The following is a 144,179-nucleotide window of genomic DNA, read 5'->3' as shown; positions in this document are numbered from 1 at the left end:
ATAAACAAAGAAAGGGAGAAGAAAAAGAATAGAAGGGTGATGATAGCTTAGCAGAATGAGAAAAGAAGAAAGGGTCCGTGTCCAGGGTTAACAAATGGAAGGAACAAGTACCGGCCATTGAGGGGTTGCAGAGAGAGCTTGTCTGAGAGAAGGGACATCTAAAATACATTTAGAGTTGTCAGCAACACAGCTGCATGATACTATTAGCGCTATGCAAATGTCATACTAGCCAATTAATAACAGCGGCCCCTTTGATTTCAATAACTGTTAAAGGATAAACCACTGAGGATAGTATGGAATATATTTGGATTTTAATTAACAAGATTATAAGTAGGAGGGAAGTAGGGTGAGTAAAGACAAAGGGAAAAAACTGTAGGCAGCTAAAGTGGCTAGGAAGGAAATTTGGGATACCGTTCAGGTCCACAGGTTTTAGAGATTGACACAGGTATGAAGGGTTACAGTTAAAAACAGGTCTGGAGAGATGGTTCAGCAGTTAAAAGCGCTTGTTGCTTTAGCAGGGGACCGAGGTTCGTTTCCTAATACCCACATGATGGGTCACAGCCATTTTTAATTCTAGTTCCAGGGGATCCAACGCCCTCTTCTGACCGCCTTGTGTGGTAATATTATTTTCAGGTGTGTGATTTTTATTTACGCCGCATTTGTTTAACTCTGTGAAGCTGTGTTACTGTGCCTGCCTAAAACACCCGGAGACCTGAAGGGCCAATAGTGAGGATAGGTGGGGCTTGCAGGCAGAGAGGAGAAATGAGGGGGACAAGGGGCAAGAGAACAAGGAAAGGAGTGGTCAGGGGCCGGCCACCCGGCCACCCAGCCGCCCGGCCATCGGGCCACCCGGCCAGTAAAATGTATAGAAATAAGAAGGACAAAAGTCCAGAGAAAAAACGCAGAGGGTTTAATTAAGAAGAGCCGGATAGAAACAAGCAAAGCTAAGGCCAGGCACTCATAGCTAAGAATAAGCCTTCATATGTGACTTATTTGGGAGCTGGGTGGTGGGCCCCCAAAAAGAGTTCAAAAATTCATGGCTAACAGGCAACGTGTGTGTGTGTGTGTGTGTGTGTGTGTGTGTGTACAAATCCATAAGAAAATGTGAAAGGAGGGGTCAGAATTCGAGGTAGAAGAAAAGACTTGGAAAAAGAGGAGGGATGTACAAGATGTTCCTGAGTAGCCTAGGACAGAGGGCCTCTTAGTAAACTGGGTGGAGAAACAAAACAGTCCCAAGACCCAATTGAGCAATGTACAAGGAAAAGTAAGTCCATCATGAGACACATATTCAAGGGTGGAAATTAAATAATGGAAAATAAGAAAGGCAAAGTATTGGGCAGTGACTTGTGGGCACAATTGTACTAACTTGAAAGATGAGGTTCTCAGATCCCTGAGGCCCAAGTATTAGTTTTAATATTAATTTTCTGGTAAAATGAGAAAGGATGTATTATTATGTAGAAGAATAGACTTCTGGGAGCTGGGGACAGGCTTAGCCGAAACCAGCCTGCAACTTGTGAACTAATTTTAAAGAGAACAGGGCTTCTGTTGAATTTGAAGTATTTTTTTTTTTTAAAGATAAAATATCATAAGCCCAAGCTGGCCTTAACCTCACAATCCTATCAGCTTCCTGTGTGCTTATTGACATGAACCACCATGCTTGACGCTGAAACAGTTATCTACAAGATTGGACCATCTCATGTAATAAAATAATAGTAGCTTAGCGGTGGTGGCGCACACCTTTAATCCCAGCACTCGAGAGACAGAAGCAGGGAGAAGTTTGTGAGTTTGAGGCCAGCCTGGTCTGCAGAGTGAGTTTCAGGACAGCCAAAGCTACACAGAGAAACACTGTCTGGAAAAACCAAACCAAACCAAATCAAAACAAAACAAAAAGGTAGTAGTAAAAATTATTAACTATCTAACTGATTTACTGGGTAACTCATGGAGTTATACTGACAGAAAAATTTTAAACAAGTTGGACTCTTTTCTAGTAGTTGAATACCCAAAATCTATTTGGTGATGATAATTACCATGCTACCTCAAAGGCTACAGATAAAAAAAAATGTTCTTTTACTAGTTTAGGTGTTAACTCTTGATGTACAAGCTGACAACACACACACACCTTGAATTACATTAGCTTCTAAAACACCGCGACCATAGCAACCTGGGCAGAAAGGGTTTATTTCAGCTTACAATAGTTTCACACCACACTCCATCATTGAAGGAAGTCAGGACAGAACTTAAACAGCAGAAACAAGGAGGCGGTGGATTGCTCAGTTGGCCTGTGCTGTGGTCCTCAGGACCACCAGCCCAGGAGTCGCCCCGCCCACATTGTGCTGGGCCCTCCCACATCAATCACTAATCCAAAAAAATGCACTTGCCAATAGGCCAGGTTTATGGGGGCATCTTCTCAGTTGAGGTCACTTCTTCCCAAATGTCTCTAGTTTGTGTCAAGTCGACATAAAATTAGCCAAGAGGCTTCTTTTCTGGGTGGTCAAGAAAATCTGTAACAGATATCAGAATGGCCCTTGCTGTCATCTCTTCTCTCTTATTCTCTTAATCCAGACAGAGTCTTGCTGTCTCCTAAGTCGGGCTGGCATTTGCTATCCAAATGCCAGTACTACAGCCATGATCCAGCACACATTTGTCTTGTGATGCATCTCTGCTTTAGGGTAATGAAATGTAGTTGCCACAGTTTATAGAATTTTTTATTTTAAATTAATTTATTTCTACTTTTTTGTATATGTATGTGTTTAGGATATATGTGTGTCCATGTCTGTGGGTATGAGTACATACATGTGTGGAGGACAAAGGTCATTGTTTGGTGTGTCCGTCCGTCACCCCCCCCCCCCCCACTATCCACCTTAGTTTTTGAGTCAGGATCTCCGGTTGAACCCGATACTCACTAATTGGCTGGCTAGGTTGGCCAGTGAGCTCGGAATCCCTTTCAGATCTCCCCAGAGCCAGGCTGAGAGCCATACCACACCAGATCCGACCTTTCACATGGTGGCTGCAAGTCTACACTCAGGTACTCATGCTTGGAGGAAAAGGACTGTAGTGAGCGAGTCACAGATTAGGTCCTGGAAACCTTACTGTAAAATTTCTGCTGTCAGTGGGTATGGTGGTGCACTCCTTTAATCCCAGCACTCAGAAGGCAGAGGCTAGCCTGGTCTAAATGGTGAGGTCCAGGCTACACTGTCTCAAAATCAAGCAAACATAAATACATACATACATAGATATATACATACATGCATACATACATAGTTCTGCTTTCCAGCTTTTGTAGAAATCTCTTAGGCGTGTGTGTGTGTGTGTGTGTGTGTGTGTGTGTGTGCGCGCGCGCATGTGCGCGTTAATGCAGATGCTCTTGGAGCAAGTTCAGAAGACGGTGTCAGATCCCCTGGAGATGGAATTACAGGTCATTGTTAACTGCTCGATGTGGGTGTGGAGAACTGAACTTGTGTCCTTTGCAAGAGCAATAACTGGTCTTAACTGCTGAGCCCATCTCTTCAGCTCGTAGTGAGACCAGTTTTTAAAAAGTATTTATTTCATGGCTTTCTTCCCTTTAATCTTTAGACAGGAATTCAGACTAAGATTAAGAACATTTCCAGGACAGTCAAGGCTATACAAAGAAACCCTGTCTTGATAAACCAGCACACACACATGCACACACACACACACACACACACACACACACACCACCACCACCACCACCACCACCACCACCAAAAGATTAAGAACAACATAACTTGTTTGAGATTCAGTATTTTATAATTAAATTTGGTGACGAGTTTTTAATGATGAGATGTATTTAGTGTGAATAAAGATGACCTGGGAGTTGTGGTGACCCATGTCTGTAAATCCAGCACTCAGCGAGCTGAATTAGGAGAATTAGAAGTTCAAGGCCAGTGTGGGCTACATAGAGGAACGCTGTCTCAAAAACCAAACCAAAACAGAAGGATGACCTGATGTCGGGTGTACACTTGCAATCATCGGTTTGTTTGCCGTACCTTAGCTTCCCTAGGCAGCAAACAGCAGAACTTGGCATTCAGGATGTTTATTAGGGAGTGCCCTTGGGATGGAAGTTTGTAGATGCTGAGGAAGGAAGCAAGGGATAAATCCAGCTGTGATGTGCACCAGCCACACCCGCTGTGAATCCCAGTAGGAGTTCTGGCACTACAAGGGCTCTTCATGTTGTCCTAAGTTGGCCTTAGATGACTTAAATTCCCACAGTATATCCATTCCATCATTGGTTAGGAGCCACCCTGGGAGAGTGTGGCCCTGGGCAAGGCTGCTGAGTCTTTCTGCAGTAATCCTGAAGGGAGCTGTGTGATAGCTAAGGTTGACTGAGCACATCACAGGGCAGAGCTGTTTCCCAACAGTACTCTGAGCAGCTGGGATGCAAGTCCTTCACCCAAGAGGAATCTGGGCGGTGCCTCCTCACCCTTTTTCTTGGGTTTGGTCTCTCGGGTTTAAAAATCGTTTATGTGCACGTTTTAGTTTCTCCCCAGTACTCATAAAATGTGTACAAGCATGAGGATTATGCTTTTTTTTTTTTTCAAAATTGGCATATGATGCATGTGTATGGGTGTGCATAAAATGCATGTGGGTGGGCATGCATGACAGCCTAGGAGCACATTTGGAAGTCACTGGGCAAGTTCATGGGTCAAGTCTCTCCTTGCATCTTTTTGTGGTTTCAAAGTGTCAAACTCACGTTCCCCAGCTTCGTCTGCTGAGCCCTCTGGCCCGCCTCAAGCATAAGAAGTTAATGAGGCAAAGGTAGTGAGCACTTATTAAATGCCGTCTGTCATTTTTGTCAATAGCATTTTGTTTTGTTTTGCTTTTTTGAGACAGTGCTTCTCTGTAGCTTTGGAGCCTGTCCTGGACCTCATCCTAGCCTCTAACTCTAGATCCACCCATCTCTGCCTCCCAAGTGCTGGGATTAAAGACATGCGCCACCACCACTACCACCCATGTGATTTTTATAGTAATTATTAATATTATTATTATTACCTTGTTAGCATCTGTATTGAAAATGAATACTATTTTCCAGGTTTTGATTTTACTAAACATAGTCAAAGTCCGGTCTAAGTGAAAAGGAACATTGTAACATTTATATTGCACATGGATCCTATCATGCTGAATTTAAAAAGCATCTTAAGGTTATGTTTCTATAGTGTAGGTATTAGTCCCTTTTCACAGCTTAAAGGGATCTTATTTTTCCATTTGCTTTTCTAAGGTCTTACTCAAGGTTATCCAGTAATTCCTAAGGAACTTATGTTTCCTGGCTTACAAAGGGAAAACCTAGGCCTAACATATTCGTTTATTCCCTTGGCATACGGAATACCATCACAGATCTTAACATCAAATGAAAACATGGGTTCTACCCTAGAAAAAAACAATCACATGAAATGATTTTGCTTGCACTGTTGACTTGATTTTATACATTTTTGCTATGTTGATGAAAGTGTGGGGTAACCAGGAGGAAAGGGCTCTAACAGTTAATAATAGAGGCTGACACTTAGCGCTGAACCAGACATCCCATTGGCATTGGTTGAGTCACTGTGGTAGTGTATTGATCTAAAGAAGTCCACAGTAGTGCTGAACTTCTTTCACAGACTGATAAAACATTATATATATATATATTATATAATAAAATATATATAAAAAATATATAATATATATCAAATCTATTACACAGACAGACACAGGCATGTTATTGATTGTAGAATATTATTTTAAGATGTGTCACTTTTGTTTATGCTGTGGAACTTTTCTTTTTTTTTTTTTAAGGTTTTTCAAGGCAGGGTCTCTCTGTAGCTTTGGAGGATGCCCTGGAACTAGCTCTGTAGAACAGGAGGACCCGGAACTCACAGAGATCCACTTACCCCTGCCTCCCAAGTGCTGGGACTAAAGGCGTGCGCCACCACCACCCGGCTTTCTTAGTGTACTCTTAAAGACAGAGATTATATTTGCTTGGTCACACTATCTCCTTGAGTAAATGTAGTGTCTAACACGGAATGGAATATAGGACAGTTATGTAACCCCTTGCTCAGCATCTAGTTAGTATTTAGAAGATTTCTGTTTTACGTACATACTGCCAAGAGCTAATTCTAGGCTCTGAGATGGGCAGATCATGGCCTGCTCCTCGCCCTCAGAAGAAGGTAGGTAGGACAGTGACAAGGTCAGGGGCATAAAGGCATACCAATGGCGCAAGCACAGACTCCTGGTACCGTAGCTCGTTCCCCAGGACACAGCAGTCTCCTGCAGAGAGACCAAGGCTCCCTTCACTGCACCAGCCACGGAAACATTCCTGTACATCTGCCTATAGCTTCTCCGAAAGCCTTTTAGAAAGATGTTATGTTTTCTTTCCCCTACATTTTCCTTCTCCGGTTTTGCGCAGAGGAATTGGTGGTGCGGGTTCATATACAATGTAACTGTGGAGGATCTTTATAGGGATCATTTTCTAGCGCCCCCTTCTCTGGGCTCTCTAATTGTAGTTTTCAAACAATGTTATGTTTTTGTTTGTTTTCTTTCCTTCTGTTCCTCTCTGCCTTTTCTGAGAGAGTCTTGGGTTACTCTGTGTGTGGAGCTGAGGTTTGAATCTGATCTTTACCTTACAAGAGGGTCATTATTTTTCTAGTTTTGCTTTTCTGTTTTCTCCTTTTCCCTCTATGTTTCAAAGTCACAAAAGAATAAAGCTCCCCTTCATCAGTTGTAGCAGATAACGTGTGTATATATATAGATCCTCTTCCCTTGTTCAACTGAACATCCCTTTTGATGTTTATAACCCTTGTACACTACTGCCCCCCCCCCCAATCTGGTGGCCTTGGGACCTACTTTAACCAATAGAAAGCAGAGGAAGTGACAGGGTTGGTTCCAGGCTTAGTCCTTATGAAGACCCATTAGTGTCCTGGGGAAGCCAGCTGCTATGTAACATGTCTGCCCCATGACGACCATGCTGGGAACAGATGTCTTCCACCTGGCCTCTCCACAAGCCCAACCCAGCCCATGTAGAGGCCATACGGAGAAGAACTAAATCCTTGGCCAACTGCCCCAGCTGATCTTCTAGCTGACACTAGCCCCAACTTGCCTGGATGGGTAAGGCCATTTTGGACAGAAAACCTGAAGTTAGAGCCAGGTCATCCCAGCTGCTGCCATGTGGCGTCAAGCCATTCTTGCAAGCCCTGCCCAAATCACAGAGCTGTGAGTGAATGATTTATATAAGCCAGTACATTTTGGAGTGATTTGTTAAATAGCAAGAAGCATAATTGACACATCCTTTCTGGGAACCCCCATCCACCACCACCACCCTCCCCCTCCTCTATAAAGTACATTACTATATAAAGTGTAAAGTAATTTTCCCCATCAACCATATTGTTAATAGTGGGGTCCACTTCGCTACAGTTCAGCATCTTTCTGTAGCCTCGTGTCAGTCCAGTTAAACTCATTTCTGGGGCTAGTTTGACGGGTTTTGTTGAAACCGCCTCCATTTGGGTTCTGTTGTCTGCCTCATCCTTAGCTCTGTGACCTGGTGACTTCTGTCCCCCTGTTTGCTCACACTGCTCATAGCTGGTGATATGGCTGCTTTCTAGTCACTCTCTGTCATCGTTTCCTTCAGCATCCCCACAGCTGCTTCCCCACAGCTGTCCCAGCTGATTCGCTGTCCCTTTGGCCTTCAGAAAATCTTACTGGCATAGTTTCTAAGATTTAGAATCCTGAAGCTTGACTTTCCCACCATGTTGCTGTTTTTATCTCAAGCATACTCTTTTCCTAAGACGTAGCATGCCCATTCCTGTGATTTTTCTCGTGAATAACATGAGCTATTAGGAAGCTAATAAAATATTACTTTATTGGTGGAGTCTTGGCTCAGAATATTTCTGAGGTAACCATCATCAATTAATTATGCCTCAAGAATTCCCTGTTAGGGTTACAGAAGCAGGAATCCTGTTCTCACATCACTTTAGCTTCTCGAGAGCACATCTGTTCTCCTTGAGCTTAATCGGTTCCAGAAGCTTCCTAATATATATTGTCTAGTCATTTCTGGAGGATGTTTAAGTATTGAGAACATTAAAGGAATTTATTCTCAGCATTTTTCAAACCACTTTCAATTTTAGCCACTTCTGGCCATCTGTTTGTTCACTTCAGAAAGAGTTCCAAACATAACCAGAGTCATCATGAGTAACCCTAACAGACTCACTGGAGCGTATGCTGTAACCACCGCCCTCCCCAGGATTTGCAGAGTGCTTTAGAGAAAGCTTCATGGCACATTAGGGGCCAACTATCCTGCCTTACAGAAGATGTAGTCAAGATGTCTGGAAGCCAAGCATGCTATCTGAGGTAACAACAAAAATAGAAGAGTTGGCTTATGGGACGGGCAAGCTGTAAGACTCACAAGGCACAAATTCCCATGATGCAAGCTCACACTGGTTCCAGGCCCCTCCCACCTCTGTCCTCCGAAACTGGAAAAGTACTAATTGTCACAAGCTCCTGAAATGCATGCCTAAACACTTTTAAGGGTACCGGAATTAACTATTTATCTACTTTACTACCACAAGGGACTTTTGTTATCGTTGCTGACAATCCCTTTGAGGAATCCCTTCTACTCCATGGCTCCAATGACCAGGCCCCACTTAACTCCATAATAGTAACGGTGTATGAACCAGGCTTGCTCATGCATGGAACTCCATTGTTTAGACACAAGATTTGTTCGTGTGTGGGCCTTTGGTACCAACAGGATCCATCAAAGACTAGAGTGAGATAGATCATGATTGTATGGGATTTCTTTTGCAGAAATTGCTACATTCAGGCATTGCATGGAACCATGTATTATTCTTCCTCAGCCACACACAAAGTCTTTTTTTTTTTTTTTTTTTTTTTTTTTTTTTTTGAGACTGGCTTTCTGTGTAGCTTTGGAGCCTGTCCTGGGACTTGCTCTGTAGATCAGGCTGGTCTTGAACTCACAGAGATCCACCTGCCTCTACCTTCCAAGTGCTGTGACTAAAGGCATGTGCCACCACCACCTGGCTAGTCCACCTTTTTTTTTTTTTTTAAGCTATTCTTTTGAAAAAATTTTTATTAGGGGCTGGAGAGATGTCTCAGAGGTTGAGCACTGGCTGCTCTTCCATAGGTCTAGAGTTCAATTCCCAGCAACCACATGGTGGCTCACAACCCTCTATAATGAGATCTGGTGCCCTCTTCTGGCCTGTAGGCAGAACACTGTATACATAATAAATAAAATCTTTAAAACTTACTAAATTAAATTCAGTCATTTTATTTGATGAGTTTTGCCTACATTCATGCATGCAGTAAGGACAGAAGATGACGCTGGATCCCCTGGGACTGATATTACAGATGGCTGTGAGCTGCCATGCGTGCATTGGGACTCAAACTCAGGTCCTCTGCAAGAACAGGAAATGCCCTTAACCACAGAGCCATCTCTCTAGACCCTCCTCCTCCCCACTTTGTGCATGCAAGTGCACCTGCCTTGGGAGACCAAAGAGAGCTGGGGTTGCATTCCATTCTCAGTCTCCTGATGTGGGTGCCAGGAACGGAACCTGAGTCCTTTGCAAGAGCAATGTGCTCTTAACCACCGAGCCGTCTCTCCAGCTCCTGAGCCCGTTTTATCTTAAGAGAACACTAATAACACAGGGACAGGATGGATAGAGGAAATGAAAGTTCAATGATTGATCTGGCTCCTGAACAAGACCTTCTCAGAGAGGCAAGGGACCTGCTCTTTGCTTAAGTTTACTTAATTGTATTTGTGTAATACATGATCCAAGTCATAACTGAATAATAATCTGTTTTTCCCTTTTTTTGAGAAAGGGTCTCATGTATCCCAACATCCCATCTTGGCTTTAGACTTGCCAAGGATGACTTTTGACTTCTGACTCTCCTGCCTCAGCCTCCCAAATACTGGGGTTATCAGGCACTTAGGGACTTGTGCATTCCACACGACCAACCGAGTAACATTCCTGCCCCTGCAACAGTGGGTTCTCAGCCTGTGGGTTGTGACCCCTTTCTGGTTGAACGATCCTTTTAACAGGTGTCACATATGAGTTATTTACATTGTAATTCATAACAGTAGCAAAATTGCAGTTATGAATTAACAACTAGGTAGATTTTTATGGTTGGGGGTCACCACAACATGAGACACATGTCACATGTCACAGCGTTAGGAAGGTTGAGAACCATTACCCTACAACTTGTACTCTTTTTCCCCTTTAGTGTGTCTGTGTATTGTACATACATGCTTGCATGTTTGTGGGCATGCATGTGCATCTGTGTGTGCATGTGCATCTGTGTGTGCATGAGTATGTATGTGTATTTGGAGTCCCGATCTTATTCATTGAGTCAGGGTCTCTCACTCAAACCCAGAGCTCGCTGATTAATTTTCCAGCTTGCTTCAGGGCAACCCTATCTCTGTTTCTGAGCTGGAATTATAGGTGCGCCACCATATCCATCTAACCTTCACATAGGTTGTGGGGATCTGAAGTCTGGTCCTCATTGTTTTGAGGTAATCACTTGAACTCATTGAGCCATGCACTATCGCCAACAACCTACTCTTTAAGGAATCTATACACAACCTTGAAAAAGGTTATGGTTAGTTTGAAACTTTCAATTACGTGTGTGTATATGTGTGTGTGTGTATACGTGTGTGTGTGTGTGTGTATACGTGTGTGTGTGTATACGTGTGTGTGTGTGTATACGTGTGTGTGTATACGTGTGTGTGTATACATGTGTGTGCGCGCGTGTGTGTATACGTGTGCGCGCGTGTGTGTATACGTGTGTGTATACGTGTGTGTGTGTATACGTGTGTGTATACGTGTGTGTGTGTGTATACGTGTGTGTGTGTGTATACGTGTGTGTGTATACGTGTGTGTGTGTATACGTGTGTGTGTGTGTATATGTGTGTGTGCGCGTGTGTGTGTATACGTGTGTGTGAGTGTGTATACGTGTGTGTGTATACGTGTGTGTGTGTATACGTGTGTGTGTATACGTGTGTGTGTGTATACGTGTGTGTGTGTATACGTGTGTGTATACGTGTGTGTGTGCGTGTGTGTGTGTATACGTGTGTGTGTATACGTGTGTGTGTATACGTGTGTGTGTATACGTGTGTGTGTGTATACGTGTGTGTGTATACGTGTGTGTATACGTGTGTGTATACGTGTGTGTGCGCGTGTGTGTGTATACGTGTGTGTGTATACGTGTGTGTGTATACGTGTGTGTGTGTATACGTGTGTGTGTGTATACGTGTGTGTATACGTGTGTGTGTGCGTGTGTGTGTGTATACGTGTGTGTGTGTATACGTGTGTGTGTGAGTGTGTGTGTGTGAGTGTGTGTGTGTGAGTGTGATGTGCCCCATTACAGGGAGGAGAGTGAACTTACGGGACTCAGTTCTCTCATGTAGGTCAAGAGATTGCACTAATGTCATCAGGCTTGCTAGTAAGAGCCTTTACCTGCTGAGCCATGTGGCCAACCCTTAACATAGCTTTCTGCTCGGAAATGTGCTGGCTGTTGATACTTTAGGACAGAATTTTCAGAACGTATGAATGCCAGAACTGGGAACCGTTTCCATAATCCAGCCAGGTAAGACCTTGTCTCATAAAATCCTCTATCTAAATCTTATATAAGAACAAACAGAAACTTCAAAGAACAAGAACTCTCCCTTCCTGGGAGGCTTTAGTTCAGCAATATCACTGTAGCTTCCTTCTCCAAAGTACTGGGAAGATGGGTCACAGGGAAATAACTAGAATTAAAGGACTGGCCAACGTGCCTCCTCAGGAATGCCTACTGGCAGAGGCAACTTTGACTTCAAGGAGCGCTGAGGATAATGTGATGGACAAATCCACTGAGCAGAAGCTATTTTCTTATAGGTGTGTCTGAGGGGTGGGACTCGAGGCACCAGATGGGCCGATGAGGATGGGTGGCTTGGGAGATGATCAGTGATTTTATGTTTAGCGTGTCTCTGATCTTAATTTAAGGTTCAGTGTTTCAGTCGTTACCCTGTGGGACTTTCCAGCCTTCAGAATGTCCCCTTCTCCCTCTTTCCCTTACACCTTCACACTATGGTTTTGTCTTTTCATCTGGAGTGGCGATTCTCAGCTTAAGTTGTGCCTGTATTAAACCACTTAAGACTCCATTTGAAAGTACGGCAAATGTACACACTCATATACTAGATGGCGTGGGAGGCTCCCGGAAAACAGGATGAAATGCGAAAGGAATTGTGCACCCCACTTTGACTCTACCTTAGTCTCACAAACATCAACAAGTAGACACTGAGGCTAACTGCCAGGAAGCAGAGTGCTTGCTTTGCCTGTGGGAGTTTCTGGCTGAGTCCCTAGCACTGGAAACACCAACAGCCCCTAAAAAACCCAACAGCAATACCTGCTAAAAAACAAACCAACACCTTAGCAATCCTAGTTAAAATGATTCTTTAGATCAAAACTTAATGTAATAAAATAAAATTAAACACCTGTGCACAAGTATACCAAATATTGAGAATGAGTTTCTTGATTTTTCTACCGTAAGGAGTGAGGGTTAGGAAGAAGACTTATTTTCCCAGATACGTGGAAGTCAGAAGAGGGCATCGGATCCCCTGGAACTAAAGTTGCACATGGTTGTGAGCCATTCAGTGGGTGCTGGGAATTGAAGCTGGGTCCTCTGCAAGAGCGACAAGTGTTTTTAAACTGTTGAGCCATCTTGGCCTCACTGTGTAGCTTCCATGGCCTAAACTTGCTACGTGGACCAGGCTGGCTCTGAGCTCACAGAAATATGTTTCCCTCTGCCTCCCAAGTGCTGGCATTAAAGCTGGGCACCACCACATCTGGCCCATGCCTTTCTCTCTCCGCCTTGCAGCATATACCATAATTATTACTTGTGGGCCCGTAAACTCCTATAGAATAAAGGCCTTACACTGGGCCAATTGGTTGTAGTTTTCAGCTTTATATCCTCGGCGCTGAATACTGTCTCTGGCACAGTGTGTACTAATAACAGTAAATCTTGATGCAATTCTCGAAACACTCAATTCAAACCGACTTTAAAAAGGAGAACGTGTGTTAGCCCACACAAAAACTGCAGTGCCAGGATGGCCTCTGATGTTGGTGAAGCCATCGGGGTGAGTGTCACACTGGTACATCTCACGGTTGGAGGGTGGTAGTCAGAGTAGTTAGGTCACATGGTATCGTGGCAACATCCAGGAGGAGAGTTTCATGTAGACGCCACCCTTCCCATGTCAATAAAGCTTTCTTTTGCACGATGGGATTATATTAATAAAATCAAAATATCATCAGTCCTGGAAAACATTGAAGATGTTCATCCTCCAGTAGCAAACAATAAGCCAAGACTAAATTTATGGTACATTGCAATGGTTTTACTGTTCGCTCAGTTTTCTGTTCATGGATACATAATGGTTTGACTACAGAGAATGAAGGTTTGGTGTTTTCCTACCATCATTCCTCAACATGTAAGTGCCAAATTAATATAAACGGGATTGGATCATGTTCGACAAAAAACTGCTGTTGAGGGCAGCCATTCGCTGTAAAACATGACAATCTAATTCGATCCCTGGAACATACCTAAAGGTAGGAGGAGTGAACCGGCCCCTCAGAGTCATCCTCTGACCTCCACATGCACACTCACTGTGACACACACACACTCACACTCCCGTCTACCCACAAAGGAAACATTCCATTATCAAAAAAATTTCAGTCAACTCCGAAAGCAAGTGAAGGTGCTCCCTGTCCTTCAGTATCGGATAATAAACCAAGATTCAATTCTTTATGTGAAAACAAGCCAGCACATCCATTTCACTAGAATGTAAATTTGCTTCCTTCTTGAACACATTGTAACCTTATGAGAATAGCAAAGAACTGTCGTAAAACAAATTTATATTGACTTATAACCCGTGTTTTATATGCACACACACGTTTGATTGGTATGCTGATTTTACGTTGTTACACACTTGCAGCTGTATGGAAGTCTCTGAGGTCAAAGGAGGTTACGGTGAAGCTCTAGGAAGCCTTGCTCTGAATGGGGCTTCGGCTTTGATGTTGCTGGCCCCTTTGTGCTGAGGTTGCTTGTGCGGTGTGGGATGCTTAGCAGCACCGTTGCTGGGTAGCCAGCCACTCCTCCCCACTGACTTGTGACAGTTGAGTGTCCCCTAGGAGGCAAAAGTTGCTTTAAATAGTTAGGGGTTACCCAGGAACAGAGGATGGGACTCTCTGGAGAAGAAGTATGTGTGATATGCGTATGTATGTATGTATGCATGCATGCTGTATATATGTATGATGAGTATATGTGTGTATGATATATGTATATATGGTATATATCGTGATATGTATATTATGATGCATGAACGATGTATGCATGCATGTATGATGTATGTGCACATGCATATGTTTGATGTATGTATGTATGCATGCATGTATGCATGTATGTATACTTGGGCCAGTCAGGGTTTTTTCTGGAAGGTAATGGACCTGGTTAGGTAAGTAGCAACCACCCTATGTAGGTGTCTCTGCAACTAAGCTTGGCCAGTAAGAAATGAAAGGAGATGGCTTATGCCTTTGAGGTCCCTCCACCCCCCCCCCCGGTCTGTGCATCCACACAAGCTACAACATAGTGGGGGACAGTTTTGTCTATTTAGAAGAGAATTTTATTTTGAAAATCCCTATCCCAGGTCAATAAACATTTTTTTTTTATTAAAGACAGAATCTCATAATGTATCCCTGACTAGCTTGAAATTTGCTTCGTAGACCAAGGTAGCCTAAAACTCACCGAGACCTGCCTGTTCATGCCTCCCTAGTGCTGGGATGGTGTGCACCACCATGCTAGGCAGAAAGCTTTTCCTTAGGGGGCCATATAGGAAATGCTTTGTTCCACAGGCCATAGGATCTGGCACAATTATGCAAGTCTGTCCTTGTTCTTCCAAAAACAACCTCCCAGGGTACCTATATATACACAGCATGCATGTACGTACACATACATGTACACAGGCAAAAGTAAAATAAATCATGCTAATGTGTGATGGGAAAGGTCACAAGGCCTTAACCCTAGACAAAGATCTACAGGCAACTAAAGGATGCTGGCAGTGGGGAATGGTCTTCCCCAGGGAAGGGGACCCAGTCGGCCATCTAACACTAGATGGTCAGGCCTGAAAACATATGCATACAAGTAACATTAGACAGACTAAGCAGGTTGTATTCATATAGTTAGGAATGCACACACCATGCACACACACACACCATTACCGCCACCAGTAACAACAATTAAAAAGAGGCCATGAACTTGAATGAGGATGGGAGTATATCAGAGAGGTTGGAAGAAAGAAAGGGGGGGGATGATGTAATTATAATCTCAAAAATGTATTTACGAAAGGTGATAGAACGCTAAAAAAAAAAAAAAAACAAATCCCATCTTTTTTATTTTTATTTTTGTTTTTGAGACAGGTTTTCTCTGTGTAACCCTGACTGTCCTGGAAGTTGCTCTGTAGACCAGGCTGGCCTTGAACTCACAGAGATCTGTCTGCCTTTGTGTCCAGCACTTCCCACTTGGAAATTTTCTGTAGGAGTTGCTGTTGCCTTTGAAAAGGTCCTTTTGGTGTAGGGACCGTCATGTCCCTCATTTGTCTGTTATTTTCTAAAGATATTCAAGGCAGCACCTCCTGAGACAGCTGTGACAATAATGCCCACCATGACAACCCGGGAACAGTGCCAGCCTTCAGCAAAACAAAATTTACTTGGCAGGAGAAAGAGAAGAGAGGCTTTTCACAGCCCTTTGGACATGCTAATGAGGCCCCAGTCTGAAATGTTTGCTTTTTATCTGGGAATCCTCTCCACTGAGAATACTCCTGGCGGCATGTAAAGGAAGAGACTCCATGTGAGCAAGTCTGACTTCTAGGTGCTTGGAGAAAACATTTGGGGTCCTTTTGAGCCCACAGTCTACTTCCTTGGGTTAGTGAATTACTGCTGGAGACAGGACAGCCTCAAGGTAGGGAGGGAGCAGAGCCAGCATCCACAGCATCCAGGCCATGTTAACATGACACACACACATGCAGTGTGTCTTAGGGGACTGGGAGCTCTAATCTTGCTCTTATGAATAGCCCCATTAAGCATCCTTGCGTCTTTTGGTTTCTGTGTTGCATAGATGAATGGAGGAAATGTAATTATTACTTGACGGCTCAATTTAACACTTACACCAGCTAAACTCGGCCTTCACACTCACGCCTACCTTCCGATAGCTGCCACTAATCTTTCACGTAGGAAGAATCTCGCTTTGTGGGTGTATTGCAACGGTCATGTTGCTACGTCCATCAACAGTGGAGTTCTTTTTCAGGCATAAAGAAAGCACATGAAGGTTTAAAGCTGAGATGCCCTGAGCAAGCTCTCTGCCCTCCGTCTGATGCCGCTTTCCCACTGTAGTGATTGGACGGTACTTTTATTCTGTGGTTTATCTGTGTTTTCAAACACTCTAAGTCTCATAAACAGACACGTAAGTCTCTCATAGTCAGTACTTTGTAGTCTAAAATTTGTTTTTTTTTTTAAATTGATGCTTCTAAAATCTTTTGTTTTTATTTTTTTTTTTTTTGCTTCTAAAATCTTAATTGAGAAATTATGTATTAAGTAACTGCTCCTCTTCTGATCATTTTTAGAATTAGAAACATTCCTCAAGACCTATATATAATGCTTTAGTATAAGACCTCCTGGGACTGGAGAGATGGCTCAGTGGTTAAGAGCACTGACTACTTTTCCAGAGGATCTGGGTTTGAGACCCATCACTCCATGGCAGCTCGTCAGTGTCTGTAAATCCAGTCCCAGGGGATCCAGCGCCCTCCTTCAGCCTCTGTGGGCTCCATGCACAGATGAGCTACACAGACAAGTTATACAGACAAAGCACCCATACACATAAAACAAACAAATAAATTAAAAATATGTAAAAACATAATATAAGATTCATAAACATGAATTATGTCAATTCTTAGTAAATTTCATCAAATGGTTATAAAAATTGTCATAAATTTGATCTTTCTTAAATAAAATAAAGTTAGTGTAGTGATAAATTCAGATAGAATTTTCACCAGTCAGTGTAAAAGCAAATCTATAAATTCTATTAATCATGTTGTCTATGTTAAGGGAAGAGTTAGAACTTTGTTGGTTGTTGTGCTGGATAATTTTATGTCACCCTGACACATCTATAGTCATCTGAGGAGAGAACCTGATTGAGAAAATTCCCCGGTAAGATCAGGCAGCAGGCAAGCCTGCAGAGCATTTTCTCAATTAGTGATTAATAGGGGAGGGCCCAGCCCATTGTGGGCGGGGCCATCCCTGGGCTGGTGGTCCTGGGTTCTACAAGAAAGCAGGTTGAGCAAGCCATGGGGAGCAAGCCAGTGAGCAGCATCCTTCATGGCCTCTGCATCAGCTTTGTCTCCCGGCTCCTGCCCTGTGTGAGTTCATGTCCTGACTGTCTTTGATGTTGAACAATGAAGTAGGATCAGAAGCAAGATAAACCTTCTCTTCTCCAGGTTGCTTTTGGTCATGAAATTCCATCAAGGCAATAGTAACTCTAAGACAGTTATATTACTTCTAAAAGTCCACATGGAGATCATGACAGGGTTGCCAGGAATCTTAGAGTAATTACAACTGAAAAGTTTAAGGATGGAGGGGCAAGGATATAGTTCTTTTTGTGTGTGTGCTATAAGCCCTGAAATTAAAAAAAAAAAAATCCAACTAAATAAATAGTAGCAGGCCATGTAGGAATGCTCATTATTTTAATATTGAGTATCAGATGTTTTTCTTTTTATTATTCTAAAATAATAAGGAAAATAGAAGACTCTTTGGGTAGAGGTGCTTGCTGCCAAGCCTGACAACCTGAGTTCGATCTCCTAGACTCACATGGTAGAAAGAGCTAATCATCTCTTGAAAGTTGACCGCTGTCCCCTACACATGTGCTAACACACACACACACACACACACACACACACACACACGCACACACAGATTGTTGCTATTCCTTGTACTCATAACTTAAGAAAAGGTAACAACAGTGTGTAAAGAAATATGGTAAGAAACTGACTTGTTAAAATCAGCAGTGGGTATATACCCTTGCTATATTCATATACTCTTCCTATATACTTAAGGTGTCTTATAGTTTTAAAAGCATTAAAAGAACATTACAGGTTACTTAGGACAAAATCAGCTACTAGCACAGCACCACTGAGCATGTTTGTTTTGCTTCCCACTGGAAATGAGTTAACTCCAAGTGGATGAATTCCTATATGCCAAAAGTTTTCTGTGGCGTGGGCCTCCCAAGGGGCATAAGAATCAAGGATATTTTTTAAAAAATTATTTATTATGTATACAATGTTCTGTCTGTCTGTATGCCTGCAGGCCAGAAGAGGGAGCCAGTCTCATTACAGGTGGTTGTGAGCCATCATGTAGTTGGTGGGAATTGAACCCAGGTCCTGTGGAAGAACAGCCAGTGGTCTTAACTGCTGAGCCATCTCCAGCTCCTCAAAGCTATTTCATTGATCTTTTCAAGTGGGCGGAGTGATGGGAAGGGATTTTTGTGGTAGAACATTAGTTTCAGGCGTGTGACTTGTTTATGCTGCATTTGTTTAACTCTGAAGCTGTGTTACTGCGCCTACATAAGCTATGAGATTATTTGCTGGGATATGGAGCTTTGTAGAAATGGCATACTGTATGGATAGTCTCCAAATTATATTTCTTTAACTTTTTTCAAAGCTTTTTTCTTTTGGTGTTTTGAGATAAGTCCCAAGTTGACTTTGAACTCGGTATGTAGCCAAGACTGGCTTTAAACACACGACCCTTTCCCCTCAGCCCTCTCAGTGCTGGGATTACAGTCATTTGTTACAATACTTAGCTCTTTTCTTTCCTTCTTTCTTCTTTTCTTTCTTCCTTTCTTTCTCTCTCTCTTTTTTTAAGACAGTGTTTCTTTGTAGTTTTGGAGCCTACCCTGACACTAGCTCTGTAGTCCAGGCTGGCCTCGAACTCATAGAGATCCACCTGCCTCTGCCTCCCGAGTGCCGGGATTAAAGGCGTGCGCCACCACCACCCGGCTTGGGAACCCAGATCTTTAGAGAAGCTTATAGACAAACAGTTATGAAGTTAGGTTAACCTCCACATACTGTTTTCTCAGTGGGGCAAGGAAAGGATAAGATGATATTTCTTTTATGAAGAGCCGGGATGTTTTAGAAAAAGCTGGAATTGACCCACATGGGCCTGGAAGTGCAGCTAAAAGCATCGGGAGTGACTGCGCTCAGGAGACAGTGATGTGACAGCTCGTACATCGTGTAAAATCCAGTCATTGTAGTGCTTTCAAACCTTCCAGCTATGCTCAGGGTTGTCTGACTTCTGACCATATGCACTTAGCTAAGAGAGAACATTCCAAATGCAGAAAACATCTGTCCGTTGATGGGGAAAGTCGGGGAGAGGCCCAGCAAGCTTTATGACAGCACAGTGTCACCATTTCATTTCCCGCCTCACATCCCCAAAGAAGTGACTGGAAACCACGGAAGGGTACCTTCGGATTCTTAGCGCTGCCCGGCGCAGTAGAGTTGTGTGTTTCAGGGTGTGCTTTCGCTTCCCACAGGGCTCTTTTTTGAAAAAGCTCACGGCAGCCTTTCACGGTGTTGGTCCTCAGGCTGACAGTCCATAGATTTCAGCGTTACAGATTTCAAGGTAATTCTTGTCCATGAATGGATCAAGGCTGCTCTGTTTTAGATTGCTTTTGCCTTCTCTCCCTCCTCACTTGTTTGTTTGTTTGTTTGCTCACCCACCCACCCACCCACCTATTCATCCTCTTATGTTTGTGTGTCAGAGTCTCCTGTAGTTCGGCTGGCCTTGAACCCCTAGACTTCCAGCCTGTGCCCCTCCCCCTCCCCCACCCCTGCACTAGAATTTGGACTCTATGCTTGTTTTTTTTTTTTTTTTTCCTTGTGCAGTGCTATTGTTTCTCTGTACTCCAGGGAGGAGATGTAGCCATTATCATTAGTTCACTCTTCTTGGGTGTTTGGTTTCTACCCCCCACCCTCAGCCACCAAACAACTCATACAGCTTAAGGCTGATAAACTCAGCATCGCCTCCAGAGGGCGCCTGCGTGTCTGTGAAAACCCCCAAGTGGCCTCACCGGCTAGGATTCCAATGCACCTTCCAAGGACTTACAATTTTTGCTTTTTTGAGACAGGGTTTCTCTGTATTACTCTGGAGCCTGTCCTGGAACTAGCTCTTGTAGCTCAGGCTGGTCTCGAACTCACAGAGATCCGCCTGCCTCTGCCTCCTGAGTGCTGGGACTAAAGATATGTGCCACCACTGTCCGGCCCAAGTACTTAATTTTTAAAAGTTATACAGGCAGGCAAGTTGGAGGATTCCTCACAGGTGTCCAATGCTCTGTCTCCTTGATGTCAACTCCAGGGGGCAGGATTCCTATCTTGTCCTTACTTCAGGAAATGGTTCTTGAATTTTCTTCCCACAGTGGGATGCCACTGCCCCTGTCTCTCACTGCCCCTCTGTCCCTAGCTTGCAGGGTGATTGTGGTGGTAGAGCAGATGGCTTTCCTGAAGGGCCTTGTGGTCCTGGAAATAGTGCTTATCACTTCTGGTGCCTTAAGGAGGGTACCTACCTCAGGGCAGTCTGGGCTCAGGTATTATGGCCGGGATGGATCCCAGAACAGCCCTAAAGTAGGTGTAGAAAGCAAGCCTTGGGAAACGCCATGACTTCAGTTCCTAGACAGGAATAAGTGAACAGTTCTTTTAAGTCAAACCAAGAAAGGTAGTTTTGACCTCAGTGTCCTCAACTTTGTGAACTAAGAAACATTTGCACCGAATAGCTGTCATTAATAAGGGTGACCCAAAGGTTAATACAGCCCACGGAATGTTTTTCATTGTTCTGTATTATTTGTTTCCTTTCTGTGACATTCGGTGGCGAAGGGAACCACAGCACCCCAGTTTTGTGGCCCAGTGACACATTACTAATGGCATTCTTTGAAATACAGTCTCACATTGGTTTGTTTGGCCATACTGGAGGTTAACCCTTGTGGGGGGGGGCTATAAAGCGTCAAGGTTATAAACTTCATGGGGCCGTCAGGCAAAAGAGGAATTTTTATTAATTCTTTAAATGCAAATGCCGGGTAATGTCTCCTGCACGGTCGCACCCCCTGCAGAGCTCCAGGTAGGAAAGCAAAGCAACCTTCTCGGCCTAGGGCCAAGTGGGAAAATGTTACTGTGCACAAGTCCTCTGTTGTCAAATAGTTCAGCTGAATAGCAAAGGCCTTTTAATTCTCAGACCCTGTCCTAAAAGAGCTTGTATCAACAGAGATGCAAAGCCGAGGGGTCTCACTTGTCCTCCACGATGGGACATGGTTCATAATGAACCGGGAAGGGACCCTGGCAGGCACCCAGCGTCGAAGGTAAATTGTTAACCTCTGTTTTTTCGAGACAGGGTTTGTCTGTGTAGATTTGGCTGTCCTGGAACTCACTCTGTACACCAGGCCGGCCTCGAACTCACTGAGATCTGTCTGCCTCTGCCTCCCGAGTGCTGGGATTAAAGGTGTGCACCAGCCATTAACCATTATTTTTTGACTATGGTGAATTGTGACTTAAAGCAAAGCCTCTTCATTTTAAAACACTGGCTCACAGCCCTATTTTAGGTGTTCCTACACACTCCCTCCCAAGAACTTTTGAGGGTCCAACTGTCTTCATACCTTTTCTGTATATAAGGAGCAAATGTCCAGCTCTAGAATGACAAATTGACATGTGTCAATTATTTTCATATTCTGATTGGGAACATATTGGGTTGTTTTCAAAACAGAAAAAGAAAAAAAAAATCCTGAATTTGTCTTCCTGTGATCAAATCAGCATTGGGACAGATTTCACTTTTTTTTTCAAGACAGGATTTCTCTGTATGGCTTTGGAGCCTGTACTGGAACTCACTCTGTAGACCAGGCTGGTCTCGAACTCACAGAGATCCGGTTGTGCACCACGGGACCCAGATTTCACATTTTAGCTTCCCACGGTATGTGTGTTTTAACGTTCATAATGCACACAGAGAGGGCTGCTGGCTAAAGGAGTTGTTTTATTCAGTGATTTTCAGCCTATGGCTCGCTCGCTACCCCTGGGTTTGAACAGTCCTGTTACATATCAGATATCCTGCATATCATGTATTTACATTATGATTCATAACAGTAGCAAAATTACAGTTATGAAGGAGCAAGGAAAGTAATTTTGTGGTGGTGGGGTCACCACAGCATGTGGAACTGTGTCAACGGGTCCGTCTTAGGAAGGCTGACAACCACTGCTCTACGGACTGAAGGTTTCTACATCATTGTCTGTGTGAGCGTTGTGCATGAACAGTAAATAACAAATCTCACTTAAACAAATACTTGGTGAGGTTCTGTTTTGTTTGTTTGTTTTGTTTTTGAAGCACTCTGCAACCCTGCTGGCCAGGAACTTGCTGAGGACCTTCTGCCTGTAGCTCCTGAGTGCTGAGATCACAGTATGTACCATAACACCCGACAACATCCCTTTCTATCCATCTTTGTTTCCTCAGGGCCTTCCTTTGGTGGCTGGTGTAACAAGTGTAACCTCCCAAATAGGCATTCCACAAGTAAACCAGCAGATCAATGGTTATGAGTTCCTTTTCCAAAGTATTTATTACTTACTCATTAGCTTGTGTGTGTCCGAAGACAACTTTGAGGACAGGAGTTGGTTGTCTCCTTCTACCTCGTTCTCTGTCTGGCTGCCATGATGTGTGTTCCAGGTCAGTTGGCCCTCAAGCTCCTAAATGGTTTTCCTTTCTTCTCCCCATAGAAGTTACAGATGTGTGCCCTGCATCTGGCTTTTTATGTGGTTTTGGATGAGTGAATTCTGACTTCCAGATGCTAATCCGTTCCTTCCAAGCCATCTCCCTGGTCAGCTTTTCCTTTTCTGAGGACATTTCTAAGAATTGTACTCGCTTTGTAGACCAGGCTGTCCTCAAACTCACAGAGATCCGCCTGCCTCTGCCTCTCGAGAGCTGGGGTTAAAGGTGTGCGCCACCACTGCCTGGCTTTAGTTTTATTTTTCGGACACCATTTCTCCCTTCCTCCAGTCTTCTGGTTCTTTATAAGATTATTTTGATTGGTCCAGTATCATGTTCTTGTAACCTCAGCTGCTCAAGAAGTTGAGGCAGGAGGATTATAAGTTTGAGGCCAGCAACTTAGAGATACCCTGTCTCATAACAAAAAGAACCATTCAATTTCCAGTTCAGGGGAAAATATTAATAGATATATTGTTGTAAATTATAGTCACCTACTATACATTAAAATATTGGTCTCCCTAGGCAGTGGTGGTACATGCCTTCAATCCCAGCACATAGGAGGCAGAGACAGGTAGATCTTTGAGTCTGGGGCCAGCCTGGTCTACAGAGCAAGTCCAGGACAGCCGGGGCTACACAGTGAAATCCTGTCTTGAAAAACAAAACAAGAATATTGGTCTCCTTTTTCCTATGTAACTCTGTCTAAATTTCTTCACTAACTGTAAGTGTTGGTATAAATACGAAACCTAAATGTGGTAGTTTGAGTGTTGTGGCTCCCGTAACCTCAGGGAGGGGCAGGACTAGGAGGTGTGGCTTTGTTGGAGGAAGTGTGTCACTCTGGGGACAGGCTTTGAGGTTTCCTGTCTTCAGAATACTGCCCGGTGTCTCAGTCGACTTCCTGTCGCCTGTGAGATAGATGTAGGACTCTCAGCTGCTCCTCCAACACCACGTCTGCTTGCACGGCACCACACTCCCCGTTACGATGATAATGGACTGAACCTCTGAACCGTAAGCCGCCACCCCAATTAATAAGGGTTAGTAGTGGTCGTGATGTCTCTTCACAGTAGTAAAAACCCTAAGGCGATACGTTTATTTACAACATTGTTAAATTACTATTTTTGTCATCATTATATCTTTTATGCAATAAAGTTAAAGATAAGCACCAGGCATGGTGGCACACACCTTTAATCTCAGCTCTGGAGAGGCAGAAGCAGATGAATTTCTGTGAGCTGGAAGCTGGCCTTATCTACAGAGTGAGTTCCAGTACAGCCAGGTTTAGAGACCCTGTCCTGCCCCTCTTCCCCCCCCCAAAAAAAAAACTCACAAAAACCAAACAAAAAGCAAGGAAGAAAAACCACAAAATTTACCACTCTAATTGCTATTGTCTTTTTAAAAAAAAATTTTTTTTTTATTTAATGTTCACTGAGGTTTTTCTTGCATGTATGTATGTATGAGCATGTCAGATCCCTTGGAAGTGGAGTTACAGACAGTTGGGAACTGCCATGTGGGTACTAAGAATCGAACCCGGGTCCTTTGGAAGATCAACCAGGGCTCTTAACCTTTGAGCCATCTCTCCAGCCCTTACTATTGTTTCATGTAGCCCAGGCTGGCCTTGGACTTATCATTATACAAATGAAGATGACTTTGAACTACAGAACTTCCAGTTACCTGCACGAGCTGCCACATTCAGTGTGAAACACAACAAAAACAATTGTTTTTGAGACATTAGCTCTATAGCTCTCGCTGGCCTGAACTCACTGTGTAGACCGGAATGTTGTCAAGCTTGCAATGCCCCTCCTGTCCTAAGCCCGGTGTGCTGCGGTTATAGGCGGATGCTACTGTCTGTGCCCAGCAGCTGACGTCAGTTTCAACTGTGCAGGACGCCAGTGTACTCAATATGACGTCTACGGAAGTGGGTATGTTGTTGTGAGAATGAACTGATTTTCAAAGTGAGCTTGGAGCCAGAGGCGGTGGCGCACACCTTTGATCCCAGCACTTGGGAGGCAGGGAGGGGTAGGCAGATCCCTTTGAGTTTGAAGCCAGCCTGGTCTACAGAATGAGTGCCAGGACATTTGCGAGAGAGTCACATAGTGCCATCTTGTCTTACCCCACCTTTCCCCCCATGACAAAGTGAGTTTGGTCTATTTCTCCCTCTCACATAAGGATGTGCTGTCACTGCTCTTGACCTCCTTGCTCTTCTCCATGTAATCCTCTGTGGCCCAGTGTGGAAGAGATTTGTATCCCTCAGTCTTATGTGAGTCTTGGTCAGCTTTACAGCAACCTTTTCTCTCCCTGCATCCACCCCTCCCTCCCTCCCTCTTCCCTCCCTCCCTGCCTTCCCCTTCCCTGCCTTCCCCCTCCCTCCCTCCTCCCTCCCCCCTCTCCCTGCCTCCCTGTCTCCCTCCCCGCCTCCCTCTCTGCCTCCCTCCCTGCCTCCCTGGTATTGAAGATGGAGCCTAGAATGTGCATATCCTAGACACACGCTCTATAATACAGCTGTATCCCCAGCTCCTTAATTTCTTCTCTTTTTCCTATTTTCCTTTTTATCAGACATTTGAGGCCTACCATAAAAACAATACAAAGCCAAACCACACTCACCCTGCCCGTTCTTTCTACTCTTTCCCCTCCCTCTACCATTTTGCTGCTACATCTGATTGACTATGACTTCCTTCTGTGATTTCTCTGAGTTATCCATCTTAATTAGAGGTGAATGCCTTTACACCAGACTTCTGGCTTTTCGTTTTGATGAATAATTATTATACTCAGAACACAGTGGGCTGGTGCGAGGTCACACGCTGATGAATGCCGAGGGAAGGTTGACTACCGAGTCAAACACAGACACACACACAAAAACAAAACAAGCTAGCTGGCACTGCCGGTCCATACTTGGCTGCCTCTTATGTTTCCCTGATTACCAGAGCCAGAATTAGCTGTGAGTGGGAGGCCATGCTTTTTTCTCCCTAGCTCCCACCCCGTTGACTCACATGGGCATTTCAAAAAGGACCAGCAAGTCCAAAGCTATTCGCAAAGAATACAAATACTTCAGTTCTAATTTTGGCCTTTTATTAAGGTCTACAAAGGAATTTGTGTACTTGATAGTTAAATAAAGGATTATGGGAACCAATATCTAAGTTTGACTTTTTTTGAATTGCTCCCAGAAGTCATTTCTTAGACCCGATATTGAAAGTGGAGCTCTTTGGGAGTTATTTTCACAAGCCATGCTTTGGTTAAACCTTCTCATACCATGACAGAGAGCCGGGAACCAAAAGGAACTTTGACCTTTTATTTTTCCCCTTATCTCAACCAAAAAAAAAAAAAAAAGCTTCTGCTCTTTCAAAACTTATCTGTATTTTTATAATTCCTTTGACTATTGTTCTGAGAATTATCTGAAAGAATAAATGTAAGCCAGCTAGCTCTTACTTAGGAGTCAAGAATTGAGCTTCACAGACCAACCCCATCAAGGCACCGATGCCCAGTACTGACAGCCACTCCCTCACGGTCTTGTCCTTCTCACTAACACAGGAAGTGCCCATGTCATTGCTGGCCAGCAGGAAACAATGTTGATTTCTTTCTTGACGGGAAACAGGAAGCTCTATTGGCTATTATCTCATGATAATACATACTCCGTGATGGCCATCCATAGAGAATTCTGGGATAGTACAGAGGCCTCTGGTTCTGTGGTCTGTTTTCGCAATGACCCTTTATACTCCAAGTTTACTCTTGGGCGTCTCCTTCCAGTGTGGTATTTTTTTCTGCTGGAGTTGATATTCCTTTTACTTGCAGAAAGCCCAGTGGAAAGTGTCGGGAGTATACTGTGTATACCTGATGTCCTGGGCATATGGAGGCCATTACTGATTGCCATTAATACAGTACATCTTTTTTACTGCTTTGTTCTGCAACAGAGGACATGGGTGTGGGGGGCGGGGGAGGAAAACTCTCAGATAAAAACAGACATTATGGAAGAAAGGTTTGCGTTGGTTCAGGCTTTGTTCAGCTTTTGAACCTGTGGTTAGGGAGAACAAACGGCGAACTCAGGAAATGGAGGGAAGTGTTTATCTTGTGGTGGCCAGCAGCAGAGAGGACTCAGAGCCCCGACACTTCCTTCAAGGGTGAACCCCTAGTGACCTCACATAAAGGTTTTACCACCTTCTCATAACACCACAAACTGCCACCCAACACCTTTAATACAAGGGGTCAGAGGGACACTTGTCCAAATTGTAGCAGAGGCTTCAGATCTTGATTTGACCTCCCCCCCCAAATCCTGTCAGAAGTACTGTTGAGACAAACAGGAAATTAAAACATTCGATAGATGATATTAAAGTAAGATTATTACTTTTGTCAGATATGATCATTATATTGGAGTTATATTAACCAACACTGTTTTCTATTAGGGTTAGATATAAGCTACTGTTTATAGTTGAGATGATAATATGCTTGTTTGATATTTGCTTTAAAATATTCCAAGAAGGAAAATATTAAGTGGAATGGATGCTACTTACTAAAAATTATTTTTTTTATGTGAGTAAATGTTTTGTTTGTATGTATGCCACTCTGCCACATACACAGCTGGTGTCCACAGAAGCCAAAAGAAGACATCAGATCCTCTGACTTTAGAGTCATAGATGATTGTGGACCACCATGTGGGTTCTGGGAGCTGAATCTGGGTTCTCTGAACGAGCAGCTAGCTAGTGTTCTTAACTGCTGAGCCATCTCTTTAGCCCCAAGGGTAAATGTTAATTATTAAAGCTATAAATAGTGAGATTTGTTCGTTCCATTATTTGCTTTAATCTTGTGTGCTTTTAAATGTCACAAAATTTTAAAAGTTAATTTTTTTGGGGGGGGGGCTGGGAAGGTGGGGCAGGACCTCACTAGAAAGCTTTGGCTATCCGGGAATTCAGTATGTAGGTCGGGCTGTTAGATCCTTGAGCTAACAGAGATCTGTCTTTGCCTCCCGAGTGCTGGAATTAAAGGTATGTATGGCCATGACTGGCAAAGATTTTATTTTTATTGTATTAATTGCGTGTGCATCAAGTGATAAATCCCCACTTAGGCCAGAGGTGAGAAATGCCCTCCCCTGGAGCTGAAGTTACAGGTGATTTTGTGTTGCCATGAGGTTCTGGGAACTGAGCCCCAGTCCTGTGTAAGAGCAACAAGTGCTCTCAACCACTGAGCCATCTCTCCAGCCCAAAGGTGTTTTGTTTTGTTTTGTTTTGTTTTATTTTATTGTATACTAACTTGTTACTGTCATGTTCCAGGAGCAGAGAAGATATACTGTGCAATCAAGGTCCAACCTATGTTATTCTTAACAACGATAAAGTAATTCAATATAATAATTAAATTTCAGGACTACAGTAGCATCTTTCTGTATTAATAACTATTACATTTCAGGTGCCTGCCTTAGAAATCATGACTCTGTATGGCAGGTTTCTTGTGTTCAAAGAAATCGAAGTTCCCGGATCAAGATAACCAGCACATTTAGTAGTGCTAGCTAAGCCTGAGCTTTGGACACACTCCTGCCTAATTCCAAAACCTATGCTCTTCTCTACTGCCCAGGCTCTCACTCTGTTGGTATGTGGGGCCTTGTTAACTGCTGGCAGCCAAGTCAACCGCTAATTAGAGTAATTCTCCGAAAAGTCTAATCAGAGCATGGCCCTCTTCTGCAGGAAAATGTCCATCTCACGTAGAGCCGAATCCAGAAGGTCCACAGAGCCTGCAGGCGAGCCTCGCTACCGAATCCAGAAGGTCCACAGAGCCTGCAGGCGAGCCTCGCTACCGAACCCAGAAGGCCCACAGAGCCTGCAGGCGAGCCTTGCTAGGGTTACTTCCCTCTGTGCTGCCCTGCTCCGTCCCCTTGCTTTCAGCCGCCTCTTTGCTAACTCTGCTGTAGCCCCAGGCCGGCCGCATCCGCATCTTTGTACAGCGCATCCTGCTTCTGCCTGCTACTTGGTATTCGCTCTGCTCTCCTTCCTCTGATTCCTGCAGTCTTGTTCCAGGGTCTTTTCTTCCCTCGCCATCCATCGCTATGAAATTGCACCTCCCACGGCAGCTTTCCCTTTCGCTCCCGGCGCTCATCACTGTGGCAGGGATGGCGCAGACCCAGCAGGATGGCAGCTTTGCCTAGCTTTTTCGTTTCTGTATCTCTAGCACCTGGTATGATAACACATCACATCTGCTCCGTAGCATTGGTTGTATCACTGAGTAACTTGACCTCAGAAGCAGAATGACCTGAATCCCTGGGTGACTAGAATGGAATCTAGTAGGGGTCCGCACCACCCCCTGGTGCCCCGCTCTCTGATGTGGACACTACACTGAGGAGAGGTTTGCATTCAACACACATCATAGCTCCTAGCCCGATAGGGACAAGTGTCAGAATTCTTTTTGGCCTTAATTTCATGACGAGTAAGACGGATGTAACAACTGTTAGATACTTATGTAGGATATTAAATTAGACACACCAGTCTCTCTTTTGGCTAAGTAAAGCGCTCCCTCCTCAGCTGCACAAACCATCTTTGCTTTCACAATTCCAGACAGTTTGGTTAAGAAGCTGAGAGCTCTGAAAGGCCTTTGACCGGAAACTAAGGATTTATGAAAGCCGTTGTTTCTCTGTTTCTCGCTCCCATCTGAGTCTGTAGTTGACAGGACATAGCCTCTCTGATTTATTGAATTAGTGTCTCCAGTGTAATTTTTGGTGCCAGATGATCACGTCCCAATTTGATTACAGTCACTTGATAATGAGGATTAGATGCTATAAAAATGACAGTGGTCTCTGCTGAGTATTTCACATTCTTCTTTTTTTAACCAAAAAAGAAGAAGAAGGAAAAAAAAGCTCTCCTATGCCAAAAGTTTACACAAAGATTTAGTGTTGTTATACTTTTCTAGGACATAATAAATTCATTATTTTTATGATGTAACCTCTAAACATTGAGATCTCGTCTAGGAGCTGAAATATTTCTTAATGGAGCAAAATTATGAATGCATTGGTAAAAACAGTTTTTAATCCCATGTAGTTTTTATTTCAGGTTGAGCGGAGAGTAGAGCAACCACAGGAATGTACATTAACAAAAGTAATAAGCTAATTAAACAGCACACAAATGTTGTATTGTCTGGGTATTAATGCTTGGAGGGTCACGTCTCAGTTTACAGTGGCAAAGGGAATGTATTAGGGGAGGGTTATTTGACAGGGATCTTTTTGTGTCACAAGTTATGTGCGTAAGTGGAGACAATCAGCGTCCTCTCCTCCTTTTCTCTCTGCGAAGAGACTCATAATGAAGAGAAGCCTGTGCTCTTCTGAGCTTCTGAAATACCGTGTTACGTTACGCCCCACGACTCGCAGGACCTTGGGCAGAGGAATGAAGGGAAAAGAGGAGATGGGCATTCACTGGGGGTGAGCTTGGGAGCGGACGATCGCACCCGTTAGCTGTCATGAGGGAGACAGGCCGCCCCCCCCCCCCCGTTTAAGACCTCACCAAAGAGGAAGCCACGAGTATCATGCTGCCCCCCCCCACCATCTTTAAACCAACACAGCAAACAGTCCAAAAGCCTAAAGGTGTGTCTGGCACAAGCAGTTGGGTTTCCTGGTGATGGTAGTCTGATTCTTGGCATTTGGTCTGTGTTTATGGTCAAAGCAGCAGACGTGAGGTAATGAAGTAAAGACAGGAAGTACAAAATAACGACGCTGTCATACAGGCACTGCGCTCTGGGCTCCGATGGAGGCTAGAGGAGGCAGAAGGCGTAGGCTGTGCTGCGTCTGCCTTGGGTTCTTCTGGGGGGCCAGGCTTGCTCCGTTTGTCTGTCCACATTGCCCAATGTTCACCATAGCTACTGGAGGGCAGGCGGAGCCGTGAAAAGTAGATGATGTAATCAACCCGTCTGGGTTACCTGTCAGGACTGGTGACAGTAGCTAGTACTTACTTTTCTCTGTAGACCAGGCTGGCCTTGAACACACAGAGATCCACCTGTCTCTGCTTCCCAGGTGCAGGGGTTAAAGGCGTGCTCCATCACTACTTGGCCTGGCAGGGTGGCACGAGTCTTTTGAAGCCTCCAATCCTACCCCCCAGCAATACACTTCCTCCAACGAGGCTACATCTAAAACTTTCCAGTTCCATTATCTAGGGGCCAAGTATTCAGACATATGAGCTTATGGGGACCTTTGTCCTTCAAACCACCACAGGCTCTGTTCCCTCATCGGTATACCAGTGAGCTGGAGGCTTGTGCTGGGGAAGTGAGGGACACTAGTCTATTTTTCTTCATACGCTCTTGTCATGGAGCAAAGGCTGTAAGAGCATTGTCAAGGGCAGAAGGCTGAGGGATAATTGCTGGGCACACAAAGCATTATGTGTAAGTGACAGCTTTGAATATGACTGTATGCTACTTTGTTTACTACCTTACTGTAACTTATAAGTTGTTATCTATTCTTTCTCTGTGTGTGTGTACCCATGCCATGGCGCATGTGTGATGCTTCCAGGGACCAACCCTCTAAGCCATCCCCTTCATCCCCTTACTGTAGCTTTTGTGGAGCCTTAACCGAGTTTAATTTAAAAGGATTCCCTTGACGGCTCACGACTCAGTGTTGGAGAGTAGAAGAGGATCAAGTATGCAGGATACATACATCCAAGGCCAGACTGGACCACGTGAAGACCCTGTTTTAAAAAATCAAAAATAGCAAGTTAAATACCCAGTTCTCTATGAGACACTATGATGAGCTACACCATGACAAAGGCATTGTAGAGTAACCCTAAGAAGGAATTCTGGGCGGTTAGTAACTGACTGTGAAGGCAGCCAGGATGTTTGTGCGTGTAAGCTTTGCAGCTCAGCAGAGCCATGGCTGGGGAGAACAGCAGGGCACATTAGACAACAGACTCCTGCCCCTGCCAGGCTGGTTGTCATACTCCAAAAGAAATCTATAAAGAAACGGTCAGGGCAGAGACTAGAACTAAAGCAGCGTCTGAAGATGACTAATGTCCCACAAGGGCAGCCTGGAGAAGCTTTAGAGGGGAAAGCTGTGACAAGGGATGCAGCGTGTTTATGGGGAAAAGGCTTCCAGCCTTGGAAAAGGGAGCCTGTTGAGTTCAGGGAAATAAATATTTACCGAATGACCGGGACACTGAAGAACTGGTAGCATTCCACTTTACCAAATCTAATCTTTGCTAGCAGTGCAAACTGGAGTTAAAGCCAAATCCTGCATGCGCATACATGTGTGTTTGGCTTGAACACTGATGCTGTTTCTCCCCAGACTTTCTCCGTTTTCCAGTCAGCTGGGGCGTGTTTGGCTGTCAGACTACAGGAATGGAACACGTAGCAACCAAAGATGTGTGTGTTATGGGAAAAAGCATGGCTCTAGGGCGCAATGATGACTTCTCAGCTTGAACTGTAGCTCACCTTGAGTACGCCTCATGTTCTAGAAACACCACACCTTCAGCCCTCTATAGCTCTACCAGAAGGCCAGGCATGAGAACATAGGGGGAAAACTTCGCAAACCAAGTTATGATGTAATCGTCCTATGATCCTTCACTATAGGAGACATATATTGGCATATTTTCCTTTTATAACTCTTGGAAATGGTACAGAATGAGCCACATCCTGGACATAATGACTGGTTGTCAGGGTTACCGCTTGCTCATAACGCCTTGTCACCTCAGTCCCCTGCTAGAGGCGCTGAAGGAGCCAAGAGGGATATGAAGTAGGACCAGCATTTGAACTAAGAGGGAAGGCCCTCAGATGTGCTGGAGGTTAGGAGGCCCACGGGAGGAGGAAGAAAGCCCACACCAGCATGTGAGGGCTGTTGACATGTTCCGAATCTTTGGATTTGTGTTGTGCTGTGACCAGTCTGGAAGAATGTACAGAGGCAGGGTTGGGGAGACGAGCTGCAGGGAACTAGGTTGCGAAGCACTTGACACTATGAAGCTGCTCAAAAAGGCTAGACCTTGGCTCCCGTTTGACAGTTGCCCAGTAGTGGCAATATGTTCCTGTGTGGTAACAGAAGGGAGGTGGTACTTCTTTATCTTTTTCTGTTGAGATGTATTTACTTAGTATATATAGTGTTCTGCCTGCATGTTTGCTTGATGGCTAGAAAAGGACACTAGACCTCATTACAGATGGTTGTGAACTTCTGGAAGAACAGCCAGGGCTCTTAACCACTGAGCCATCTCCCCATCCCCCCACACGAGTGAGTGCGGAGCCAGGGGGCAGCCAGGCAAGGAAGTGGGAAGCAAGGTACCGGTATCCACAAGCACAGGAGTTTAGTGTAAAAGGACTGGTTTAGTCTTGCCTGCATGCAGTACCTGCGGTGTCCAGAAGAGGGCTTTGTATCCCATGGATCTGCAGTTACAAAGGGCTGTGAGCTGCCATGTGGGTACTAGAAATCAAACCCAGGTCCTCCGGAAGAGTAGCCAATGATCTTAACCACTGAGCCATCTCTCCAGCCCAACATTCATCCCCCTTTTGAGATATTTCTCTCTTCTGTCTCTCTCGTGTTCCCTTGATTATTCTCCAATCGTGTTGCTCTCTCTCTATTGTTTTTTTCTTGGCTTTTGAGATAGAATTTTTGCCGTGTATCCCAAGTTGGCCCCAAACTGTTGGTCTTCCTGCCTCAGCCTCTGGAGTGCTTGAATGACAGGCATCACTGAGTTGCTGGCTTGCTTGGTGCACTTTCTAATTCTTGCTAGGGTTTTTCTTGTTCCAGTTGATTGACAAATGCTGAAATGCCTTAGTTATTTGTTCAAGGCTCAGTTACTTTACCTACTTCCTATCCTGGGTGAGCTTCTCTGCAATCAGCTACATTATCGACCCTGGTTTCATCGTCTCTCCCATCTCTTGTATCCGGCATACTTCTCCTGCCCCGGGCTTGGGACTTGGGACTGAGCATGTGGAATAACTTGCTTTAGGTAATGATATATTGGTAATGATATAAAGATGCTTCATGAGCTTAGTAGGCCCTCCCATACTTCCTCTTGTTGCTTTGGGTCAGTACAATGACTGTGGCCTGGCAGGCCTGTGGGGTACCAGGAGGATGAGAGATATACAGAACAGAGATGCTTGTCTGACCCACAGACCTGCAGGTAGAACCAGATGTCTCGCTAGAATGCCAATGTCAGATGCAGGCAACAGCAGATTCACATTGTCTTGTGCCATTGAGTGTTGGGGATGGCTGCGTGGCAACAGCAAACCAGCACACCATCTCTCTCTCTCTCTCTCTCTCTCTCTCTCTCTCTCTCTCTCTCTGTGTGTGTGTGTGTGTGTGTGTGTGTGTGTGTGTGTGTGTGTGACTTCCAAATGTAGGGCCCGAGCTTTGGCCTGGCTTTGTTTGTGTTTCAGACTTGTATATTCAGCAAAGCGTTTGGCATCTCTATCCCATGACTAAGGAGCATTATAAGCAACAGTAATAAATAGCTTTTAAAGAAATCAAGACATAACTATCTTTATTCCCAAATCTGCCTTCTCCCACCTAAGTAAACGGTATGACTGATCATCCTTCTACTTCTTCGAAGCCAAAATATTAGGAGACATCCCTGACTGTGTTTTCTGCCTCCTTTGGTACTGGCTCTGCTGCCGGCCCCGCACACGCCCCTACCCGGCTGCGCACCTCAGCACCTCTGTCAGCCCTGTCTGCTTCGGCTTTCGCCCTCTCCTCCACGGATCAGCCAGAAGAATCTTCCGAGAGAGCAAATCAGGTCGTGCCTGCCCCTTCCCCAGCTGGAATAGATTTCAGGCCCCTCCAAGGCCCCCGAGTTCTGGTGCCGCTGGCCTCACTGGCCATATACCCCAAACACTCCATTGGTTCTGATTCATGGGCCATCCCCTCGCCATTCCTTTAAACAAGTGCATTTTCTCCTAGCTATTGACTCGACTGCTGCTTTCTCATTGTGTAGCTAGCAGCTTAAATACGACCTTTGCAGAGAGGCCCTTCTTCGTTTTAGAAGGGTGTCTACCTCCATTATCGAATGTGTCGTTGCTATGGTGCCCGAATCCTCCTGTGAAAAGGCCCTGGCCGTTTCAGCTTCTTGGAGTGCTCTGAGCTTCCTTAGGGGTCTCTTTGCTGTGTGTATAAGAGAGTTGATTACTCAAGCCTGTACCCTGTCTGGGAGGCCTACACTTAGTAGGCGCATCCATCTCAATAGAAGGCTTGTACCTGGGAAGGGGGTGTTTCCTGTGAAGTTGGAGGCCGCTGTTGGGAGTGCTTTTCAGCCCTCCCCTCCCCCATTTTTAGAATTATATTTTTATTGATTGATTGCATAGGGGTATGCACATACCATGGCATGTGATTGGAGGTCAGAGGGCACCTTGCCAGGATCGCTTCTCTCCTACCATGGAGATCCCTGGAATCAAACTCAGATAGCCACGGTGACTTTGCTGAACTGTCTCACTGGCCTGCCAGCAACTTTTTTCTCTCTGGAGACTGAAGGGAACTCGTCATTTCTGATCCTTCATCATACAAAAGAATGGACTTAGGCAGGGAGGCGGCTCAGTGGGTAAAGGTGCTTGTGGCTAAGATTAACGACCTGAGCATGATTCCAGAACCCATATGATGGAAGGATCAGATCCTACAAGTTGCCCTCTGACCCACATGGACACGGTGGCGTATGCACACCTACCCACATACACACTCATGCACATACACACACAGCCCAAAATAAATGTTCAAAATGAAAGGAGAAAAGTGTGATGCTTTTGTTAGTAACGATGACTCACTGTAGGAAGAAATACCTGGGTCATTATCCTGTGCCTCGGTCCCTGACTCACTCTAGGAAATGACCCCGAGGACCAGAAGGAATAAAGAGGTTCACAGGGAACTGGAGTTGGCTGCCCCTGCAGTCTGAGAAGGTGCAGGACAAGGAGGGAATATTCTATATAGTGGTCAAGAGAAAAGGCTGTGGCGTCCAGACCCAGCCCGTACGTCTGCTTTGTCTATGTACCACACGGTGGCCTAGATCTTAACTGAGCATGCTTCGTGCTTCAGACGGGTGACTGTTGCATCTGTGTCCCCGGTGTGAGTTCTCTTGTGATGTTGCTACCCATAGAAGACTCGGGGCCTCAGAGTCTTCACGGATGTCATAAGCCGCAACATGGAGCCCTCCCGCCTCTGCCTGGTGGGGTTCAGAAGCTGAGAAGCTGGCGACAGACCAAGCTCCAGCCTCCTCACCACTGGGACTTTTATTTTATTTTTTCAGTATTTGTCATTCACCAGCAGCGCCTCTCCAGTGTAAAATGCTCGTCCGCTCTCGCCCCCAGTCAGCTCTGTTGGCCAGCGTTGGCCTCTTGCTCATCTGTCGGCCTCTCCCCCCATCTTCATTCGAATTTCTGGGATGAGGGCGCGCACACTCTACACAGAAGGCAATAGATGCTGAGCCGGTGGCTCAGTGAGGAAACGCTCTCTCTCCCCATAGAGCACAGTTATCACTCATGCTGTCTCAGCGAGGCAAGTGTGTTTGACACTTTGCCTGAATTTGTACAAGTTGTAGCTGCTTAGGGCTTTCCCTTCCTTCTCTTTGCCATAAGAAAAGAAAAGAAAAACCACGGAGCAACTTCTTTTGTTTTCATTTTATCTTTTATTCTCCTCCCTTCCTCTAGAGGAGGAAACAGGAAGAGAGGGAGTAAAAGAGGCCAGTCTTCGTGGATGGAACCAAAAGGGAGTTTGAAATTTTAGAGAGAAAATTAAAAAAAAAAAAAAAAAAAAGTAGTTTGAAAAAATACTCTGGGACCCGGGAAAAGATGGGAGAACGCTGCGCTTTCTGGACCCTGGCTGCAGTGAAGACTTCCCCGAAGTACAGCCACATTAAATCACAGACGCAGCTTTGAAGCCCGATGGATGGGATCCTCTGTGAAAACCCTCCAGGTCACAAGCGTGGGCACAAGACTCTGAAATACGGACTGCACACTGCTAGCCTCTGTTTTTGCCCAAAGCCTGAGGATAATTCACTTAATCCCAGGTTGACCTCCCTATAGAATCAGCTTGCAGGGCGCAATAAATAAGGCAGGGGGAGGGTGGTGGAGTTAATTACCGAGCTTGGGTCTATTCAGGGTACAAAGCGCATGCGAACAGTACTGGAGTTTTGACATGAGTCGAGGGACTTGAATTCTTTCTCAGCTGGAATGTGCTGGAACTTCCCAATTGACTTGAAAGAATGTCTAGAATTTCTTTTCTATTATGGTCACTGTTACTTCTCACAGAGGCAAATGAATCCTCCCTGTGCTACCATGGTTGGACGAGGAGAGCTCCTGGCTGGCTCACAGGGAACAAAGCTGGCCAGTATTTCCTAGTAGGGAAGTGTGAGGAAAAACCTCACACAGGGGCTCCAGGCAGAACAGCTGTAAAGATTTAAAGCCAATGGGAGCACTCATGAGGATGGCGCAGAGCAGGACTTGTCTATCAGTGGTGGGAGGAGGAATTCTGCTGCCCGCCTCCTAGCATTGGGCAGAACTCAACAAGTTCTGCTCTACGGCCATATCCCAACTACAACAGCTTTCCGTTGTGGAAATCGACCAGTCATTTAGGGATTGTATTTAGTGCGGTAGTGGTGATGGGGTCTCTTGCACTGAACTTGCTCTTTCAGTGGAAACTGACTTCGTTTTATGGTTAGGGTCTTACTCAATAGACCAGACTATCCTAGAACTCACTTTGTAGACCGGGTTGGTCTTGACCTCACAGAGATCTGCCTGCCTCTACCTGTTAACTAAAATAATCAATAATAAAAAGAAAGGGAAAATATGTATCTGTTTCCCCCAAATAGATTCTAAGTCATTCTTGATGTAGGATACTTATTCTTTTGTTCTTACATGTGTTATTTTACTTTCTGTTTGAGAAAGATATGTGTGTGTGTGTGTGTGTGTATACACATACACACACATATATATATACACATATATATGTACACACACACACATACATACATACATACATACATACATACATACATACATACAGGTTTCTCTGGAGCGTGTCTTGGAACTTGTTCTGTAGACCCGGTTGGCCTAGAACTCACAGAACTGCCTCCGCCTCCTGAGTGCTGGGATTAAAGGCATGCACCACCACTGCCTGACAACAAATATATTTTAAAAAGATACTGAGTACTGAAAAATCAGCTATAGACAATGAAGCTTTAAGGGCTGCTTCTCAAGAAGGGCAATAGGAGAATACAACTTTAATAGGAGAATCCTTGGGTTAAGTGAAAAGTTGGGGGGATGGGACAAGGCTTTCTTAACTTTCCTGAGACATATGGTAAAACCTATAGAATTACAGGGTTCGAATTCAGTGTCCTCATAAATGCCATTTAAGAGCGTGTTCAGTGCATTTTTCTTCAAATGCTGTAGTGGGATAGTCCCCAAAGGATAGAATGCGCTGATGGAAATGTCCGCGTCTGTGTTCTCAGCTGTTACAAAGCTCTGTAGGTCCCTGAAGGTCACTGCCAGGCAAGTGTCTCTGGATAAATTGTCACAGGCCTGCCAGGAGTCTTCTCACAGGAAGGACTCTGCGTGTCACGATGAGACTCCCCTTCTGTTCCTTGATTTTTGTCTCCTTGTCTAGCATTTTCATGTCTGGCTATTCTGTTTCTCACCCGCAAGCATAAATGAAGTGTAGAGTCTGTTTATGCTGATTATCGTGTCTTGGATGCGTGCTCTGGAGGCAGGCCCTTAATGCTGTTTTCCCTGTGTCATTTCCTGTGCATCTTTCTCCTCCTCACTTGAGCCTCCAGTGGGCTGCAGCTGAGTGTGTGACTGGCACGGTCTGAAGGGGAATTAGGAAGCTGTCCAGGGACCTGATTTATGAGGCACCGAAAGGCACATCTGACCAAAAATATCTCCCGTACTGGCTTGCTGTCAATACCTGCGATCCCCGACTAGAAGTGCCCATTAAAAGTTTTGTTTCCTTGGGCCCATGCAGCATGATCTGAGGGAGAATTCCGAAAGTAGGAAAGCAGTAAAGTGTTGCAGTAGAATGATTTGCTTTATCTTAGTCTGTCCATGTCATGTTTCAGAATGGCAACCCGACAGGTCAGTGTCAGATTAGTTCAAGACCAGGAGGAAAGCCTAGGGCTTTTTCTGGCACCTTAATAGAACTCAGAGCAATACACCTACTGGCCATGATAGACGGCTGAGGTGAACTCAGGAGTAACAGTATGAAAGCCAGACATGCAGGTACTTCCCAGGTTAGAAAGCAAGGCCGTAGTCAATGTGTACTTGGAGCAATACCCTTTGAATTTCCTTTTTCACTACTTTGATTCTTAGCAACCCAGTTCACAGTGCCACAGCAGGGCTACTGACTGTGTTATTCGTAAAGTGACATTTGTGACAAAGGCCAACTGGATTTATAGCCAGAGGAAGATATGTTTGCAGAGACAAATGAGTCATTTTATGACTTTGCAAATTCTATTCCAGAGAAGTGTCTAATGACGGTGTTTCTCCATCATGTCAAGATGCCACCTACATCTGAGTCACCAATGATGCTTATTAAAATTTTCCTCCCTGGTTGGGCATGGGGGTGAATGCCTAGCACTTGAGAGATGAAAGCAGGAGGATGAGAAGTTCAAGACCACCCTCAGTTACATATAGTGAGTCTAAAATCGGTCTGGTCTATGTGATACACTATATCAAAAGAAACCAAAATAACAACATTTATAAATAAATAGTGTCCATTCCTATTCTGTACCCAGACCTTTGTAAAGGCCCCAGAGGGATAGGTCTGCAACATTGTATTAACAAGTCATGTCTGCTGAATTTTACACAAACTACCAGTACAGCACGTACAGAGGCCAAGTGTAAACTCTGAAGGCACAGGCATCAGGGGTCAAAGCCTAGCCTTGCCTTTTATTCATTCTATTCATTCTGCCTTTTGGAAAGTTCGTTATTGGACCTCTGTGGCCCTTGGTTTTAGCCTAATTCTATGATTGACCTTACTATTGCTATTATTGTATGCAACCAGAGGAGCCAATCCATTTAAAGTTTAGGGTAGCATCTGGTATTTGATGATGGCAAAGGAGATCACCATTGTTATAATTACCATGTAAAAAGGCTTTTAGGCAATGGTTACTGACTATAATTGTTTCTTGGCTGGGTACTCTGTAAATGGTAAATTTAGAATCCCATCTCAATATATATAGTAAAATCAAATTGGCTTTCTAATTGTCCTTTTTAAAGCTTTATTTATTTTTATGTTATGAGTGTTTGCCTACATGCATGTATGCGCACCACACACACGCCTGGTGTCCCAGGAGGCCAGAGGAGGGTGTCAGATTCTCCTGAAACTGGAGTTACCCATGGTTGTGAGGCAATAGTTGGATTCTGCAAATCAAACTTGGGCCCTCTGAAAGATCAGTAAGTGATCTTAACCACTGAACCATCAGGCTTTATAGTTTATTATCATTTTCTTATGTTTCTTTAGTATTTTATTTCCTTTGATTGTATTAATTCCTCAAAAACAGTAACAAGACAAGTATTAGATATAGCAGTAAATATTCAAAGACTATAAATTAGGATGTGTAGCCATGAAAGTAGTTGGCTGAGTACTCTACTTTGAAATAGTTTGCTCACTCCTGCTAGAGTGATCGAGTGCTTCTGCCTTCAATTACTGCTTCCTTTTACCCTTCCCCTTTTGCCCCTGCCTCTCACTATGTATCCTAGGTTGACAAAGTGTCTCTTTCTGTATTTCTCCGTTTCTTGTCTCACTCTGGTGTAACGCCTTCTCATTCATCTTGCAAGCAGAATTTGCCTACACAGCACAAGTCACAGCTGAGAGAATTGATTTGAAATGCTGCTTCGTTTCACAGTAGCTTGGTCAGGGTCATTACTGCTGAATGCAGGAGCAGCTTTTCTGCCCAGATGGACCTTACAAAGCAAGGCCAAGGGGAGAGAATGAAGGCCAAAGAGGGGCCCTTACCGTTTTGTCTTGATAGGAATCGTGGCAGGCAGCGTGGTGACTGTGACAAAGACAGGAAATCATCTGACTACAGAATATCGTAGACTACACTGGAGTCCGAAGTCTGGAGAAGGAAAACAGGAGAAATGTAGAACTTCAGAGCTCTTCTCTCAACCACGATCCAAGAGAAACGATAGACAGGAAAATGCCACCGTTAGCGTCAGTTCCCGTGGATGCCTTTCTGACACCCAGGTCCTTTTACTGCTTGAGACATGACTCTTGTGAATTAGGCTGCTTAGGTTCAAATCCAGACTTCACACTCATGAGCAAAGTGCCCTTCCTTGAACAGTTCAGTTTCTCTGTGCCACAGTTACTGCATCTGGGAAATGGGCGTATTACACATTAGAGGATGAAGCACCTAGAAAAGCACCTTACTTATAGGATTCTTTAAGTAAAATGTAATTATTTTAGTATTGTGTGTGTGGCATATGGGTGTGTATACCACTCATGGCACACGTCGGGAGGTCACACTGTGGAATCGGTTATCTCTTTCCCCCTTTGTGGGGGCTCTGGGGAACAGACTCAGTTGTCAGAGTTACATCATCAAGGGCAAGTGCCTTTGCCTGTCTCCACTTCAGATTCTATCTTTTTCTTTTTCTTTTCTCTTTTTCTTTTTTTTTTTGAGACAGGGTTTCTCTGTGTAGTTTTGGAGCCTGTTCTGACATTCACTCTGTAGACCAGGCTGGCCTCGAACTCACAGAGATCCTCCTGCCTCTGCCTCCCAAACGGTGGAATTAAAGGCATGTGCCACCATACTGGGCATGGGTCGCCCAGTTTTATTTACTACACCTGGAGCATCCAGGAATTCTGAGCCAGTCATCATACTGAGGCTGTGAAATTTTGGTAGAAGTTGCTTTTCTTTCTGGCAAGCAGGATCCCTTGTCTGGCTTCTTCTGCCTCCTGTTCCGAGAGACACACTATGACTTATCAAATCCAGGGCCACTGGGGCACTCTAAGCAAGTGTTCTTCTATGGAGGTCTATCCCTGTGGCTTCTAACTGGAATGAGCAACCTCACATTTTAGAAGTTAGTGTTTGATCCAGCGCCATTTCTTTTTTCTCTGTTTTTTAGTTAGCAGCATATGTGAACACTAGAGATCTAAGCATTTCTCATGGAGAAGGTTCTAGGTTTCAAGCTTATTCATTAACGTTTGAATAGTACAGAAACAGTTACGTGTCTTTGGTGCGATGCAGGGGCCGCAGCATCACGCTTGAGAAAGTATACCCGGACGCATCCTTCTCCGGGAGAACGGCTGAAAACAAACTGTCAGTCATGCGAAGCACACTCCTTTGCCTCGGTTCCATTCTTACCATACCAATCTCCCTTGCAGAATTGAAGCTGTTCATAAATATTTTCCTTGCAAACTGTGGGAAATAAGTTGTGAGTAAGGTCGACTGTTTGTTTGGTAGGGTTACATCAGGGGACTGCTTATCATCTAAACAATGAACACAAAGCAGCTCAGTCCCGGGACCTTTGACGAGAGGCCAATGGGGTGTTCACCCATATCCTCAGGCATTCCCGGGAGTGGCAGAGGGACAGCCACCACAGGACATTTTCGAGGGCTTCTTTCCCACCCTTCAGAGAGCCGTCTCTGATCATTTAGAAGAGGATTTGTTTTGCCGGAACTTAAAGTGTCCCAAAGAACTGTTTACCCATACTAGGCCCTGCTGTTTGCTGAATTCAGCCAGATGCACATTGCTGCTTGACTCGTGGTCACATCCCCATAGATCTGACCTCATTACATGGACACTATTAAAAGATTATCCTATTATTGAGACTTTCCATTGCATCAAATGCTAAACATCAGCAGCATCCCTCTACAGGGAAAATGATGTAAGAGGAGGGCACAGACTGTGTTGACCTCAGGCACATCAGGATAGGTATGTGGGGATTGCTCAACAACCAGCTGACTAATTAGGCGCAGCAGTACCCAGAAGAAAGCTCTGGGGGGCATAAACGATCCCAGGAGCTTCTGGGGGATGTGTTTGGGTTCCGATGCTGCCATACATGGAAGTCTGATTTGACTCGATACCCAGGTGGTTATTTTGTAAAATGCTCAGAAGAGAACCTACATAGAGAGCCCCGGCAGGGATGATGATGATGGTGTGTGTGTGTGTGTGTGTGTGTGTGTGTGTGTGTGTGTGTGTGTGTGAGACCTAACTTTGGAAACCAAAGGGTGCTCCTGGGAGGTTGAAAGCGGCAGGGGAAAGACTAAAAGTGATTTCAGAGTCAAGCTATTATGAGATTATTAGAAGAAGGATTTCTCTTTAATGTTGCAAGAGATGTGCTTTAAAGAGGAAAATTCCAGTCACAGAGGTCTTGTGTTATCAGCTTTCTGTTGTGGCAAACGCCTGAGGTGAGCCTCTTGATGGGAGGATGTCCTTCTGTATGCTGTGAATGTATGTTTCTTTTCTTGATTGATGAATAAAGCCTTCTCTCTCTACCATGTGGGACCTGGGGTTGAACTCAGGTTGTGAGACTTGGTGACAGGTAATGAATACCCGCTGAGCCATCTCACTCACTCCCTTTGTGTTTCAGCAGGAAACTTTTATAATTATTAAGGGCAGGTGAGATGGTTCTGTGGGTAGAGGTGCTTGCTGCCAAGCCTGAGGACCTGAGTAAGATCCTTGGAACCTGAGTAGTGGAAGGGAAGGATAACCCCTGCCGGATGCCCTCTGACCTAGACATGAGTGCTGTGGCATGAACCCTCCCCACTAACGTAAAAAAATAAACTAGTTAAAAAATTAGTATGTCGAGCTAGAGGGACGCCTTGGCTGTTAAAGGCTAGGCTTACAACCAAAAATACAGACAACAAATGTTATGAAAATGGCAATGCAGAAAGAAAATCCATTTGCTTCTGCTCTGCCCTAAATCTCAGAGTAACTGGGTTACTCTTTCTCTATAATGTATTTTCTTCCAGGGTTATCTGTTCAGAGTTTATGTGTGCAGGTTAGGGAACAACTTTTTGGGAGCTCGTTCTCACCTCCCGCCTTGTTGTTGGGGCCTCGCTGAGGCCCTAGCTCTCTCTTCCTTTCCTTTCTTCCGCTTCCCTCTTCCCCCCTTCTTCCTCTTCCTCCTCCTCTTCTTTTCTGAGACAGGCTTTCCTGTGTGCGGCCCTGGCTGTAGAACTTGCTCTGTAGACCAGGCTGGCCTCGAACCCTGAGACACACCTGCTTCTGCCTCCTGAGTGGCGGGATTAACTAAACATTGATTTAGTTGGCGTGTGTATGCTGTGTGGGCATGCATGTGTTCTGGTGCACATGTAGAAATCAGATGACAGCTTGCCCAAGTCAGTTCATTTCTTAATTATTGTGTGGATTCTGGGGTTTGAACTCGGGTCGTGAGGCTTGCATGACAAATGCTTTTAATTTACCCACAAGTCATTCCCCCATAATTAATTTTCTTAATTTAAGGAATTAGACTCAAGTTCCCTTATTAAAAGAAGTTCATCTTTGGCACCATTGAAGAATTGGTCAGGATACAAAGGTCAGGAGGTCATATTCCTTTATTACATACATGAAATATAAAAATTTCACAAAGCAATATATATATATATATATATATATATATATATATATATATATATATATATTTGTGAGTCCACAGGACCTCGGGGAAAAAGATGACCCGGATATGAACCTAAGGTTTCGGCACTGTGGTGCTGGTTTGCAAATTCCAGTACAGTCGGTACTGTACACAGAGTGGCCATGCCTGGGTAAAGAAAATAAAAGATAGTGAAAAACAGTAGTGTGCTGAACTATCACATATGCTGTGTTAGCAAAACAGGTAAATGTCATGACCATGTACTGTTAATAAAAGAAGAAAGAAAACTGGTCCAATGTTCACGTTTAAATACTAAACACAAAAATAGAACAAATTCTGTGTTTACAATAATTTTCCAAGTGTGTACAAGTGCATCACAAGTAGTTGAGTCTTTCGACATGTGAAGCCTACTCTCCCTGCATGCAAACATCTGTCTGTGCTTATGGTTTCTTCCTCTTGACCTGGAGTCTCTCTATCTCTCTTTCTTTTTTAAGTTTCATCATGACCAGTGTCTTGTAACCTCTCAGAGACCTCACGCAAACATTCTCCTTTCCCGTTGTATCTTTCCAGCGTTTCTCCCAGTGTGGAGAGCGGAACAGCAGAGAGTTTTCTTTGTCACGGTTGCTGTGTCTCCCACAGTGGCCTCGGTTTCAATAGGTCTTCACACCACCCTTCTCTTTTCTTCCTGTCCACAGCGGTCTCCGAACTTTCACACCAGTGGTAGGTAAAGTGCTTTACGCGAAGAAATACTATATATACACGGAGAAGTTCCTTTCCCATCCCACACACCCGTGTCCACACACAGCACACAAGACAAGGCTCTTTTTAAGAAATGCCTTTGCTGACAGTAGAGTTGGGGGGAGGGGTTCCTAAAAATCGCATTAATTCCTTAAATAGCATCAAATACAATGCACATATCTAAAGCTGGGAGGGGACCTTCCCAGGGATACAGCCCTTAATGGGTGAGTGCTAAAGATCATGTTGCCATTAAAATACTCTCCGTAGCTGTGACATTGGGAACCAGCTCCACGGGAAGCAGCTATCGGCTCAGGGGTTTTCCCTTCTCCTTATGAAACAAAGCTGAAATCAAACACAGATCCAGAGCAGATAGGTCAGACAAGGCCTACACATTGGAACATTTTTCTGCTTTTTGGCACTTAAGAAATATTCCAGTTTCACTTCGAGATCTCTTTCTCATCTCACTTGAGTCTCTAACCAGGGAAGAGCCTTTGTGTGCTTCTTCACACCTCCAGGGGCTTCTTCACACATCCAGGGGCTACTTGCACTCTCTTTTTAAGATATGCATGACTCTTCTCCCGAGAGCCGGTTTCCAGCGCTGGACAAAGCTTTTCATATTCACAACCAGTTTGCCTGTCCTGACGTCCTCGTGTCCAGCTACAAGGTACTCCAGACCTGAAAGCACAGAGGAGATGCATGCATTATACTCTGTTAAAGGAGGGGATGTGGCTTCAGGAATCTCAGGCATTCCCACCTCATGGTTGTACATAGGTGTGGATAAGATGGAGAGTCATGAACAGTGAGAGCTGACCGTTAGTGTATATTAGGTACCAAATACTGTACCCTTATTATCCTATATGAACTTGATGTGACTTATGAAATAAGTGTCATGCCTCTCCTTTTGTACGGGTGAGAAACCGAGGCCTAGAAGTCAGGAAACTCGTTCAGTTCCTCCTACTAAGTAGCAGCGCTGGCTGGGGACTCAGGCTCAGGGCTGTCTGATTCTTGACCTGCATATTGTTGCACCCTGAGTGAGAGACATGGGGGACCAATGGGCACCAGTGTTGATTTCCCTGGAGGTCAGTGTGTGTGGTAGCAGCAATCAAGAAAGACTTTTCTGGGAGGTGGTGGCGTACGCCTTTAATCCCAGCACTCTGGAGGCAGAGGCAGGTGGATCTCTGTGAGTTCAAGGCCAGCCTGGTCTACAGAGTGAGCTCCAGGACAGCAAAGGCTACACAGAGAAATCCTGTCTGATAAAAAACAAAAGACAAAAACAAAACAAAACAGAACAAACAAGCAAACAAACAAAAAAGGACTTTACAAAAATAAAGCAACTATTTGGAAAATGTTGCGAATGACATAAAATGAGCGGTATTCTCTCTATACAGCTGTATTTGAGGGATATAAGAGGCTTGTTTGTGAACAAAATAAAGCAAAAACCAAGATAAAAAAACTGATGAGACTTGACTACATTTAGTGCTGTCCTTATAATAAAAAAAATTTTTTTCAGGCTTTTAGTAAAATATTTTGGTTAACAAACTCACAGAGATGGATTGTCTCTTTATGTACTAGTTAAGGAAATGATAATAGCCCTCATTACATATTTTAATGGTGTCAATTTTGATATTTAGAAACAATTTTATAAAATATAGGACTAGAAAGTAATTATGCTTATAACTTTCTAAGACAAAGAGCTATATACTTTAAATTTAATTAAAACACTAGATGTTAAAATTTAAATAAATATTAGTTTAAATTTATGAGCCATGAGTAGAGATGCATGCCTGTAATCCTAGTTATTATGGCTGCTTAGGACACTAAGGCAAGGAGATCCTAAGTCTGGGGTCACCTGGGCATTTTAGCAAGACCTTGTCTCAAAATTAAAAGGACTTTGGATGTAGCTCAGAGGTAGAATGCTTGCCTGGCAGTGCACAATTACCTAGGTTGAATCCCTAGTAAAACAAACATGCAAGCTACTTATAGTTTGCATATGTATGTGTGTGTGTGTGTGTGTGTGTGTGTGTGTGTGTATGTGTGTGTGTGTGTGAGAGAGAGAGAGAAAGAGAATATATAATTAAATATTTAAATAATAAAGTTCTCTTTTTACTAATACAAGCATTTTTAAAACTCATATCTTGTTATTGCCCAATGTTTAAATAATACAGTTCTCTTTTACAAAAACTTCAGGGCTGATGAGATGACTCTGGTTAAAAGCAGTGGCTGCTCTTGCAGAGGACCCTGGTTCAATTCCCAGCATCCACATGGCAGCTCACCCCCATCTGTAACTCTAGTCCCAGGAGACTGAACAGCCTCTTCTGCCCTGTATGTGCTTCATGAACATGTGCCCAGACATGCATTCAGGCAAAACATGAATACACAGATAAAGGCTTAAGAGTAATAATAAAAGCAAGTTGTAGATCAAGACCAGTATTTCAAATTACCTTAAAGCCATAAATAGAACAAATAGTACAGGAATTCCATTCAAAGTATCAATATAAAACTAATATAGATGATACCGAATAACCTCGAAAGCACAGAGTACCATCAAACCATACCTTAACATATTGTCTTCTTTTACACCCCTTAGTATCATTTGTATTGAATTTGTCTATCTTTACAGTTTGATGACTGCTTTGTTATATGTTTGAGGGCACAATGTTTTTTATCTATAAAAGAAAGGCAATGTACTTTGGTGCTAGCATTCAGTCTTTGAATACCAATGCTAGCACCAAAGTACATTGCCTTTCTTTTATAGATAAAAAACAAAGACGTGACTGATGAAATGTATGTACCAGTCACAGAGGAGTGGGCTGGTAGCTTACTTCTTTCCAAAGGCAGCACAGGAGGTAAGTTGAGACATAGGGTTTCAGAGTATTTTTTTTATCAGTCTTCTTTGGTTTTCTTATTGAACTTGTAAAAATGGAAAAACAAAAGCAAAATGAAACAGTGTCTGGTTTTGCTTTGGCAGCTTCCAGATTTTTCTTCAAAGCAAGTAAACATGTTTTCAAGAATTCTTTGAATAATTGCGCTTATGTTTTCAATTGTGATGAGCTCAGTTGGTGCTTGGACTCTGGCAGCAACCTGAGCAGGAAATATAGCTCACTTCCTGGAGGTTGGCTCAGATGGTCAGAACTTTTGTTTTTAATGTCATTCTGCAAAACCGGACAGGCTCCCCTCCCCCTTTAGGCAAGATAATAGAAAATTGCTCATAAGAGCCCCTAAGCGCAGATCATCAGGAAACAGAATTTAAATGAATGGCTCTTTGTTTTCTGTATTAACACATCCAAGATTCTTACTTACTCTTCAGATTTATGCTTTGGAACTGTTTATCCTTATAATTAAAAAAGTTTCCCTTCTACCTTATTGATATTTAAGTGAAATTAAGTAAAATATTAGAGGGGATGGAAAGAGGTTATAAGAAATTAGCTAACTTGAGAAAATTATTTTTATTGTAGAACACTGGTTGTGTTTAGATTAAGGCAATATTTTATTTGTAGTTTTCCCTCTGTTAACCTGTTTCTTTTAATTTGTTAATTAAAAACACAGAAGAGTTCTTTCTAACGTAACTGTGCTTTCGTGGATCGGAAGACATTAGATGCAGAATATAAATTATGAACCTGTCTTAGCTGTGTCCTAGAGCTCAGGCGATGATTGCACAAACAGGAAATCACGAAGTGCGGGGCCGGAAGCAGGCTTTTAGAAGCTATCATCTGCACACTATATTATATTTGGGTGCTGATGCTGGATGGCCATTGAAGATACACTGTGATCAGAAATCTATATCCTGTCTTCACACTTAGCAAGGGGGACAGAGAAGTGGCTGAGGATACTGTGTGAGGTGAATGTTTACATGTAGGATAAGGTTGTGGTGTCCTTAGCAGACTTCTCACATAACCCTGAAGGAAGTTTGTCATAGGCGAACCCTATGCCAGCTGGTCCTGCACCCTGAAAGTGCCATTGCCAGGAATCTATAGAATCACGAACCATCATCTCTGCGCTATGTTTCTCAGGTTCTAGTCAAACCTCGCTAAGATTGTATTTAAATTCTTTTCCCCTGCTGTTTCTCATTCGAAGCCAGAATGCTCATTTAATGAAAAACAACAGGATGAAAACTTAGGAGTTGTTTTCTATCCAGGGGAAACAGATGCCTCTCATGCAATAGTGAAAACAGTTTCGGAGTCATTTGGCACCGATGGGCTTTTGCATGGCCCTTCCTTTGGGAACAGGTTTGCATGGAAGGGGGCCCTAGTTTTCAAATAACACATACATGGCAGACAGCTCAGGAGAGTTCTGTCGATGCAGGGGGCAGCCAATCTGAGGTGTCTCTCTCAGGACAGAAAGTATTATACTGCTGGATTTTAAAATATTTTACGTCTTTAGAGCACATGGAGAGGATTGGGTTTTGTATTTTTCATTGTCAGTTCAAAGAACTCCTTTTGGATTTTTCCCAGTATTCAGAAGGTAAGGGGGGGGGGGGGGAAGAAGACCTTACTGAGTTTTGCTTCAGAGGATGTAAGGCAGCCAGCTAGAGTGCAGAGACGAGGGTCACAAGATTAACTAATTAAGTCTGATTAGTGCTCACCTGGGTTCAGGATTGGGCACGTGCAGCCTCTGTTTGTCCAGGACTCTGGATACAGCGTTCGCTTGCCTGGTAAGACCTTCAGTTTCGTCGACTGTAAGACCTTTTTTATCTTCACATTGACCTCGGCGTGTGAGCCTTTATCATGTGCTGATAAAATCTTGATTTTTAACACTGGAACAACACAATTCCAAAAGTTAAGAAAACGCACGAACGTCATGTTTTCTCTTGAAATTCAAACAATTTGATGACTCAGTTCCAAGTATGATGGAAAAGTGAGTCAATGAAAATCAGAATGTGGAAATCTGCTTTAAAAATCATGAGGTTCATTCACTTTCACAATGATTTAATCTCATTTATATTTTATTTTCTCTTTACTGGGAAGTTTCAACTTCTGCACCTTCCCATATTCTGGTACTAGAAAGATATTATCCCTTGCCTTCTGCAAAATTTTAAGCATCTCCAGCTGAGCCAGGCATGGAGGCACACACCTTTAATTTCTGTACTTAAGAGGTAGAGGCAGGTGGATCTCTGAGTTCAAGGCCAGCTGGATCTACAAAGAGAGTTCCAGTACAGCCAGTGCTATACAGAGAAACCCTGTCTCAAAAACCAACCAACCAAAACAAAACAAAAAAAGAATATTCACATATGAAAACTACAAAGAAAGAATAAATAGGAAGGTGAACTACTGTCCTTGTTTTTATTTAGATTCTGATGGTAGTATACTTGTGTGGTCTCCCGTATATGATGTTATGACAGAGGACAGAATGCTTTGATAGGGGTATATTTTACATCACTTTACAGATGTTATATAACATTGTTTTTGCTGTTCTGTGGAGTACAGTGTAAGCTGACTGGGTGAGGTAAACTGCCCTCCTACGTGATGGCAGGACTATAGTGCTCTTTTTCTTTGATTTATTTTTATTTTATGCGTATGAATGCTTGCCTGTATGTATGTTCGCGATATGTGTGTTCCTGGTGCCCATGGAGGACAAAAGAAAACATCAGATCCCTCCAGCCCTGACCCAGAGCTAGAATTACAGACAGTGTGAGCCACTATGTGCATGCTGGGAACTGAACCCTGGTCCTCTGTTAGATCAGCAAGTGTTCTTAACTGACGAATCATCTCGCCAGATCCTTCTTTTAATTTTTAATACCTGAAAAATATTTCTAAATTGACACATAGAAATTATACATGCTCTGGAATTCTATGTGATATTTTAATTCTATGTGTTCTACACTGTAAAGTGTTGAACAGGGTAGGTTGACATTGGTGTTTGGTTTGCATGTATGTCTGTGTGAGGGTGTCAGATTCCCTGGAACTGTTACAGACAGTTGTAAGCTGCCATGTGAGTGCTGGGAACCCAATCTGGGTCTTCTGAAAGAGCAGTCAGTACTGCTGAGCCACCTCTCAAGCCACACAGGCACACGTGCACTCACACAGGCACACACACACAGTGGCTCCCAGCACACTGGAGGCAGAGGCAGGCAGATCTCTGTGACTTGGAGGCCAGCGTTGTATTAAGTTTCAGGCCAGCTAAGAAAGAACAATAAACAAAATCAAGCATGAGAATACTCCTTTTGGTTTTGGGGATCATGACTGAAAAACTTTCTCTTTATTCAAATACATATTTTCAGCCATATATGAACTGTGGGGGCAATTAGAAAGCCTCAGACGTTAGTCAAGAATGGGTTGGCAAAATAAGATAATCTAACATATTTCATAATAAATACAGAGCCAATCAGAGTTTGAAGATAGTAACAGTCATTATTTAGAGAAATTCCATTTTCCTATTTTCATATGCTGGTTTTGTTTATTTCTTTGTTTTAATGTGAATGGTAGAAGAATGTATGGATATTCGGGAACAGTCCTAGGTGAATCCCAAAATTTTTTCCTTTTGTTTTTTTTTCAAGACAGGGTTTCTCTATGTAGCTGTGGCTGGCCTGGAACTCAATTTGTAGACCAGGCTGGCCTCGAACTCACAGAGATCCACCTGCCTCTGCCTCCCGAGTGCTGGGACTAAAGGTGTGTGCCAGCCACCACTACCCAGCTTGAGTCACAAATCTTAATGCCTCACAAACGGCCATCGTAGCATTTCCCAGGCATCTTACGTGCTGTGGAATCTCCTCAGCCTCAAGCTTCCCTGGGAAGCTCTTATGTAGTCTGGATAGGATGTTCACCACTGAGGACTTCAAACTCACCGTATGAATACTTCATTCCACAGAATGCCTTGGGGTTTCCTAACACTTGTTCCTTACAGTCACATTTACCTGCATAAAGTAGATGGGAAATTGTGTTACGGGGTGGTGGGGAGGGGGTGGCGGGTGTTTCAGTAGGCAAATCCAGCTAACACAGTTTACCCCTTCATTAATTTATGTAACACCTATAACTATTAAGTGGTGATGAAAGTAGCATAAGAGAAGCAAATTCTCTTTCCAAATAGAACTGACAATCATCTGATAAAATATCAACCTCAGTAAACCGTGGAAGATAAAGTCAATATCAAATTCCAAAAGCACAAACTGATATTGTCATAAATACAGTCCAGCATCAGTAATCTGTGTTAATAAAAAAAGGAACAGCTAAAAGTGTAACCCTGTAGAAAAGTAGCTAAGTATACTAAGTATCCAATTAACAATTGCGTCAATAAAAATCAAATAAAAATACTTGGTAGTCCATTGGCGGTGATTGGAGACCTTACGACCTGCTGGGCACGGTGATGTCATTCAGAACACACAAGGACGCAAGACTCTTAAGTGGTAGAACATTATTTTCAGGCGTGTGACTTTTGTTTATGGCACATTTGTTTAACTCTGTGAAGCTGTGTTATTGTGCCTGTCTAAAACACCTGGGGGTCCTAATAACGAGCTCAACAGCCAATAGTGAGCAAGAGTAGGCGGGGCTGGCGGGCAGAGAGGATTAAACAGAAGGAGAAAGGAGGAAGAGGAGGAGCTGGGAAGCAGCAGGGGGAGGATGTCAGGACCAACCACCCCGACAGCCATGGAGTACGAAGGTAAGAAAGGTATACAGAACTAGAGCAAGGTAAAAGCCCAGAGGCAAAAGGCAGATGGGATAATTTAAGAAAAGCTGGCCAGAAACAAGCCAAGCTAAGACCAGGCATTTATAGGTAATAATAAGACTCCGTGTGTACTTTATTTGGGAGATAGGTGGCGGACAAAAATAAAACACTAAAATACAATTCTTGCCCAAGGCTTTCAATTTGGCAAGTAAAAAGTGAGTGTGTGTGTGTGTGTGTGTGTATGTGTGTGTGTGTGTATGTATATATATATATATATATATATATATACATATATATATATATATATATATATATATATATACAGTTTAAGTGGTTTAAGATAGGAATATGTCATGCTTAGGGGGAAGAGAAAAGCCTCCCTGGCAGAATGCTTGTTTACAAAAAAAAAGAAGGGTCGTTTCTTCCGGGAGTTGAAATTGTCTGTTAGAACTGTTGCACGTGAGGGAATTGCCGGGCCCTGCAGAAGACTTTGAAAACACCTTTGAACAAAACTGAAAGCCATGAAAATGAAGTTTGCAGTTAATGACAGAGGACTGAGACATCACCAACAAACAGACATGGGGGGGGGCATTTCAGGACTTTATAGTTTTGCTTTTGCTTGTTTGGTTTTTCGAGGCAGGGTTTCTCTGTGTAGCTTTCAAGCCTGCCGTGGCACTCACTCTGTAGACCAGGCTGGGCTCAAACTCAGAGATCCTCCTGCCTCTGCCTCCCGAGTGCTGGCGTTAAAGGTGTGCGCCAGCACCGCCCGGTGGCTTTGTAGTTTTAAAGGCTTTAGTAGCAATCACCTGTCTAGTCTGTTGCTTTTAAGGACACAGAGTAGTAATAGCTCTCAGAGGGCGAAGCAGCGGAAATCAGAACTCAGTAAAAGCAAGACTCAGTGACCCAGGCAGTGGCGGGAGTACTTGGGCTCTTTCTCACAGCTTTGCCTCTGGGGCCACGAACTCTCTCATGTGCAGGGTTAGTCACCACAGGTGCAACACGGGTTCCAGAGACAGAGCACGCTGAATTGGCTTCTTTGAGACTATATTGAGAAAAGAAGGGTGGCTTCTCATAGCAAAACTGAGAGCCACTAACCCAGATGTAGCAGGGAGGCGGGAAGAACGGATGTGGCCAGACCGGAATGCCAATGGCCTAGGACAAGGAGGATACAGTGAGTCAGAGAAGGCTGGCAGAACATCTGGGCAGAAATGCCAATCCCGTGAGAGTGGTGTGAATAACTCTGGCATGTCAGCGCTAGCGACCCACGTTACAGAAAAGAGAGTAAGGGTTATAAGTGGAAAATCCCAGGTAGAACTAAATAGTGGGGAAGAGAAGTTAAAGGCGCTTAAGGGCAGCAATTGTGATTTGCTTATAATCTGCACACAGTAGAGGCCCTCGTTCAGATTTGCTGTAAGTGAATGGCCCATGGCCTCTGAAACCTTCACAGAAGCAAAGACTATGCTAGCAAGTCTACGAGTGAATGGAGTACACCGTCCCTCACCACAGAACTCTCTTGTTAGTCCTTGGGGCAACACACACAGATCTGCCATTTGAAGGTTTGTCTTTGGCTTCTTGACAATACCCCTTTTTCACACGCTTAAGAGTTTTAGCATTAATATGCACCCATCATTGGAGTTCTGGGGGACTTGTGTTGTCTCAGATACTCGGAAGACCCAACCCAAGGGACTGTTTGATCCCGGGAGTTCACGCCCAGCCGGGCATATCAGGAGAGCCAATTTCAGAGAATAATATTTTTCATTTGTCAGGACTTAAGAAATCTGGAAATGGTAAAAGCCCGTTTAGTTACAGTAGGTTGTTAGGACATTTTGAAAAATGAACGTTGCTCACAGTTCTCTGGCATTAGTTATGGCCAGGTTTGTCATTGGGGAAGCCAGATTTCACATCTGGTATCTTCTACCTCACAAGTGGAAAGGATAGAGGGCTGGGAACGAGCTCAGTCATAGAAGACTTTGCCTGCTAAGTACAAAATGCTCAGGGCTTCATCTCTGGCCCTGAGTAAGGTGGGAGGAAGAGGAAGGGAGGGAAGAGAGGAGAAAGAGAGAGGAAGAAAGGAAAAAAGGGAGAAATTAGCATTTTGTGACAAAAGCCAGCATTTGTTGGCATATTGCTTTATAGTTGTAGTCAAAATCTATTAGTGGTGTTGACGGTACGTCAGTAGACAGGTTGGCAGCTAGGTTCAAGGGTGAAAAGGCTTTTTAAGCGCTTAAGAAACTGGCTGTCACTTTGCCGTTGCGCTATAACCAAAGGGAACGTTGAAGCTGTGCTGTCTTCTTCCCTCGGGAACTCATCCAGATGGACCCCAGAGGCTCCCTGGGGAACCCTAGGCCTAACAGCTGTGGGGACACTTTATGTGCTCACTGGGCATGCTGCCATCTCCCTAATAACAAGCACAATGAGCTTTAGTGGATGTCCTGTCGTCCAAATGACCCGATTATTACAGACTTGGTCCAGCAGGCCACTACAGAGCAGAAATCATTGTCTACCAAAGTAGAAGACACTTTTAAGAGTGGCTACTAAAGTGACAAAATGCGCACAATAGAACATGAATATTTGTCATCTCTCTCAGATGCTTTGAACAAAGATAAATGTGAGAGCCAAGCATGGTACACACCTGTAATTCCAGCACTTGGGAGACAGAGACGGGTTAGAAGCCAGTCCCAGGCCAATCTGGCCTACATGATCAGACTTAGTCTCAAACATAAACAAATAGATAAGATCTCATATTACTTCATATTTCCTACCTTCTTTCTATGGTAAGTTAAAATGAGACCATTAGGAAAAGTACTATGTCATTATATTTAGTGAGAAAAACAGAATTGCAAAGACCAGTGCTTCTCATATTTGGGTTTATGGATCTTTTTTGTTGTTGTTAAGACAGTGTTACTCTATGTAGTCCTGGCTGTCCTGGAGCCTGCTATGTAGACCAGGCTGGCCTTGAGCTCACAGAGATCTGCCTGCCTCTGGCTCCCAAATACTGGGGTGAAAGGGTTGTGTTACCAAGTCTGGTTTGAATCTTTAAAAGAATTTTTTTTAAATAAACTTTATTACAGAAAAATCACACATCAAAATTCTTGGTTCTTTGGCTATAGTTTCCTTATGGAAATGTGTTAAAACAATGGTTTCTTCATTATCTAAAATGTAGACTGAATTGAATAACAGCTCTAAGTTTTTCTGACAATAATAAAATGTTGGTAAAATATTATAAATGGGTGATAGAGCTTTGTAGATTCATACTTAGGGTTTCAGTTGCTATGGAGAGACTTCGTGACCACAGCGCTTTTATAAAGGAAACCATTTAGTTGAGGCTAGATTATAGTTCAGAGGTTCAGTCCATTAATATCATAGTGGGACATGGCAGCACCCAGACAGGCATAGTGCTGGAAAAATAGCTAAGAGTTCTGCATCTTGATCCACAGGCAACAGGAAACGAACTGTCTACCCTACTGAGCCTAGCTTGAGCAAAGGAGACCTTAAAGCCCATCCCACAGGGACACACTTCCTCCTGCAAGGCCACACCCACTGCAGCAAAGCCACACCTCCTAATAGCGCTTCTTCCTTTGGGGGCCACTTTCTTCCAAACCACCACAGTACTCAAATACATGTTCAGCTTTACTTATGTGTATGTATGTGAATATTAAGGGGTGTCCGTGTGTATTCGTGTGGTATGCATGTGGGTGGTGGAGGCTAGAGTCAATGTCAAGTTTCGTCTTGGTTGTACTTTAATTTTTGAGTCGAGTTTCTCTGGCTAAACTTGGAGCTTGTTGATTAAAGCTAGATTTCCTGGGCAGCAAGCGCCAGGTACACTTCTGTCCGACCCTCCCTCTCCCCCAAGTGCCAGGCTTATAGGTGTGTGCCTTGGAGGTCTTATTTTTCAAATGTTTGTTCTGGGAGAGTGTTGTGTAACCGTTTCCTCTGAGAGGGAAACATCCCATCCTGCAGGGAAGCTCCCTCGACAGGAAGGTAAACATCCCCAAAACAGCTTCAGGAGGTTCCTGAAGCCAAACAGATTCTCTAGGCTCTGCCCAGCCTGAGTAAGCATTAAACCTGAGATGAGGAAGCTGATGCAAAGAAGATTCTTTGGGAAAAGCTGCAAAAAAGCAGAAACCAGCCAGGCTGCTGGCACGCGGGGAGAACCTGGCAAGGAAACCCTCCAACCCTTGAGCTGCGCAGGCAGCCCCGTGAGCTCCAGGTCCCGGGTTTGTGAGCTGTTACCCCTGCTGTGGTAGGCCTTGGTGACACAGCTGCCCTTGAGTCATTTCAGCTCGTGTGAGTGAACCCCTCAACCATATTCCTGTGAGTAACCCCAACAATACTCATCGGTTCACCAAGTTGGACTTTGGGGGTATCCGTACTTTGGTCTGTCATGGGCTTCCCCATGGGTGAGTAGACATGTGTGTTGGAAAAAAGCTCTGTCACACGACAGAGATCAAATTGGAAGCCCTTGTGCTTGCTGTGCAAGCACTTTACCGAGTGACACCATCACCCCCGCCTTACCTCAGCTTTAAACACAGCCATATTGGGGAAAGGAGAAGAGAAAACAGATACAGGCCATGTGAGAGCCAGACAACTCCCTCTGAGGGTTAGAAACAGAGTGTTCTGAGTGGGGTGGGTGTGGGTGAGGGTGTGTGTGTGGGGGGGGGTAAAGAGTCGGGGGGGGGGGCGAAATCACAGCTCTTTGGTTGTGATTTCAGAATCAGACAGCAGTGGTCCGTGCAGACCAGGGGGGTGAAGGGAACGAAGGAGGGACCACCATGGGCACTTCTTAACCCACAGAGGGGGTTAGGTTCTTGAAAGGAGGTTGAAAACAAGCCATGGCCTGGGTTTGTAGTTTGCAGTTTATAAAACCGCTGGGCAGCTCTGGGGAGATTCACATTTTTTTTCACTGTGATGGTCTATTTTTTTTTGGATAAATTGTATAAAACCAGAAGAAAGAGAAAAGAAAGAAATTCTATTAAAATACCCCTCAGCTGTATTTCAGTTTCTCATTTGTGGGGACAGGCCATTGCTTTATAGAACCTCTGAACTAAAGACTGTCTCCCAGAGGATTCCCAAACTGTCCCCCGATTTGACACAGTCCCTCCCTACGGCTCCAGACCACGCGTGGTCGGTCTCACCCGAGTGTCGGAGTGCAGAGAAGCCTTGTTCATCGCCCCACTCCCAGGCCGGCTCGCTCTTATTGTGTGGAGACGGGAAGGCGGGGAGCTCATGGTACCAGTCCACGGCAGCACTACTAACAAAGCAGACAACAACCGCACTTAGTGAGAAGTTTTAGAAGCCGATAAAAAATGCATCGTGTTACCTAGATCCAAACCTCCCTATTCACAGACACCAGTGCTGCTTTGGGGAAATTACTGTGCAAAGTAACTTATTTTGCAAAATGAGATGGGTGATTTCCTAAAAATATCACAAGAACAAATTATTTGATTCTTCAAATTGAATATATATATACACATATGTATATGTATGTGTATATATATATATATATATATATATACATACATATTTCTTAAAGAGATGTGAGCGACGTGCGCTCTGCTTCTGGTGTTCAGTCTGCCGGCTGCATCTCTGGAAGCTTGAACGGCTCACAGACAAGGACAGGAGGTGTGCACACTCACCTGCTGATGCAGTCTCCTGTGAGTGGGTCACAGCTCCCTGCACAGTCGCAAGGCCTGCATCCGTAGCTTCCAAAGCCCCAGTATCCCACCATGCACCTGTCACAGTGTGGTCCTACCACCCCAGGCTTGCAGGGGCAGTCACCATTGCTAGGGTCACAGAAGGTCACCGAGCTGGAAGGAAGGGTGGCTGATCCAACTGGATGGCAGGAGCAGGCTACAACGGAAGAGACGGACCGGTGAGTGTGGAGCTCGTGCCTGGCAAATGGCGTCACCTCATCGAACTGCACCCTCCTTTGGCCAGCTGGTGAGCGCTTGGAGAATGAAAGTTTAACTACAGATAAGCAGGCTACTGGAAAAAGAACCTGCCTGCTGGAAAAAGAACCATGTGATTTATTCTAAGGTGGAGAGTGCGGTGTATGAAGACCTTTTGGTTGAAGTGATGTGGATAAACCAGTGAGGGAAACAGAAGGAGCATTTCTTGAGGAAAAAAATCACAAGTGGTTCTCAACCTTCCTGACGCTGCAAGCCTTTAATAGAGTTCCTCATGCTGAGTGACCCCCAACCATAACATCATAACCTTGTTTCTGTTGCTGTGTTATAACTACATATCTGTGTTTCCCGATGGTCTTAGGGGATCCCTGTGAGAGTTGGTCCACCCTCTGGGGTTGCGACCCACAGGTTGAGAACCGCTATTCTAAAAGTAAAGAAGGCTGTAAGGGAGAGAAAAGGTATCAGCTGTCTAACACTGCAGAGAAGATGGACAAAGAGAGTGGATTGCTTAACTTAACAACACGAAGGCCGTCATAGGAAGAGTTCAGTTCAGTAGTAAATGGGATGTAATTAAAGAGAACTATAGAGAGAATTCTACCGGGAGTCCAGATGGCTGTTTCCAAAGTGAAAATTGGCTGGGGCTGTGAAACCAAATGAGAATTTGGTTTTTTGTTTGTTTAAAGGGGGAGAAAATATAGCACGTTGATGCTTAATGTTGATTGTGAAGAGCTAATCGAAAGATAAAAGTCATCAGAGAGAGAGGAGGGAATTACTGGAGGCATACCTGAGTGGATTTGAGACAGGAAGGGGATGGAATCTGATACTGTAGAGTGGGGTGGGGTGGGCATTGCCAGTTCACAGTGACGGAATGGGGGATGTACCCTGTGGCCAGCAATGCAGGTTAAGAGGCGGTTGCTGGTGGGATTTTTCTCCTGGTTGAAAGCATTTTGTGAGTGACAGGAAGTGAGGACATTAGATGAGACAGTAGAAGTCTGAGATGTGGGAGCAGGTTTAGGAAGGCAGGTATGGTCACTGGCGAGGCAGTATTAAGGTCACGCCTCAGGTTAGAGATTGTGACTGGGTAGTGGCATGGACACATTTGTTGTTCTCCCATTTCATATGGGAGAGGTTCAGGTTTGGAACAGGAAGACATAGATTTAATCTGGGAGGGTTAGCCTGTGTCCTCAGACCGAAAGCTGTGAGAGGACAACCTTGCAAGCCTGCCTTTTCAGCCCTCCCTAAACTGTCTACCACTCAGTGTTTGCCTTGCCCGTGGGATAGAAGATGTGAGCAAAGTGTGTGTGTGTGTGCACGTGCATGCGCGCGCACGTGTGAATCTATAATGCACGTATTTGGTTCATTATATCTTATAAACGGTGTTCTAAGTTGCATCCTCTAACTGGTGCTCAGTCCACTTTCTTCCATTTCACCTGAGTTAGAAACAGAATCCCCCTTACAGGGTCACTGCAGGGCTTCCCCAGGCTTCTCAGCTCCCTCTACCCTTTTGGTCACATGATTCTGATGTATTGACGAACGGCAGATAATCTCTCCACCTCAGAATCCCCTCATCTCCTTTCCACTCCTCCCTCCAAGAGTCAAATGAGAGATGGTGGGAGAGATCTTGGTTAGAGCTCCTCCCTCCTTAGCTCTGTGCTTCGGAGGGAGAAACTTAGCTTGCCCAAGTCCCGACTCCTTCAGTACGCTGTCTCCCTCCTCTGAAGGTTGGAGTTACTTCATACAAAGTCCCTTCAGCAAGGTGTGTAGCACAGTCTGCTATTGCCCAGGACAGGTTTTTCTGCCGTGACCTGCCAACTAAATTTTTAGATCCTACATTTTCCTTTCAAAACTTTATATATTAGTTACCTTGACATCCAAAATTCCATTTGACTTCATTGCTCAACTGTATGACCCTTGGAAAGATACCCAGCCTCTCAATGTCCATATCTGTAACAGTGAAAATCAGACTGTCTATATCCTGAAGAATGTATATGTATATGTGTGTACACACACACACTCGCGTGCGCGCACACATACACACACACACACACACACACACACACACACGCATATAGGACTGAAAGGAGATTGTGTATGCAAAGCCATTAGTGTGGATTTGAAAGATAGTTTATTCGTAGTAGATTCATTAATCAAGCACCAGAAACTCATAGAGGTGTAGGATCTATGTTTGAGAAGCGGTGCCAGACATCAAGGACCTCACAGGCTTGAAGAAAAAAAAAAAAAACACAATTGTGAATAAAAGTTCCCATACACTGTGATGTCCTAGAGGTCTGCATAGGAGCCAGCAAAGATGAAGGCTGCACAGCTTGAGATAGTCCACAAGGCTCACAGAAGTGTGGCCCTCAGCTGCGAGAGCTGGGAAGACGTCACATGTTGAAAAGGTGGGACAGATAGGCAGGTGCTCCTTGGATCTCCCCTCACTGTATTTTATAAAAACAATTAAAAAATTTTAATGTCAATGAGAGCACATAAAATTCACTATCTTAATCGTGTTTAGGTATGCAGTTTACTCGGGTTATTTCCTTTGATTCTGTTCATGTATGATGTGGAAGCTGCTTCAGGCCAATGCCCTGGGTCATGTTGGTACCGCCTCTCCCCATCTGCCTCCGTCGAGATGCTGACACGCTTCCTTGTCTAGTGCCCGGTGCCCGCCATCAGCTGCTCTGTCACACCTGTTCCTTCTGCGTGTTTCTAGTTTGTGTGCATCACAGGCCATTATTAGTATCTGCTGACATGCTTGTCTCCCTTTCTCTGGGCTGCGATCAATGGCAGGAGGATCTTTATCCTCTAATTTTTGTTTTTGAGGCCCTGGAGTGGTGTTTAGAACATGGTAGATGCCTGAATAGGCACTTATGGTATTACCCTACGGAGGCCCCTGCGTGTGGGACAGCATGGCCCATCTGGGGAGTATGAATTGAGTGGCAACAAGTTGAAGGGATGTAGGACAGAATTTAAACAATCCATAGAGTCAAGGCAGGTCATATTCCGAGTCCAGATTGTGGAAGAGCTTACTCCAAGGCATTAAATTGTGTCTTGTGGATTTAATGGCTTAAAGAGGTTTTCCAGCACAATCAGGGCATGGGTTTAGTGCAATCCTGGCAGATGTGTAGAACATTAAGGAGACCAAAGGACCAAGGGTTGATAAGGACACATAAGGCAGAGGGGTAGGAGTGACAGAAAGGCTTGCACAGAAAAGGGTTGCGTTTATTTTAAGGACACGGAGTGTTTGAGGCTAAGACCCTGTGTAAGAAAAGAACCACAAGCAATGACAAAAAGATTTATGAAGACCCTCCTGATGAGAAAGAACTTGCCAAGGGCAAGCAGATGTTGGGGAAGGTTTAAGCTTCCTAACTTTGTGGGGAAGAATGGCATTGCTTGTGACGGTAAGGAAGGCCAGGTTGGGATAGCCGGACCTGCGTTGGGGGTGGAGGTTGCAGCGGAGGGAGAAAAACATGAACTCAGGGCTCAGACATCCGCTTCGACGTGCCTGTGGGATGTGCTAATAAGTTATGATGGACAACTGGAAATAATCTGGGGCGCAGGAGAAAAGTTGGAGGGTCACAAGCACAGCTCACAGCATTTTCAGGGTAGCTGAAGCGGAGAGAGCGTGGTGAAACCCCCGGAAGTGTGCAGAGTGAGTAGACAGCCACACACACTCAGCACGGAGGCCGGCCGTCCTTACAGTACAGCAAGTGGAGGAGCAGTGACCTTCAGACGGGAGGGGTAGAGAGGGAGGCGGCGGAAAAAGAAAACAAAGGCCGAGAAAGTGGCTAACAAATAGCACAGAACGCATGGGCCACATCAGGCGCACAGTGGGCCAGTAGTACTGCCAGGGGCCGCCGATGACTCTCCTGAGATAGGAGCTGAAGAAATGACAGCTGGCACGATTCTTTGTTTTAACTAGTAAGCGTTAGAGCAGCGTTCTCAAATGAGCGCCACTGGGTGAGGTTCGTGACACTTTGTGTGTGACCTTCTCTCTCCACCCCCCCCCACACACGCGCGTGCGCACACGCACACGCTTTCCTGGGTTGAGAGCCATCACAATGGCATAGAACGCTGCTTTTTCCCTTAGAAGGAGTCTTTTATTCACTCTGTTATTCATTGACTCAAGAAGACGTGAGTTGGTAACAACCCTAATGCTTATGAAGCCTCTGCAGTTCGAAGATGTCAGACCCTGCATGCTGTGGCCCTGGCCTACTTCTCCAATCTTGATTTTTATTATTATTCTGTCATATACATCACTTACCCCTCCATTTCTAGACACGCTCCACTGTTGCCTGTTTCTGGGCTTTCATTGAGGGGAGGGGGTAGCCCTCCCTGCATACATAGTTTTCACAACTCCATTCATGATTCCCAACTGCCTTGGACATCATCCCCCCCGAGTCATCCATTTGAGGTGGCGGCTGCTCAAGGCAAGTGTGGGGAGAGAGAGAGAGAGGGCAACTCACTGAAGTCGGTTCTGTCCTTCTACCTTGTAGGTTCCAAGTACTGAACTCAGTTATCAGACTTGTGACCTTTCACCAACTGAGCCACCTCAGCAGCCCAAAGACAGACTGTTTGCCCCAGAAACCAATGACAGAAGAGAAGAGGAATGCCCTGCCCAGCTCGCCACAGCCCTGTCCACGTTCCCTGGCTTGGCGCCCAAGGCAGACATTCCCAGCGCCTATGTGTGGGGTAAGTTTGCCATCTATAAGGTCCTTTCTTTGACACCTTTGGTTGCTTTAAGAATAATGCTTCTTCTTAGAGCTCAGCGTCTTCCGTTAAATTATCAGCAGTGGATTTTTTATCGGTCAGACGAGAGTGTGACGTCTAAGGATCATCTCTACCTCCTAGATTGCTTAGCTGTGGGTGGTGCTTTGTTTGTTTTTGAGACAGGATGTGTCTGTGCAGCAGTCCTGACTGTCTTGGAACTCACTTGGTAGAGCAGGCTGGCCTAACTGAGATCTGCCTGCCTCTGCCTCAGGAGTGCTGGGGTTAAGTGCGTGTGCCACAGTTGTTTTTTTTAAACCTGAGTCTCGTGTTTCTGTTTGGTTGAGGGAGGACTGAATAAGGATAATGCATGTGTCTATACATAAAAAATAATTATAAATTCTATATATTAACCCCACTGCATTAAATCAAATTAAAATGCCATGGTAAAAACTCTTTAACAAGTGGCAAAAAAGGACAATGGTGTATTTGCATGAGGCAGCAGTCATCTGTCCATTCATTTAGTCAACGAGTGTTTAATGAACAGCTACAGTGGGCCAGCAAGCACTCACCAGACTGCTAGGGTCTGAGTTGAACTAGATAGACTCACAGTTTACAAGAATAATTAATTATCCCAGAGCTGAGTAAGCATCAACATGCAAACATCACAACAACTTTGATTCCTTGAACCGTGGGGGAAGGAAAGAACTGACTCTTGATAAGTTAACCTTTGGTTCATGCGCACGTGTACACACATACACACCATACACATATAAACACACACACATCATATGCCACACATACCACATGCACACACACACCATACACACACCATAACACATATATACACTATACACACATATACACATACACACCACACACACACTTTCACACCATGTACACACATACATACACACTCCACACACGCCATATATACACACACACACACACACAACATACACACACCATATACACACAATAATAAAAATTAAAAGTTGAAAATAATAACTATTCCAATAAAGAGGGACATATCTATTGCAAAAAGAGAAGAAAAGATTTTCTCTTTAAACCACTGAGTTTCTTGTGTTATGATGCCATTTACGTTAACGTACTTAATGGATTATATGCCTTCATTAAGCTTCCTAATGTTTTCCTAATTTATGAGGGTCTTCCAGCATTCTCTCTTAAGATATCACATCACTATTGATTTGTCACTTGTTCTTAACAATAATTTGTCTTTATTATTGGTTTATGTTCATATGATATGTGTGTTATGTATGTGTGTAATGTGTGTATATGTATGATGTATTATTATGATGTGTGCCTGACATGGTGCATGTGTAGAGATCAGAAGACAACTTTGTATAGCCAGCTCCTTTCTTCCACCCATATGTGGACTCCAGGAATCAAGTGGAGGTCACAGGGCAAATGCCTTTTTCTGGTGAGCTATCTTGCTGACCTTGTCCCTTGGGCTTTATTCCTTGTTTTTAATTAACCCGTGTGGACAGTTTATATAATATGAAATATGAATATACCAAAATAGCGTGTACAAAACAGCATAGAGATGACATGAAACAAAATCATACAAGGAAGCATACCATTTTCATAATTGTTAGATGACTAAACCAACATTACTGTGTCACTCGGTTAAATCATTTGGGTTCCTGACAGCAGCTGCAGGAGACTGAGACAGGCAGATGTTGAAGGACCCCTGTCCATGGGCTCCAACTCACAGCTTTTCCAGTGATGGGAAAAGAGGAAAAAAAAGTATGTCTGGGAGTTGCCCTCTCAGTAGGACCTTAGGTTTTAAAATGACACACATGTCAGGAATGGCCAGCGAAGAATGCGATTCTATCACGTGTGTTAATGGATTTCTGTCAGTGTGACTTTTTGCATAATAACAAGACAAAAATACCAGTGGGAAACTATGCAGAACTAGCTGCAGGCAGAGGGCCCTGCGTCCTCCACGGCTGGGGGGAGGCTTGCCTTGCATACTTGACTCCTAAAGCTTGATGGTTGTCAGTGTCTGACACATGGAAAGAATATGCGTTTCTCTTCCAGAGTGCTCACACTTGCTGTTGTTGAGGAGGGAGATTGGTGGGCGGGGGAGAGGGTGTCTGCAGATTATGGTTTCAGTCTGAGTCTTCAACACATGTTTTGTGCTGATTATTCTTTTTTGCTTGTTTTGTCTTTTGAGACAGGGTTTCTCTGTGTATCCCTAGCTGTCCTGAAACTCACCCTGTAGACCAGACTAGCTTTAAACTCACAGAGATTTGCCTGCCTGTGCTTCCTGAGTGCTGGGATTAAAGGCGTGGGCCACCACCACCTAGTAATTATTCTTTTTAAATTCAACTTAAGCATTATTTTGTATTTTTAATTTTTTGAGACAAGGTTTCTCTGTGTAGCTATGTAGATCAGCCTGGCCTCTAACTCACAGAGATCTGCCTGGCTCTGCCTCCCGAGTGCTGGGATTAAAGGTGTGCGTCACCACCCAACTTCAACTCAAGCATTATTTTCTTTAAATATGTATGTATGTATGTATGTACGTTCATTGTATATGCTACTGGGCCACATAAGGATATTATCACACAACCATATAGTGTGCTTTGAGCATCTTGTCCTCCCCCTTTTTATTACTCCTCCCTGATTCTTTGTTTCTCCAGAAAGTATCACTTCTACCTTCATGGCGCAGATACTTACATGATTTCATGTGTCTAAATAAAATCTAGAAACCACAAATGAGAGGAAACAAGTGCTACATGTATCTTCTGAGGCTGTGGAAGTTTTGGCACACAATGACGTAAGTCCTTGACTTTTGCTTGTCATTGGACATGAACCTCGGTAGTGAAGATTATATAATACTTTCTAACTATTATCAGCACTGTGTGTTGTGTTTGTATGTACAGCTTCATGGAGTTGGTTTTCTCCTACCTTTAATGGGTTTCAGGGATTGGATTTAGGTCGTCGGTCTTGGCAGCAGGGGCCTTCTCTGATTTAGCCACTTCACTGAGCCATAAGCTTTCTCTTACAATGCAAACGGCTTCTTTTCAGTAGTGCATTAGTTACTAGAGGCGTGTCCTACTGGAAGAGAATCTAAAGTAATAGTACAAAATTTCTAAGCAGATGCAGTACAGGAAACTTGCTATCTGAAAGATTCCATAGCAGGTTCCTAGCGAACAATGAATTTTGGTCATTGCTAAGTGAGACACAAGTTTTGTCTACAAGATTTCAGTAGGAACACATCTCTGATGGTCGTTGCCTCTTTAGAACGTTTCCAGAAAAGGGCTAGGACATGCAGCTGCTCTGGAGGACTTCCTAACAGGAAATAATGATTGACAGATTGATTTCAAACAACGTTGTGTATTTATTCCAAATACAGGAGCTGATAATAAATACAGCTGTTTGGAAATTTGCCTACAAGATCTCTTAGAAAGACAGAGAACAAGACAGAGATACTATAATAAAGTGGATAAGGTTTAAACTTGGGAGTCAGATTGCATGAGTTCAAATCCTGGTTATAATACTTACTCTTTTTTTTTTTTCTTCTTGAGACAGGGTTTCTCTGTATCATCCCTGGCTGTCCTGGAACTTACTCTGTAGAGCAGGCTGGCTTTGAACTAACTGTGATGCACTTCCCTCTGCCTCCCAGTGCTAGAACTAAAGTCTTGTGCTATAACGCCCTGAGGCTTATTCTTTATAAGGCTTTATAAAATTAATTTCCTTAAGTCTTGATAGTCTCATTAATCAAGTAAGACTAACAATATCTATAGCACAGGGCAGTTTATAGATGAATAAGGTAGTGTGTGCGTTTAGTAATGCATTAGAAATAACGGGTACTGATTTTTGGCTGTCATATGTTTGAAGATGGCTCACCATCCACTCATCCTTTCACCTCCATGCTTGCTCACCATCTACTCTCCGTCCATCCGTCCATCTGTCCGTCCATCCATGTCTCCACTCACCCACCTGTCTACTCACACTTCCATCTCTTAAACTTTAGCATTAACATGAACAGCAGGAGTCAGAGATGGGGGGGAACAGACTAAGAATATTATATCTCTTGTGTGAGGGAAAGAAATGATAAAAGGCATTGGATGATAGGACTGCGCTAGTCCACAGTGCATGAGAACACAGAGGAAGCCCTCAGTGACCTTATGGCTTGATCTTCAAGGGACCGAACAATTCACTGGCTTTCCAGTTAGCCCCCCCCCCCTCTCTCTCTACCTTGCCCTCGGGAGGAATGTGGTGACAAATAGTAGCATACCTTTCTTGATTACCCTGTGCTTTAGAATTCGGTTTCTCTTTGGTTGCATGGGCCTTTCGTCGGATAAAAACACCAGCCTGTCACTCATGTAGTGAATTAAAGTATGAGGGGAAAGTAGGGTGTGGTTTATGGTGCCGCTGCATAGAGAGTGAGCCTGTAAGGTACAACAAGGGTTGAAGCTGCTCAACTGCATGAATGTGGAAGACTGTAAATGCCAGTGACGATGGCCCATATCCCCCTGGCCCCTTTTATGTGATGGAGATCTAAGGCCTCGGTGGGGGAGTCCAAGGGACCCACAGTTGCCCCTTCCCCCTTATTCTCACCTTCAGCAGAAAAGAAGCCCCTGTCTGGGCATCTCCCACTCTTAAGACTGCTCCGAGACACCAAGCTTGCCATAGAGACAGCAGTCAGGGCTCTCTGGCGTTACCTGGTAGTTCCCTAACTTTGGCTGTTCTGTTGACAAAAGATATGCCAAGAGCAAAATACCCTGAAAGTATTTGTTCCTAAATTAGCGTTTCTAAAAACAGCACTCAAAGTTCAAGGCCCTCAGCTGGGAAAGAAGTGGCCGCCTGGGACCTTTCGCCACTGCCCATGGCCACTCCCTTGGCAATGCCTCCCAGGCTCCCAGCGTCCTTTTCTCCTGGACAGGCCAAGGCCCTACCCCTCTACTGATGGGGGATTTCAGAAGCTGGCAGCAGCTGCCGAAGTTCATAGAGGGAATGGGGACTTGAGGGAGATAGTTTGAGATGCAGCTTTGAGGAGATTGTACAAGCTGTTACAGATGTATGATGTGTGAAGTTCAGAGGAGCCCTTCTGTCTTTCTGAGGGCCACTGCTTCCTCCTTCCATCATGCTGACATCTCTGTTTGATGGCGGGTGAACAGCTACAGAAACAACCAGTCTTGGCCACTAGATGAACAGCCATGAAACTAAGAATAACGTAAATGAATGTCACCATGTGAAAGGCACGATAGCACCCAGGGAACATTTCCCTGTTGATCCTTGAAATGACAAATACATCTTATTTGGCGAAAGCTACCTTATAATGTACAATATGCACTCCAGACATACCGTTTTCAAACCAAATCGTGCTTGAATAAATTTAGTAAGTAATCCAAATTAACGTAATCCTTTAATTTACTTTAAGCACGCATATGATATACTAAATGGAAGGTAATTTCCTATCTGCCTTTGGTGAAGATTTAAATGTACAATAAATAAATACTAACGTCATGGCCTTTATTTTTAATCCACGGCTGTGGCTGATAGTCAGACCTTTGTTTTTTTGTATCATTCCTTTCCTGTTTACCACTTGTAACCATGCCAGTTTCTATTTATTCCTGGACGTATCTAAGTGATCTTACGTGCTTAAAAAAAAAAAAAAAAAGTTACAATCTTGGTTTGTGACTTTTTAAACTGAAGAAAGCATTTCTGTGTATACAGATGAATTTAATTTACCAGAAAACTTTTAGATAGGATTTTATGTGCTTTCCTTGAGTTTGAAGAATCTGGTCTGTCATATACCACAGTCATTACTACTGTCCTTGTCATACTTTTAAGGGAAATGCCACCCTGTGTTCCTGTTCTGCTCAGGCTCCTTGCCAGGAAAGGAAAGGGTTCATCTTGAAGGCACTTGTTCCCTTTAGAGAAAGAAGCCCTGCCCCCTACTGAGCACATGTGTCTGGGTCCCCTTCTCTGAGCCTACATGATGAGTCTGAGCTATAGTCTGTCACCGTGTTTGTTTCTCTTCCTAACACTTTTACAGTTTTTAATTCTATATTTACACCGGGAAATTACCGTGTGATTTCCATTGGGGTCGAGGTTCCATTTTGCTGTATATGTAATGAGTACTGTAGGCTTGGCACTTGTTAGGTATTGAGTAAGCTGTTTTATTATTATTAATAATAGTATTAATATTGCTATTATTATTGTTTTTATGATTTATTTTTACGTGTGTGTGTGTGTGTGTGTGTGTGTGAGTATAATACATGTGTGCAGGTGCCCACAGAGGCCAGAAGAAAGCATCAGATCCCTAGGAGCTGGAGTTCCAGGTGGTTGTGAGCTGCTGTGTGGGTGCTGGGAACCACGCTTGAGTCCTCTGGAAGAGTAGCCAGAGCTCTTAATTGCTGAGCCATCTCCAGCCCCTCTTTTGGGATTTAAAACAAAAAGTGAATGAATGATGTTACCTAGCATTTCTTAATGAATTATAGTCTTTGGTCTTCAGTAGTCTCTCACTGCCCCAGGGTCATTTGTAATACAGTGTGAGGTCTACAGGGCAAGATCCACATCATCCTATATTTGTATCCAGTAAAATCCAGGCCTTGGCTGGATGAAGGGAAGGAGGGAGGGGAGGAGGGAGGGATGGAGGGAGGAAGGGAGGAAAGGAAGGAGGAGGGAGGGGAGAAGGGAGGGAGGGAGGGAGGAAACAGGGAGGGAGGGAGGGAACAGGGAGGGAGGAAGGAAGGAGGAAGAAGGAAGGAAGGTAAGAAGGAAGGAAGTTGTCTGTAGACATGGAATGATTTTCTGTTTTGGTGAACCCGCACCAGGGTCTCGCTGTTTCGTTTGTATATTTTATAGTTCTTAGCACCGTGGCATGTAATACTGAGATACTGGAAGGAGAAAAAATAAAGCAAACAAGACCCCAGATAAGTCCGGAGAAAAGGCAGATGGCCAAAGTACAATCAGTTAGGACAAGTCACTTGATCAGTTACTTCTTACATTTAATGCTTCATCTAGTCCGGTTTTATTATTTATTACCTGTAATAAAAAGTACTATGACTCTGCAGGAGACATTCTCCACCCAAAATAATGCCTTTCACTGAAAGCAATCCTTCCCACATGAATCAGTCTGAAATTCTTTTCTTTTTTCTTGCGTGCAATTATGTCTAATTACACCCCTTTGTTCTAGGGCAATAACTTGTTTTTAGAATCACCACTCGGCATTCCCCTCCACTTTTTGGGTCTCTACAGAAACTTTTGGTTTCGTGCTTATTTAATGTTTATCATCTTTATCAAGTGTAAAATGGCATGTCTGATTTATTTATTCAGCGAACTTTACCTTCTGATCGAGAGACCCTTCAGAGAATGGATGAATAGTCTTCACTTCCCAAGTTGTGAGTGAGTGAGAGTATGTGCTGGGATCTCCAGCGTTTGTTTGTTTGTTTGTTGAGGCAGACTTTGCCATGCAGCCTGGTTTGGCCTTACTTAAGTTCTTCCTGCCTCTGCCTCCCAGTGCTGCAATGAAGATGTGTGTCAACATGCCCAGCTTTTACTGACTTCTATTTATCAGGTTTATAGTGATTCGTATAGGGAGAGGGTAACTGTTAATACATGTTACTTAATCTTTTGAAAGAATTACCTTAGTATGGTCATTATATTGGTTTTCTTTTTTTCTATTTCTTTCATTTTTTTTTTCTTACCCTTCTGGTTTTACTTTTTGGGTTAAAACTAAAAAACTGCCACACTGCTGGTTCTGTTTAAGCATCTCTTTTCAAAAGCGGTTATTTTGTTTTAATTCTACCCTGGAATCACCCGCACTTGCTTTAGAATAAGACGGAGATGCCTGTGTTGTTCATATGCTGTAAGGTGAACTTACATGGCTATGCCAAATTGCACTTGGAGAGGAAGGGTTCCCCAGTGGGCCACTGCCCAAAGCGATTTTACTAACACCTGAGAAGTCGTGCCCTGGACGTAGGCACAAGAGTAGAAAGCTGAAGATGTTTCTGGTTCCTAACTCTGCTTCCTGGTAAGGCATTCCGGATTTCCTTAATGTAAAATTTTTACCTGTAAGATGAATGGAAAGGAGAGACTCGGTATACTAGAGGGGAAAATGGCCATGTGAGTAGACCGTGAAGGGAACAGCCACCCACCCGAGACTGGTGTCTCTCCTGTGCGTTGAGTTCTTTTTGCCTCAGCTAGAAAGAACGGTGGGAAGACCCAAGGGGAGAAAGCAGTCTGGCTGACAGACTCACCCGTGTGTGTAACCGTAACTAAGGAGCCAGATAGGATCTTGGTACACACTTGGTTTGGGGTTCAGGGCGGGGGAGAACAAGTTTGTTTTTACTCCTGTGCTCCTAAAAGTACTCTGGCCACTCGGGTTGAGGGGAGGGCGCTGACCTCCCAGGAGGTCGGTATTGTACAGTTTCCAGCTGCTGCTTTCCTTACATATTGAGAAGACTCTGCTGCGGTTGACAGTGTGTTTCTTGGCATTAAACAATTCACCGTAAAGGAACTAAGTGGCTGTGTCCTAAGAAGAGCTAACCCTGTTCTGCCAGGCATGTGTTCAGACATCTGTTTTGAACCTGCTCTGGGAAGTGAGGAAAGTTTGTACAGCAGCATCACAGAGTGTCTGTCAATAGTCCATGCCCACTCAATCTCCCACCCACACAACACTTCATAAATCCGTCAGTGTTGAAAAGGAGGGATGGGGAAGGAGGCAATTTGAGAGGGATTGGATTCAAGGATTACTTCAATGCCAGTGCAATAAAAACCCTACAGTATTTCAGGGCTGCTCCAAAATAGGTCATTATGGAGCAAAACTAAATGCTTTGGAGAATCACACACAGCCGGGCAGTGGTGGCGCAAGCTGTTAGTCCCAGCACTTGGGAGGCAGAAGCAGGCAGATCTCTGTGAGTTCGAGGCCAGCCGGGTCTATAGAGTGAGTTCCAGATAGCCAAAGCTGCACAGAGAAACCCTGTCTCAACCCCCCCCCCCAAAATAGAATCACACACATACACAAGAAATCTATATATACTATGACTAAGAAGTTCTGTGATTGGAGTTTCCAGATGAATATTCTGAAATAGTTACATAGAAAGCAGACATCTTAGAATTTTTTTCACAGATCATCTTGGAGAAAAGCATGTTCTATGCTAACCATCTTACCTGGGAGAAGACGGCAGGCATGGATGTGTGTGTGTGTGTGTGTGAGAAAAAGTGTGCCTGGTAGTGCATTAGGATTTCCTGCCAGAGGCACGGCTACCTCAGTGAGACCATAATGTCACAGTCTTTCATTCCAGGGTGGAGGTGAAGACAGCTCACCCCAGGAGATAGGACAGCTGTATGCAGTGGTCCTCAGGGGCTAGCAGGGAGGCACAGAGGCCAAATCAGAATCACCAGGGATGTTAGGAAGGAAAGAGGTGTGGACTGTGCTCACTTCCCTGTTGGGGTCTCTGAGTCAGGAGATCACAGTCTCTATGTTCAGCAAGAGCTTTGAAGTGATTCTGACCCTCGCCCGATGAGCACAGAGGGTGCGCTTGGGAAAGTGGGCTGTGAAGGTGGCCAGACTATGTGCAGAGGAGAGAAACATCCCACTTACGCTTATCACCTGTTTGGTTCCCTAATGAAATACTTTAAGGGCTTCGGATGTAGCTCTGTGGTAGAGTGCTTGCCTGGCATGTGAGTCCCTAGTCTTCAATGTCCCCTACCCTCAACATCTGGTAGCTTGAAGCAGGCTAAGGTGGAACATGAAAACCATAGGGATTGGGAAATGCTACAAATTAGAACTCCCATCTCCACCCCAGTGAAAGATTGTTGCACAATATTAATGTAAGATGTGTTACATTTGTTTGTGCTGTGGAACATTTGTTTAATGATGCAAAGATGTGTTGTATTCTTTTGTGTTGTGTCTAACTCTGTAAAGCTGGGTTACTGTGCCTGTCTAAAACACCTGATTGGTCTAATAAAGAGCTGAACAGTCAGTAGCTGGGCAGGACAGGGAAATAGGTGGGGCTGGAAGGCAGGGAGAATAAATAGGAGGAGAACTGGGGGAAGGAAAGATGGAGGACTGAGGAAGGACGGACAGACGACAGCAGAGGTCACCCACCCAGTCATACAGCCAGCCACAGGGTAAGAAATAAAGAAAGGTTTGTAGAATAAAGAAAGGTGAAAGCCTAGAGACAAAAGGTAGAAGAGATAATTGAAGAAACTCTGGCAAGAAACAAGCCAAGCCAAGGCTGGGCCTTCATAAGAAAGAATAAGCCTCAGTGTGTTTATTTGGGAGCTGGGTGGCAGGCCCCGCAAAGAGTAAAGAGCCAAAAGAGTAAGACTGCCGCTTACAAAAGGCAGTACACCATTGAGTGCCATGTGGTCTCTTCTCCTATCTTTAATACATCTACCGCAGCAAAACCAACGTGGGGTATGTCACGTGAGAGAGCAGAGGTTTCAAATGGGTGTCTCTGAAAGAAACTGTGTTCCTTCAGAGTGCACCGGCACTCAGAGAGAGGGAGACCTCCCCCTTCCTCTCTGCCCTTAGCAACCACTTGGTTTGAGCCTGTTTCTGTTCTTAGCCCTCAGTTCAGCTGGGAGACTCATGTTTTCCCTTGTGTGTACAGACCTTAAATGCACTGTCCTTTAAAAGACTTCTTTCCCTCCCTTGTGTAAATAAATTCAGTTTCAATGATCTCCACTTGTCTTAAACAAGCAAACAACGTCCCAGGGATCCTCAGAAGTGGTCCCTTGGCCTGGAGAAGTGTGGTGGGTAGTTAGTCCCACAGTAAGCGGGGTAGGGCTGAAATGTGAAAACAGGTGATTTAATTGCTCCTAGGAAGTAATTTACCGGCAGCAGATTTGGTGCAGGGCCATGCTTGTTCAGGTTTGATGGAGCTGTGACAAAAAAGTGTGCATGAAGGAACCACTCCATTTAGCACACCGGGCCAGCGGAGGTACAAGACCAGCACGAACACTAGAGCGGCTCACAGGTCCTTTGCTTTTGCGCAGGAAGCTAGCAACCTGAGAACTGACTCCCAGCGTTAATGCCACTCTGCCTGCCCGTGAGCTAAGGTCACCAGGTGACAGTCTGCTAAATGCATGGGAGCTGCTATAAGGAGGGATACCATCAATTCACTTTATTCCTCAGCTAACTCATTCAAGGCCACGGAGGACCCCATCAGCGTTGGAAAGCAGGACGATAATTTCAGAGGAAAAAAAACAAAATTCCATGAAGAAATACTGCGTGGGATTTCCTGAGAATGCCTTCCTCAAACTGTCCTCATTCTATTCCCGCCCTCTCCCCGGGGAAAAAAAGTGTATCTTTCCTCCCACAACACAGAGATCGTAAGGGTGCCATATCAAAGCACTTTGAAAACTTTCAGTTGAGTTCACTCAGCCTGTTGGAGAGTCAACATCGAGTACCGTGCACTTAGTGACTACTAACTACAGTGATTACAAGGGCATCTCCTATGAGTCTGAACATCACACACACAACAGATTGTGTGTATCGCCTGATTTGTCACCACAGGGAAACAGTTGATATGTAGATACTGGTATGAAAATAAGCAAGAGAATGACATCAAACGTAATGCCAACTGGACACATGATATGGAGAGGGTTTAGACAGGAGAATTGGATTCTTCTGAGATGTACTACAGGCTCACAAAGGGGAAATGAGCTAGACATGTATTCTGAGAGACAGTGGACATGGATGTCTGTGCCCTAATGTGCCCTGGAATATCCATGAGGTAAATGGAACTATCTACTCCGCAGTGCAGGGATTAGGTGGAGAAGAGAGGAAAGACAGGTTTTCCTGTTACCTCACCCATCTTCTGAAAACCATCCTAAAACGCCAAACTAGTATCAGTCCTTTTCAGAACCCCCTGCACAGTACACTTGCTGACTAGCATGATCCACAATATGGCTGTTTAGACAGTTTCCTGGTGTGGTCCTTTCAGTCGCCCAGATAGGCGTGCTGAATCTCAGGATAGGTTAAGGGGCTGAAGGACTCAGACAAATGTGACGTGGGGTTTTGTTTGGTTTGTTCTTAGAATGTTTTAATGTGATTTTAACAGTTTTCACAGAATGTTTTAATGTGATTTTAACAGTTTTCACTGGGGTGTCGTTGGTTTCCTGACCACTTACAAGGGTTCTTCTTTGTTTTATGGTTTCTTCTTTTATACCCTTCTTATAAACCTCTGGACTCTGTGTATTTTAGGTCTTGAAAAGCTAGAGCTTTTTTTTTTTTTTTTAACAGCCTTTTGACATTTGGCAAGCATATGAATCCTAGCGTGTCACCGAACAGTAGCAAAAACCAAAATAAAACAAAAACAAAAATCGTGTTCATTCCGGCTCCAGTTCTCCTGGTAAATTTTTCCCCTTTTTCTTTTTCTGTGGGTCAGACTTGTTCAAAAATGTGTTTCGCCTGTTTTAATCTTTTTTTTTTTCTTTTTTTTTTTGTTGTTTTGGTCTTTTTAATTGATAAAAGTGAAACAAAATTAAAAAAAAAAATGGTAAGGACCAGAGACATGGTTTAGAGGACATAGAAGCTTGACTACTTGAACTTGATCCCTGGAACCCATAATTAAAAAACAAAACAGAATAAAAAACAGGGTCAGGAGGGGGTAGAGGCTGGAAAAATGGCTCCCCAGTTAAGAGCGCTTGTTGCTGTAGCAGAGGACTCGAGTCTGGTTCTTAGCACCCACCTTGGGTAGTTCATCCACCCTAACTAACCCCATCTCAGAGGGATCTGATGCCCTCTTCCGGTCTCTGGTGCACTTGACTTCCTGTGCACATAGCCACACACAGACACACACACACAGAATTGAAAATAAGATATTTAAAACCGTGTAGATGCGGTTGAGCACATTTTCAAACCCAGCATTCCCATGGTATGGTGAGAAGAGAGGTAGAGACGGGAAGGGTAAAATCTGTTGGCCGCTCATGGGCCAACTAGCCTGAAGTCTAGACTATACAACAGAAGCAAGAGAGGTCCTGACTCAGCGAGGAAAACAAGAACCAACCCCTGAAAGCTGTCCTCTGACCCCATACATGCACACGAGCCACACTCAGACACACAACTGACCTTTTTAAAATATCAAGTCAGTGAATAATATATAATGCTTTCAAATGAATCAACTATACATCATTATAGTATATTACAAATATATAATACTTTACTAGTTAAATTTTTGCAATGGCTTCCTGTGTCCTAGCAACTGAACATCAACTTTTCTTTTTTCTATTTGTTTTTTTTAAGATAAAATCTCATTATTATAGCTCTGGCTGTCCTGGAACTCACTATGTAGGTCAGGATGGCCTTGAGCTCAAAGAGACCCCCCCTGCCTCTGTCTGCCTCCCAAGTGCTGGGATTAAAGGTGTGTACACCACTATGCTTTACTCAGTGATCGTCAATATGTTTAAGATGGATCCAGATGCAGAGAGGGAGGACAAGACCAGGCTACAGAAACCCACAGAGACAGCTGACCTGAACAAGGGGGAGCTAATGGACCCCCAGACTGATAGCTGGGAAACCAGCATTGGACTGACTCAGTCCCCCTGACATTAGGTCTCAGTTAGAAAGCCTGGGCAGTCTAAGGGACCTCAGACAGTGGAGCCAGGATGGATCCCTGGTGCACAAAAGGACTTTGGGAGCACATTCCCCATGGAGGGATACTCCCTTAGCCTAGAGGCAGGAGGGAGGGCCTAGTCCCTACTCCAAATGACTTCACAGATTTTATTGATCCCCTCCTGGAAGGCATCACCCTCCCTGTGGAGTGGGGGGTGGGGTGGAATGGGATGGGAGTATGTGAGGGGGCATGGGAGAGAGGAAAGAAGAGAGGAAGAGAGGGAAGGAGGGAGGGAGAAAGAGAGGGAGGGAGGAAGGGAGAGGGAACTGGGATCAATATGTAAAATAATAAAAATAAAAAAAATGAAAAATAAAGATGACAGTCAGGGTTCTCTAAAATCTAGCCAACACCAAGTTTCTTTACTGTTCCGTTTGACCTTATACTCTCTAATGGAAATGACTATTTGCTGTTCCCTAATGATGCTCAATTGTTAGTGAAATGTCACTGACTGAGGTTGTTTTCCCCAATATACAATTATGGGGGTGGGGAGCACCACAGCGTGACCTGTGACCTGGAGGGTTTGTTAAAACTCAGGTTCTCGAGTCCCATCAACACTTTCTGAATCTGCTGTTATGTGTTGGTGCCTAAGCATTTGCACACCTGATGTTTCCTTGTTGACACTGCTGATACTGCCCCAGGGGTGACATTTGGAGGATCACTAGTTTGCTAACTCTCACTGAAGTGGAACGAGAGAGGTTTATGTATGAGGTGAGCCGCCCTGTATAATACAAGAACCGTCCTTTTAGTCAGCACATATAGATAAGAATTTTTTGTTTACTCCCAATAGTACAGTGGACTTTGAAGATGTGACTAGTTTTTTTTTAAAGATTTATTTTTATCTCGTGTGTGTGTGTGTGTGTGTGTGTGTGTGTGTGTGTGTGTGTGTGTGTACCGTATGTGTGCAGTACACACAGAAGACAGTAGAGGGCATCCGATCCTCGGGAACTGGAGTCCCTGATGATTGTGAGCTACCATGTCAGTGCTGGGAATCAGACCCAGGTCCTCTGGAAGAGCAACCAGTGCTCTCAATTACTGCACCATCTCTCCAGTCCCAGGTGCAAACATGTTTGACATAGTACATGTGTTTCTATAGCATGGATAATGTGTTTAACACTTTATCTTATGAGTTTATTGTATCTTAGTTCTCATTTCAGTATTACAAGGAAGAATTTTGTGTTTAAGAGATTGAAGAGCAAAGGGTTTTTAATAACTGACATAGGACCAGCAACAGCCAGTAAATGGCAGTAAAATCACCTAGATGTGTTTTAAACCTGTTAAAATGGGGGTTTGAATACAGCAAGGATCTGGGCTAAATTAGGGTTCTTAGTGGAGTACTCTGAGTGGGGGGAAAGATGAGCTGTTCTCTACCCTCCACCGCTTAGGAGACGAAGCTGGTGATTTCAACCTCTTCCTAAAGTTCAAACATGTAATTTTTAGCCCAGGCTGGCCTCAAACTCATGATCCTCCTGCCTCTGCCTCCCTCAGCAAATCCTACCAGTGTCTACCACCACAACTGGCTAAGATACGGAGTTTTAAAGAGCAATTTGTTCTTTTCCTTTTAAAAGGGGGCTGGAGTGGGTTAGAGTAGGGTGGAGAGGGGTGGGTGGCAGTGTCCCAGAGTGCTGCAGCCCATTATGTTGATCCCCAGTCATTGATTTGGAGTCCTCAGTAAAAAATAAAGGGCGTGATCACTGACTGCCATTGAGAGGCTTGCGGATCCCATCGTGGTCACTGAAGCGTTGCATCCCAGTGGGCAATGCTTTGGCTCCATCTGAGTGCTCCATACTCACTTGTGGTAATGGCACACACGAGAGGCAGACCTTTTAAAACTCTGTCCTCTCTCTTCAAGTGAACTTCCGGGAGCTATGCCAGCCGAGAAGCAGAACCTAGCCTGTGCATCCAGTGTTTTAAGAGAGAACATGAAATTATTATGCCCTGCATTAGTGATGATAGCAGGGTACACTTGAGCAGTGTCAACTGAAATGCCCTCATCATGGCATGAACACCCTTGGTGTTTTTCAGGCGTCCGAGGTCATTGCTCAGGTGAACGGTAACACAGCCAGAGTGCAGGTGGCCCCTCGATTCCATCAGCGAATCTTCACTTACTGTGTACCCTGTCTCTCCCTTCTTCATCGCTCTGACTAGGTTTCATGTTCCCTTGTGCCGCTAAGGATACTTCTTTATCGGGGGAAGAAAGGGAGATTCCCTTCACGAATATTGGACTGTTTTGACCGAACAGCTTGAGACTTCTTGGCTCCTATTGATAGTAAATTAGCTGATATCTCCGAGTGTACTGTCTGAGGGTTTCGTAACTTTCTCCCCTGGGCCAGCAAAGGGAAGGACAGTAAGACGTATCTCGTTTGGACAGATGGCCTTAGGCACCATGCTTACCTTTGCAAGCATCTGGGGCAGAGAAGGGTCTCCTGAGGTCACGGTAGAAACCGGGCTTACAGCGCTGACAGTGCTGTCCTTCAGTGTTGTGCTGACAGTTGTTGCAGACGCCGCCGCTGCGGTTCCCCGACGCCTCCCACGCGTTGATGTCGAAGTGACAGGTGTCGGCATGCCCATTGCACTTGCAGGCTGGCGACAAAACAGCACAGGAGGGACATAAGAATCACTGCAGCAGGTTCTCTCATGCTTAAGAGGTAAAACAGGATAAAGTCATTGTTAAACTTAAATTTATTGGCGAGGATGTAGCACAAGAATAAATTGAATACAGGAAGGGATGTCCTAAGAACTGTCTCGCTTTCCCTTACCCAGGGCTCCACTTTTATGCCTCTTATCTAGACTTCTGCTTTTCATTGTATGTTGGTATTTTAAAGTGTTAGTATATGCGCGAAGGTCATTGTGATGGCTAGAGTTAATTGTTAACTGGACAGAATCTAGATCACTTGGGAAACTGGCCTCAGCATGCCTGGAGATTATCCTCATTATGTTAACTGGTGTGGGAGGACCCATCATAACTGTGGTCCAGGCCGATTCTTGGGCATGGATTTTGGATTGTGCAAAATGGAGACAACAGTTGAGCACCAGCACGCATTCCCCGTTGCCTGCTTCCTGACTGGATGCAATGAGGTCACCTGCTTCAAGCTCCTGCACTAGATTTCCCTGCCACGATGGACTGTGCCCTTGAACTGTAACCCTTACATGGCTTTTGTCGGAGTATTTTATCACAGCAGCAGGAAAAGAAACTAAAGCATTTATCAAAGTCGAGATATGTCCATTCAGTAACGATATTCTGGGCACCCATAGAGTGTGGTTGGCATTTCTTTTGGAAAAATATTTGAGAGGTCACCTGTTTTTCTCTTTGATGGTGACACTTGGCCATTTCTATTCCTGCTGCCTTCTGAGGATCAGTAGATCTCTTGTCTCAGTGGAGAAAACCTAAGACTCTTGGCATTATTTGAAAAATGCAAGGTATATTGCTGACACAAACCATAATTCATGCTCATCCATGAGCCTAGAAAGAAACATCTGGTAGACAGTGGACAGAGCCAAAGTAGTATCTTTCTCTTGTGAAACTAAGATTAAACCCAGGACTTAACACATGCTAGTGATCTGGGAGTGTGTGCATGTACGCCACCGCCGCACACATTTGGATATCAAAGGACGACTTTCAGGGATCCGTTCTTCCATGTGGTTTCTAGCTGGAACTCCGTTCTCTTTTTCTTCTACTGTGTGGAGCCTGGGGATTGAACTCAGGTCCTCAGGCTTCGAGGCAAGCACCTTTACAAGTTGAGACATATTGTTGGCCCACCTTTTTACTTTTTATTTTGAGATAGAGCCTCACTTACTTGCTTAGGCTATCCTTGAAGTCACTTTATAGCCCTGGCAGGCTTTCATGTTGGGATTCTCCTGCCTCAGCCTTCCAAATAACTGAGATCACAGGCCTGAGCCATCAGGTCTGGTTTAAGTTACCGTCTGTGGAGTGACATTTGTCAGCTGTTGTCGTTTGGTCACTATACGGAAGTTTGCTACTGAAGCCTTGGTTTATAGAGGAGGCCTCATGCTCCTTCTGTAATAATTCCTCAGTGGCATCTCTAAGCGTATCAGTCTATAGCTCCCAGTGACATGTCTCTGTGTCTCTGTGTATTTAAATAGGCAGTGGGTTTCCATGGAAAGGACCAGAATGGCACTCTAGGAATTTAGGAGAAATTCTTTAGATTCTCTTGATAAGTGATTTAGGGTAAGAATGCAGACTTCCCCACCCTTGTCCCGGAAGTCAGCTGTATTTGAAAATGCTAGTGCTATTATTTTTCATTGTTTCCTTGATATGTCATGATGTCTTTCCCAGGCTCGTATCTTTAAAAGGCATACGATAGTTTGAGATTTATGCTTAGAGGAAATCCTTTATATTTCTTAGAAACAAATCTGTTCTGATTCCAGATTGTGCCTGGACAGAGACTTTTTGGAGCTTTATTCATGAAATAAACAGTTTCAAAGCTGCCAGTAGGATTGAGTGGGTAACAATGTCCTATTTGCTTGGACACTTTGGGGGACCTAAATGCTGTTCCTGAGAACGTGGCACAGCACAAACATGAGTAGATACAAGATTTAAAAATCCTCCTAAAACAGGCTTGGGCTGGAAACATTTCTGTGGGCACACGTGTTTCTCAGAACATCTGCCCCCTTGAATGATAGCCTGCTACCCTTGGACCAGACTCTGAACTCCGTAAAGCAAATAGAAAAAATGGTTCATTCCCCATGTCCTGTCTTCCCTTCTCCAAATGCAAACTCAAAATTAGTCCCAGTAAAAACAACCCCCCTCCTTGACATGCTGGTTAAATTTCAGGTCTGATCCATCAGTGGGGAAAGTATGAACCCTGAAGTCTGGGGATCAAGTCCTTATTCCTTCTTTTCTTAACTGTGGCCAGACACCAGACCTTACAGCGCCTCAGTTCCCTGATTTCTAAAACAGGACTGACGCCATCTGCTCTCTCGGTTGGTTCTGTGAACTGAGTTTAAAAGAGTGTTTCGTGGTTAACATCCAGTATCGCAGCCACGAGAGCAGTTTCACGCTGTAACCCTTAACGTGCCTTCTCATGTTGGTGTCACGTCAAGTCCTCAAGGACAGCATTTAGGTCCCACAAGTGTCCAAGCAAGCAGACAGCACACCCTTGGCCACTCAGTACTATTGGCAGCTCTGCAAATTGTTTCCAGGGCTTGGAGTCCTGCTGGGCAGTGTCTGTGTATAGCGGTGTCACCCACCACTCTATATTGTGTTTCAAGAGATAACAAGGAATTCACAGATAAGCGTATTCCACAAAGACGGCTTTTGAGTAGTGGAGGTCGATACTTACTTCTGCACTCATTAGGAGACCCTGTTCTGCCATCTGCCGCTTCCCAGGGCCGGTCGTTGTACAATGGAGCACACTGTTGACAGTGGTTGCCTGCTGTGTTGTGTTTGCACATACACTTCCCGTGCACCTACAGAAAACAACGTCAAGTCAGAGCTGTGAGCAGGGGCCGTGTCGCTAAGGAAGAAATTCTCTCTTCATCTCTTAGCACCAGTTGCCTTTAGCAGGAAGACACTAATTCACTGTTTTTTTTTGAAGAAGTTAGCTAGCAGGAGGAATAATTCTTTTGTCTTGGGATTAACTAAAAAAAAAAAAAAAAATGCTTTTCTTGGCTATAGGATCTATGACTGTTAATTGAGCAATTCTGTGATACTGGCTAAGTGTTTAAGTTAGTTTTAGTATCCTTAGTTAAAAAAAATAGTATAAAATAATTCATCTTTACTGTAGAAAATTTAGAAGTTTGTAATCTTTTCAAAAAATATATCAACATTTGAATATATACATACACACACATATAATATCTAGTGCCTTAAGATGCAATTAAGGACTTGTTCTACATAACATGTTAGAACATGTAGATTTGTGGTAGAGTGTGTGCCTAGCATGTGCAAGACCTCAGGTTCAATCTCCAGACCTCTACCAAAAAAAAAAAAAAAAAAAAAAAAGGAAAAGAATATCTGTACACTTTCTTTAGTATTTGTGTATAGAACACATTCGCTTATATGAGTAACAGTTTACTTGAGCAATTACCTACTTGTTTTTAATCATAGAGGTTTAAGCTATTGATACATTCACTACTACAGTGACTACTATCCCTGTAGCTAAAGTATCTGTGTAACTCTTTATTTCTCTTAAATGTATTTTCTAGAAGGAAAATTACTTGAAGGACCAAAGAAATTTGCTAAAACTTTTAATACATTTTTGTCATAATTACTGGGCATTGAACCCATAATTGAATCCTTGAAGGTCATCTCAGAGAAGAATGCTTTGGTAGCATTCTTAAGGAGATACATTTGGCCCTTATTTCACTGATAAAGTTAGTATCACCTAGTAAGAATTACCATGGATACTGATACAGTGACCAAAGATATGAAACTTGATAAAGCAGCTCTGAATGGGGTCTGTGAATATGAATCTGCAAGTTTCTCTTGAAAAACAGTATTTAAAACAATTCAGCATAAAGGCAACAAAATCATGTCAGTCAGTCAATGAATATGTATTGATGATCTAGAAGGGGCAGTCAGTATGGTACACTGAGTTTGGTACACAGAGCATCGCCTTTCTGTTTATTTTTGCTTATGCAAATACATGTCACATGTTCAGGTGCCTTCAGAGGCCAGAAGAGGATGCTGGATTCCTAGAGCTCAAGTTACAGGCTATTGTGAGCCTCCTGACCTGGGAACTGAACTTGTGTCCTCTGGAAAAGTCCTCAAGACACTTTTAACTGCAGGACCATTTCTCAAGGCACAGCATTTCTTTTCTCTAAGAAAGGATGGGGAGTTGGTGGTTGCTGGGGAGCTGGCCCAGTGGTTCAGAGCACTGGCTGCTCTTGTAGAAGTTTGATTCCCAGCATCTCCATGGCTGCTCACAACCATCTATAACTTCAGTCCCAGAGAGCTAACACCTTTTGGCCTTCGTGGGCAGCAGACACGGCATGTGGTATACATACAGGCAAAACAAAACAACAAAAGTGTTTGGGTGGTTGGAGAGACAGAGTAGTGGTTAGGAGCTTATACTGCTTTCCAAGAGGACCCAACCCAAGTTCAATTCCCAGCAACCATGTCAGGAAGCTCACAGTGCCTGTACCTCCAGCTCCAGAGAAATCCAACACCTCTGGCCTTTTCAGGCACCTGCACTCAAGTGTGTGCACCAGCATAAGCATGTATGCATACATACATACACACATAATTAAAAAATTTTTATGAAGGTAAGGATTAGTACAATTGGAGCAAAGAGATTTACATAGGAAAATGCAACATAATAAATGCAAAAGGATGAAATCGATACTTGGGACTCAAAAGGTTTATAAATTGATCATAGGTTGGCAGATGTGGAGGGCATTAAGGAAGGCATGGGGTTTGATCTGGCCTTGATGGGTGGGCTGCATTTCTAACAAGCTGAGAAGAAACTTCCCAGGCCATGTAAACAACATATAAACCAAGGCATAATGGAAATCTATGAGCAAGGGTGGACTTTGAGGCTGGGTCTTGAAGGCTTACGCAAGATTCCATCAGTGATGGGAATAAGATGATGAGAATTGCAAAGGGTTGGCCAAAGGATAGTCAATAAATGAACTAGAGTGTGCACTAAAGACACAGGATTGGTCTAGAATGATCATGGCATTCATTAAATGTCAGCTCCAAGAGTCTGGAATTTATCCTGTAGATAATGCAGACACATAAAAGATTTTTAAGTAAAGAAATAATTGGGACGTGTATTAGCTACACTTTCTTTTATTCACCTTCAAGAAAAAGTCTTCCTGCTTTCTTCCTTCTTTCCTAATAATTTATTTTTCTTTCCCTTCTTCTTTTATTGGTTTTTCACCCCCGCCCCCAGTTTATGTCATCCAGCAGCCAGTGTTACCACCTGTATTTTCTGATAACATTTGTAATTTTAACATCCATTTATCAAGGGTTATATGAAAATGGGGTTGAAAGGTATTGCTACTTTTCTTTACAAGAACTCAACCGTTGCCAAGAATCTAGTTTATCAAGTCCAGTCCAAACCCTATACAAAATTTCACCCAACTCATATGCTATTCTATCCCACAAATCCTAGGCCTCAGGGAAGCACAGAAATTTTGGGGTAACCTCGTCAAACATTCATGTGTATCACAGGGTAATATTGACAGGTCTGTTCCTTCTGGAGCATTTCTTTGTTCCCATCTGCCAAGGACTGAAACGGACCTCCCAGGGTCTGAAGACGCTGGGACAGCAAATTTTTCTGCACATAGAAAAATTCAAGGAGCTGTCATTTTGAGAATTACCAAAAATAGCTGTAAATCATTACCCAGACAGTTTGAAACAAGAAATCCTTCCTCAGCGATACAACTATTGCTGTTCAAGCTTGAAAGATCACCCACTATTTGATGCTCGTGAAAAATGTGCAAGTAAAACTAGGTCTTCCCTGGAGAACAAACAGAAAAAGGAAACTTTGGTAATAAGTTAAACATAACTCCTATTCAGTACATAAACATGAACTAGATAAAGAATAAGAAGACAGAGTTATGCACTGAAGAGGTCATCTAACACTGCTGTCTGGGTGTCTAATTGGAAAATGAGAAATGAATCTTGACCACAAAACCACAACTTGTAATTACTCGAGGTATTTAAATATTGTAGGAGTTTCAGAAACACCTCTGTTAATGTCAAGAATACTTTTCTCTTTCAATGTCCAAAGGGAGTCCCCCTCCACTAAACAGGGTCTCACTGTAGACCAGCTGGCATTGAACTCAGAGGTCTCTCTGTCTTGTCTGGGTCTTGTGCTACCACCTCCCAGCCAAAGTTTCTATAATTGCACACATGTCTATTTACCACTAAAATTAACCTATTTTCTACTCATTTTTAGCACAATCCTCCACTTGTGCAAACTTGAAACAAGTCATTTGGAGGAGTGACTAGACCAGTGTGTTCATTATGAGCTGTGTAGTTTTGTTACAGTAATTGTATATTAAAAGCAGATAGCTAAGGAAAAGGAATTATCTTTTCATATTTGAAACTGCACAATAAGAATTTAGATGGGGCTAAAAATCAGGCATGATTGCCTTTCAGACTGTCAGAAGATAGGCCTAGGATAGCAAAGTTTCTTTCTTTTTAATTGGTTCATTTTGGCTTTTAGTGGTCTTCTGTCATGTGACTGAGGACATTGGTCATGGCAAGAGATGGTGGGAATCTGGTTACAGATAGTGTCAAACACTTGTGACTGAACAATCATTTATTTGTAGATTTTTAAATGTAGATTTTAAAAGATTTTATTTTTAAGTGTGTGTGTGTGTGTCTGCATATGGGTATGTACACATGTGAGTGCTGATACCTGCAGTCTCCAGAAGAAGAAGCTGGGGTTATAAGCAGTTGTGAACTTCTAAATGGGTGGTGGGAACCAAATTTGGGTCCTCTGCATGAGCAATACATGCTCTTAACCATTGAGCCATCTCTCCAGCCCTAAGATATTACAGAATATCTCAGTATTAGATGAAGATTGGCTTAGACAACTTTCAAAAAACTTTTGGAGTCCTTAAAAAATAGTGCAATGTCAAGGCCTCCATCTTTGTAGTTCAGCTATAGGCAGCTAGTTAATATCCTTTCTGAGTGATCACCAGATCCTACAGAAAACAATCGTGTAAGTCAATGGGAAACATGTTTTATGACTTCATATTAAGAAATGGTTGGGTGGAGAGATGGCTAAGAGATTAAGAGCACTGGCTGCTCTTCCAGAAGTCCTGAGTTCAATTCCTAGCACCCATATGGTGGCTCACAGCTATCTGCAATGAAATTTGGTGCCCTCTTCTGGTGTGCAGGCATATATGCAGATAGAACACTGTATACATAATAAATATTTTTAAAAAGAGAAATGGTTGGATTTAAAAAATAGAGTAGTTTTCTTGTCTGTGGTAATTTATATACATACACATGGTTATTTACATTACTGTGCAACCTTGAATTCCAGTAGAAAAAAATGAATATTATTATCATTAAAACATAAAAACCTTTGTGAAAAGAACAGAGCCTGTGAGCCAAGAAGAATGCACACTTGGTGGTGGTGGTGACAGTCTGGCAGGCCTCTGTTTAGCTCTAACAGATTACCTAGAGTGGAAAGAAGCCATATACCCTCTTAAGACCAAATGGGAAGAAAAACTGATTAATTTCTGAGGAGCTACTGTATCCCTCTTAGAGAAAAGCATTAGCTTCTAAAGGCATGAAAACAGAAATTCTAACGACAGGCTAGCTAACCTGTTGGAATCTATTCTTCTTCTGTGGGGCAAAATCACAGCAGTGCTATACTACAACCCATGAATAGGAAGTTCTTTGAGGGAAAGTTGTCTTTTCATTAGAAAACAAAACATGCCCTTTCCCATCAGAGCTTGTGTGTTTTAATGTCACAGAAGTAAGAGCTCTGTGGGGAAGACAACTTCATGAGGAGTGGTGGAAAAGGAGCTTGAAACGTTCTGTCAGGGTGAACAAAATAGGTTGAAGGGAGTCCCCATCGTTGCCTGATAATACAGGCAGGAGGAAGGCAAGGAAAACAGACAGCTGTGCAGTTCTTTTTTTGGGCTGTACCAGAGCACTAAAGCAAACAGCTTGTATCGGAAAGTGTGGGCTGTGCGGACAGGTAGAGAAGGAAAAGTGATTACAACAACAGAATGAAAATGGGTTCCTGGTTGAGGCCATCCTTTCCTCTAGCTTGAACCCTGATGCTTCTAGGAGAGCTCTGTTCTTCCAACTCTAGTGATGTGTCAGGTTCCAGAGCTCTTGGTGAAAATAACACTTTAGGTGATTAGTGAAAACCCTAGCAGCAGAGATTAGAAATACCGGGTCTTAATCCTTCCACTGGAGGCAGAGTTGCTTGGAGGAGGACTGGGCTTCTGGAGGGTCTGAAAGCAATGTCTTAGTCGGAGAGGAAAGGGGCCAAAGACAGACGTTGCCCCCTTCATTAATTTGCCAAGACCAGTCCTTGACTGACACGTAGGAAAAAGCATGAATGGGGCCAATGCAAATCTCTGCAGGAAGTGCTGAGCCTTCTGCACCCCTGTGTGAGAACCAAAATGCTTATCTCTCTCCACCCATTATAGGCTGCTTGCAGGGAACAGTGGCTTCAGTTTCTGTGACTTTCCAGTAACTAAGAATAATAGACTATCAGTAAATCTGCACTATTTTTTCCTCCAGTTGATACATGTGTGGCAGGATGTTGAAGACCTTAGCCATTAATTGAAAACTGCAGAGAAGGCTGGCAGTTAGCTTCGCATGTGAAGTGGGCATGAGATCCCTACAGTTGTTTGGCGAATTCGGTCGGCATGACCAGGGTGCTCTCCGTAAAGACTGTATTAGTGCATATCTGAGTGTCTCTGCTGCAATATGGACCTGCCATGGGATGATGGTGAATAATAACAATAGTAGTGATTATATCACACAGCTTCTACAGCATGCCATCCGTTGTTCTATGCACCGTTATAAATATTAATTAACTTGGTTCACACAAAAACCTTATTAGAAGGCAGGAATAATTGGCATTGCCCAGTTTCAGAATGAATTAAACCAAGGCCCAGAGGGCTTAGATAATTTGTTCCAATGTCAAAACTTCAAAAAGTGGTAGAAAGGCTTGGATTTTAGTAGTCTTACTTTTGAGTTCCCAATCTAAACCCCCGTTTGTAATACCTACAGAATAGATTCCAAGGGATCCACTTGGCCCAAGCTGGTTCAGAGTGTGTCCCAAGGGAGTTTGCCCTTTAAAAGCTTTTGGGAGCTGGTGAGAGATTTCAGTGGGAGAGGACGCTGCCTGCCTAGCTATGGCCTGAATCTGATCTCTCAAACCCACATGAGAGAGCCAGTACCTACAAGTTGTCCTCTGACCACCACACTTGTGTTGAGGCATGCATGTTCCTGTGTGTAGGCATGCATGTAGGTACACACACACCCTTTGTTTTTGTTTGGTTTTTTTTTTTTTTTTTTTTTTTTTTTTTTTTTTTAAGAACAGAATGCTTCAGGACTGAGTTGCCTCAGATCTGTGGTGAAGCCAGGCCATTTTGAGAGTCAGGGAATACAGGAAAGTTGGCCAGTTTTCCACACCTGCCACAAGTAAGTATCCAGCACGTAGGGATGGAGAACATAAGAAACTCATTGGTTGCGCACAAACCCTTTCTATCTGTGCACTTAAAACACTGGTTTTGACCAGTGGTGGTGGCACACGCCTTTAATCCCAGCACTGGGGTGGGGGTGGGGGGGGTGGGTCTCCATGAGTTTGAGGCCAGCCTACACAGCTATTTCTAGCTAGTTCTAGTGCTCTTGTCAGCTGAATTATTGCTCCAGCCCAAACACACTCAGTTTTTTAAAATCCAAAATGAAAGGAGTTAATTATTCTCCTTGTTTTAAAAATATAGTAGTGGCTCGATACCATGAGTTTTTGTTTTATATGTAAGTGAACAGAGCAATTTAAATGTTGGGCTCTTAAATAATTGTGAGATTATTTAAGAGTGAGATGCTCTTCTGCTTTGTGGAGAATCGAATAGGACAAAGCAAGTCTCTCCTTTTTGAGGCCAGGGATCACGAGTACATCTGTTTGTAGTTGTGGACTGGAGAGGCCCAGATAGCCTTCACTTGGAACCCTCACTCCCTGAAGGGCCGTTCTTTGCCTCTCCTCTATGTCATTAGTCAGAGTCCTTCTGATGAGTGAGAAAACTCTTAAATGGGGGAGCGAACCCTACTTGCTAGTGTCCTAGCTAGTAAACCATTCGGGGTTGGTTCTGAGTTTCATTATCATTGAGCTGTTTTACATCTCTAGACGTTATAGAAAACCAATAATTCACATGTTTCTTATCCATGGAAGCCCACATCAGCTGTATTTGAGAATAAGTTATGTTGAAAGAATGCAAGTGATTATTTCAAAGCCCATGCTTGCCTCTAACACGAAGCAACCCTCTTGCCTCAGCTTTCCAAGTGCTGAGACTTTAGGTCTGAGCCACCATGCCTAGCTGCCTAGCTTACATCAGCACTCTGTATTTTTGTATTTGCCTAAATATGTGTATATTTTAAACTTTTTTCATTTGAATTGCTACAGCGTCTTACTGGTTCTGATAATTTAACATTCCTGTCTGTGAAGTGGTTCTTTTGGTTCTGTGGTGTTAGGGTGTGAAGACAGGGTCTCTGGTCATTGCTACAGTGCTCAGACTGAGCTATATGCTATAGTCTCGGTTTGTCTCTGTCTCTCTCTGGCTCCCTCTTGCTCCCTCCCCTCTCTCTTCCCTTCCTTTCCCCCCTTTCTTCTTCCCTTCCTTTCCTTTCCTTCCCTCCTTCCTTTCTTTTTTCTTTTTTTCAAGGCTACTTGAAGCCGGACATGGTTGGTGCCTGAAGACTCAGCCTCTTGGGGCTCTAAGGCAGGAGGACTGAATGAATACCACTGTTCAGGATCAGCCTGGGGTCCACTGTGAGACTGTCTCTAAAGAATAAGAAGAATAAAAAGGTTGAGTGTGTTGTGTACAACCTGACACCCCATCATTCTGGGAGGGGGAGATGGGGGGACCACAGGGTAAGGTCAGTCCAGGCCTAGGAAGCTCTGTGTCTACCAGAGCTAAGTGGTGTAGACCCAGACTAAAAAACAAAAACAAAACAAAACAAAGCAAAAAAAAAAAAAAAAAAAAAAAAAAAAAACAGAAGGAGAAAAAAAATCTTAAGAATTTACTTCTAAAGATGGGATTTCAACATGCTTTATAAAGATAAATGAGTTTGGACTGTCTTACACTTACTTTTGCAAAAGTAATTCTGAGAGCTTCCTCATGGTAGTATCACCAGGTGCTTGACCTTCCCTCTGATATAAAAATGCAAAAAACACCACTGAACTCAAAACTGCAAAGCCCAGGAGGCTTTGAAGAGGTGTTTAGATAAGAATGATTTAGGAGGGGACCCTGCATTACTCCTTGCATGGCAGAGAACTGGTTATCATTTATTTATTTATTTTTGGCTCCCAGTAGACTTCAGAAAATATTTATGAATACTAAGTTAAAATTTTCTGTCTACAGATGCGTTATTTGACCAAATTGTGCAAGCGAATCGGGCAAGTGTGTACCCATTGTCTGGCTTTAGATCCTCATGCAGGCAATGGCCGTCGAGCAACGTGCTCTTGGCATCTCTTCTAGTGTATCTGAGACCTCATTGCTTTAGAATAGGAAGCTGGCTCTATCCCTTCCAGTCTCTTCAACTGCAAACATAGAGCAAAAGTTGGTTTTTGTAATTGGATAAATACTGGTACATTTCCCATGCAATCTCCTATAGTGCTTTGTCTAAGAAAGCCCCTCAGTAGACAGTTACTTATAAACGTCTTTCAAACTAGTGCCTGGCCACCTAGCTCAGTGCTGGGGACAGCTGCTAGTGGCTGCTCAGCTCTCTCGAGTGCCTGCGGAGCCCTGTTAAGCATTGGTTTCTTCATTTGACATCACACTTCCAGCTCATACTTCTCCCAGCACATCTGCGGCAACACACAAGACGGACTCCCCGAAAGGCCCCCATCTCAGCACACTGATGCCTTCGAGAGGATTTTGTTTTTAAGCCTTCCCACGAACACTTAAAATAGCTGCTCATGATGTAATCTCCTTGAGGAAAGAAAAGGAAGACCTCAATGTCAGTTTCTTAGCAGCCATTTAGTCGCGCGCTCTCAGGAGGGAAGAGTTACAGTGGAATTAGCTACATGCATCTTTCCACATGCTCTTGTCTTCCAGTGTTACACAAGAATGGAACAGAAAGAGAGAGAAAGAGAGTGAATAGAACTCATTTTGTAAGCGATTTCTGTTAGGCAGTTTGACGCGAGGCTGAAGGAAGGTTTTGTAGGGTCTTGCTCAACGCCTTTTAGGATTTAGATGAGTTATTATAATGAGTGGGGGGCCAGGTAAAGTCTATGAGAACATGGTGGTTTGCTAAGTACTTTTCACCTCAACGACTCTTGTTCAATGTGCTCACATAGCTTTGGCTTATTTTAAAGGAAAATTCCTTGCTACCAACTACTTTGCATTCTCTCTCACCCCCTCCCCCTTCTTAATTCATTCTAGTCCGCAATTCCCACCGTTTCCCCTCTTCCTTGACAGCTCCGTCCATCTGTCTGTCACTCAGTGTTCTATACAGTGCAGAGGGCGTCACAGAAGTTGACTTGTTTAAGATAAATGAGCCTCGGACTGTAGCCCGAGAAGCTAGTTTGCTAGGGCATATTTTCTTCCACAGTTTCTTGTTGTTGAATTGATTTATTCAAAGGCTTCTCTTAATAGTAGCAAATTGCCTGTTTCTTCGTGAGTTCTGTAGAATGTAATCTGCATTTATTTTTAGGCATGCTGTTAGGAAAGATTAAGGTGGAAGTAACTCACTTAAAAGTTCCATTCGCTTGGCAGCTCTGACGGAACCATTAAGAAATTTGCGATCATCTGAATGTGGCCAGAAACAGCAGCCACAGGTAGCTAAAGCACCAGTTTCCTTCAAAGACATGGCTTTTTTTTTTTTTTTTTTTTTTTTTTTTTTTTAACAGCCAGCTTCAAGACCGAAACTAGAAAAGAAATACAGTCAGCGTGTAATCCCTCTACGGATATCCGTACCTGCCTTTTGAGTTTGTTTAGAAGAGACTGTTGTAGCAGCTCTGTTCCCTTTTTGAGATAATATTCCCAAAGGATTTGCCATTTTCATCTTTTTTGGGGTTATAGCACTATGGTTTGCAGTATAGGTAAGATGCTGTACAAACTCTAATACAGTTGCAGAGCTTTTCATCGCTCTTCAAAGAACGCTATGAAGCAGGCACTCCCCCATTTTGCTGAGTTGTAAGCACTTGGCAGTTGCCAGCTTACTTTGCCTTTATGGATTTTTTTCCCACTTTGTACATTTCATAGAAAAGGGAAAAAATAGAATATGGGCTTTTGCGTCTGGCTTCTTTTGAGGAGTTTAATGTTCAGAAGCTATAGCCATGTTGAAGTGTGTATTGGAACTTCATTCCCTATTAAGTTTGGATGAAACTGGACTATGGATTTGCTGTATTTTGTTTACATGTTCCACCAATTGAGGGGCGTCGTGCGGAGTCATCTCTTTTGTTACCGTGCATAATGCTGCTTTGAGCATTCATGTTCAAGGTCTTACGCAAACATGCTTTCAGTTCATATGAGTTCCTAGGGGAGAGTCAAGTGTCTGGATCATACAACAGCTCTGTCTTCAACTCTTTGAGGAAATGCCAGACTTTGCTCCCGGGCAGCCACGCCATTTTGCCTCTTCTGTCCTCACTGTCCCTTGATCCTGTTTATCCTTTTGGTGACAGCTCTGTAGTGGATGTGAAGAGGGTGTCTCTGATTGGCATCCGTCTGAATGACTGAAGATACTGAGGACCTTTCCACGTGCTTGCGGACCTGTGGTGTCATCCTTTAAAGGAGTGTCTGTTCGTAGGTTTCCCCCTCTGAAAGCTGGGTTGGTTTTCCATTGTTGAGTTGTGACAGTTTTTTTTTTTTTAACATACACTGTGGATCCTGGAACCTTCTCCTGTCATTCTATTTAGAACATCTCTTCACTTTCTCGATAGTAATCTTTGCTCAGCAGATTTTCATTCCAGTGAAATCGAACATACTTATTTTTGTTTTGTTTTATTGTGCTATAGGGTCTCTATGTCGTCCTGGCTGTCCTGGAACTCAATGTGTAGACCAGGCTGACTTTGAACATACAGAAATGCATCTGCCTCTGCCTCCTAAGTGTTAGGACAATAAGCTGCCACCATGCTCAGCTTATTATTATTATTTATTGCTGTTGTTGTTACTTGTGCTTCCAAGTGTGTCACATCTAAACCATCGCCTAAAGCAGAGTCACAGTTAATCCATGTTTTTTCCTAAGAACTTAGAACGCTAACCCCGAGTTTAGAGGTCTGTTGGTTCATTTTGAGTTACTTTCTGCATGGCGTGTGGTATAGGTCTGAATATATTTTTGCGATATGCTCACCACAGACTGTTCATTGTCATTGAGTAGTTTTTCTTCACTGTTTTGTTTTATTTTGTTTTTGTTTGCCGAGACATGGTCTCAGGCTCTCTGCAAGTGCAACTCTCCGTTCTCAGGATGCAACTCTCATCCTCACTGAGGATGGCCTTGGGTTCCATCCCGAGTCTACCAGTCTGGATGTCTTATTTCTTAGTCTGTTCTAATTGCCTGGGCTGGGGTTTCCGGCACAAAGTTAAACAGGCAGTGAGAACAGGACGTGTCTTCACATTGTGTGTGCTGTCCAGTGCCGATGACCTGTGCTGTGTGGAGGATGGCCTCTCTAGTCCTAGTTTACTGCATGCTTGTTTTCATTCTTCTTGAGAGGACGTTGGATTTCTGCCAGAGGCTTTCCCCATATCTATTGAGAAGATGAGGTAGATTTTTTTTCCTTTTGTTTATGATTTTGACAGACTGCATTGGTTGATTTTTCTGATGTTGAACTGAGTTTCAAATTGTATAGTCATATAGACTTGAGTTAGAATAAACTTGCGTAAACAAGAACACACCATTCTCTTTTTTCGTTAGTTAAAATTATAAAAGTATAACTTGTTTTTTAACAGAAAAATAATGCAAAGCCTGGGCAAAAAAATATTTAAAGTTTTATCTTAATTAAGTATACAAATTTCTATAGTAAGAAAGTTAAATAATATAAAAAGAATGCTAATATATCATAATAAATTAGCACAGAGCCAGTATTCTATATTATATTGAGGAATAAATGATGTACTTAAGATAAATATATGCCTTCATATTTATAAGGTATTTGGCTTTTTATTTTTTTAAGTTTTATAACTTATGGGGTTAGTTTTAGAGTTGCTTGCTATTCTTTGCAGGGGACTGGAACTGGGTTCCCAGCACACACACTGGGCAGCTCACAAAGGCCCGGAACTCTAGCTTGAGAGGATCCAATGTCCTCTTGTGGCCTCTGTGGGACATCCCCCTTCACTGTGTTCACACACACACTCTTTATGGGGAGAAAAAGTGAGTGGAGTCAAGGTTAGCGGGGAATTTTACTATTAAGATCCATTAGAAAGTAAATAGAAATACACATCTATTGTTTTTTGATAAACCAAGAAAAATAGCATTAAAAATGTTCGAAGAGTTTTTATTCCACCTCTACTCTGAAAAAAATAGTTTAAGAAAGACAATGGCATGTGATCAAAGTGCAATCCATGGGCGTATGGAAATAAATTCACTATGTATTTTCCCTTTATATAACTTCAGAGAAATCTAGTCATGAGGAGCCCTGAAGATAGTTTGGCATTCTCTGAGGAAATGTGCCTCTGACCATTGTAAATATATCTGAATGATTACAAATGTTTTCAGTGCTTGCCTGAGAGGATTTGTTTTTCTTGAGGTGATCCTAAAATATATTCTGGTCTTTACGTATTCCTTTCATAAAACCACGGTAGCAATCAACCAAAAAAACACTAAGCAATCTATATGAAACTCGAGGGGCAGTGGTTCTCAACCTTTAACACAGTTCCTCCTGTTGTGGCGACCTCCCCCACCATAACATTATTTTGTTGCTACTTCATAACTGTAATTTTGTTACTGTTATGAATCATGATATAAATATACGACATGCAGGGTGTCTGTTGTATGACCCCCGAAGGAGCAGTGAGCCACAGGTGGGAACTGCTGCTCTAGGGGCTATGGGGTTCTCTTCTTGCCAATACGTGGCATAAAGAAAATAAAAATTTACAATACACATAATTCCTAATTCCTCTATTGAGAAATAATCATAGACAAGGCCTTTTGTAACAAATGTAGCTTCCTGTGTATAAAGATACATAAATATTGGCCCTATTTGTTAGGGGGTTGAAAGAGAAAAAATATATATATATGCATATATATGACATCATCAAGGCTAACCATTATTTTTAATATTAACATTATTACCTTCAATAAGGATTTTTCAAATGCCATTGATTCAGTCATATATTGATCCAGAATTTTTGTTTTTGTTTTTGAGACAGCATCTCACTCTGTAGCTCTGGCTGTCCTAAAACTCACTTTGCAGACCAGGCTGGCCTTGAACTCACAGAGATTCACCTGCCTCTGACTCCTGAGTGTTGAGATTAAAGGCGAGTGCCACCGCACACACCCAACCCGATCCAGAATTTTTCACATACCATGTGGTAGATGTTGTGAGTGGCCAACCTTTTGCTGTGAACGCAGATATTTAGAGCTAGGGAGAGCTGAGTATGAAAGCAGTGAACTACAATACAGTGAGGTAAATGGTATTAACGGTGAAGGACGTCTAGATCAAAAGGGCTGTGAGCAGCCTGAGGAACGGTCAGAATTTTGTGTAAAAGCTCTGATAACCCAGTCATTTGACAAAGGGTGTGATTCTGAATTTTTGCACAGTATTGAAAGTAGGTGGCAAAGTGTGGATGCCCTTGCTCCCACATCACTGCTCTGTGTGATTGAAGTTCTCTGTTTACTACCTGTGGAAATGGAAAGAAATTGCAGACAAGAGTCGCAATGCAACTGCGCTGTAATGTCCGTGAGAGCTATCTTCTGCTCAGCGTGAACATAAAACCCGTCACAGTCCCTTTAGTTTCCGTGCCCCTGCTAAAGCTTTATCTGGGACACAGTGAAATCCCTGCCCCTTGGGAATTCTGAGAGCTCACAGTCAGCTTCATTCCACTTTCAGAGATGCGAATATTTCTTATGAACGTCACAATTGTTGGCGTCATATACAAAACACTTAAATAGTGAAACAGATACAGTCCCTTTCCCATCCAAGTACTAGCCAGACCTGGCCCTGCTTAGCTTCTGGGATAGATGTGGTCGGGCACATTCAGATGGAATGGCCATATATAATCACTTCTCATTGCTAGCATGTGAGCTCTTCTAAAGCTACTAATTTATTTTGTCTTTGAGATCATGACTTACAGTAAGCCACCGTGGATCATGCCTGCAGCCCCCGCTCTTTGGGAAGCCAAAGCAGGAGGCTCACGTAAGCCCAAAGTTCAGGGCTAGACCTTGTCACTCCCAAAACTATACAATCACAGATCTTTTTTTCTGGTTTGGCATCTAAAGAACCAGAGGGGTGAAAATAATATCAGTATTCTTTGGCTTTAACAAATACTATAGCCTTTATCTTTACCCACACTTTATTTTATTGCATTAGGTACTTATATTGCTAAGGTGTAATACAAGTACAGTCTCAGTTATACTGTAGAAGAACTGAATGTCTAACACTCTTTGTTTCCCTGTGTGTTTAGGAGGCTGAGGTGTCAGGGTTTTGAGGTTGAGTTCCAGGCCAGCCTGGGCTACATAGCAGCATCCAGTTACAAAAGTGAAATAATAATGATGATGATGATGATAAAGGCTTGAATTTCCTCTACCTTCTATAAGTGTGTGTGCATGTTTGTGCACTTGTGTGCAAATGTATGAGTGTGAGTGTGTGTGTGTGTGTGTGTGTATGTCTGGTTAATAAAACATTCTCTTTGCTATGAGGAATGAGGACTTATATTGCAATTGTATCTTCTGAATGAAATTGTTTAGGACAAGTTGAAGTACTTCCAACTCTTACAAAGTTGGCGTGGTACAAATGAAATGCCATAGAGATACGTACGGGTTATGAACCATAAATGACATCTACCGTAACTGTACCCTTTTCTTATTCCGCGTGGTCTTTGGATTGCCACTCCCCGCCATTATATTAGCAGTGAGGCTAGGCGACCAGGCCTTCCGGCCCAGGCGCGACTCCAAACTCTCAGCTGTCTACACCAGGGACTGCCAAGTGCCACTCTGGAAAAGTTCATGAGGAAATTCCCAAAATGAGATGAGCCTTACCTACTCGCGGGCTCTTTACAGAAAGAAAATGCCAAATTTGCGCAGCTCCTTGTCCACTTGTAGCGTTTCAGATTGCTGAAGAGACTCGGTTTCGTTTCTCTACATTTCCAATTTTTGACCCACATATATGGCACTGGCTCCCCCAAATCACGCTTCTGAAGGTGAACGATCGTTTTTGGAGCCTGACCTCACTTCTCCACGGGCTTTACGTTTCACCATTAAAGTCAGCGGCTACGACATTGCCATCTTAGCTTTCAGGCATTTTATCCCCTTAACATACCTCACTGTGAAATAGCTGAAGTTCTATAAATAAACACTTCCGCATTCTATGAGAGGTCTATGAGAAACCCCACAAGGAATCATTTCGTGCGTGCAGGTCACCTTTTAATGCCACCTTGTAATTCCTCACTGCTCTGAGTGGCTGCTCGCTGTTAAAGGATGGCTGCCAGAGCTACCTACTAACACAAAGGTGTTAAAACAAGAGGGTAAGACCTGGCGTGAACTAAGAAAGCTCTCACAGGAACTGGGTAAAATGGGAAGGCTTTATGTCTGCTTTTTGTTAAGAATGCATTGCAGTCTTGTTGGTGACAGGATCGCCTACCTTTCCTTCCAGATCTTTGTGTGACAAAGGAAACTGTGGTGGAGGCTGCTTTTGTCAGCAGCAGAAATGGTTTAGGACCACAGGTGGAAGTAAAGGCTGTCAGATCCGGAAAATCCTCTTCCTAATGAACAGAGAGGTAGCCAGCACCCTAACCCTAAATGACAGCCACATGCAAATTATTTACTGGGTACATATTCAAATCCAGCATCCAAAGTTATGGTGCGCTCTCTCTCTCTCTCTCTCTCTCTCTCTCTCTCTCTCTCTCTCTCTCTCTCTCTCCCTCCCTCCCTCCTCCTCCTCCTCTCTCTCCCTCTTTCCCTCCCATCTTCCCTCCCTCCTTTCCTTCTTTTCTTCATGCCTGCCTGCCTGCCTGCCTGCCTGTCTCTTTAAATTTCCTTTTCTTTGGGCTATTTTACCAGTTGATGAATGGAAGAGAAAAAAATTGATGCTAATATAGGGTGCCTTATTTAAAGGTAGTCAACCTGGATAGATTTCCTATCTCTGTAAGTGTCCAATAAGGGTTTGTTTTTGTTTTTGTTTTTGTTTTTGTTTTGTTGGTTGGTGTGGTGTTGCATACTTTTAATCCCAGCACATGAGAGGCAAAGGCAGACCTCTGTGAGTTTGAGGCCAGCCTGGTCTGCAGGGTCAGTCGGGGTTACACAGTGAAACCTTTCAAAAAGTGTTTTCTTGGTAGCCTGTAAGTGGAGATGGGGACAATGCAAAGAGCCCCGGTCTGTAACTGCTCTGTGACCATGCCCTCAGGAAGGAAAGTCCTCTTCGTGCTTGGACTCCATCTCCAGAGTACTATAAAAATGTGTCAAGCATGCCAGGCAGTGGTGGCACACTCCTTTGGTCCCACCGTTCAGGTGGCAGAGGCAGGTGGATCTCTGTGAGTTCGAGGCCAGCCTGGTTCACAGAGTGAGTTCCAGGACAGCCAGAGCTACAGAGAGACCATGGCTGTCAGGAGCTTTATAGATTCTTAACCTCTCTACTCTGTGCGTCCTTGCTGGGTTCAGATTTCACAGAGCATTGTTGCCACCCATCATCATCATCTTTTCCCCTCTCCCTTCCTCCCCTCTTCTCTCTGTTCTTAGCCAGGTAACCCTAGTTGGATTTATGCCTTTCACAGGATAACAATTTGAGAATGAGATTTTTGAGTCTGACAGGTGACTTTAGTGTGGCCATCCCCTTAGTAGCTCTTGGGAAGCCAGAACACATTACCATGCTTTAGTTCCTCTTCTGTGAAAAAAAAAGACACATTATATAGCTGTCGTGAAGATTAAATTCAGTGGCTTTTGTAGCATGATAGCCCAAGACTTGCTACACCGCAGCACTCAATAAGCGGTGGTTATGGGTATTTATAGTCCATGATAGTTTGGTTTTTTTTTTTTTTTCCCTATGCTAAGATCTAAAACTAACTTACAGATGTTCACTTCCAAATATGGATATGTATCCTACTGTAGAAAAAGATTTTAAAATCTCAACTCATTTATCTCATTTAGTAACATTGTTTTAAACTTTCTGTCCTTTCCCACAGACCTTAAAGATTAATTCTCTGATAATATATCTCACAGACAGCATTTTCTTTTTTTTCTTTCCATCTTACGTGTACGAGTGTCTTGCTTACATACATGTATGTGTGCACCTTGTGTGTGTGTCTGGTGCCTGCAGAGGCCCCGTGAAGGTATTGGATCCCCTGGGATTGGAGTTATAGGCTGTTTTAAGCAGCCATGTAGATGGTCAGATAGAACCCAGGTTCCTGGATGACAGCCAGTGCACTTAACCCCTGAGTCATCTCTCCTGATGATATTTCTGACTTATTTATAACACAGGAAATTTTGGAAAGAAGGTGGAACTATGAACTTAAATCTGTTCTGTATTTATGATACTTGAGTTGTACAAACATAGATAAGTGTATTCATATTCAGTTGCAAAAAGAAAAAAACAAATGAAAAACTATTGCTGGGCTGTGGAGGCGAACGCCTTTAATCCTGGCACTCAGGAGGCAGAGGCAGGCAGATCTCTGAGTTTGCCAGCCTGGTCTACAGAGCGAGTTCCACAATAGCTAGGGCTACACAGAGAAATTGTGTCTCAAAAACCAACCCCCTCCCAAAAAAAAATTGAAGGATTCTCAAACATGCCTCACACAGCCAGGTGACTTAGGTGATCTTACCCACAAACCCAGCTGCTGTGGTTACCCAAATCTCAGGATTGAGTCTTAAATTTAGAATACAGCAGTCAAAATTCTGACCCTCTTTTTAAATGCGTTTCTCATTATGAAGTATAAATCCACCTAAACAAGAATAGCTGGAGGCATTTAAATAAGTCTCCATGGCACTCAGAGGTCTCTGGTGTTATCCAGTGGATTGGATATTTCAGTTAAAAACAACAACAACAACAAAAATTCCAGTTCCTTTTCATTGCCATCCATCATCCAGCAGCGGTAAAATCACCAGCTGCTGGGGGGGGGGGGGGGGAAGACAAGCAAACCAGGAACTAAATGAGTTCCTCCACAGCTGCAAAGGGAAGAAACAGTAGGTTCTTCCCCTCACGTAATTTCTGGGCTCTCGGCAGGCTGGAGTCAAAGTACTGTTTCTGGAGTCGCAAACCCCCTAGCCTTGTAAACATGCCCAGGAGCACATAAGCTTTGATTTATTTTGTGTTGTAACTGCGAGGGCAAAGCAGTAGAGGTGGCTGAGCTCAGGACAGGAGCAGTGAAGACAGTAGTGTTTACCCTAGCCATTGTGGTTTACGTTCAGTTTCCTGAGCCAGCACTCAGGACGTAGTCAAGCCTGGCCTCAAACTTGGGATCCTCCTGCCACAGGCTCCTGAGGGCTGGGAACACACACATGTATCACCAAGCCTGAAACCTCATACTTTTTAATCCGCACAGGAACTAGGGGAGCAGAGGTTACCCTTATTGTATATGGGAGCTGAGGTTCAGTGAGAATGAGGATTTAGTGCATACCGTGATGAGTCATCGCCATGTCTGGCAGGCACTCTGCTCTGCTCCTGCGATGCTCTGCCTTCCAGAGAAACGGAATTGCTGAGGGAAATGCAGCTGGTAAAAGCTGGATGGAGTGCATCTGGGAAGAGGGAGGAGGTGGTATTTTTGAAAGACACAGAGCTGCCTACTGGAATCTCCCTTCCAAAGACCACGCAAGGACACTACAGTCTTAGATAGCTTAGGAAAACAGGACAGGAGTCATTTGCATCAGCTTCCCTGAGTCACTGCCATCACCCATTAAGAATTCTAGCCTGGGGCTGGAGAGAGCCTCAGCTGTGGAGAGCATCTGTTGCACTTGGAGAAGACTGGGGATGGGGGTGGAGGGGTGAGTCCTAGCATCCATACAGCCCCCATGCGGATGTATGCAGGGCAAACATTCATGCATGTGAAATGAAGAAAAAGAAATCTAAAATTTAAAAATCTTAATGAAAAAGAATTCTAGTCTAGAAAACCAGACTTCGTTAGAGGGATTCCCAGGTTCTCTGTTCGTTGTACATAAATCATAGCTTTTAAACCATCACCTCAGTCTGAAATGCCCTGAGTACCTGGAAGACTCGTTCAACAGAGTCCAGGGTTCCCGATTCAGTCACTCTGGGATAGCGTCTAAAGATTGGAACAACTGGGAAATTCGGATGGTGCTGTTTCAGGAACTATACTTCAAGAGCTACTCCTAAAGAGAAAAAAAATGGCTGCTGCAAAGAGTCACACTTCTATGAACATACCTATGATGAAGTGACCGATCAAAGGATAGCATTTCTTAAGAGGCCAGACATCACTCTGAAGCCATTAGTTACTAATCCAGCTATTAGAGGTCAAATTCATACAATAGTGTTGTCTAATGCGCACACATGGAATGACATTTGACCATTGCATGTGCTACGGAGGTCAAGGATTTTCCTTCTAATGTGTCCTTTGCTTTGCTAAGCAATCTAAGACCTTGAACTCAGCAAATCGAAAGAGGCAGCCTTGTCCAGGTTTAGGATTTGTACGTGTGTGTTGTAAGTGTTTCTGTGTGCACATGTATGTGCAGGTATGTGGAGGTCAGAGGTCAACATCGGATGTCTTCCCCATTCTGCCTTACTTTTCAGTCTCTCACTGAACCTGGAGCTCAGCCATTCAGCTGGGTCGCCTGGCCCGTGGGGTCACAGACATGTGCTGCCACGCCTGGCTTCTTACGTGGACTCTAGGGATACAAGCTCTTGCTTACTCAGCAAACATTTTGGCAGTTGAGCCATTTCCTGAGCCCCAACTTCCAAATTCAAAACAATTAAAACACCCCTAATCCAACATTCTGAAGTCCCAAATCCAGGACTTTGTGGGCACTGTTAAGATAGCACAAGAACAAAATTCCAAACTTGACCTATGTGATGGGTCAGAGCCTAAACATGGGTGCACAGTAACTATCCTATACAGTTATCATCACCCTCTGTGTATAAGGTCCACACTGAACATAAATGGATTCAGACCATTCCCAGGAAAATCTTACTGTGTATATGTGAACTATCCAAAAATCTCAAGTATTCCTAGTTTCAAGTATCTCAGGTAAGGGACACTCAGCCTGTACCACCAGCTCTTCACAAATCCAGAAAAATAAAATGAAATTGCCTTCAAGCATGCATCTAACCATTTCAGTGCCAAACAGTCATGGGTTTTCCTGTTTAAAGACAGGGCTGGGCCCCTTGGGAAGCTGGATTCCCGACAACTGACAGCCTTGGCCGCTTGTCTTGGCTTCTTCCCTCTGCTGGTGCTAGCTCCAGGTTTGGCTTGACCTGCCCTGGTTCAGTCAGGTACACGCTTAGTTCAGGCACAATGGACTACCTGCAGAGATGCCAGAAACCAGGACTATTTTTAAATGAAATTGATTTCAACTTCAGAGTAGCCCGAGATGAGCCAGGAGACATCCATTCCACAGGATCTTCCTATAGGATTGGGCTTCTCACGTGGCTGTCCTTCTGACATGGACAGAAGCTCACTATCTCCCCAGCTCTCCTTTATTGCGTGATAATTCTCTGGGCGACAGAATATTGTCTAGAATAACTTGACTTTCAGGTTTCTATATTTAAAAAAATTGGTTAAGTTTGAGTAAATTTTCCCTTATGGGTTCTAACAGAATGAAGAAAAACTTGTAGAAGGTTTTTGTTTTTTTTTGAGGAAGGATTGCTACATCTTTGACTGTTTACAGCCGGATGACCTATTTAAAAGAAAAGGAAATAACTGCTTTCAAATACATGCTCACCAATGCTCTGCTCTAGCAACTTAGTGTGGTTGGGGAGGGGTCCTCATTATTTGAAAGGTTGTCCTTTCCACAAATACTCATTGAGTGCCCTCTCTGTGCCGTGTGCTGGGGCCCTCCAGGCTTATGTCTGCCCTTTTGCTCAGGACTCTGCTGGGAAGTAGTCCAGCATGGCTTGGAGGACAAGACAGCTTGAGGGAACAAAAGGCCCGTGCATCTTTCCCTAACTCACCAAGATGTGCGCGCACTCTTCCTCACGTGAGCTTTCTGGCTGACAAATGTCCACCATGCAGCCCACAGGCAGCCTGCATTCTGCTAGACCTATAAATGTGGTCCAGCACACAAGTCAACGGGTACTTATAACATCATGAGCTTTTCCCTATGTCATGTGACTTGACTGTGCAGGTCTCAAGTATGACCTTTGTAGATGACAACATTTGGTTGAGAGAAGTCAAAATACTGGGCATGCCTGCTGGAGTAGTTACTTGTGTCTGGAGTATCTCAGCCATTTCTATTTGAACCATACTGCAACAAAATTAACTGAGATGCACAAAATCATTCCTCTCTTTATCTGCAGCAGTACTATTTCAAAGGTCTCTTGGTGCCTAGAAACTAGTAGCTACTGGCTACGTGGAAGCTGCACATCTTTCTTTTTAATTTGGGGAGCACTAAACTCCCTTTTAGAGGTAATTGTTCTCTGGCCTCTCTCCTGTTCTTATGAGTTACCCTAGCAACTCAGCCCTATTAGCATATAGTATCATGCTGGGTAACCAGTTCATGATCTGTCCAGCCTCAGGACCAGGATTAAAAAAGAAACTGTAGAATCTACCCTTTAAGTGATGTACTGTAGACACTTGGAGTTGTTTTGTTTTGGGACAAGGTCTTGATGTGTATGTAGCCCAGGCTGACCTTGAATTTGCAGTATTCCTGGCTCAGTCTCCTGAGAGCTGGGATTATAAGTGTATACCAGCGTGCCCAAGTTACTCAAGCCTTCTTAATGTAAACTTCTTCTGTTTTTTCTTGTCGTTGCTGCTGTTATTTCTTTTGCTTTGCTTGGGGATGTGTAATTAAAAAATTGCGTGCATGTAGGATGTGACTATCCAGGAGACCAGCCTGGATGACCGTCAGCAGCTGGCTGGGTAATGAGATGCACAAACTCTGTAGAATTGTACTGGGCTCTAAAGGATGAGATCGTGACAGTTGCAAGGAAGTGGATGGAAGATCATTCTGTTAAATAAAGTAATCCACACTCATAAAGGTAGCACATATCTTCTCTCATGTGCAGAATCTAGGTTTAGATATATAGGTATGCGTGTGTGTGTGTGTGTGTGTGTGTGTGTGAGTGTGTGTGTGTGTGTGTGTGTGTGTGTGTAGGACAGAATAGCAGAAAGGGTACAATTTGGGAAGAAAAAGTTCTAAAGAGAAGGGTAAATAGAATGACTTGACAGGAAAAGGGTTTCTAGGGAGACAGCAAGAGCTGAGGAGGGGTAGATGGAGGGTAGGGTCTGAGTAAGCCCAAAGTATGATGACATGCAGGGGTGAAAATAACACAGCGAAATCTGTTACTTTGTATGCTAGCTACAAATTAATTTCAAAAAGGAAAAGGAAAATGTTAAGTTTAAAAAAAAAAGAATTAAGAGTGTTTTCCTAGTTTTCTCTTCCTTCCTTCCTTCCTTCCTTCCTTCCTTCCTTTCTTCCTAATTTCCCCCCATATTTCTGAAGTACTTGATGTCTGAGACCTTTCCTGTTTTGGTGGATAGGGAAAGCAACCAATGCTGATACTTTTTTTCTTTTAAATCTTCTTCTGTGTTCTAATATTCACTTACTGTGCACCTGCTTGTAGCTCAGGTAACCCTGGGTCTTGAGGATATGGCTATCCTGAAAACACATCCCCTGGTTTCAGGAAGTTACAGTCTCAAAGGGCGATGGGCAGCATTGCGGGAGAGCACAACGACATTTGCAGGGAAATGGATGCAAGACATTTGTCTGAGTTCTGAGAACACATCAGTGGGAGAGGGTAGCTCTGGCTTCGGGTGAAAGGGAGTTCAGGATGCTTCTCACAGGGAATTGCCATTCGTCCTACTGATGGACAGCAAACCCACCAGACAGATGTTGAAGTATCTGTTTCCCTCACTCCAGAATCGCAACAGTGGTCCCTATTTACCGTAGCCAATGGTGGCTTCTGTGTTATAACGCTGTAAATATGACTATGCCACCTTTTCAATATTGCTCACATCACACTTCAGGTTCAAAGGTCACGTCACAAAAACAAACAAACAAACCTGCCATTGATATTTCCCAAGGAATCTAGTTATCATACTTGACTGTAATTCCAAAATTGAAGTTTTCAAAAACAAGTTAATAGCACTTTGTGGTTGAGTAGGGAGTGGAGGGATGGATATCAAGGAGGAAATAAACACTATTAGGCAGATATCAGCTCAGGGAACTTAGACCATAGTCCCCAGAGCCGAAGATAACTTCTAATTTTTTGTTTGTTTGTTTGTTTTTTGTTTTGTTTCTTTTTACCTACCACATGGAATGCTCCTGGGGCCTTGACCGGTCTGAAGCCATCAACAGGCACACACTGATCAGCGTGGCCATTGCAGAAGCAGCTGCCCTTGACAATGAAATCATAGATTGCATAGTGTGTAGAATGTTGAGGCTTCATGTTCAAGTCATTTCCCTGACAAGGGCAGGGCTGTCGCTTGAGCAGCTGCACTCGGAGGCTGGTGATCTTCAGTTGCTCCTGTACTTTGGCACCGTAAGGGTTTTCTGTGTCATACGGTGGTGACAGAGCTCTGAAAATAACCTGTAAAGAGAAGAAAACGCCATGTGTGTACAGGCTGTGTACAAGCCCTGTGTTGTTTGCCCACTGGAGCCCCAGTGTGATTTACACCTTTGGTTATCTGTGACTGATAAGATAACCTGAGGCTTTTAGACCTTGATCACACCTGGAGAAGAGCCGCCCTGTTATTCTAAGGAACAGGTGTGCCTCCTGTTGGGGTACGGAATTACATAGTGAATAACCAACAGAGACGTGGCTCTTGGGGTGACTTGCACTGCAGGGAGCCAATATGGATGTGTGGCTAGATACCCCATCTGAGACATTGCATGTTCTAAAAAGATAACATCACTTCCCAGTGCCCAGTTTGTACCCATAATAAATAAGGGCATGTGGGTAACACAGGGGAGGCCCTGGGTTTGATGGATGCCTACTACTTCAGTAAATAAATATCTAAATAGTCAAAAGTCAAACAGGAGGGCCAGTTAAGAGGCAGCTATAAAGCCATGCACGATCCAGGAGCTTGTATTTCTGAGTGAAACTTAACCCCTTCAGAGACTAATTGATTAACAATTGGGGCCATTACTGCTATTCTACAAACACTTGTGGTTTTCCTTGTCTGGAACTCAATTCCACATTTTGTGGCACTTTAAAAAAGAATATCCCTACAGACACTGAATGTGCTGCCCTTGAGGGGGGGATTGATTTATGAAATGAGTCAGAAGCCATTTATTAAGGAGAAGAGTGCCTGATCAAGGCGCCTGACGATGCTCCTGGGTAAAGACTTGCTTCTCTGGTCGGGGTCACAGACCTGAAGTTTGGGGAAGGAAGCCGGAGGGAGGCAGGCTCAGAGGGGCCGACTTTGGCTACTGGGAGGAAACCTTTGGCCATGCGTGAGTCTCTGCAGTACTGGGGTCATGGGTGGCAACCAATCCCCAATTTGCCTGTTACCTGGAGGAGCAAGGTTGGTAAGAGAGGACATCACAGCCAATGGAAACAAGGGATGTAAGAGACTCTGAAGTATTGTAACGTGAAATAGAATTTAAAAAGCGTGCATATTATGCAAGTTTTATAACGACGATAAAACTTAAGCAATCTTGAGCATTATGTATGTTGAGATTCTTGAGTATCTTTTGGGCTGTGAGAACTTAAAAACCAATAAATAAAAGCAAATATTTGGACAACTAAGTAGTACAAAAATGATCAAATGTAGGCTTTGGAAAAGCTACCGCTTAGGGAAAATGCATCCAAGTGACTTTACAGAAAATTACTGTTTTAATTTGTTTCTGATCAGGCCAAGGGGCCTTGCCCATGCTCACCTGCCAGGCAGGGAAGCTGTGTGTCCTCAGGCCTGCTGTCACTTTCTCTGTCTCTTGTTTTGAAAAGTAACTTTTTCTTAAGCCTGCAGCAGTTAAGAGTACCTGTTGCTCTAGTAGAGAGCCTGAGATTAGTTCTCAACACCCACATGGTAGCGCACAAACATCCGGAACTCCGGTTTCAGGAGCCGATGCTCTCTTCGGCACCCCACAAGCACCGGACACGTGTGTGGGGCACACATATACATGGAAGCGAAACACTCACGCTCATAAAGGAAATAAACATTGGAAAACAGAGAGAGAGAGGAGAGAGAGAGAGAGAGGGAGGGAGGAAAAAAGGAATGGCCAGGCATAGTGTCTCACATGCCTTTAATCCCAGTACTTGGGAGGCAGAGGCGGGTGGATCACCTGCCTGGTCTATGGAACGAGTTCTAGGACAGCCTGGTCTACACAGAGGAACCATGTATCACTCCCCACCCTACCCCCCCCCAAAAAAAAAGAAATGTACTTTATAGCAAAAGCATGAAAAGGCAGAAATCAACTTCTGAGGACTTCACTGTCATGCCTGTGAGGACAGCGCTGCTCTTGATCAAATATAACACTGCCTGCAAGGCAGTAGCCAGAACGAGTCTTCAGTATAAAAGAGGAGGCTGAGCTACCTCCCACTCTGGCTTAACCACCCTCCCCACACTGCCAAAGACCCAATTTCCTCAGAATAAAAGTGTCTTCAATGGCCCTGCCTGATTATGGTCTTTAAGCAGTACTTACAGTACCTGTGCTTAGTACTTGGCCGTAATTATGGTACTAACAGTAAACAGCACTTTAGTACCTGGCAGTCTACTTACAGCTCTTTTCGATCTGTTGTCTTCCCTGGGGGACAGCGCAAACTTCCTGGGGTTAGTCTAAGTCAGCATCACAGGAGCCATCCTGGCACCTTGTAGGTGTTCAGTGCATTTTTGGTAAATGCCTAATGAATTACAAAACTCCCCTCTGCACCTGAGTAATGGTGAGACTGTAAGCACCCTCTTTCTCTCCGGAGCCCCCGTGTAGAGCCTGGGCTGAATTTCACAGTACCAAAGCGGGAGAGGCAAGAACTTGGCACAGAAGTAATAAAAGAAGGCTGTGTTACTAGCTGACCAGTGCACACGCTTCTGAGCACCTCAAACCCAGACACGTGTTATCTCAAATATATTCTCGTCCATTCTAACCCACATGCAAAGCTGGTGGGAAGTGATACAGCAAGGAATCAAGTTTTCCAGCAAATACTATGTCAAAGTTGGGAGTCATCGTAGAAGTCATGAGTTTGCTTCTTAAAGACACAAATCAGAACACACTTCATATTTCCGAGACCCCTAACAAACAAAACCCAGAAAACCTGGAGCCACCATGGGCCGTAAAGGAAGAAGACCCTGGCATCTCTGTTAGCCCCTCACGCAGGCATAGAGTGGCACGAGCCAGTGCTGACCTAGCACTGCCCACTGAGAAGCCACCCTGTTTGATGTGCTGTCTGCCCACCCTTCCTTTTCCTGGACATGGGTGGCAGCTGTTTGCGCTCTGTTCCGGTCACGTGCTTACCCTTGACATTCTTGACATTTACCCCGGCTCCCTCTGCCTCCCCACCCCTCTCACCCTGTGAGTCGGGGAGGAAGATCCGTCAAGGTTTGGGGAGACTAAAGGCCCTTTTGCTTCCTGAGCCCAGCCCTGGGATGCTGAATGGTGGCTCTGTGCTGGGTGTGCATAACACCACAGTTGGCACGCTGGTATCAGCAGGGAAGGGACATCATGACCCCTGAGGCTGCATGCCGGGAAGGAGACAGCCGAGTGCCACAGACACAAAAGCCAACGGGGAATTTAAACCATGAAGTCTTTTTTTTCCAGAGAGGAGGCGCCTTCATCTGATACTCTGGGAAGGGGATCTAGCCTACATCAGGAAACAAAATGTACGCCAATCCAGATGCTGCAAAGTCCTGGCAGGTGGCCCTTGGGTCCCACCCAGAAGAAGCCTGTGTGCCACTACAGACAAGAATAAGGCACTGTGGAAGCCCTCCATCTCCCAGAAGCCTCTTCTTTTTTGTCCCCATGGAGAGCAGGAGGTGCCTGGGGCTTGATCTGTCATTGATCTGCCTCCAGTTGCTCTCGAACACACCCCCAACAAGCACACTGATGGAGATGAAGCCTGTTAGGGCCGATGCCCGGTGCCTCGCGATTCTTTCTCCTTAAATAAAGTGATTTTTATTGTGTTTGAGTGACTGACATTCTGCTCATTACAGAGAAGTTCCATTCATACTTTCGAAGGCAGTTAAGTACCCAGACAGCCAGGAATATTAACTTGGTAGTGTCTTTCCCCCTAAACTCCTGTACAGATTGCTGACAATTCTGTACAATTGGCGAGTATTCTTCCAATTCAAGAAATATGCCTCTCCTACGTCAGTCGTTCTGAAAGAGTAGTCCTTGGATCTACAGCACTCTTGGGGAACTTTTTAGAAAAGCAGATTCTTGAGCCCTATCTCGGGTCAACTAAATCAGGGACTCTACAAGCTTGGCTGAGCACTCTGTTTCAGTGGGCCCTCTAGGTAATTCTGATGCAGAAGAGAGAGTAAGAAACATTGCCACACAGTTAAAAAAAAAAAAAAAAAACACCAGAACCAACCTGCTTAGCAAACCATTGCGTGAATGACATAATTTATTTAGCTAGGCTGCTATTGTTAGGCAATGAGGCGGTTTCCTTCTCCATGTAACCAAATACAATGAACACTGTAAGTGAAATGTGGATGTACTTGGTATTTCCCTAACTTCCAAAAGTAAAATCAATGGGGCAAAGAAGACGCATAATTTAAAAATATCTGCCCTTCTGAATGAATCTTGGATCCTCTCCTATCCAATCCCTGGGCTTGATGGATCGTACCCCCTACCCCCACTCCCATTTCTCAAGATGGGTTTTCTCTGTATAGCCCTGGTTTTCCTGGACCTAGCTTTGTAGACCAGGCTGGCCTTGAACTCACAGTGATCCTCCTGCCTCTGCCTCTGCCTCCCGAGAGCTGGGATTAAAGGCATGCGCCACCACCTGTGATTTTTGTATTTATAAGAAGAATGAGGTGGAGATGAGTAAGCCCTCAGACATAGAAATATGAGGTCTTTGGTGTGCTTCCCTGTTTGTGGAGGAGCAAGGATGCTTTGGGGTCATTGTTGCATTTCTTCTCAGTGGAATCTAAAGGTCATGTTCTCAAAGAAGCAGCTTTTGTCTCTACCGAGGTCGCCACTGCTTTCCTGACTTCCCGCTTCTGTTCTCCGCTCCTGCTTACTCCGGGGTTCACTTGCTGGACTCACAGCAGTTTCTTAGCATAGAACCTGAGGCTGGTACTGTGAGACTTTCCCCCATTTGGGCGTGGGCACAGGTGTGGACGTGACAGGGAAGGCTAGGTGTGGGTGCCCAGACCCCAGCTAGCTCTCTAGCTAGGTCTAGTTGTGGAGAGCATCCGCATGGCATCCATGGAAAGGGAACCCATGGCAGTCATCTGTTTCATGTGTAAGTGAATTCTCCCCGAATAAACCTCACTTAACCTATACTGAGTCCCAGTGAGTCTTTTTCCCCACGCTTCATCAGAGTGTTATTTTATAATTGGCTGTGGGGCCAGGCAAAATGCATAAAAACTACCAGCTATAGGAACTCCTTCCTTATAAGGTCTCGTTGCTTTGACCTTCTCAGAGTCTCACAGTCCTTTTTTATTTCTCATAAGTTCTTAACTCAGAGGGTCCTTTAGCTCCATCTGTGTTTGCCCTTCCTGCAATGGTACCCAGTCACTTTCTCTATAGTAAGAGAAGCAGTCTAGGGACCAGACCCAAGCATCATTATCTTCTGCCTGACGTCCCAATGCCTCGAAACTGTCATTTCACAAATCTTTTCTGGCATTTAGTTGTTTTCAGTAAGGGTGAAGTATCCATCCTGGCTGAAAAATGACGGATAAAACCCAAGGCAATTTAACTTTCATTAAAATACAATTATAAAACTGCGTGTGAACTAACACCTTATTTTCCTGTATGAATTGATAGAAATGACATACTGAAAAGTGTTTTGTTTGTTGTTGTAGTAGTGATGGTGGGTTTTTGGCTTTCAGGATAAGATTTTACTATGTAGCTCAGACTGGCTGTGGGTAACAGTCTTCTTCCTGTTTCAGCCTCCCAGAAGGTGGGATCACAGGCATATGCCATCATACTCAGTGGAAAGCTCTAGAATAAAGCTGTGTGTATGGTTGCAGTTAGTAAATAAAAAAGACATGAAAAACTATTTTGTTTTTGTTTTGAGCTAGGGTCTATTCAAGTAACCTTGGCTGTCCTGGAACTAACTCTGTAGTCCAGGCTGACTTTGAACTCACAAAGATCTGCCTGCCTCTGCCTTTCAAGTGCTGGGATTAAAGACATGTGCCACCACCGCCCAGCTTATTGTCATCTTCTTCTCCTCCTCCTTCAAGAAGATTCATCGTATTTTTGGTCATGTGTGTGTATGTGGGTATATATGTGCACTTGAGTACAGATAGATACCTGTGAAGGCCAGAAATACCAGATTCCCCGGGGGCAGCCTGATATGGTCGGTACTTGGAGCTGAACTTGGGCCCTCTTATAGAGCTACATTGTTAGTCCAGGAGTCGTCTCTCCATCCACACACACAGTCTTTAATATTCTTTAATGTCAACAATGAAGGCTACAGCCCCTTGACATCTGAAGCCAGTTGCCGCCATCGTCAAAGTTAAAGGGTTTGGCATCCAACTGAAAAATGCAAAGAGCACACGCTCTGTGCTCTAGTATGCTCCATAACCGGTTCCGCCTTCATGGCCAGGGTTCCCTGGAAAAGTCTGTGAAGATTCAGGCTTTTCAAAAGCCTTGCAGAGAGTAGGAATTCTTTTAAGGCCAGATAAGGAGAGGACGGCATAATTGACATGTGGGCGTCTGCAGTAGAACAGCTGGTTGGTTTAATTTTAGAACATTTGTCCTTGACTGTAACACTTTAAGCGAAGCACCTACTTGTCTTGGAGAAGTATGTCTGACTTCTGGGCAGCTCCAGAATCCTTTTGCTTACAGCCCTGGAGCATTAGGCACCCTGCTCCATCAGATAGCCCACCTTTTAAAGTGGGAGAGTCTTATCTGCTGAGATAGAGCAATACAACCCAGTAAAGCTCTCAGTGGGGCGGCCGGAGGAATGCCGTGCACTCAAGTGACTTGCTTGTCCGATAATAACCTCCAGTTGTAAGTACACAAAAGCCTCTTTGCGTGTTTCAAGGGCATATTTACGGTTTTTGAGTGATGAAAGGGCCCCCTCTTCATATCTTCAAAGAAGAACAGAACCCAAAGGAGTGACAAGAAACAACAGAGGAGCAGAATAAAAACAGGGGTGGGGGAAACCAAATGCCCCACGTTCCCCAATAAATATGGAGTCCTAGCATTTCCTTTACTCAGCACTTAGAGTCAAAGGGCTCAAGCTGAAGAAGAACCCATAGGATCAGGGGTCCAGTCCTGCCAGGCTCAGTGATTTACAACATCAGTGGGCAGGTTGGTGACAGTTAGGACCAGAACCCAGGATTTCAGCCTCCCACTTCAGGGTTTTCCAAACTAATCCCACTTTGTAGCTAGTCATTCCTGGTCTAAGTTGAATTTAATCTATGAAACTAGAAAACATTATATATGCTATGTCTGACTTCTACTTGTGATCCCGATAATGGCTGGGATTGATTGTACTCTTGGGAAAAGTGACGATGCCCATCCCTAGTTGGCACACAAGGAAGCTGGAAGCTTCTTCTTTTTCTTTTCTTTTTTTTTTTTTTTTAACAAAAGTAGTAGATGTAGAGATACCTAGAAAAGAAATCACCACCCTTAACAAATGAAACTGACTGTCTCTTAGCATTTCCCTGGGGATCTTGCTTTTCACACAGACCAATTGGTGAATGCCAGTCCATGTCTAGGACTTACTGAGAAGCCTCTCAGATTCTGTTTGTCTACCTGTGTATTGCTCCAATACTGATGACCTGTTTTCTCAAGAGCACACTTGGCTCACATCCTGGATCAACAGGGGCTTCTAGTTGCCTGCCCTGTGACGGGAATGCACGTATGACCCCCTTGTTTTTACCCTGCCCTTCTCCTCCATATTGAACCTCATTACGTTTCTAGAAAGCTCCTTTCCAAAGGTGTTCCTTACCTGAAATACACTCCTCTGTCATCCTCACCCTGTGACTTGACCAACTCATACTGTCTTGCTGGTGTTATCTTGAATGTCATTTTATATTTTATTCAGGAAGTTAAATTTCATTGTCCCTTTTCACCAGCTTAGATGTCCTCATTATTCCTTCCAGACTTGGAAGTTACCATGCTTTTTTTTTTTTTTTTTTTTTTTTTTAATTTGTTTGTCTGTATTCCTTTCTAGGCTGGGAGCTCTATGACACAAAAGACTTAATCTGCTTGTACAAGCAAAGCTTAGCACATACTACTGATAGTATCTGTGAAAAACTCACAGTCAGGCTTGACAATGGATTCTGGTTTATAAACAGTTTTCATTCATCTTTATCTCATTTCGCCCTTAAAGTACACCTAGGGCATTGGCAATGGTGTTATTCATTCTCATCTTTCAGATAAAGGAACTCTGAAAAAAAATTCAACTTGTTCAAGGTCATGTAGCTGGGAATTGGCACAATTAACATTTGAACCCAGGTTGTTGGAGTCCAAACTCAGCTAACTTTGACTACAGAAGAGTGAATAAGTGACCAGGGCAGAGAGAAGACTGGTGTCTGCCTTCTGGAGAATTAACATGACAAAGACAAGAACCAGGGCAGAGGCAGCTGCAGGAGGAGAGGACAGAGTATGAAAGGCAAGTTAGTGGATGCCAGAACCAAATGAGAAGTCAAAGACCAAGCTTTGAGGGCCACCATGGGTCGCGCAGTCAGAAGAAAGAAAAGAGCGGGGGGGGGGGGGGGGGGGAGGGGGATGTAAGAAAGGATCAGGAATGAATGTAATATAATAGAAAAATGTATGCCCCCAGAAAGGACAATGCAAAGAAAGAAAAAGTGACAATCGTAGATGCTAATTTAAAAAAAGACTGGAAACCTTGCCCGGTTTGGCTAGATACAGAAGGTATTTGTTGTTGTTTGTTTTGAGACAGAGTCTCACTGTGTAGCCTTGGCTGGCCGGGAACTATGTAGAAAGGCTGCCTGGGCCCTAGAACTAAGGGTGTGAGCTAGCTGCTGAATGCAGAACACTCAGAGGGAATAAGGGTCAGTTTGTAAAGGTTTCAAGAAAGACCAGGAAACGGAAACCAGAAGGAAATAAAGGAATATCATCCATCACTTATCCATTCACTAGTCGAGAGGCATCTGGGATGTTTACACATTAAAGCGTCCTGTAGAAGTAATGAACAGAATAGAAGCCACTGCTTTCCACCAGAGGGCAATTGCTAGGTGGTGAATGAGGCACCTGTGTGTAAGGGACGGCCAGGCTTCTGCTGGGGCGTTGTGCACATTTGTCTTTCTGCTACAGGTGTACAGTGAGAAGCTTCAGCTGCTACATTTCCTGGTCAGCACTTGTTTATCAGCCATCTTCATTTGTGGTGACTCTGAACACTCCCTCGTGGTGATTTTAATTTGTGATCTTCCATTGGCTTACTGGATTATGCATTGCTTTGTGTGTTGGCTCATCTCCTTGATTAGTTTCTGCTGGTGACAAACTTTTTTCTGTACCCCATTTTAATACCTTGCAGCAGATGTGATTTTATTTATTTATTTAATTTTTAAGTTTTGATGTTGTGTGTTTCACTTCTAGACCTTCCCTTTGAATCTTTTTCATGCATCCCATGGCGCTCTTCACGTTCACATTTTCTTGGACACGTGGACTATCCTTACAGTAGTAGCCTTTATGTCCTTGCCTGCTGGTCCTACTGGCTGTGCTTGTTTGGCTGGGTATGGTTCTGTTAACTTTTCTCCTGGTGAGGAGTCACTTTTTCTTACTTAATAACTTTTGTTTCGAGATTAGGCATTGTGAATTTTAAGTTGTTGCTCTGTAAATTTTGATGCACTTCTCATGGATGGGTTAGACTTAAATGTGGTATAAAATTAGTTTAATTGTAACAAATGAACTCTTTTTGAGTAATGTGCAGGACACTGGGTGTCTTCTTCTATTGTTCTCTGCATCGCTGCCCTGGAGCCCTCCCACTGAAGAAAACCCTCACCGTGTTTACTAGGTTGGGTAGCCATGAGCTCCAGGACCTGTGTCTCCTCTCAGTGCTGGGGTTAGACACACATGCAGCCATGCCTCGATTTTTATGTGGATGCTGGGGATTCAAACTGAGATCCCCACATTTGCAAAGCGAGCACTCTTACCCACTGAGCCATCTCCTTTGGTAGAACGACCCTTTTAGATTTAGTTTCACAACTAAGGCTCTCTGAGAATCCTTGTAACCACTCTGCCCGATGCCTGTGAATTATGAGGTCTTTGATTTGTAGAGTGGGGAAGACCAGCTATTTTCCAACTTGTAAGAAATGCTCAGAATTGTTCAACTACAATGTTCTGGAAGTGCTCCCTGCACGCTTGTGGAGGTTCAGGATGTACATATTCAGCTTGGAATTCAGCCAAAAGTCTGAGTCGACCTTTGAACTGATCTCTTAGCACCCCCCCCCACACACACACCCCGCTCACCCTAGAACTGTAGCAGTCTTGACTTTTTTCCTATGTGTTCCTCTTTGTCTCCTCAACTCACAGCCACTGGAATCTAGGTTTCCCTTTTTCATGCTGAGGCTTGGAAATGTCCTGTTAGTAACCACTGGTAAGCAGAGGCAACCCTAAGGCCTTCTGTGTTTGTTTCTCCTTTCTAGGATCTCAGTATTGCCTTGTCTATGTCTAGGACCTGAAAACAACTGCAGTATGGAGTTTGCTTGTTGATTTTGTTTGTTTGTTTGTTTTAAACTGCAGGAAGCTAAATCTTGCAGCTGATAACCCTTCATGAGCCAAAGCTGAAATCCCTTATCAGAGCTACAACTTTCAGGAGATTGTACTTGTGGGATGTTAGGATCCAGATGAAAGGGGAACCTACCTGATTTACTGTAGCAATTTGCATTTGTAAATGCATTTCTTCCTTCCTTGCTCGCCCTTCCAGGCTCCACCTCCCTCCCTCTCTGAAGGGCTGAGGATTCTACTGGAGATAGTTTTCCTTTGAACAAGTTGCAGAGTTTGTTCTCTGTACTTTGTTGTGTTAGGAGACATACTCAGTGTCTGAATAACAGAGCCATCCTTTTCCCTGGAGTAGGAGGGTGCTTCACTTCTTGAGCTTAAAGCTCCTAGGCTTTAGATTAGCCTTGCTTTTATCAATCAACATAATCAGAATAAAGTCTTTAGACTTCTTTGCCCTGGACATTTCACCATGACTGGAAGATACTCTAATGAAGTGTGGTGAAAGTGAAAATGAGATTTCTTTTCTAAGGTGGGATAATAGAGTTTTTTTTTTTTTTAATGAAGTACATTAAAGGAGGTATCTATCCATCCATCATCTATATATCCATCCATGCATCTGTCTATCTAGCATCTACCTACCTACCTACAGTGACACAGAAAACCACAGTTACATGAGCTTTCTTGTTGAACATGAGTTTACATATTGGGAGATTTCTATAACACAAACACTAGAATGTTCTTTTCTCTTTTCAGACTTTATCAGGAATAACCAAATGTCCTGACTAAGGTTTGAAAAAGAGCTTCAAACACTGTTTCCCTGATGGGGAGACCCTGGCTACCAAACAAATGGACTTCAAAAGGTTCTCGCAACTTGCCTTAGGCCACAGACAAATATTTGCTGTTATAGGAGTAGTAGGTAGGACAGGGCCACTTTGCCCTGGTAGGCGACCTTGAAGGCCAGTATTAATTACCTCCATGAAAAGTTTTCCCAGTAGATATTAGGCTCACATATCTCTCCCCATTAAGTTCCAGTCTGAAGTATGAGGATTAGTTTCAAGAGTTGAATTAAGGAAAAGAACAGAAAGCTGTCTAGGAGGAAAGACTTGCAAACAGAAAGGCCAGCAGCTAACTAGCCTTTCAAAAATAAAGCACAAACCTTCTCCTACTTGTACTGCATATCCTCAAGTATCCTGTCAACTAGGGTATGGCTACATCTAATTCATACGACCCCTAAAGAGAGAAAACAATACCATAAATGCAGGCTGTGTTTTCCTCTGCCTACAGAATAGAGATTTCTAGGGACGAGTTTGATGCACAGAGTTTTTAGGATATTCACAAGCCATTGAGTTTCTAAGCAAAAATGCTCATGGTAGAAATTCTGGGCTCCAAGGAAAAGTAGGCTAACACGTGGAACCTCATCTCAGCTTCTGTAAATGGGCTGGGGGATGTAGCTGAGTGGTAGAATATATGCTTAGAATATGTGAGATGCTAGGTTTGCCTCCCCAGAAACACACAGAGACATAAATAGCTTCTTTTTAAAACATTTTTATAATTTATTTTATGTTCACTGGTGTTTTGCCTGCACAAAACTCTGTGTGAGGGTGTCAGAACTGGAGTTACAGACATGTATGAGGAGCCATGTGGATGCTGGGAATTGAACCTGGGTCCTCTGGAAGAGCAGCCACTGCTCTTAACTGCTGAGCTGTCACTCAAGCCCTAAACAGATAGTTTCTATCCTGTTCATTTTGATGATTAAAAAAAACATTCCTAACCTGGCCAAATTGCAAGCCTAGTTAGTATAAATTCTCACTATAGCCTGCTTATATCTTTAAAGTGTAATGAAAATTTTATTTTAAATGATAACAAACCCATGAAGAAATAAGGTGGAAATCAGGTGTGTGTTATTAAGCTTTTTAAGAGAGGAACCATTTGGTACTGTATTTCATTCTGTACCCAGGTTAAAATACTGAGGAAGGAAAATCAACCACACATACTGTTTTGAGCGACTCCTGGTTTTGTTCCCTTTTTTTTTCCTTCTTTGATGAGACAGCATCTCTGTAATGGATACGCTTGATTATCAGCTCAACAGGATTTAGCATCGCCACAGAAACACATCTCTGGTTTTGTCTCAGGGATTCTCTAGACTACATTAAGTGGGAAGACCATCCCAGGCGTGGGAGACACCATCTGATGAGATGGATTGTTGAACCAAATAAAGAAGAAAGGCAGCTAAGCAGTGGTGGTCATCATTCTTGACTTCCTGGCTACAGATGCGAGGTGACCAGCTGATCCAAGTCCCTGTCACTCTGACCCCTCCTTCATGATGAACACAAAACACATTCTTCTTCCTTCAATTCCTTTTGTTGGGTATTTTGTTGCAAAAACAAGACAAGCACCTAATACAGTCTCACTATGTAGTCCGGACTGTCCTTGGACTCTGTTTATAGTTCAGGCTAGTCTCCAGTTTAGTCCAGATTGTCCTTGGACTCATTATGTAGCTCAGGCTAGCCTCCTCAGCCTCCAAATTCTGGGAGTTACAGGCATGTGCTATCACATCTGTTTGCAGATGTCTCTGTTTTTTGAAAAAAATGCTATGAAACAATTCTATTTATTATTGTTGTCTTTTAGGAACTAGAAGGCAACAAAAGACTACTTAATCCTAATTTCTCAACAGAGAAAATTTCCTCTATTATGGCTGATACCTACTCATGATATGAGACCCACCCATTTACTGTGAGACCCACCCACTTGAGTGAGAGAGACCCACCCACTTGTTGTGAGAGAGACCCACCCACTTGCTGTGAGAACCACCCATTTGGTCTAAGGTCTTGCCCTCACCGAGGAGCACATTTCACTGCTGGATGGTTTTCAGTATCAGAAGGTCTTCTGCATTACACTCTAGTCCACCTTGTACTTTATATTGGAGAGAAAATAAATTCATTTTCTCTCCAATATGGATAAGTACTTCAGATGGTCAAATGTGGCCATCAACTTGTCTTTCACTCTCCGGGTGAACTATCTTCAGTTCTTCATGCCACGCAGTTTCCAAACCATTTCCCCCTCTGGCTGAGTAGCAAATGGCCTCTCTTTTATTTCTGTGCCTAAGCCACCAATGAAAATATTTTCATTTTTTTACTTCTGTGATGCCAAGTATGTAACCTCTATTTCTGAACATTTCTTTTCCTGACTGTACACTCGTAAGCCTAAATGGATGATGTTAGCGGTTTTCTGTGACTTGAGCAATAAGCAGTTTGAAAAGAGCAGCCGTGCTTTTAGTGGGTGTCATTCTGATCGGCTCAATGGGGACTGTGCCATGAGAAGGGCCAAGTGCTTGTAGGCTTTCATGCTGTCACTCCAGGCGGGGTGACACAAGGCTGACACCTTAGGTTATTGTATTGGGAAGTAGGGGAGGGGAAGAGGCAGTTCTCTATCTGAATTACAATATAAAATACATCATTTACACGTTTCTATGACATCTGTTTTGCATTATTTCGATCCCAAGAAAGGGGTATTTCTGGTCACACGATAACTAAATTCATTGGGAGAGAAGGGCAGATAAGGCTGAGGCAACTGGAGTGGAGTTTGGGGAAATTAAGCGAGGCTGAGTATTCAGTAGTTACACGTGGAACAGAATTGTTCCCCCGTCCTCTATAATGTCTAATGCTCATCTTGGGGCCGCACAACATAAGCCTGTTTAATCTTCAGTATGGAAATCCATCGAGTAGTTAAAGAGGCAGTCGTCAACTTAACTTTCTGGGTTAAATATCGGCAGTATCTTTGCAGGATTCTCCATCCGCTCAGGAGATGCAGATGACCAGCTAAAAACTGACCGTAAGATTAAAACGGCCTTTGAAGGGCAGCACCAGGGGCCAGCTGCATAAGTGACATAGTTCCTGGAGTCCCAGGGCTTTGCTCACGGAATTTGCTAGACAAGACCATGCAGAAGTGGCTAAGTACGTCGTTAGTGTGCTTTAAAGGGGGGGGGGGGGAAGAACAGGAACAGCACTACTGAACTCTGGCTGTGGATCTTCATGTGGGCCTGGAACATCTTTCATGAAGTTTTTTGGAAAACAGGCGAGTGTGTGTGTGTGTATGTGTGTTCTGGTTACCATATTTTAAACCGAGAATCTTGTAAACATGTTCTAACTCCCTGAGTAACTTGAAAAACACCTTAAGAGAAATTTGAAAAAATATGTATACACACACACATACATACACACACACACATATTTTGGTTTTCGAGACAGGGTTTCTTTGTAGCTTTAGAGCCTGTCCTAGACTCACTCTACAGACCAGTCTGGCCTCAAACTCATAGAGATCCGCCTGCCTCTGCCTCCCAAGTGCTGGGATTAAAGGTGTGCACCATCACTGCCCAGCTGAAAAGCATATTATTTGAAAAGGCTATTCATCTTAACAGCAAACCTTTCATGTAATGACATAAAGCATTTTTACCCTCAGCTGAAGGCTGAAAAGTTCAGAGGGAACCCAGAGGAAGGCTGAGAGCTGTCTCTCACTGTAAGCTTTCTACAGCGCAGCCTCCAGATAGGGTCACTTAGAAATTACTTCAGGAGTCTGGAATACCAAAAAGGTGTAGGTGGGTACATCTTTCAGACTTGTTCAGGCATTTCACCTAAAAATACCTTTTAAAATTTAGCTCTTTATCTTGTGCTTGACACCCATGACACAATGTTGAAATAATTTGTAAAGTCACAGGAGATAGGCAGAGCTAAATATGGACTGAAGAGCCATGAATTTTCCTAACATTGTTAGTAACTTTATTACTGTCCAACAAGGTGGCTGATCTAGGGCTTTAAAAAAAGCATATAATTCTTTGCTTATTATCTGCTATTAAATAACCAAGATGGATGTTTGTTCTCCACTAAATGTCTAAAAGCACTAGGAAAATGGTAGCTCCTCTACCATCTAGGAGACATTGACAAATGCTCAAAGTTACTTCAAGAAGTCCCTAATTTATAACTGACTGTTGTTGTAAAGGACTCTATTTAGGAGTTGAGAGAGGTATCTCAGTGGTTAGGAACACTGGTTGCTCTTCCAGAGGTCCTGGATTCAATCCCCAGCATCCATGATGCTCACACCTGTGCCATACAGACATATATTCAGGCAAACACTAATTCACATGAAATACATTTTTTTTTTTTTTTTTTTTTTTGGAAACAGGGTTTCTCTGTGTAGCCCTGGCTGTCCTGGAACTCACTTTGTAGACCAGGCTGGCCTCAAACTGACTGAGATCCACCTGCCTCTGCCTCCCAATTGCTGGGATTAAAGGTGTGTGCCACCAATGCCCGACTGGATTACAGTAAGTTTTTAAAACAAAAAAATATCCATTTACATCTATCATTTGGACTTTAGAAGTGGAATGTGTTCTGTTTGCTACCACATCCCTAGAATCAAACATCTGCTTGGTCACCAAATGAAGTGGCCCCAAGTGTCATCTTCACTGGTAATTCGATTAGAGATGGGTTAGTAGTAGTTGCACATTACTCAGCCATGTTTAAAAAAAAAAAAACAGTTATGCATGAGATACCCAAGTCTTACGTTGACACAGTTTATAAATGAAGAACAGAAGGTCCCTGGAATAAGGAGGCAGCTACTTAGGCTCCATTGCAGTGTGACACGACGGAGCCCCATCTGGAGGGGACAGCAGCAGAGGTGGCCTGAACTGCTAGCCCCTGGGTACACCTTTACTCTCAAATGGCCATATGGTATCTGACCTACTACAGATGAAATGACCTCCATCCATACAAAGCAAAGACCCGGACAGCAGGAACTCATTTTCTCCATCTTCGCTCCCTTCCCCTGGCTGTTGAATGACTTCCTAGTGGTTAACGGTTAAGAAGCAGGCCGTTTGCTCCACAGCAGCATGAGAGTCTGCTGTAGCAGAGGGTGGCTGCTCGGCTGGCCTGGCCACCTCAGCAGTCTGGCTCCACAGTGCTCTGTGGAACCCACCACCAACCAGTCCTCTGCTCTCGAATGAGAGGAATGTAAAGGATTTCTTAAGTCGAAGTGAATGCATGCAGAGCTGGAAGGGGACAGAGTCAGAGGTTCTGGGACTGCCTTACTGTGCACATGAGCCTCCCTCTGTGGGTCCTTGGATGTTTTTCTGAAACATCCCCCAGCACAAGAAGCTGACGAGTTTGGTCTGACTCGGGGTACATTTGGGTTTTCAGAAAACCTCTCTCTGGTCATACTCTTGCCTTCTGAAAGCATCAGAGTCCATTTAATCCCTCTTCAAATATCTGAAGAATGCTGCCAATCCCTGAGCATCCATAAATCCTCTCGTAGGCGAAATACCCTAAGTTAATTGTTCATTATATAACAGGGGTTCTAATTGCTCCCACTAGTTCTGCTCGGCGGTCTCTAAATAGGAAAATCTTGACCTGAGCATAATATTCTAGCTGTGCTTTGAGAAGGAGGACAGAGGGTTATTCTCTCCTTTGCCTGGAACGCTGCTCTTCTGCTAAAGTGGCCCAAGATTGCATTCAGGTTTTTGGCAGTCACGGTATGTTGATGATTCACAGTGAAATCACAGTCAACTAAAACCCTCAGGGCTCCCCCTCCCCTTTCACATGAATGGCTGATAAGTCAGTCACGCCTCCATAGTGGCGGTAGGTCAGCCGAATTTTGAACAGAGGAATTTACGTGTATCACTCCTGAAATTTGTCTCCTGAGTTTTGCTTAAGGGTTTCTCATGCTGGTCCACGCATTATCCTCCTTTGGGCTCCGGTTATGGTACCCCTGCCCAGAGCTGCTCATGGGCCTCCAGTTCTCACAGGATGGAGTCCCCAGAGGTCAGACCTGAGCCTTCATGGTCAGCTTCTCCTTCCCATCCCCCTTCTTGACAAGCAGCACTCCAGGCTCTCCAACTAGTCTGCAAGATGACTTACTCTGTGGACTTTCCAGGGAATTCCATCTCCACCTTTCAGTTATTAGCCATCCTTAAGAGATGTGCGTTAAACCTCAAAATCAGATTATTAAGTCTTTAAACACAATGTATGGATAACTGGAGAAGACGAGACACAGTTCAGGCTTTGTTTTTTGTTTGTTTGTTTGTTCTGGTTTTTTGTTTGTTTGTTTTTGTTTTGTTTTTCTTCTCCAAAAAATTGGTTTGCTTTGGTGAGAAAATGATATTTAAGCATTCTCTCCCCCCCCCCCCACTTTCTTTTTTATTTTCCAAGACAGGGTTTCTCTGTGTAGCCCTGGCTGTTGTGGAACTCACTCTGTAGACCAGAACCCAGAGATCTGCCTGCCTTTGCCTCCCTAGTACTGGGTTTAAAGGTGTGCACCACCACCAACCACCCTGCTAATATTTAAACTCTTCCTCCAAAAAACGGTTTCTCTCTCAACTAGTATTTCCTCTGAGCTCTAGATAAGTAGGTGAGGTGGATGTTGGATTTGGCTTACTTGAAAGAGTAGGTCTTTGGGAGAGAGAGAGGGACAAGCCTGGCTTTGCACAAGCAAGCCAACAGCCAAGAAAGCTTGTCCAGGGAGGGATCACATCACGAGGCTCGTTCTCCAGAATCCCCAAACAACTGCCCGTGCCATCAACACAGCAGTGTGGCGCAGCGGAGTCCAGTTGGCGGGTACCGCAGAAGCGCATGCACGAGGCACCCTTCCAGTTATTTGCAGTGACACTGGTGACAAAACTGAGTGGAATCCATGCACCTCGTACTGTTTCCAAGAGGCGACACTAGTCAGTGGTTCCCACCAGGCCTCAGGCGACTAGAAACAGAGCCTGTGGCTTGGGTTTGCAAAAGAATAGAACCCATGACATCATCTTTGTGCAAAGTTACACTTGTCAGCTGTCCTCCTGAGGATCTGTCATTGAGTGGCAGATTTAATAGGCACTTGGCAAGTGGCTTCTCAAGCACACTAATGCGCCTTATATCAGATTCTCTGCTGTAAAAGTACTTTAAATCACACACACACACACACACACACACACACAAAATGAAGTTGTCATCAATAATATCAATAATCTCAATAATCCTGGTTCATTTATTTCACAAGTATCTCCCTAATGGCAGACACTCAGGTGTGGTCTGCACTTCCTTAAGGAGCTCACAAAAGGATGTGATGGCTGCCACAGCAGAAGTGAGTGTAGGGTACTGGGATGCACACACATGATGCACACATACAATATAGCTAGTCCCAAACTTAGGTAAAAGATGGAGCTTAAGCAAAGTCCTTAGGGATGAATTATCTAGTCATCCATACATCCATCTATCCATCCACCTGTCCATCTGTCCATCCATTCATCCATCCATTCATTCATCTGTCTGTCCATCCATCCATCCATCCATCCATCCATCCAAAATATGCTTGAGGGCAGTGAATGAGAGGTAGAACTGATGGAGAGGATCCGTACACAGCAGACCCATAAGGACCTGCTGCCACTCTGTCCCAGCCATTGTTCATCCTTCTCTTTGATTGCTGTGGTACCTGTGAAAGCCCAAATGCCGCTTCCACTTTGCCTCTCACTTGTCATTTTATACACCCATCCTTCCGGCTACGGCAACTCAGTGGAATTCAAAGCACAGTCACCACAGGCCCTGTAAGTGAGTGACACTGCTTCTTTTAAGGCTTCTGAGAGTGTTTCAGAAATAGCAGCATCAGTGGCTTAGTTCCCAGGCCTCCTCCTTTTCTATCCATACCTATATCCTTCATTATCTCAAGCAAGTTTCAGAGCTTCAGATGTACGCTGTAAACTGTCAGCTTCTTTGAGCCTCATCCCCCTCGGTGTCTGCACTTGGATGTCTAATAAACAGCTTACATTTAGCATGTCAAAGTAAGTTTTTGTCCCCCCCCAAGAGACTTCTGATTCTTAGTAAAGGGTTGTTGTATTCTTCTAGGTGTATGAGTTATAAGCCCCCTTATATTTTTCCCTTCCTTCATCTCCAAGCCCCATCCCTGTCTCCCCACATCACCATCCCCATCATCATCATCTACCCAACCTGTCAGCAAGTGTGTTAGCTCTTCCCTAAAGAAACCCCAACCCAACCATTTTGCCACCTCCACTCTTACCTGCTCATCTAACCTCTATGAGAGCTAGTCTGATTTTCTGCCATGCACCCCTGCTGGTCCCCAGCTCCTCCTTCACCCCGCCTCCCTGTGCAGTCTTTTCTTAACACGTATCTTAAAAAATGCATTGCATCTGCCATTTGTTTAAAATCTCCAATAACTTAATAGCACTCAGGGCGAAAACTAATGACATTATAAGTCAGTCAAATCCATTGGTGGTGCAAGTTGGGATTTGTTTTTTAGTATAAGATGATGCTAAAAATAGTGATTTCACTTTAACTGATGTAGGAGTAAATCTGGACCTCCCGGTGGTACCCGCTTTAGAGATGTTTTCTCTCTGCTCTCCATCACTGGAGTAAATGTGGTACCCGCTTTAGAGATGTTTTCTCTCTGCTCTCCATCACTGGAGTAAATGTGGTACCCGCTTTAGAGATGTTTTCTCTCTGCTCTCCATCACTGGAGTAAATGTGGTACCCGCTTTAGAGATGTTTTCTCTCTGCTCTCCATCACTGGAGTAAATGTGGTACCCGCTTTTGAGATGTTTTCTCTCTGCTCTCCATCACTGGAGTAAATGTGGTACCCGCTTTAGAGATGTTTTCTCTCTGCTCTCCATCACTGGAGTAAATGTGATACCCGCTTTAGAGATGTTTTCTCTCTGCTCTCCATCACTGGAGTAAATGTGGTACCCGCTTTAGAGATGTTTTCTCTCTGCTCTCCATCACTGGAGTAAATGTGGTACCCGCTTTAGAGATGTTTTCTCTCTGCTCTCCATCACTGGAGTAAATGTGGTACCCGCTTTTGAGATGTTTTCTCTCTGCTCTCCATCATTGGAGTAAATGTGGTACCCGCTTTAGAGATGTTTTCTCTCTGCTCTCCATCATTGGAGTAAATGTGGTACCCGCTTTTGAGATGTTTTCTCTCTGCTCTCCATCATTGGAGTAAATGTGGTACCCGCTTTTGAGATGTTTTCTCTCTGCTCTCCATCACTGGAGTAAATGTGGTACCCGCTTTTGAGATGTTTTCTCTCTGCTCTCCATCATTGGAGTAAATGTGGTACCCGCTTTTGAGATGTTTTCTCTCTGCTCTCCATCATTGGAGTAAATGTGATACCCGCTTTTGCGATGTCGCTGGTTTTCTCTCTGCTCTCTATCACCTCTCCCATCTCATCTGCTCTGTTGCCTCGTGACCACTCTGCTTCAGCATCCACTGCCTTGAGCTTCCGAAAGCACCAGGCCAGGAGGCCCAGGACCCCTTGCTTTTTCTTGGAGCCTCTGCCTAAGCATTCATCCCCTTTCTGTGCATCCTCTTTCCTTCTCCCTGCTTAGCATTTTTCCTTACCATTCATCCAAGTATACAGGGATAAACAAACAAGCCCAAAAAGCCTTCTGTAAATTAGAAGGGTTTTTTTTTCAACTATTTATAAAGAGTAAGAATGAACCATGAATATTTTGAAAGGAACACTACTTAGTAGACATGTAACATCCAGCACAGTCTTTAAATAGTTTGTAGTTACTTTCATCTAATTCAGTTCAGTTCAACAAATGCATCTTAGACATTCCCTTCTTACAGGAATCTGTGCTGGGGAGAGCTTTTGGGGGCTGGTACCCACAGATTGAATACAGTGATGCAAAGAACAATGGCCCTCAATGAACAAACTCTGGGGGGGGGGTGGAAGAGATAGGAGGCATGTTGTAATAGGAGTTCCCACACAGCCCCCACCTCAGGTGAGAAGCAGACATTCCCACGTTGTCTAGTGTGAGTCACATTCACAGAGTTATGGAGCTCCCAACACCTAATACCTTTAATCCCTATTCTGGTTTTGAGGGTTCTCTATGCCTTAAAGCTGCCTCATATGCTTGAACACACCTGACTTCCAGGTATCTACCTCTCATAGTTCATCATTAAAACTTAGTATTTATTTCCATGAGTCACTTACAAAAGTTTGATATTTTGCAATCGGACTTCTCAAAGTTTCCATAACATTTTGATCAAATGTTGGCAAAGTTAAAGCATCAAATAGAATAAGTACAAAACAAACAAATGCAAAACAGACTTAAAAGAAAAGTCAACCAGGGTGTTATTTTGTTGGACGAAAAGATCACTCAGGTAGCTGGGGATATGATTAGGCTCAGCAGGTGAGGTGCTTGCACAAGCACGAAGACTCGAGTCTGGGTCCCCAGGACCTGCATAAAAGCGGCACATGGTGGCAAGCTAGCACTGTGGTGACTATGTAGAGATAGGCAGGTTCCTGGAACTTGCTGGCCAGCCAGTCAAGCTGAATTAGTGAGCTCCAGGTTAAGTGAGAGATCCTGTTTCAAAAAATAAGATGGAGAGCCATAGAGGAAGATGCTTTCTAATTACTCATGAGTAGTAAGTAGTCTCTTCTTCTGTCATCGTTGTACCCACCCAGGTGACATTAAAGTTCTTTTCAAATACTCTCATTCTAGGGAAGTGGGTTTTGATTGATTAGCAAAAACCTGGATTTTTGATCACTCTGTGTCATAACTAACATCCAGTTTCATTTTACTTTGTTTTAGAAGTCGAGGGATACATGACCCCAGGGTTGGAGAGATAGATGGCTTAGTCAGTAAAGTGTTCGCTCTACACATGTGAGAATCGAATTGGAGCTCCATCCCCCAAACCCATGTAAAAGCCAGGAATCCTGGTGCTGGGGCAGGGGAAGTTCTTGGGGCTTTTGCCTAACCAGTGAGCTCAAGTTCAGTGAGAGAATCTTTCTCAAAACACAAGCTGGGAATGATGGTGTAAGACAGCCAATGCTCCCCTCCGTCTGGCCTTTGCATACATATGCACACATGTGCATACACACAGATGTGCCTACACATGCATAGTACACACACAAACACACACAGAGAAAGTGGTGGTGGTGGGGAGGACCCTAAGTTACAGATTTGGTTCAATCAAGAACTTTCCAGAAACTCAGTCATTGTCCATTCTATCAAACACGTACCACTTAATACTTTTTAAAAGCAGCCCCTTCTTGTTGCCATTCTCCATCTCCTGTGTCGTCTTATTTTCTCCTTAGTTTTTATCATAGCTCTGGTACATGAGACAGTTTATTTATTCTCAGTTCCCCAGTTCTCCTATCTCTGCATCAGAATCTCTGCATTAGGACAGGGAAACCCTGGCCAGTTCACTGACATGCCACCAGAACCTAGAGTGGCCCTGACTCCTGGCAGCTCACAGGTTATTTAACCGACTGGGCAGGTGGACATTGGCACCCTTATGATTGTCCCTGTTAAGGGACATTTGTCTTCGGTTACTCCCACCGTAGTTTCTCCGTGTCACCCGGGACGTCTGCTGCTCACCCCTGCTCAGCCCTTGTTAGCTTTGCCTTCACTTTGCATTTAAGAGCATTTTTCTGTCCCTTCCCAGCTTATTGCTCCCCCCTCCATTCGCCCCGGTTACGTATTTATTGACTGCCTATGTGATCCAAGCCGTGTCCAGGAAACAGTCATAAATAGGAGTGCTAAAATCCCTACCCTTGTTAGCAGGCAGTGTCTGTTCTGCTTGGAGACCTCGCCCCTCTGTACTCTTGACTCTCTCATTGCTGCCTACTCTCCTCTCTTTGCATGTGATATGTTCATTATGCCCCGGAGGAGAAAACAACCAAAAAGCAAAAACTAGGTGGTCCAGTTGGTTGTGATCCAAATTTTGTGTGGAATTCTTTCAATAATCAGTCAATGGAGCGAGCTGAGAGATAGATGACCGTTGTCTTCAGTTCGCGTGACCCAAATCCCACTTCTGGGAAGCCCGGAAGACTGGGGGACCCTGACTCCTCACTTTGCTCCATTTTCTTTGCCTCTTTTCATCCTGAAAGAGCCTAATTAACTCACCATGTCCAGTTCCAAGCTCGTTATTATCTACTGCTCTGTCAAACCCACTAAGTCCCTAGTTGACAGAGAATCTTGAAATCAAACCACCTGAGCCCCAGGCCTGTCTGTGCCTTTCACTGGGGTTTTGGCAGCACATGCAACCTCCATTGCAGGATTTCCCATAGTGCATCCTGGAGCTCTGGTGTCCCGGCAGACCGTAACTGGAGCACTGCAGACAGAGGGCCCACAGCCAAAGCAATTGAATCGAATGCCATGTTCCTTTTTCAGTCACTGGTGTGCAAGGCAAATGATAGTATCTGTGTCTACAGATGTTTAAGTTTGTTGAGCCCAACTGTAGATGTTTGACTTAGCTCACAAAAATTTCGTGTATAGGAAACTTGAGCTCCAAATTTGTATATCGATAGTACTGGAGGAAGGAACTTCAAGCAGTAATTGGGACTGCATTCGAGGGTGACGAGGTTAGTAGCTTTATAAGACGAAAGAGACCCAAGCTAGCAAGTTGTTTTGTAAAACCATGTGATGCCCTTTGTTAGAACGCTAAACAAATGTTGGTACCACGATGCTAGACTTGGCAACCTCCAGAACTATAATTCAAATTTACATCTATCCCTGCAAATTGCCTAGACTCGGGCATTCTGTTATAACAACAGAAAACAGATCATGACCCTCGTCCATGTTTCCTAGACTAACCTGACCATTGAATCTGTCCATCTTGAAACAGCATTGACATCTTAAGGTACTGTGTCTTAGGAGAATGCTATCTGGAAAATTCTTTTTCTTCTATATATCATCCAAACGAACAGCAGCAAGTAAATGGCTTTGAAACAGGGAGTATGGGAGATGCAAAGCAGTTCTGGGGTGTCAATATTAGAGAGGGGACATAATTTATGAAACAAATACTGGACTTCAGGTCAGAAGACCCTCTATTCCTAACTCTGTCCCACAGCTTACAATAAATTGTTGGGCAAATCATGCTACTTCTGGGCAACAGACTGGTCCTCTGGGTAGGAGATATGCTTTAACAAAGAGCCATACTCCACCCTTTTAAACTACTGGCCACCTCCAGAAGTCTGTGTGGTAGATTTAACTTTATAGTTTAAAAAGCCGTCCTTTGGGGCTGAGTGTGTGGCTCAGCATAGAGAGTTTGCCTAGCATGTTCAAGGCCCTGGGTTCAACCATCAGCATTTGTCTCCCACAAAGCAGCCTGGGTGAATTAACACACGTAAAGTCTTAAAGCCCTCTTTCAGAGTGTGGTCCCTCTAGCTTTGTTTGATGGAGACATGAGACTCTTTAGACGTGCAGCTGGGAAGATCTCAAAGCTCAGCTCCAGATTTCTAAGTGAACCCTGGAAGCCAAATTATGTCAGGGGCATAACTACACCTGCCTACTGAAGTTCTGAGCAAGTCATACAAAATTCAGGAAGACACAGATCTGTGAGGCGATTGGCGAGCGAGAACGGAACTTGAGATGCCCCTATTTGAAATCTGAGTCCTTGGCTCGTTTTTTCTGAACACTGTGTTTCCAAAGATACAACCTGGTGATTTGTAGTGTTAGCTGCAAAATTCATTGTTGCTCAGCACAATCCACTCCATTCAGCTTTTGTTCTAGAGCGATGAAGAGAGTTCAGTTCTTGATAGATCCTAGGAGGCTTTCTCTCTTTCTCTTTTTTTCCTTTCCTTCTTCGCTTCCTTCCTTCCTTCCTTCCTTCCTTCCTTCCTTCCTTCCTTCCTTCCTTCCTTCTTTTTCAAGACAGGATTTCTAACTCACAGAGATCCATTCACCTACCTCTGCCTCCCAAGTGCTGGGGTTAAAGGCACCAACACCAACGCCAGGAGCGAGGTTCTTTTGCTTGGTAACTCAGAAGAGAAAGTTTAGGGGAGAAATTCAGCAGTGGATTACTGTTATAAATACTGCTCTAGGGGGTGCTAAGCTGAACACGTTTTTCCTTGCCAGTAAACAGAAGCCTGCTAAAATAGCAGGCTTAGCCAAAAATGTTTACAACGTGGATTTAAAACAGTATCTGAAGCCAGGAGGTGCACGCCTTTAATCCCAGCACTCAGGAGGCAGGGGCAGGCGGATCTCTGTGAGTTCCAGGACAGCCCAGTCTACAAAGCTACAGAGAGAAGCCCTATTCAAAACAACAACAACAACAACAATAATAATAAATAATAATAATAATAATAAAATGGTATCTGTCCATTGATAAGCATGATAAAAATTGTAGTCTCTGCTTGGAATGTGATGTAAGCATTGTGGCAATACCTATTTAATATTGTTCATGAGTGTGGACATGAACATTTGTGTTTAGGCACACATATACATGTGTGGATTCTAGCGGACAGGCTTAGGTGTTGTTCCTTCAGGACTGTCTATCTTTTATCTCTTTTAAAGACAGGGTCTTATTGACCTGAAGCTCACCTAGTAGGCTGGAGTGCCTGGCCATCAAGCCCTCAGAATCTGTGCATCTGTGCCTTCCCAGGGCAGGGGTTAAAGTGTGTGGCACCACGCCCAGCTTTTTTTATGTGGGTTCTGGTAAAGAAAACAGGTCCTTGTGCTTTTGAGGCAAACCCTTGATAGACTGAGCTATCCAGCAGTTTAGTTTGAGCTTCTAGGACAGCCCAGGTAAGGATTGTGTTCGCCACCTCTGAATAATTGTGGGAACACTGTACTGATCCAGTGTGGCCCCTGTTAGTCAGCAGGCCCCTGTCATCTGGTTACTGGTTTTGCTGCCTTTGCAAACATGCAGCCCTGTGGCACTGAGGTGTAGAGAGCCGATGTGTGGGTCAGTTCCAAGGCAGTTTGAGAGTTCAAACCATTCACTTGTTTGTTCTTGTTGTTATTGTTTGGATTTTTGGTTTTGGTTTTTTGAGACAAGGTTTCTCTATAGCTTTGGGGTCTGTCTTGGAACTCGCTCTGTAGACCAGGCTGGCCTCGAACTCACAGAGATCCATCTGTCTCTGCTTCCCAAGTGCTGGGATTGAAGGTGTGCGCCACCACTGTCCGGCCCATTCACTTTTTTTTTTTTTTTTTTTTTTTTTTTAACACAAACTGTTCTCCACATAAGGAAACAGACTAACTTATCTTTCTCTTTCCTGTCCTTGTAACTCTAAAAATGTCCATCCTAACAGTGTGTAAAGGGCTTACAATATTAAGCGAGCTTTAAGGGCTACTGAGGAGAATGGGAAACGGTGGCAAAGCATGTGTCCCCTGGTTCTGGTTCCAGTAGCAGTGTTCTTGAGTGCTGTGAGGGCAAACACACAGAAGCAAGCATTGGGACTCTGTGTCAGAGACCCCAGGGAAGAAGGCCCCACAAGCAGATCCTCTGCCAACCCAAAACAGAACTAGTAGCACAGTGCTTGGTACACAGCAGGGGCTGATAAATGCTTGTTAAATGCTGCCATCCGGGAAACTGGTGAGTAGTTGTGTAAATGACTTCTGTGAGCCGCTTATCTGGGTGACTAAAGCCTTTGTGTCATGTGCGTTGGACGCATGCCCAACACCTAGCTCCTGCTTTCTCAACCAGGGTGGTGTTGACATCTTGGGCTAGATAATTCTGTTGGGGAAGGAGTAGGGAATGCTGTTTTGTGCATTGTCTAGCACTTAGCTCTATCCTTGGCTTCCACCCACTAGGTCTCAGTGGTGATCTCCTCTCCCTCCTCAGAGGGCAGCAATGTCTCCAGACATCACTACATGTCCTGATGCCAGGGGATTGTGTAAGATGACCCCTGGCTCTGTATATCGCTTATCTAGTCTGTACATTCATGGTAGCCATCAGCATCAGAATTATGGCTCATTCTCTCTCTCAATATTTTTCTTCTTTTTAATTTTTAATTTTGTTTTAAAAAAATGTTTGCCCATATGTATGTCTGTGTACCATGTGTTTGCCTGGTGCCCGTGAAAACCAGAAGAGGGCATTGCAGCCCCTGTACTGGAGTTACAGATGGTTGGGAGCCACCATGTGGGTGCTGGGAATCGAACTTGGGTCCTCTGGAAGAGCAGCCATTGCCCGTAACTGCTGAGCCGTCTCTCCAGCCCTCCTTGTTGTTTTTGAATCGGCGTTGCTCTCATCTAGTTCTTTATTTGTACTCATATAGCTAGCAAGAGCTTCCCTGGGAGCCTCTATGAAAGTTAAAAGGACCTGTTCCCCCTGAGGGGAAGGGCAATATATAGAAATTGGATATGTCGATGGTAAGACTGATTTACAGAGTGAACGTGCCTGCCTTTGGACCCGGCAAAGAGGACAGTCCTAGTTCCTAAGTGGAGTTCATGTCGTCTTCTGTGTTAAGAGGAGCTACCTTCCTTTGCTTGCTATACATTATTGCATCTTAACACCAAACCTCCAAGGCGTGTGCATGTTTGTGTACATGTACATGTATGGATTTATGTACATGTGTGTGGAGGCCAAACATTGAAGGCTAGCATCCTCCCTTATCACTTTTCTACCTTCTTTGTATGTGTGTAGTGTCTGTGTGTGCATATGCAGTATGCACATACATGTGTATACACCTGCTTGTGGAGAGTAGGGGCTGATGGTGAGCATCTTCCTCTATCACTTCTATACCTTATTTGTGTCCATGTATGTGATACATGCACAGTGTGTGTGTGTGTGTGGGGGTGCGTGCGTGCGAGCGTGCACACCTGTATACATTCGGAGGCCAGAGGTTGACATCAAGTATCTTTCAACTATCAGACTTACCTTTTGAGATAATACCTCTCATGGAACCCAGCGCTTGCCAATTAGCTAGATTAGCCAGCCAGCCAGCAGGCCTTAGGGGTCCATCATACTTCTACATAGTTGCCAAGGATCTGAATTCAAACCCTCATGCTTGTATCTCTGGCACTTTCTCAGACAAGCCATCTCCCCAGGCTCTCTACTTACTTTCTGAGACAGGGTTTCTCACTGAGCCTACAGCTCACTGATTTGGCTACAGTGGCACGCACCAAGCCCCATGGATCCCTCTCTACCTCCCCCGCACCGAGGTTGCAAGCACACATCCTCACACCCAGCTTTTTTTCTGGGGGATTCTGAACTAAAGTTATCATTCATGCCAGGGAAGCTCTTTGCCAACCGAGTCACCTCAGCCTCTCTCTTCGTGGTCTTTGGATGAACCTCCCCCGCCCTGGCTTTGTTTTTATTTACTACCTACTTATGTTATAAGTATCAGGAAAATGTCAGCACACACTTCATGAGCAGTCTTTCTCAGTAAATACCTCTACAAGCTGGAAGGACCAGCAGCCTTAAGCATCCTGCCCAGAGGGATGGTGCAAATGAAAAACCTAGAACCATAGCATTCTGACAAAACTCCACAGCCAATGGGCAATCTGCTTGAGAACAACTACACATCCATGTCCAAGGGTGAGAAATAATTTATGACAAAGCTCACGAAAAATTCTAATTTCATTCATGTTGCTACAAGTATAGCTTCACGCTTTTAAAAAAATGTGGGCTGGTAGCATTTTTCTACCTCTCCTTCCTTACAGTGTAGAGCTAACCAGGTGCCCTTACCTCTCCTCCGGTGCATGGAAAAGCATCTGAGTATCTAGACGTGCAAATAGCTCCCTTCTTGACAACATCATCTTCCAGGCCAAAAGTAGCTGAGCAGTTGGTTGCAAAGTACTTGTAAGGCTTCCATGTCTTTCCAAAGTCCTGGGACCGGTCCAGCACCATGGCTGCAGGTCTGGGAGACTTGAACACCATAATTAGGTGAGTGAAATAGAATTCTGCTTCCAGGTCTAACTGGATCTTTTCCCTGTGCACATCCTCTGCAGACTGCCACCATGTACGGGGAAACCTGAAGGATGAGTCTGCCATAGCAGAGGGCAGGTGGGCCAGATGAGGGTGAGCAGCGTTGCACTTGTCACATTTGGGCTGCCGGCAAGTGAGGTCAGCGTTCTCGCTGTAGAAGCAGAACAGTTCCGTGGCGTTCTGACCACAGGTGCTGTCTGCCCGGAGTTTTCTTCCCAAAGCCAAGTTTCCCATGCGAGGGTTGCAGGCCTTCTCACAGCGGGAATTAGCTCCAGCTACTCCACTCAGTCCTAAGGAGGGGAGAGCATATGTCAGTCAAGGCAGACCCATTGGAAATGCGTGCCTGGTTTATAGACAGCAGTCAAGACATCCTCCAAAGACCTTGGGCCTTTCCATAAAGAGAAGGAGCTGCCAAACTGGATCATGAACACTGTCAGGCTTGTACATGAGCATGTGTGTGCTTGAAAGACAGATGGTAGTGTGTTTGTGTGTGCAGTTAAATGTGTGTACAAGTGAATATCACATATGTGCATGCGGAGGTCAGAATATCGAGTATGTGTGCATGTGTGTATGTGCGCGCGCATGCGTGTGTGCAATTAAATGTGTGTACAGTGAATAGTCACATATGTGCATGTGGAGGTCAGAATATCAAGTGTGTGTGCATGTGCGTGTGTGCACACTCATGCTTATGCATGTGTACTACATGCACAGAGGTGCATGAAGAAGCCAGAAGAGGGTACTGGATCCCCTGGAACTGGAGTTGCCCATAGTTGTGAGTCCTAGTGTTCAGTGCATCCTCTGCAAAAGCAGCGAGTGCTCTCAATCACTGAGCTATCTCTCCTACCCTTCTCCTTGTGTTTTTTTGAGGCCGGCTCCCTCATTGGCCTGGAACTTGCCAAGTAAGCTAGACTAGCGAGCCCGGGAGACCTACGGATCTACTAGTCTCGTCTCGGCCCCTCCAATGTTGGGTTGTAACTTTCTGATGTGAGTGCTAAGGATGGAACTCAGCATCCCATGTTTGTGTGACAAGCATTTTAGCAACTGAGCTAGTGATCTCCCTGTCTACTTCATTTTCTTTATTCTCTAGGAAGTTATTAATTCTCTAGGTATCCAACACAAAGTATTTAATAAATACACAATGGGACCTCAGTTCAGATGGCAAAGCTAGAAACCTCTGGATCTCAAATGGATGGTATCCATGTCTAATATTAACTAAATATAACAAGTAAAAAAAAAAAAAAAAAAAAAAAAAAAAAAAAAAACCACTCCAAACTACCAATGACAGGAAAGCTTATTGTCTCTGCTTTCTGCTCCTTAAGAGTCTCTTCCTGTGGCAGGTTGTATGGTTCTTACCTGTTGGCTTAGCTGGAGAATGTTGATGGTCTGGCACACCAAACCACACCTCTAACAACAGTCATAAACTAAAAGAGATATGCTCTTCCTCACAAAGCTCCCACCCACCTTAATGCTTCAGGAGCACTTAGAGTGTCTAACAGCGTCCTCTCACTCACACTCTGGCTACATGTCATAATCCCTTAATTTGGGTTTGTCGTTTTAATTGTGACTACCACAAGCAAGAAAAATGTCCATTTAAGAAAAATTAAAACACAGAGGAAAAGAAAGAAAAGGAAACCAAAGCCCAAATTCTGGCTAATTGGATGTTTCTGTTTAAGAGACAGACCTCTGAATTGTTATCACAGGGGCATTGCTTGGAGCCAAATGACAGCTTTCACTGGAGAGGAGAGATTTCACACACTGACAGTCATCACCTCACACGGGCTTGCCACCAAAATAAGGGGTTTCCTCGGGCATTATTTCTTAAGTGTCAAATGAAAATGTGCACCATGCCCAGACTATTTGCCATTGTTCTGATTAGCAGGCACAACAGCTGCCTGTGGCCAGAAACACACAAACACAGTGTTCTATGACTCACCTGAGAGGCATTCCAGGGGGAAAAGCGCATACTGCCTGTACAAGTATCTTTGACTTGCAACACTGGCCTTGTGTTTATTTACAACCTCTTGATTGCTCCCATGGTTTTATACATACATACATACATACATATATATAGTGTGTACATATACATATACATATGCATATGCATATACATATGCATATATATATTGCCATAGCACAGCTTGAAAAGAGAAGCGTTTATGGAAAGTGCTCTTTTGGGAGGGTAGATATGCAATGCACAATAAGGAGTGTGAGCAAGGGAGATCTTTAACAGTGAGATGTTTGATGGATCCTTGGGGGGGGCAATGAATAACAGTTTCCACACCCTAATAATTTGATAATCAATAGTTATCAGTGAGCACAAACATTGGCGATGCCTGAAGAACTGACATTGGGGGGGGGGGTATGTACTGATGGAGGATGCTGACTCTCCAGCTAGCAGCTCCGAGGAGAGCTTGGAAGCAGCCCGACCCAAGAGATTCCAATCTTCCAGTTGGTTCCTCTAACCCATACTCTGCTTTCCGGAGCAAATCAACGTCCATCTGGGAGAGGATGAAACCAGGGTGCCTCACAATCTTTACCCTGTACCCACACACACACACACTGTGCTCTACTTAGCCCAACTGAAAGCCAGGTGGCCTGCCAGAAGGAAGAGAATCAGAGAGGGGCTCAGGGACTCAGAAACAGCGAGCCTGGAACTGATGGCCTAAGGGCAGTCCAAGACAGCCAGGACCCGAGTGGGAGGGAGAGGGCATCTGACGGTTGCCCATAGTCCAGTTACTGAGCCAAGGAGCAGACAGACCCGCCTCTGACCTCCTGCAGAGCCCCGGCCAGGGTACCAATTCCCCAGGGGCGGTCAGCCAGCTCCGGGCAATCACCACCTGAGTGATCACCCCCCATGGTTCCCAGCCCTGAGTTCTACTGCGTTGCAGCCACCGCCCCGGGGAAGAGGGCGCTCACCCTCACCCCAGGTGGCCCTACCTGGTTCCCTAGTACACAGAGTGAGATCGGGGAACTGAGAAAGCGGTCTCAGCCCACGCAAGCTCGGGGTCTCTGAGCCACCCCTCCTCAGGCCACTGAGAGCCCGGGGATGGCGAGCTGGGTCCTTTGTTCCCGTCGCCAAGTGCAAAGGCAGTTTTTTGTTTTTTGTTGTTGTTGTTTTTTTTTTTGTTTTTCTCAAGCCAAACCCAGAAAGAAACACTGATCTCTCTATCTCCTGCAGGGCGTACCCAGGATATCTGGTTATTCAAGGACATGTGTATCTCAGTTGCAGAGGGGGGAAAAATCAAGTGTTTGAAAGTGCGGAGTCGCGGGCAAAGGAGCCGGAACATGGCCACTCGCTTCATCCTCGGTAGCGGAGCGCAGAGCTCCCTGTCCGGGGTCCCCTACATCCCCCAGTCCCCGAGCTTGGGGGAGGGGAGCGGGAGCAAGGGAAGAGGGGTGGGGGCCCGGCCGCGTCACCACCCACCTGCGGCCACCGCCGAGCAGCCCCAGAGCAGCAGCAGCCGTGCGCAGCTCCCCATGGCCGGGCAGCGGCGGGAGCGGGTGGGATGAAGCGCCAGTGGTCCTCGGGAGCACCCGGGGCTCTGTGGTTCTTCTTCCTCCCGGGGCGCCAGGCTCGCTCAGTGGGCACCGTGGGCGCGGAGCCGCGGGCCGGGGCCGCGCCAGGCTGCGGGGTGACCGTCGCGCACCGGCCTGGCGGGGCCCGGGCAGCTCAGGAACAGCGGGAGCCCCGGGACCATAGCCGGCCTGGCCGCTGCCCGCAGAGCGGCCCGGAGGGCGGGTGAGCCGCTCGCTCGGGGCTCGGCGCCCGCAGCCAAAGCTGAACTTTGCGAGACCTTTCACTTCCCGGCCGCCGCCGCCTCCCGGCCGTCCTCCTCCGCTTTTCCCACCTCCTGTGGCCGCCGCGGCTCGGTCCCGTCCTTCTCCATGGGCAGTTCCATGGGATGCATTTTTATTGCACCGACACCGCGGCGCTCCGGTGCCAGCCCTCCTCCTCCCCTCGCACCTCCACCCCTTCCCCCCTCCCCCCCCCCCCCCGCGAGCTTGACAGCCCGGGCGGTGCAGACGCTCGGTCCGGTCGTCATCACCGGCGCCCCGGGAGGGGTCCCTGCCGCCCCCGCTGCGCGCATCTCCCCGCCTGACCTCGCGGGTGCCCTCCAGCACCCACGGGCCTCTCCTGGGAAGCAGTCTCCCACCTTCTCCAGGAACATTCCTGAGAGCAGTTGACTCCCTCCCGATCAGGTCAGGGCATGCCAAGGGGCTTAAAAACCCGCGAAACAGGCGAGCTATTACTTTCCAAAATCACCCAGAAAAACAAGCCCACACCCCTCCAGTCCACGGCACCCTTTTCCCTGGGAGCCCCTCAGTCTGGGTTCGGAACCCCCAATTCAGCCTGGGGTACCCGCACTGAGCATGCACCAAGTGCCAAGAGTCCTCTGAGTCTTTGCTGTCTTTTGGGGGTGCAGCCCAGGGAACAGCTACTGCCTGCAGGAGCAGAGGGTGTACACGTTCTCTCTCATCAAACCCAAGGGTCTGAAAGACTAGGATCCCTGACTCTTTAAGAACATCCCGGTCTAGAGCAGGGAATAAAAAAGAGAACGCCTGGGTCCTCAGTCAACATTTTTCATGGTACGGTGTGCAGGGGAACGATAATGTTATGAAATATCTTATGGGGAGCAATTTAGCAGCAACCACAAAGCAGCTAATTGTAGCTCAGGGCTGGTGTTTATGGAAGGAGATTAAATAGCACTTCAGCCTGGGACTTCTGTAACTTCTGTGAAAATATAATTCTGCTTACACATCCCAGGAAACTGGCAAAAGTTAAGTCGAATGCAATTTTGTATTGCAGCATTCAGAGTTTGCCTTTGAATATTTTCCAGAAAATTAACTGCTTTTCAGATAACATTCAGTTATAAATCGTCAACATTATCGATGGGGTAATTAGAGCTTCGGGGGCACTCGTGGATGTTATTTATAATGACCCAGCTGGGGACAAAATGAGTATTTCTATCTCCCAGAAGGAACGTAGTTGAGGTTAGCATAAGCCACTAGGGAGGCGTTAAAATTATTCTTTTGGCCAATAACTGGGAGTGGGAGCCGCCATTAGCTTTAGAAACCCTGTGACTTTTCAAATCCTGGCAGTGTTGGAGCCTTCTTTGGCTCGCACATGTAAAGCTCCCGATGAAGTCGCTACAATGCTGTTCCAACTGTTCTTTCTATTTAAAAAAAAAAAAATGACAGGAAATTATAACAGGCTAAGGCCCTCGGCCCAAATATTAGCCTACTAGCCAAGAGAAAAGGAAGAGAACGACAGTATTTACTTTTAATCTCTGAGTGAATATATTGAGGCAGAGCTAATCCATGTCTGGTTATGAATCTCCGAAGCATTTTCAGTCTGCACCAATGCCCTGAACTTCCCTGGTTGCTTTGTAACTGGTTTTTTGCTCCTTCAAGAAAACTGCAAACTCCTTAAATGGCAGCTAGACACTTAGTCTATGCAAGACGCAATTATGTTTCCTCTTACTTTGCTCCTTATTCTTAACTGAAGACACTTGTCAGACACTGAATGTTCACTGAATGTTTTGACTGAGTTATCGCAAAAGTATTGTTACATACTGAGACTAGAAACGGAGGAGAAACCCAGCTAAATAAGAGTGACTTCTGGCACTCTAGTGGAATGTGTGCTGTCTGCACCGATGCTTCATGTGTGGGCCAGCGCAGGAGAACAGGTAGTGAGTATTCCAGTAAATACTGTTAGGATGCCCTATGGTGGTTCCCACCTGGAATCCTCCCACTTGATAGTAGAGATAGAAGGATCATGCTCTCAAGGCCAGCTTTGGCTTCATAGCGAGTTTGAGGCTAGCCGTGACTACTTTAAAAAAAAAAAAAAAAAGTGCTAATCTAGTCTGAGTTGTCACAAATTATATTTTCATTTTGAGGAAAGGACTCAAGAGAGTTGACCATTTAAGAAATCTTTTCAGGGGTGAGGACATTACTGATTATGATCTTGTGTTATGAAATTTGGAAGAACTGATTCAGAATTTTCAGGGAGGGTTGGGGAAATAACAGAATTTCAACAGCAAGTTTCCAAATGTCTTGACAATTTTTTTAAGTTTATTTTTATTTTTTATGTGCATTGGTGTTTTGCCACAGAAGTGGAGTTACAGACAGTTGTGAGCTGCCGTGTGGGTGCTGGGAATTGAACCCAGGGCCTCTAGAAGAGTAATCAATGCTCTTAACTGCTGAGCCATCTCTCCAGCCCCTTATCGTGATAAATCTAATTGAGAATATTCCTGATAACTTGGAAAGATGTTAAGAGGGTCTCTAATATCTAAAATAGATGGCAAAAAAGTCCACACACCAAAGAACTCACTCACGAGTGACCTTGTGCCCTATTTAAACTTTTCCTCCAATCTCAGTGTCTCCTTGGGATGCTTTCTGGGGCTCAGTGTATTAGGACAACACGATCAAATGCAGCAGGATCCTGTTAAAGAGAAGGAATGAACAGAGACAGCTTAGTAATCAAGAGGATGACGAAACTGCAACAGCAGACATTAAAACAAACATACAAGTAGCAGTATCTATCCCCACTAAAAAGTCCCCCAGGGGCTAAGGCCTGGTAGTCCAGAGATAAAGCACCATAAGGTGATAAAGAGACCGCTCTATAAAAACTCAGGACAAAACCCGATGACTGAACCCTGGGCCCCAACTTCTCGCCCCACCAGGAGCCTGCGTTCGCCATGAAATCTTTGCCATGCAGTTTTTCTTGTGAGCATCCCAATCAGCAAAAGAGTCAAAGCATCCCTTCTGTTTTCAGGATTTATGTAACTGTGGCATTTACCTTCTTACAGGCATTTGCAATGATACAGAGTAAATGCAAGTTATCTCGTTGTGTGTGTGTGTGTGTGTGTGTGTGTGTGTGTGTGTGTGTGTGTGTGTGTTGCGAGTAGATCTCATTAAATAGCCCAGATTGCTCTGGTCTGGATCCTGCTATTGATGTAGCTCAGGCTGACCCCAAACTCTGCATGCTTCTGCCTTAGTCTTCTGAGTACTGGGACAAACACACAACACATGAGAAGTCTCTCACACTCTGAAACTGAGTTTTTGGTTGCTCTGTTTAAACGCCTTCTCCAAGTTCTTTTTTTTAACTCCTCTTTATTTCCCCTTATCAGATATACCCCAACTTCCCTTGTATTCTAACTGTGATCAGTTAGAATAAAACAAAACTTACAGTGCCCTTAATGAGTCTAGGGCTTGTATTTGTGTAGCCTAAAAATATATCCGAGGTTTTGTGACACTGGCTGATCATGCTTGAAATAAAATCCTTTGTATATATTGATTTCTTACAGGCCATTAAGATTTGGTGATTTGATTCATACAATAAATATTCACTCAGTATTTTAAAATTGCAGTTTCAAATTGCTAAATTTAAAAGATAGGGGATATAACTCAGTTGAAAAAGTACTAGTCTTGAAAGCAAGGAGGACCTGAGTTTAACCCCTAGAACCATGTTTTTAAAAGAAATGCTGAGCATAGGGACACTTGCTTGTCATCCCAGCACTGAGGAGGTGGAGACAAATGATCTGGGGTTCCCTGGCCAGTTCCAGGTCGCTGAATCTATCTTAAAATAAATAAATAAATAAATAAATAAATAAATAAATAAATAAATAAATAAATAAATGTGGATGGTGCTTAAGGAACTATGCCCAAGGTTGTGCTCTGTTCTGCACAGGCAAATGCATAGGTATGTTCTCTCTCTCTCTCTCTCTCTCTCTCTCTCTCTCTCTCTCTCTCTCTCTCTCTCTCTCACACACACACACACACACACTAACAAAAAAGTTAAAAACTAAAAAATTGTCAGAATATTTCAAATGAACTTTTTCTCCTAGATAGGGGAAAAAAAAATAACTACTTGCTATTCTACTCATGTGTCTATATCAATAGTGAAAGGGAGGTCTCTGAAAGGGGACTTATTTCATTATATCTTATACCCTTCCTTTAAAGATCAAGAACCATTATCTCTTTTGCCCTCATTGCATGAGTGTGTGTGTGTGTGTGTGTGTGTTCTAACCCGCAGAGAACTGTACAAAGAGAAAGTGACAGGAGAGATGTCATCACTAAACAAGATCATAAATATGTAAACACTTGATGAACTTGATGGCGCTAGGGCCTAGGTTTGTAGGTCAGAATGTCATTGTGAATCTGTCTTCTGGGGCTACAGCCTTCTCTCCCTTCAGAGCTGGAAGACCTTGTGGAGGCTGAAATCATCTTCCAGTCTGTTTTCTTCCTGGCCTCTGCCTTCAGGTGCCCTTTTAGGAGCATCATCTTAGGAATTTCCTCAAGCTTTAATCTAAGCCAGTGGCACTGTTTCTTATTTCACACACTGCCAGGCCACAGCTGCTCATTCCCAGGGAGGGAGGAGGGAGACCTTTGAAAAACACACCTCTTTCTTTAGAAAACATGCTCACCTGATCTCCCGTGTTCTAGTTAATGAGATGGAGCTGAGTAAACTGAAAGCAACAAGCTCCTACCTCTGTTACTAATGCAGACATGGCCACTACCAACGGCGCTGCATCCACAAACGCTTCAGCCATTTTCTTCTCAAAGACTGTTAGCTCCAACCACGTTAGGTAGGAGCTCTCCCATTGAGATACATCACACACACACACACACACACAAACACACACACACACACACACACGCCTTCCTACTGTAGAATAAAAAGCTGATTGATGGTAGCTAGGCTGGGTTTTCTGGGCAGAGAGAATGCTGGGAAGAAGAAGGGCGGAGCCACAGGAGTTTCCAGCCAGATGAGAAAGGAGCAACATGGATGAGGGATGAGATAAATGAATCTTGGGGCAGCACATAGATTGATAGGATTTGATTGATTAGTCTACCTACACCTTCCTCTTTTTTTTTTTTTTTTTTTTTAATTTTGAGACAAGATTTCTCTAAGTTATCCAGGATGGTCCTGAGTTCAACATTTCAACTGGTTATCCTCCTGCCTCAGCCTCTTGAGTAACCTGGAGTTGCAGATGTGTGCTATCAGCTACTGCTTTATATTTTAATGTAGGGGACTAAAGAGACAACCACTAAAGGCCTCATGAGGATA

At 44.2% G+C, this 144,179-nt stretch overlaps 1 protein-coding gene across 3 annotated transcripts; it reads right to left on the bottom strand.

The window, feature by feature from the left end:
- Positions 1–44,197: 44,197 nt before the first annotated feature.
- On the bottom strand, positions 44,198–139,067 carry Ntn4 (netrin 4). Of its 3 annotated transcripts, none has more exons than XM_051206283.1 (10): positions 138,534–139,067; positions 134,870–135,399; positions 105,978–106,256; positions 82,107–82,233; positions 79,198–79,386; positions 58,229–58,442; positions 57,728–57,843; positions 51,775–51,843; positions 49,576–49,746; positions 44,198–45,668 (listed from the first exon to the last, which is right to left on the bottom strand). In XM_051206283.1, exons 1-10 carry the CDS (start codon positions 138,586–138,588, stop codon positions 45,532–45,534), a joined length of 1,887 nt encoding a protein of 628 aa, XP_051062240.1. In that variant the 5' UTR covers positions 138,589–139,067; the 3' UTR covers positions 44,198–45,531. The 3 variants fall into 3 exon arrangements, with proteins under 3 accessions (XP_051062240.1, XP_051062241.1, XP_051062242.1); XM_051206284.1 differs by having other exon boundaries at positions 57,728–57,840; XM_051206285.1 differs by lacking the exon at positions 105,978–106,256.
- Between the last annotated feature and the right edge of the window lie 5,112 nt (positions 139,068–144,179).

Source organism: Phodopus roborovskii, unplaced genomic scaffold (assembly GCF_943737965.1).
Source record: "Phodopus roborovskii unplaced genomic scaffold, PHOROB, whole genome shotgun sequence".
Classification (NCBI taxonomy): Eukaryota; Metazoa; Chordata; class Mammalia; order Rodentia; family Cricetidae; genus Phodopus; species Phodopus roborovskii.
The sequence above is the reverse complement of the archived record's forward strand: the minus strand, read 5'-3'. Positions and strand labels throughout refer to the sequence as shown.

What these genes read in the sequence shown, in the direction of transcription:
- Ntn4 (XM_051206283.1), bottom strand. Translation starts at nt 138,588, where the DNA reads ATGGGGAGCTGCGCACGGCTGCTGCTGCTCTGGGGCTGCTCGGCGGTG. An exon ending in CCCCAGGAGCATTCCATGTG is followed by an intron (nt 82,234 to 105,977) that starts GTAGGTAAAAAG and finishes TGTTTTCTGTAG; the next exon opens with GTGCACGGGAAGTGTATGTG. An exon ending in GTCTCCTAATGAGTGCAGAA is followed by an intron (nt 79,387 to 82,106) that starts GTAAGTATCGAC and finishes TTTTGTCGCCAG; the next exon opens with CCTGCAAGTGCAATGGGCAT.